The sequence below is a fragment of the Chenopodium album genome, chromosome 12 (genome assembly GCF_948465745.1).
Source record: "Chenopodium album chromosome 12, dcCheAlbu1.1, whole genome shotgun sequence".
In the NCBI taxonomy this organism is placed as follows: domain Eukaryota; kingdom Viridiplantae; phylum Streptophyta; class Magnoliopsida; order Caryophyllales; family Amaranthaceae; genus Chenopodium; species Chenopodium album.
In genome coordinates, this window is record NC_137845.1 from 52828963 (window position 1) to 52964086 (window position 135124).

The window sequence follows — 135124 nt, forward strand, 5'->3', positions numbered from 1 at the left end:
TTAGTGAATCGGACAAAGCAATTAGATTCATCAATCAACTTAGACACTGAAATCAAATTGCAATTTAATTTAGGGACAAATAAGACGTGTTCAAGAATGATTCCATCCGCCAAGAAAACACGACCCTCCTTTGTTGCAAAAGCTTGAGCCCCATCGGGAAGACCAACGGGGCATGGTAAAATTGATTGAGTATCAAATAGAGAAGACTCGTCACCCGTTACATGATGTGAGGCTCCTGTGTCAATAATCCATGACAATGAAAAATTATCACCGGTAATACGATCGGTAGGAACATCAAACACCCCACCTAAAATAGGAGTATTGGTGGGAAAGTGAGTAGTAGAAGTAGGAGTAGTAAAATCAGTGACCGTAGATGAAGAACGACCATATTTGTTAAGCCACCATTCGGGTAGCCCGTGAACAAGAAAACAAGTCTCATAATCGTGACCCTTACGATTACAATGAGAACAATGTAGCGTCGACTTATGACGAGGCCTAGACAGAGAAGTACTATTAACCATAGTATCTTGTTGATTGAAAACAATAGCGTTCGTCATTGATAATCAAGCAGCAAGAGTAATAGAAAGGTAGAAATAATGCACCAACCAAAGAGCTCACAACACACCAAATAGAAACAAAATACGCAATAGTAGACAAAGCACCACACAACACCCAACCAAGGCAGTACACGCACAATAAAAAAACAGAAGAATTAGAATTAGGAATTAACCCCAAATTCAAAGTAGAAAAATGTTGTAATCGATGTCAGGGAGTAGAAGAATTATAATTAGAATTAGGGATTAGGGGGAAAAAAAAAATTTAGAGGTTTAGAGAGTAGAATTTTAGAGGCTCCGATACCATGTCAAATTAGAGAGAATAGAGTGAATAGAGTGTTGTATTTTGTATTAGGGGTATGCACAAATATATATACAAGAGATTAGGGCACAAGAACTAGGCCCGTTAGCTATATAATCTACATACTCAATGTAGGCCCTAACACACTAGCAGAGTCTTGAAAAATATGGCTTCTTCTGTATATTTTCTTGTTTTACAATAAGTTGTTCTTGTTCCGTAAATAAGGAGAGGCTTAGGCTGAAATTATAACTGTTATAATAGTTATTTATATTCATATTGTTGAATACTTCAACCTTAAAAGAATCAACCTGAAATTCGAAGGGATTTTTCGGTCGATCTTCATTAACGATTTTAATAAAATTCACGACACATAAAACAAATAAAGTTAATCCTATGAACATAAAAGCTCCAAAGACAGCACCACACGAGAACGTTCGAAGTTGTGGATTATTTTGATACGCGCCGGTGGTGCTAACACTATAAGCTAAATACGTGTTGTAGTTGTTGTTCTTTTTGGTGGCATCGCTGATCAAACATTCACTTTCACTTTGTTTTTTCATTGTAGAGAAGAAGGCAAGGGTTTTTAGATCACCGAAAGATAGGATGAGCGTTGAGTGTTTTGGTATAGATGAGATGGATTATGAGCTTTGAGATTGTGGTTTTTGTGTTTATATAGTTTATAAACGGACTATAGAGTTCGGTAGATTATTATTTCTAGAGTTTTCATTAACCTAATAGTAATAAGTATATCATATTTAATCCAAAGCCCACAATAGAGTTTGATCTTCAATAAGAAACTTCTAGATCTATAATACGGACTAATACATAAATATGCTCCTACTTTGTGTCAACCCCTACTCCGTCAAATAATAAAGTTATGATATTTTTTCTAAATCTATAATTTACAATCTTTATTATTGTAAATGTCATTTGGCTATTATTTAATGATATTATTACTTTCCGTTCAAAAAAAATTAATTTGAAGCTGCGTGTGTTGGATTTGATTGATTTTTGATAAAGGCAAATGGAATGATGATATTGTTGCTGCCACGTTCATTGAGGAAGAAAGACAAATGGTGCTTGATATTCCGCTGTTGAAGGATTGGGGGTGTGATTTGAGGTACTGGTGGCCTACTTCCGATGGGGTGTGATTTGTCGTTGATTTGGTGATTAGGTGAAATCTATCAATCTCCATCTTCTCCAAATCAACCAGAAAATAAGTGAACTAAATTACCTTATTATTGTAGTATCTTTTCTCTAATTGCTATATTAACTCAATTTAATAAGAGCATCTCCAATGGTACGGAGAAGGAACCTGCTTGCAAATTAAGCTCAAACAAGCACTACTTCTTGTTTTTTCTAAAGTTAAGCATCTTCCACTTAGATCATGACACATGGATAATATAATATATTCTTTTTTATTTATTTTTCAAGCAAGCTACAAGGGATTGTAGCTAACCATTGTAGTACATTGTACCTTGAAAATATATGAGCCTAAATTATTGATGTCACAAGGTGAGCTACAACCAATTATAGCTTTCCATTAAAGATACTCTAAGGACCCTGTCCACTAAGGGCCCTTTAAGTTTGCTCCTATTATAATTGGGCTAACCAGGTCTAAACATTAATATTGAATATGGGACTTGAATTATTGGATTTCATGTTTTCAAGCAAGTATAACGCATAGCAATTAAGATAAATGATTTTTTAAAATTAGATAATTATTTATAATTAAATTTGACAATAAAACATGAATAAAAATCTGTCCGTAAAAATTTAGTATAACGGTAGTCACTTTAAAGATGAATACCATAAAAATTTATTATACCATAAAGTTGTATATTTGTATCTAATGAATGAAGACCAATTTAGTAAGTTATTTAATTTTGTTCCCGTTAAGAAAAAAAAAGTTATTTAATTTTGTTAGAGCAAATTGGACCATATTTTTTCTTTTCATAAGCGAATTCTAAAAACATTCCCCTTCCAAGATTTATTATACATTTATACTACATACCAGTATACCACACCCTTTATTTGTCATATATTTGATTATTGACATTTCAAAAAATTTGGGTACTGTTTAGGGTTTTGGGTTTGCCATATTGCATTGTCCAAGTAATGACTCCATTTTATGACTGTAAATGTGTTGACAGTGAAGCTTTTTGGGCTTTGAGACCATGATTTAACCTTTATTTTGTAGGAGTATAATGGGCTCAATGAATCTTTATCCATTCTGCATTGCGAGAGCCCTGTCTAGTTTTCTCTTATTACGTCTAGTCCATCCCTTCCGCTATTCTAACTATGGCTAACCAATTTTTCCTTGACTATTGGTAGAGCTGTCAAAAATCGACCCGAACTGGTGAATTCGAACCCTTTCAAACTGTTCTGAAAAGGAACCAAATTGCTAAGAACCTGTTATTTTAAAACTGTAAACCGACCCGACCCGATTTTTTAAAAACTTAAACTGAACCAATCCAGATGTTTGAGAACCGTTAATGAACCGTACCCGTTATCAAGCCGAACCGATACAACCCGAACTGAAGTACCTTTGAACCCGATAGCAACCTGACCCATTATAAACCGAAACCCTTTAAACCTGACAAAAACTCGATAAACCCAATTTGTTTACAACCCGTAACTGGTAAGGATCAAACCGTTTATAACCCGTAATCAGTTATGACCGAACTGTTTACAACCCGTAACCGAATATGACCGAACCATTTATAACCCGTAAGTCCGTAACCCGTTATGAGTGAAAATTATGAGAGAGAAAGTATTTTGCCTAACGCAGTACGGGTGAGTGTAAGGAATGAGATATGAAGACTTTAGGGTTTGAATTTGGCTTGGGCCGATTTTGATTAGGTTTTAGTGATTTTGGGGAGATGAATGAGAGGCATTGGATTACGGATAGGTTTAAGCAACGGTTGTGTGAGTGAGTATTTTGTTGAGGGGTTTGGATTGTGATCCGTGTTTTAATTGAGCGACCAATGAAAATTATAGCTTAATAGTTAGTTAATAATTAATAGTCGTATTTTAATTTATAAACTAATTGTAATAAAGAAATTATAACTAAGTAATTACTATTTATTAGTAACTTGCTACTTAAAACAAAACATAAATGCAACTAATAAAGTGATAATTATTACTATAACGTGTTTATGACCCGATGAATTACAAATTTACAACTCGACTTGTTCTAATTCATTACTTGATCAATGTAACTTGTTTAAGACTTTATATTTATGACATAAATCGATTTTACCAGATTTGTTTTGAACAAACTTGTTTTTGAATCGATCGAGTTCTATCTAAATCGATTATGATTTGAACCGATTACAACCTAACCCAATTAGTTACTGATCTATTTTAACCCAAAACTAGTTATAAATTGGCAAAACCCGTTTTCAAACCGACTAGTTTCAACTCGAACCGATTACGACCTGAACCGATTACAACCCGACCCGATTAGAACTCGATATTCTTTGACCCAAACCCGCCTTAAACTGACAAAACCTGTTTTTAAACTGACCAAGTTCAATCCGAACCGATTATGACCCGAACCACTTACAACCCAACCCGATTAAAACCGACCCAAAAAGAAACTGTTATAAAAAATACCAAAGCGATCTGAAATTATTTAAAATCGACCCAAACTGACCCGATAATGATTCCAACCCGTTACAAATTGAAAACTAATAAACCGAACCCAAAATTGAACCGTAAAACTGATTGACACCCCTAACTATTGGTAATCAGTCTGCTTCCCATTTTTCCAGTTTGATTAAGAACCTTGTTCATATCCTCTTTTTTTTTTTTTTTTTTTTTTTTTTTTTTTTTTTTTTCCTATTTGCCACCACTCATGGATAAACAAATTTGTCAACACATCAAAGAACTAACATTCCAACATCGACCAATTAGAAAAGTTTACCTTTTGCGTATCAGTCATAGTGTCAGACCATTCCCATTTTAAGTGCCCAATGTCTATTATCAGTTGCTCTAACGACCAAGTCCAACTTGAACTATTCCCAACCTCCACTATTGCTAGGCTATGGAAAATATATTATTATTCTCATCCTTGCTGATAGCTCAAGTATCATCCCACGGTACACACCTTAAAGGTGGCACCCATCAATACCTATTATTGGTCTACATCCCTTTCTAGCCCTAGCAAACCGTGCTTTGTAGTATTTAATTTTGATGCCCAAATCTCTATAAAATTTGTCAATAAACTTGCTTGATTTCCAGTGATGGTCTAATTTCCATTCATTCAAATATTTTTGAATTAAATATGTTGAGGTTACCTTGCTACTTGAGTGATGAAAACCACATGTGTGCTCTAACCTAAGACTCTACATTTGATAAGTGTTATCATACCTAACCTCACAGCATGAACCTTAAATGCACACGTATTTTCCTCCCCTCACACACACACACGTATGTTCCCTTTTTTTGTTCCAAGGGTAACTACACCTGTATCTACATTATACAGTTACTCTCCCAGATCGATTATGCAAGAAGTAATAATCATATTTGTTATCTATAAAGTGATGTTGCAGAGCTTTTCTTAAATAGTAAACACTATCAAGTTTTAAATCAAGAGTCAAGTTTACCTTTCCCTTCAAAGAAATCTTTGGTTTAAAGGTTGGGTAGGGATCAATCTCTTCATCACTTCCATTCAAGCTCCTTAGCTCTTCATAATCGTTTAAAGGTTGGGCAGATAACTCAAAATTTTCTTATGTCCATCTCGGTTCCTTCCCCTTCTCTTTTCCCGGCCCCTTGTACTTTCAGCTCCCTTAAAAAGACCCTGAGGTTGATTCCCCTCTCTTCGTCCTAATGTAAAGAGAGAAGTTCTTCACCCACATCTTCCCACTTGTCTTCGATCAAAGTTGACATCCAAGTCACTCAACTCACAATTGGTACTCCACTCTGTTGTAAGGTTTTGATGATTGTGAACAAATGATGATTATCTAACTAATATGTGTATTGAGTGTGCATGAACAAGTCATGAAGCATGAAGATTGTTAAGAATAGATTAGATCATCATCGAAGATGGTTCCCAGCGTACAATGTATGGATCGTGCTTGAGTTTCTCAGGGGGAACACAAAGAGAAAAAGAGTTTCCAAGGGGGGACACACAAAGAGATGGAGTCTAAACATACAAACGTATTGTTAGACTTTGTATGCAGTTCCTAAGAAGAATGAGAAGTAGTTCTTTACAAGGAATAAGCAGCAATTCGTAAGTGAAGACAAGAGAAGAGAAGTTCCTTTGAAGGAACAGAAGCTTTGGAGTAGAAGCTTTAAGATAGAAAAATAAGAGTATATTTTTCTAGGAATCATGTAAGTATGTTGGACATGAATTAGAAATTATTTGGAACATGCCTATGGAACTAAATTGGAACTTCAGTCTCGAAGGAACTGGGTGTTGCTGACCAGCCAGTTCCTTACAAGTTAGTCTAAACTTCGTGTATAGGAGAAACACGAGTTTGCACAGCACTAAAAGCCAGTTTTCAACGTTAATAGTCATTGCATTATCTTTGCCTACTTTCTAGGTAGTTAGTTTTGATTTGGTATTATTTATTTTAAATAGATTTTATTTTATAAAAGATAAGTTTTTAAAATAAAATCTGATTTTCTTATTAGTCAAAAAGATAATTATTCTCCTTATCTTATCCTATATTTTAGAGATTCGTTTTAGGTTGTTTCCTATCTAATCTCTAATTAGTTTAATATTTCAAATTAAATGGGTTAGTTATTTTAGGATAAAATATCTTTGTAAAATATTTATTTTGAATGAATAAAATTCGAATCAGCTTTTAATTGATAAAAATTTGATTTGGTTAGGATTTATTATTTTATATTTTCTATTTTTATTTATAAAGTTTTTGGAAAAATAAAAATTGTTTTTCACGTTTAATTTGAAACAACTTCTTACTGGAGAAAAATAAGGAGATCATGGAGAAAATGTTTTTTTGACTCCAATCCATGTCTTCCATTACTTCTTATGTTCATGGAGTTAATGGAGATAATGCCTAGAATTTAGGAAGCACTACTATTATGGTTGAAGATAATGGGATGAATGGGTTTGTCTTTAAAGCACTATAAAAAGAGATGTTTTCATTTATTCCAAACTGTCTGGCTTAAGTGAGTCATTCCATAATGGAGTTTGTCCCAAGTGGTAGAGCAGTAAAAGAGAAATATATTTTCTCTCCACGTTGGTGAGCCAGTTCCTTCAGGTCTCAAGTTCCTTACATATCTCAAAGTGTCCAACATATTAGTTTTATACATTATATCTTTTATATGTATTTGAGAGTTGTTCAAGGGTTTGAGTGAACTCTTGTAGTGGGGAATTTATGAGGGTTTGAGTGAACTCTTGTATTGGGGTGAGAACTTGAGGGAGTTCTTTGTATTGAGAGAAAGAGAAAGCTTTGAGTGAAGCTTGAGAGAAAGATAAAGAGTTAGGCTTTGAGTGAAGTCTTAAGTTAGAGAGAGAGTTAAAGTGATCAACTGATTGAGGGATTAGTTAATTGGGGAACTCGAGTTCGTTGAGGAACTCGGAAGAGGCTCAAGTTCCTCATAGGTTGTAACAGAGTCGTTGGCCTATTTTAGTGGAATGTTTTGAGTCAAAATCCCTTGGGGTCGAGGTTTTTCACTTCTTATTTGGCCTAGGAAGTTTTCCTCGTAAAATCTCCCTTGCACTATTTCTCTATTGCGTTAAGTTTCTTTTAATTCTGCAAAAAGTGACTAGCAAGCTCCATACTACAATTCACCCCCCCTCTTGTAGTATTTCATCTAAATAACAATTGGTATCAGAGCAGGTTTCTCAAAGAAATCAGGAAAACCTGACAAGCAAGTCTTGGCTAAGATGAGTACGTACAAGAAAATTAAAGGAAGGAACTCAGCATTGCATTGTTCCAAGCACCATGTGGAAATTAACTTTTACTAGAGAAGTGAAAGATATTCAAAGACTCATACTTTTGAGGTAAGTATTCTGTTTTTGAGTTCTCCATTATATGCATACATTGGTTTAAGCTTGTTCCTTGTAGTATTATTGTTAAAATCATTTTAATTCTTTTGAATTTTTTTTTTTCAACTTTGGATAACGTTATTTTTAGTGTGTATAAAAGATATTAGATTTAAATTTTTTTTTCATAAAGAATTGATTGATTAGAAGTAGCTCAAGGAACACATTTTGTGGAACAACAAACTTGGAAACCTATCAAAAGGAACTTTATTTTTTTTTTTCTGACTTGGTAATACATGAAAATTTTGATTATATGTCAGAGAAATAGTTTTTCATGTATCTAAAATAATTTGAATATATAATATATAGATATATGTTGTTTCTTGGTTATAGATCAATGTAGTTATATAAATTTTTGGCTACTGTTACCAGTGGCGGATCCAGGATTCCAGACTAGGGGTAGCACTAAACACTAGAAGAAAAAAAAAAACAACAACAACAATATACACCTACTAACTTGAAACTCAAACTAAATTTAAATTGGTAATAACACGTCAAGTTAAATTTTTGCGTAATGTATTGTGATTTTTTTTATAAAAATTTATCATCAAATATTAAACATCTTTAGATTTTGCATTGAGCCGTAATAAATTATGTCAATCATACTAGTTATCGAAATACTTCTATTGTTGCCAATTTTTATGGAAGTTACTTTTGTTTGATGTTTGAACATAAAGTCAAAAAAGTGAAAAGTATGTAATTTGGTGAAGAATCAATTTTTGATGGAAGTCATTTTTATGTATTCTATTTGAATATTAATGTCAAGAAACAGAAAATTAATTTGGGGAAAAAAATAATAATAATTGATATTTTTCAGAAAAAAGTAATAATAATTGATATTTTTCAGAAAAAAGTAATAATAACGAAACAAAGACTTAGAATTGAACTTTCCTCAAAAAAAGAAAAAAAAAAGAACTAAAACGAACTAAAAATTCCTCAAAAAAAGGAAAAAAAAAAAGAAATGAACTAAAAAAAGAAAGTGTTCTTGTGGAGATTCGAACCGCTGCCCCTCAAGCCTAAGAGAAAATTTTACACACCTGCTTTTTACCGCTGAAGCACCGTTAGTTGTCTTAAATACTATGCATTGTTTAGTGTATATATTTTATTTTAAAGGAGGCTTTTTTGTAAACAGATTTTTTTTTTTCAATTTTTCTGGGGGTAGCACGTGTCCCCCCAGGTCACAACGTAGATCCGCCAGTGACTGTTACGAACAAGAAAGAACTCAATTTATCTTGGGTTCCAAAGACCAAGATGTACGGCGTACGTACTGTATATAAGAGGAACCAACCTATAATTATTGAGATGATGGATGGCTTGGTTTCTTAAGAAAATTGTACAAGTTCCTCTCATCAAAATTCTTCATAAGAGAAATGGGAAGGCGACACTTGTTTGTACAGGTAAATGGGTAAGTCATTTTTACATTCTTTTAATCTTGGTCATATTATATATATACAGTGTATATAAGTTAATCTTTTCAATTATGCTACATCATTTTCTTGTAAGATCATTAATGCATGATTGTAGAAGATTGTAGGAGAGATGATTTACAGGTTTATAAATCATGATTGAGACAACATTTGAAGCAGTGGTTGTTTATGCCAAATTTCGCCAAAGGGCGTCCTAAGGCTGGGACGTACGACGGCTAGAGTGGTTCGCTAAATAGACGTGAATTGAAACAATAAAAGACAAGGTGTTTTGATGACGCAGAAAACCCAAATGCGGGAAAAACTGCGGGTGGGTGCAAGACCACCGATTCACTATGAAAAAATAGATGATTACAATGTTGTGAGAGCTTTTGAATGTAAGTGCTAAGCAGTATGAGTGAGATGATCCTCAATGATACAAATATCGTCCTATTTATACTATAATCACGCTAGGGTAGCTAAGCTGGAGATATCCGTTGAAGATGCTTCAATCGACCTCCGCAAAAATAGGAGACCATTGCTTGACCTAGTCTTGAGACTATCTTCTTGTTGCTTTTAAATTATCTGGGGAAAAATCCCATAAAAATAGGAGGAACAAACTGCTGAAGTGAATATGTTCCAGGACTTAGTCAAACCGATTTTCCGGAGAGATATACTACCCTTCGCTGCTTCGCTGTCTCTTTGGTCATGCGTCTTGTTGTGCGTTGAGACGAGTCTAAAAATTAACCATAACAATTTGCCCCCAATTGTTGAGTTGATCGTGGATAGATCAAGGAAACAATTAACTTCCTACTAACCCACTGAATTTGAAAACTGCCATAACTTCTCCCAACCACTTGCATAAATAACCGTGCCGATCTAATTTCTACACACTTCCCCCAAATTCTCATTCTCTCTCCAAAAATTTCCAAATCAATTCCTTTAGTTCGCGCTGATTTTTCCGGCGGTTTTGCTCGAATTCCGGCCACTTTCTCAGGTAAATTCCTCTTCTCGAACTTTGATTTCTTCTACATTCATAGTTATCGTATGACTAGGAAGCCCAATTTACCTCCAAGAACTAGATTTTCACTTAGGGTTTTAGAGAGGGGTGAAAGTAAAATTGTGGGAGATATGGCTGATACTGACGACCCTCCAAGTGACCTCGGCGAAGGCGATGTCCCAGCATTCATTGCTTTGGCTGGGCTCCCCGAGTGCGCTGTGATCCAAGTCCCTTCGGACGAGGAAAGACCAGAGGATTGCCCAAAAGACCATGTCGTAATGTACGAGTACCCTTTTAAGCTGGGGTACACTATTCAATTTGGCCGTCTGGCTAGATCTTTGATGGAGGTGTTTGATATCGGCCCTAGTCAAGTGATGCCGCAATTCTGGAGAGTGGCTCATACCCTAGAGAAGGTTACTGCAGATTGGGAGGACCCTTTTACTTTGTCCGACCTTGTTTTTGCGTACAAACTCTCTTTTTCTAAGACAAATAGGTGTACATTGGTTCTGAAGAGAGGGCACCCTGCCTTGGTAGAACGAGCAGGAGTGAATGATCGTGGCTGGAAGTCACGCTACTTGTTTGTAGATAGGGAATCCCTGGGTGTAGAGGCTAGTTGGATGCGTTGTGGTTGGCGCGACGGAGGTATTGCTTGTATCTTCTGTCGCTTAATTTTGTTCACTTCGTTTTGACGTGGTTCTTATGGCTTGTTTTGTCGCAGATATCGACATCTCAGTGGTCTCACTAGGGAGGAGCAATTTGAGGAAGGTAGAGGCTGTTCTGAGCATTCCTATTGCTAGACGGACCTTTGAAAAACCTGGTACCAAAAAGACAGGTGAAGGGGAAAAAATGGCTGCTGGTAAGGATGACTTACTTTGATTTTTCCTCTTGCTTTCTCGTTCTGTGCTGACTGCTTGGGTCATTCTGTTCCAGAGTCTCAATCAGGGAAGTCTGCCAAGATGTCGTACGAGGAGATGCTCGAACGTGCTGCAAGGAAGAAGAGAAAGCAGACTACTTCCAGCTCTGAGGACGTGGTACTGGACGTCCCTCCTATCAAGACAATGCCCAGTCCTCCTCCCAACATCCCTAAGGCACCTAAAGATGCTGACTATGTGTTGCGCGTCCCTTCTGACTTTCTTACTGGAATGTCGATGTCCGCGTCCCTTTGGCCCACTGCGGAGAAGCTGTTGTTTCCTAGCGCGGAGAGGCGTCTGGAGAAGATGACTCCTGCTCAGATTATCAGCGAGGCAGTGTCCCTTCAACTCAACGTAAGTATTCTCTCCCTCTATTCTTTTCTTTCCTTTTTCTTAAGTGACATTCTTTGGTTTGGTACTTTCAGTCTCTGCAGAACTTGCTTGCAACTCGAGGGTACTTCATTTCTACTGAGAAGGAAATGGCTTCCCTTCGCTCTTCAGTTGGGGCGATAAGTAACGCGAGACGTGTTGCTGATGAGGAGGTGAAGAAGCAGGTTGAGGAGAAGGACGCGCAGATTTCCAGTCTTAAGGTTGCTCTGGAGCTGAAGGAGAAGCGCGTCGCGGAGCTGGAGGAGTCTTTGGAGGAGAAAAAGAAGCAGGCTGCAGACTTGGAGGCCACTTTAGCCGAGGTTCGTGAAGATGCGGTGAACTCTAAGTGCCTTGATCAGCTGACGACTCGTGCTAAGCTGCTGAGGCATTTCCTGTCTGGTCGTCTAACTGTTGGGGCTGCTCAGGACGAGCTTAACAAGTTTCTGTCGTCCTTGGGGACCGAGGCTGATCTGATTTCGGCTAGTGAAGTCCCCGGGGACGATGCGAAGTCCACTGCTGATTCTAAGGAGGCTAACGAGGGGGCCAGGAACCTTGATGGCGCCTTTGCTGACGCTGTCCTCAACTTTGATCCTGAGGTCCCTGCTGAAGTCGACGCAGGAGTCGGAACTTCTGGGGCGATGGATGTCACAGCTGAGGATGCCTGACTTCTGCTTTCCCTGCCTTTCGTCTGTCTTTTGAACTTGTTTTTTTGTTGAACTTCCTGTTTTACTGATCGTCGTGGGACAATCAGGTCTGTACTTTTGGATTGCTATTGCTTTGTCTTTACTGGATGTCATGGGACAGTCAGTCTTTTGCTTTTCTGCAGAACAAACTTTAGATTTGTGTGCTAACAAATACTTCGCGTTTTGCTTTTCTTGCGTTCGTTTGATCTTTGGATACAAGCTTACATCATTTTTTTGCAAAAAGAAATAAGTAAAAAGTGCTAAGTACAATGTTTCAATAAAATGGCCGTTATTTTGGAAAACCAAGTAAAAGTTTGTGCTTTTGATAGGCACTTTACATTTAATAGAAAAATTGAACGAAAGTTTCTCACTAGGTCGTTGAATAGTCTTGAGTGCTTGTATACATGGGAGGTATGTTGCCCCCAAATATCTGATGTCGTACGTTAGTTGGCCAACTCGACGTCGTTAGCGAGATATTTTGCTGCCATGGCTGTCTTGGGTCGTGACTGACTTCCTGTCGTGTCTTATCCAAGCTTCCAGGTTTTAACTGACCTGTGTGTCGTGTCTTTGCCCGGGACTGGCGTCTTGATGCCCTTGCGTTTTCTGCAAAACATGTGTTAGGACTGGCCGTTGGCGTTTTTGCCAACGGCCCTCCGATGCTTAAGTCAGAACACTTAATCTGAAATATGGAAATAAAATTAAACTTTCAAGACTTAAGATCGGGCGTTTGAGTACCTTAGCCTTTACCTAAAAGTGGTAAAGTTTGAGATGGGTTGCATTCCAGCTTCGAGGAATAACCTTACCTTCCTTAGTCATGAGCCTGTATGCTCCTTTGCCAGCGACGTCGAGGATCTGATATGGTCCTTCCCACGTCGGGCCTAGCTTTCCATCCGTTGGGTCCCTGGTGTTTTGGAAGACTTTCCTAAGTACCCAATCTCCGATTCTGAATACTTTGGCCTTCACGTTTTTGTTGAAGCTTCGTGTGACAATTTGCTGTTGTGCCGCCATCCTTAGATAGGCTGCCTCTCTTAGTTCTTCAGTTGTGTCGAGGTTGGAAGACATCTCGATATTATTTTGATCGCCTGTCATGAGACCATACCTTGCAGTAGGGATTCGTACCTCAGATGGTAGGACTGCTTCACATCCGTAGACAAGTGAGAATGGCGTCTGTCCTGTAGACGTCCTTGGCGTCGTTCGGTTCGCCCAGAGAACTAACGGGAGCTCCTCGGCCCATTTTCCCCTGGCTTCTTTGAGTCTCTTCTTGAGTGATTGGATAATTGTCTTATTGCTTGACTCGGCTTGGCCATTTGCTTGCGGATATCTGGGAGTGGATGTGCATAATTTGATGTTCCACTTGTCGCAGAATCGTCTGGTTTTGTCACTTATGAACTGTGACCCGTTGTCACAGACGATCTCTGAGGGGATGCCAAACCTGCAGATGATATTACTCCATATAAATGAAATGACTTCTTTGTCGCGTACCTGAGTGAACGAATCTACTTCGATCCACTTTGAGAAGTAGTCGGTGATAGCGAGCATGAAGACTTTTTGTCCTGGGGCGACGGGAAGTTTCCCTACTATATCCATTCCCCATTTCATGAAAGGCCAAGGGCACAACGTAGGGTGGAGCATCTCTGGCGGTTTGTGCGTTAGTCCTCCGAATCTTTGGCAGCTGTCACACTTTGCTACGTATGCTTCGGCGTCTTTCTTCAGAGTTGGCCAGAAATAGCCTACTCGGAGGACTTTGTTTGCTAAACTGCGACCTCCTGAATGGTTGCCGCACTCTCCGTCGTGCTGTTCCTGCAGTACATCCTGCTGTTCGTCGCCGACGAGGCATCTTTGCCAAAGACCCGTGGATGATATTTTGAACAGCACATCATGTTTAATTGCATATCTAGAAGCTTTATACCTGACTTTCCTTGCTTCTAATGGATCGTTTGGGAGGACGTCGTCCTTCAAGTACTTGATGATTGGGGTTGTCCAATTTGCGGTTGCGTCCATCGCCATAACGTCCGGTATTTGGGAGGTGTTGATTGACGGCTTCTGGAGGTGGACCAGCGGGATGGTGCTGAAGGGCGACTTCCTGAGTGCGGAACCCAGGTTAGCTAGGGCGTCAGCTTGGGTGTTCTTATCTCTTGGAACTTGCTTGATTGTGAATGGGTTGAATTGTTTGGCTTTTCTTTTGGCGGCTTCTAGGTAGGCCATCATCTTTGAATCTTTGGCCGCAAACTCTCCGTTCAATTGGCTGACGATTAGTAACGAGTCGCTGTAGACATTTAGGCCTGTTGCTTTCAAATCTAGTGCGATGGTCATGCCTGTAATCAGTGCTTCGTACTCCGCCTCGTTGTTAGTTGCCTTGAAGTCACAGCTGATGGATTGTACTATCATGTCCCCTTGTGGTGATTTTAGCACGACGCCTAGGCCGGCGCCTCTTTGGTTTGTCGAACCATCACAGAACATTGTCCAGACTGCCTCTTTCTGAGCGCTGTTGATTTCTTCCAGTTCTTGAGCTGCTAAGGGCTCCAATTCCGGGCTGAAATCTGCCACAAAATCTGCAAGTGCTTGGGACTTTATGGCCGTCCTTGGCTGGTACTTGATGTCGTACCCGCTTAGAGCGACGCTCCACTTGCCCAACCTGCCTATCAAATCTGGGCTGCGCAACATAGACTTAAGTGGGAAATTAGTGCGTACCACCACTGGGTGGGTTTCAAAATAATGTCGCAGTTTTTTAACAGCAGTAGTTAAAGCAAGCACAAATTTTTCGAGGGCGGAATACCTGGTCTCTGCGTCTAGCAGAGACTTACTGACGTAGTATACTGGCAGTTGTTGGCTGTCGTCCTCTTTTGCCAGTACTGCGCTGACTGACGTCGTGCTGACGGCTAAATACAGTTGCAGGACTTCGTGCTCCTTTGGTTTGGATAGCAGGGGTGGTGACGTCATGTACTTTTTGAGTTCTTGTAGTGCCTCTTCATGTTTCTCTGTCCACGTGAATTCTTTGTTCTTTCTTAGAACGTCGTAGAAAGGGCGACATTTGTCGGACGATTTGCTTATGAATCTGTTGAGTGCTGCGACGCGCCCTGTCAGCTTTTGTACTTCCTTGACGTTCCTGGGGGATTGAATGTTGATAATGGCTTTGATATGATCGGGGCTTGCTTCGATCCCCCTTTGAGTCACGATGTACCCTAAGAATTTTCCTGCGGACACTCCAAAAGAACACTTAGTAGGGTTAAGTTTCATACCATATTGTCTCAGGACGTCGAAAGACTGCTTAAGGTGACTGATGTGATCCTCTGCTTTTTTGGATTTCACCAGCATGTCGTCGATGTATACTTCCATAGTGTCGCCCAATTGTTCTCTGAACATCTTGTTGACGAGTCTTTGGTACGTAGCTCCTGCGTTCTTAAGTCCAAATGGCATGACTTTGTAGCAATAGATCCCTTTGTCCGTCATGAAGGCTGTCTTCTCTTGATCGTCTGGGTGCATCAAAATCTGGTTATACCCTGAATACGCGTCCATGAATGTGAGTAACTCATGGCCTGCTGTCGCGTCGACCATTGCGTCGATGTGTGGCAGGGGAAATGGATCCTTGGGACATGCTTTGTTTAAGTCGGTGAAGTCTATGCAGACTCTCCACTTCCCATTCTTCTTGCTGACTACTACGACGTTCGCCAACCAGTCGGGGTACTTGACTTCTCTTATCTTCCCTGTTTCGATTAGCTTCTGGACTTCGTCGTTGATTACCTGATTTCTCTCCGGGGCAAACTTGCGCCGCTTCTGCTTGATCGGCTTGTGATTGGGGTCGGCGTTCAGCTTGTGAGTGATCACGTCGGGACTGATGCCTGTCATGTCTTCGTGCGACCAAGCAAAGCAATCTTTGTTAGTTTTAAGGAATTCAACCAGTTCGGATCTTATACCTTGGTCGAGTGATGCTCCGATCCGGACAATCTGCTCTGGTTGGCTCGGGTCCAGCGCCACTTCATCGATTGATTGCTCGTCGGGCTCTGCTGACGCTGGTCCTTGCTGTAATTGCTATACCGTCCTCTTAGAGGGCTTCAACGTGGAGCTGTAGCATCTCCTGGCTTCTTGCCTTTCGCCCTTAATTACTTGGACTCCCCATCTTGTTGGAAACTTGATTACTTGATGGAATGTTGATGGGACGGCTTTCATCCTATGGATCCAAGGGCGACCGATGATGGCATTGTAGGCTGACGGACAATCGACGACGTTGAAGTTCGTTGAGAGGTTGATGCCCCCAGCAAAGGTTGGCAATACGATTTCTCCGCTCGTGCTGAGAGCTTCTCCGCTGAAACCTACGAGGACAGTTGATTTTCTGATGACGTCCCTGTCGTCGATCCCCATGTCTTCCAAGGTGCTTTTGAACAGAACATTGGCTGAACTTCCTCCGTCGACCAGTACTCTCTTTAGCAAGCAGTTGCCGATGGTCAGGGATATCACTAGGGAGTCATGATGTTCTTCTCGGTAGTCTCCCAAGTCGCAGTCGTCGAAGGCTAGGACCATTGCTTCTAGTGCTCTGTCTTTGCTCGACTGGGCGTCCATGGGGACGGCTTCCTCTGGATTACCTGTTCTTGCTATTTTCTTTGCTGCGGAATAGGTTAATCCACATATATCAGATCCACCAGTAATAACATGAACTACCTTAGTGACCGTTGGCCCTTTTGGAGGTTGTTGAGTTTCTTGCTGCTGCTGCTGAGGCTGTTGCGACGTTGTTGCTTTGTTGTTCGATTTGCCCTTTCCCAACAGCTCTTTAAGGTGACCTTTCTTCAAGAGGAAGACGATTTCTTTCCTTAGGGCATTGCAGCCTTCGGTGCGGTGGCCATGATCGCCATGATAATCGCACCATTTGGATTTGTCCTTTCCCTCGTCCGGCCTGTCGCTTTTCCTTGGCCAACGAGCGACATTTCCTAGAGAATGCAGGGCATTCACCACGCCCCCGATGTCGACGCAGAAGCCATATTCAGCAATGTCGGGGTGTGCGTCGGCATCTTGCTTCTGAGACCTGTCACCAGAACTTTGATCAACGTTAGTCTTAACATTATTCACTGAGTTTACCTGACCTGGCCTGTCATAGGGTCTACGACGCCAGTTTTTCTTGTCGTCGGGTCTCCTCGAGACTCTGTCGCTGTTGGGGAGTGGCGAAGGTCGGAAACCCTTTCTGATGGCGAGGTCGTCCTCCAGTCGCATCTGTGCTAGGGCGCGAGTCCGGACTTATTCGAAGGTCGTGCATGGATACTTGGTCAGCTCTTTGTATAGCTCTGAGTCGTCCGTCAGTCCCCTCTTGAAAGCTTCTATGGCGGTACGGACGTCGTAGCCTTTGATGCCGATCATCTCCTTGTTGAACCTGCTAAAGTAGGATTTGATAGACTCGCCGCTCGTTTGCACGACGCGGTAGAGGTCGCTGGTCTGCTTTTCAACCTTGCAACTGCTGTTGAATTTACTATAGAACCTGTTGCACAGAGTTTGAAAGTTAGCAATAGAACCACGCTTAATATCACACATCCATTCAAGGGCAGGTCCTGTAAGGGTAGCTCCGAAAGATTTGCACAGGACTGGCTCGAGCAGGTTGCGGGGGATGGAGTACTGCCACATCCGCTGCTTGTAATGGTTGACATGCTCCAACGGGCAGGTGCTTCCATCATAGAGCGACGCTGGAGGAGGGATGTTGAGCCTTCTGGGGATGTCGGCCATCGCGATCTCTTCCACGAACGGCAATGCGGCGAAGCCATCTGCGTCTTCAGTGATTGTAGGTACGGGCGCTCCTGGCAGCCTTTTCAGCAGTCGAAGCAGCTTGGCGTTCTGGGCCTCTATCTTGCTCAACCTCTGGGACGTCGAATTTGGTCCGTCTTCCGCTTCTCGACCGCTGAGATCATCCTCTTCTTCACCTTCATCCTCATTTTCTTCACCGGAGTCCAAGTCCATCATAGTGGAGATGTTGTCGGTGTTGTGGCGGTGACGGGGCTTGTTGCTGCGGACAGAATCCAGTTCCTTTCTGAGCGTCTCTACGGTCCGTTGACTTTCTTCAGCGATCCTGGCGTTCTCTGCCTTCTGCTGTTCGAGCTCCTCTCGTGCCTTGCGGACCTGCTCCATGAGTTGCTCAATCGTCATGTTCTCGTCGGATGACACCATGTTGGCGGGATGTTTCGATAGGGGAATCGGTTGTTTTGGAGATTTTCGAAGTTTATCTAGTCGTCGGCCCCACGGTGGGCGCCAAATTGTTTATGCCAAATTTCGCCAAGGGGCGTCCTAAGGCTGGGACGTACGACGGCTAGAGTGGTTCGCTAAATAGACGTGAATTGAAACAATAAAAGACAAGGTGTTTTGATGACGCAGAAAACCCAAATGCGGGAAAAACTGCGGGTGGGTGCAAGACCACAGATTCACTATGAATAAATAGATGATTACAATGTTGTGAGAGCTTTTGAATGTAAGTGCTAAGCAGTATGAGTGAGATGATCCTCAATGATACAAATATCGTCCTATTTATACTATAATCACGCTAGGGTAGCTAAGCTGGAGATATCCGTTGAAGATGCTTCAATCGACCTCCGCAAAAATAGGAGACCGTTGCTTGACCTAGTCTTGAGACTATCTTCTTGTTGCTTTTGAATTATCTGGGGAAAAATCCCATAAAAATAGGAGGAACAAACTGCTGAAGTGAATATGTTCCAGGACTTAGTCAAACCGATTTTCCGGGGAGATATACTGCCCTTCGCTGCTTCGCTGTCTCTTTGGTCATGCGTCTTGTCATGCGTTGAGACAAGTCTAAAAATTAACCATAACAGTGGTCAACATCAAATTTACTGTAAGAAAAGAAGAGATGTAAACCTATTTGATTCGTTGAAATAAGGAAGAGGAACTAACGCCCGGTGATACTTACAATGTTGAATAAGTTCCAGTTCCACCAACAGGTTATTTCCTTTGAAGATTTCAGTAAATAATTTCAGTTTAGCAAAAATATTTTTGATCAGTTCAGTAAAATTAATTCCAGTTCAATAATATTAACTTAATTTCAGCAAAAATAAGGTAAAGTGAACGAGGTCTTATATAAAAATAAAGAATTAAAATCAAAGCTTTTTAATGATTATATTGTATAAACAAATAATGTAATAAACAAACAATTCTATGTAACTAATCAGGTGCAACTATGCAATAAACAAATAATATATGCCTTGTAGTTCATATTGCTAGGCTACAACATTATTCACAACTCAACTGAAAGCCAAATGCTTGCCCACCAATTTGTACATGTTTTAAATAAAGTTGCAAATTCAAGATTTATAATTGACTAATTGTTTAGACACATAGTACAATATACAAATTTAGATGAGCAGTACATCAAGAATTATAAAAGTAACGACATTAATTTCAACCCAAACATACAATATAATTTTAAATTTATTTTTGGTGTATATTGGGATTTTTGTATTGAATAATATTAATATTTTGGAGTTAGAATGTTCATTTAGTAAGATAATTGTGTTTTATTTACTTAATCATCCTAATCATATTAGAGGTGCGGGTTGTGGCGACAACGATGTAACTTGAGTCGGTCTTATTCTTTCTTAGAAACGACGAGAGAGTGACTATTTTCTCCTTCAGTTTGCTGGAGTTGTTTTGGCCCGAATTGTGAGTGTTGTATGTGCTTTGTTTGCACTGTGAGTCTCAGTTTCAAAGGTGACGATGACGTATGATCTTCTTCTTTACACTGTGTTTGGATAATAAAGGAGGAAGGAAAAGAAGGGGAGGGAGGAGAAGAGGAGGGGAGGGAAGAATGTTGAATTTTCCTTCCAAATCTCTCCATTGTTGAAGGGATCAATTTCCTACAATTTAATCCCTTCATTTCTCTCCCTTCCAATTCCCTTCCTTCCTCATTTGTTATCCAAATGAAAGATATTTCATCTCTCCATTTCCCTTCCCTTCCTTTCCCTCCATTTCCTTTAATCCAAACACACCCTTAGTGGGCTGGAGTTCTTTTGGGTCTATTCAGTGTTGTGTGTGCGTTGCTTGCGGTCTACATTACCACTTGCACTTATTCCTATCTCGGAGGTTTGAAATTATCCTTCATAACTCTCTTGTTTATTTTGTCATTGTAACTTGCTTATTTTATTAGTGGTATGTATTTAATAGGGGTATGTTGCCAATTTGGGTGATTATTTTTGTTGTTTAAATCACTGGTAGAAAAACATTTATTTGCGGCGGTTAAAAATGATTAATTTGCTGCGTTTTTGAGGTGGCAGCAAACGCAAGGGCAGCAAATCAATTGATTGATTTGCTGCATTTAAACAACTGCAGCAAATCAATATTGCTGCGGTTATACCTTTAACCCCTGCTAATTAATACATTTTTACAATTAATTAAAAATGTAATTGTTGCATCCGTATTTATAGAACCAAAAATTAAACAATATTTTTATTTACACTATTAAAAGTACCAAAATTGCACCTTAAATTGATACACACATACACTTATATTTATATAAATAAATCTGATATTTCCATTAATAAATCCTGTAAAATTACAGTTTCACAAAAAATACAATATGACAGTGTTAGCTAGTTTGGTAGCTTAACATTATACAACAGGAGCACATCCACAACAGTAGGGGTGTTCGCGGTGCGGTTTGGTGCGGTCTAAACCGCACTCTGTACAGCCCTACACAACAGGGTGAGAAATACAAAATTACAAGCTCCAAATCTAAAGACCAAAGAGGAAATAATAGAAGGCAGCAACTATAGTGGCGTCAAGTAGCAGCAACAGCAGTGGCGTCCGGTAGGTAGCAAGTAGTGGTGGCACAAGCAGGTACAAGTGGCATAAGCAGTAGTACCAGCATCTATAACAACTAGGCTTGCAAATTTCTTCCTTCCCTCCTAAGTCCTAGCACCACAAAAAGGGGATGGATTACAACAGTTAAAGACCCATACAAAACCATTTCAGCCACAACAGACAGAGATAAAATTATAAAACCACATATTTAGGCTGCATGGCAAAACGAGGAGCGTATTCAACTAACTTGTAATGCCAACACCATCTCACGATCTCAGAACTGTAATAACAATGCATTTGAGGGGATAATTTCAACCGATTATATATGATTCTCTTTCTAATAACTAAGGAGTAAAAAATAAAAACCAATGTGGAGTGTATATTTTCAACAAAAAAAAATGAAAGAAATACTCAAATCACTTCTCATTTGATTGAGGCTTCCATAACAATCCACACGAATATACCCATTAGTTTTGCAAGTAAAGCTGCAATATTTCAATATTGAATTTCAACCCAAATGATCTAACACATCACATTTTCACTCGTAGAGTAAAATGAATAGTACTACCCAAATTCCCATGACCTATACCTAACTTCGACACTAGTAGTGGGATTCTTAAAATAGGCACCAAAATACAGGGGGAACAAGTGGTCTATGACCTTTCAATTCAATTCCACACAAAAAAAAAAAAAAAAAAAAAAAAAAAAAAAAAAAAAGGTTAAGACAATTAGCAACACTAAGATCAACATCACAAATAAAGCTTAATAATCAAATCAAACACAATGTAAGATCTTTTAGGGAGCGAACCACTCCATCAACACTTTCTAAGCAAGATCAACTATATATGTCAGACCCGTCCTCCTTTAGGCCCTGGTTGCTGTATTTGGTGTTTGAAGCCCTTAAACTTATGATAAAAAGTTGTAAAAAGCCCTTTTTGCACAAGCTCATCCCTTTTCTAAGTCATATCAGTACCTAGCAACCAGTTAAGCATGCTTTGCACATTTAAGAAGCTTGTCAAATATAAGGTTAACATGTAACACAATATATAAAATGAACAGATGAAACTTCGCACATTAATGGCCTAAAAACACTATATTGTCTCTGCAATTGATAGACAAATGACCTAAATGTATAAATTCAATCACACGTTCACAAAATAACAAAATCCCATGCGGTATAACATCAAAGCAAAGCACAATTAAACCAAATAAAAATTTAATTTGATAATAAAGAATAGTTACCTTGAGTAAGATATCTCTTTATTTCATCAATATCTTCAAAATTGGCAGTGGTAACCCCTAAACTTATTCAGAAAAATCGTGTCTTCTTCCACCATTGTATGAAATTTGATAAATTAAATTCCAATTAAGAGCCAAAAGAAATCAATTAAAATTGGACGAAATTATCGACAAAAACCCTAATTTACCTTCTCCCTCGCCGTGTGAGCGAATCTGCTCTGTTGAGCGAAATGCTTGGGAAAATGAAGCAACGAACATGCAGCTCTGGAGTCCATGTCCATCCATCTTTTTGCTTTCAAAGTTTATTAATTCAATTTTCTTTTTAATAATCAATATTAGAAGCAATTAACTATTCATCAAATCAATGAACCCTAGAACTTCAAACATGTTCAAATCAAGCAAATTGAAGATTTAAATAAAGAGAAAGAGAGATTACTTGAACGGATCCATAGAGAAGGGCAGGACAAAGAAAAGGTTTGGAGGAGCGGAGGAGAACGCAACCGCAAAGATTGACAATAATGATGGAGAGAAGGTGAAGCGCCAACGGTGAGTGAGAACCTACCTCGCAGCAACGCCGGTGACTGAGAAAGTCGAAGTCGTGCCGTGAGAATGATAGATTTGAGGAAAGAGAGAGATGTTGAAAGAAGTTTTGTCAGTAGAATGAGTAATGAACGAGGGTTTTGGGGATAAAAGGCGAAAGATGATTGATTTGCAGCGGTTTGAAGGTTTTAACCCCTGCTAATTCATTATTTTAGTTAAAAGAAGTGAAAACACGCTTTAATTTGCAGCGTATGATAAGAAATGCAGCAAATAAATATTTTTCTTGTAGTAATTGTGTTTATGGTGCCTAATTTAAGTGACTTGATTTATTGTTTTATCTCGCAATGTTGAACATTCATGTGCATTGGTGAATCTAACATTTTATACAACTGAGTTCAAATTAAATAATTTATATTATAAATATTTATAAATTAACAAATAACATGAAACTAGGTGTATATATATTGAATATTATTAACACATATAATTACTTATGTTTATTAATTAATCATAATTTTATATCATTGAACTGATTCAATTGACCCTATTACCTTAAACATAGATCCGTTCCTATTAATGTGAATTAACAAAAATAATCTTAACTGATAATTTAAACTCTATGTTGATTAATTATATTGTTTTTGTTATAAGATTATGAAAAATAGTGTGTGAAAATGTAAGGTTTTCCATTGAGAATTTGTCACGAGTCTTTAAGATTAAATTTTGTATATTACTTTTTAAATTACTATTTATACACAAAGTACTATATTATCTAGTATGTAGTTGGGGTTTATATTTTGCAACAAACCCTATATAACTCTAATGCATTAAATTAGTATCGTGCATGTTGAGACATGACTTTAATCATTATTTTTCTTATATTATGGTAGTAAAAATAATGAGAAAATACTTTTGGTTCGATGAAACGCATGGTGATTGCTGCGATTATTACTATTAAATATGGTGTATTAACTATTAAGAACTGAAATAAATTTGATTTTTCAGGTAATAATTTACTTAATATTTTTGCTTTTATTATAATATATATAATAAACTTCACATATGTTTAATTTTATGCATAAAATAAATTTGTTTTTATACCTATTTTTCAATGTCCTAAAGCTTTCTTTGTAAGTAAATGAGACCAAAACTTATATAGCAAAGAATCTTAACAGTTGGTTGTAATTTGTAAACTTTATCATTAAAAGAGAAATTTATATTTTAAATTTTATTTAAATTTCCCTAAAAATATTATTACAGCAGTTTGACTCACTTAAATTAAATAAAAATTTTATTATTTTTTCCCAAGATATTCTCTTCCACACAATAAAAGATATGTTATGTATTTAAATAAATATCAATCAATCAATAAATATATACTAAAAGACACACCAGCAATGACACGTGTCATTTTCTGGTGTGTCGTTAGTTTTTTTTTAAAAAAAAATAAATTATTTTGATAACAAATCTTATACAATAATAAATAAATAAAAGATAATAAATTTAGACATATATAAAAGATTATAAATATTTGATGTATATTTCCACAATATATTGTCAACTATATATTCAAAGAAAATAATTCGAATGTCAAATATTAAAAAAATTACTTAAAATTAAAGATTTGATGTATCATTCCAAAAAAAATTAACAATTTTAGATTTAAGCAAAAAAAAATATAAAATATATATATGATTTTGTAATGTCCTACATTTTAGGAAATTAATTTGGTTAATAAATGATACCAATGCAATTTGTTGGTGAAATCAAATATATATACAAAAATATATGCATATCAACACATGCATATTTTAAAATCATGTCTTGCCAGTGGCCAATTATCACAATTTATATACATCAAGTGCACATAGAGGTATGTGTAGCCAAAAGTAATTTTAAAGAAAATATATTGGCTAACATAAATTCAGCATAATATTTTAGACAAATTTTTATTTTAATAACTAAATGTAGTGTTAATATGAAATAATTATTAAAAATTACCGTGCATGGCACGGGACCTAATCTAGTTTAGTTGAAATTTTGAAGGAGTATGATTGCAAAGTAGGATGAAATTAATAGAATAAAATATAACTTGTTATTTAAAGTAATAGTTATTGTGTATTAAGAAAAGGTAATCATTATTTTTTTAAATCCCCATCCAAAATCAAATTTTATGCAAAGTGGTACTATACGGATACACGAAGTCGGAGTTTTTGGACCCAAGCAATGCATTGAGTGGTTATATGAACAGTACAAATACAACATAATCGAGTAGTAGTTTTTATTTTTTATTTTTTTTATATATTTTTTAATTTCATAATTAACTTTAGAATTATTATAAATTTTAGTAATAATAAAAACTGAAAATTGTAAATTAATTAGGAAAATTAAAAAATCCAAAATTATTTCAAATTTAATAAATGAATTTTTAAAATTAGATAAATTATTTATAATTAATTTTGACATTAAAACATAAATAAAAATCCGCAGTAAAAATTTAGTATAATGATTATCACTTTAAGGACGAGTACCATAAAATCATCCATTCATGGTCAATATCATTTATTGTCAAGCGTAAAAATCAAACTATGTAGATTATACTCCAGTATAATAGGAAGAGAAGATTAGTTGGGGCCAGGGTACGTACTATACAATTGTGTTTTATTCACCTTATTTTCACTTATTTCAAGTGTAATAAGTTTAGATAAGGGTTTGTTCACATTTACTGAATTGAGTTGAGCTGAACTGAACTAAATATAGCTGAAATAAATATTTTATGAGAGAAGGAAATTCGAAGCTGAACTAAACTAAATTGAACTGAAATTAAGCTGAAGTGAACAGACCTTAAGTTCAGATAAGTTGAGTTAAGTTTAGATAAGTTCAGATCAGGTTTAATAAGTTTTGATAAGGGCTATCCAAGTACAAATTACAACTAAAATAAGTTTTAATTAGGTCTAACAAGTTCAGATAAGTTCAAATAAGTTTAGATAAGTTCAGATCAATAAAAATCAGGTGAATAGAAAACACCCCTAAAGTTAGCTTAATTGTGGACTTGTAGTCAATAGTATTTTCTTGCTCATTTCTTAGGCACGCCTAGGGATCGACCTAGCTAGCTCTAAGTTGTGACTAAATCTTCATGATAGCTTTGAAATTTTTAACTAGCATGACTAGTTCAATAAGCATCCTAACATAGCAGGGCGCTTCAGGATAAAAAGATACACAAGCAGAAACACCAAAAAACTATAAATAAACTCCATATATAATGGAACATTTATTCAAGTTAAGCGAGCTATCACACTCTATTACAAGTAAGATACAAGTAATAGTACAATCAATATTACTACTCCTTCCGTCCCTCGGCTTGCTCATAACAACGTCTTTAGTAGCTCCATTTTTTGGGCAGTACCATTTCAGAAGCAGCAATTGGTTGATAGTCATACCCATTATTTTTCTCTACTTTCTTCCTTTTCTCATGCTTCTTGGCTCCTCCTTTCTTTGGTATCACCTCTATTTTGAACCCTATAAAAAATATACATACAGTTCAGAATTGATATAGAGACTAATTTATTAAGATAATAAAGAGAATTGATACAGTTATTCCTATATATATATATATATAGATATACATCATTGTTTCATGTAGTCTTCCTGACGCACAAGTAATAACTCTTCTAGCAATATATATAGTTTGTCCTTGTGCCATTTAGACCATTATTCTCAAATATTTTCTAACCATTACTAACAAGTTTCATAATCATAAATTCGTAATAGATTTCACATGTATTTTAGACATGAAGTATTCAAGTGTCACACATGAGGAAAAAAAAAACAGATTCATGTACCTTAATTCGTACTTATTTACAAGTGTAATTAGAAGTTTAATCAGATTGAGCAAATTTGGTTTACGAGTGATAATTAATAGCAAGTCCAATTTCATAATACGAAGTATTTTAAGCTACATTGATTGATATGAATTTCAGCATGCTATGAAACTCTTTATTTTAGGCTTTTTAGCTCAATACGAGTATATCGTAAGTACGTACGAAAGAATAACCTGACCTTGATTATTATCTTGATTATTTTTACGATTGTTGGATGCAGCGGCCACCAAAGAGGCAATTGAGCGGGGGATGAAGACACCAGTACCAGCGGAAGTGCCACTAGTGCCATTCATATACCCGAACCCAAACCCGTAACCATTTGCTTGAATCGGATATGGTTGCTGGCCATGCACAGGCATACCACGACTAGCTTCCTGTTACATCCGTTTTATAAATCAAGTGAGAAAACAAAATTCATACTAGTATCAAAGCTGAGAATGTTGTTACCCTTGTCCCTTGAGATTGACATTAGACTCATCATATAAAAATATGACCTTAAGGATATAATCACTTATTTTGCAAGTTTAAATTAGAGATTGGTAAACTACTTCTAATCCATTATTTATATTTGTTAATTAATTAACTCCTAATGTCACATTTTAAATAAGAATATCGGTTTTGCTAGATGAATTAATTATTGATTATCAATCACCTAGCAATCTAGCATACATTAAAATGAAAATCAATTTTCTTTAACTTTGGTTAGCTAAACTAGTAAGGAGTAAACAAATTATGAACGTAAATTACATTTGAAATCTGTAGTATTATACAGATAAACACATAGCTGTCGAGGAACAAAATTGGACATAAATCTCATTTAATTTGTACATGATATTTATATTTATTAAAATTATTGCATATGTACAGTTGTACCTTAGACACTCTTAGACTAGTCAAGTCAATCTTATAATTTGTACCCATATTAATAAATATTTTCTCCCATTTTTCTTTAATTGTAACGTTTTGATTTATATATTTTACTTTGACTAATATGATGCTTTATGGTTAAAGAAATTATTAAATTTGCACCGATTGGTATGTTCATAGTATCGATTTTTTTTTGAAATTGTTATTTATTGATGATTAAAAATACTAGTGATTGAGTTAGCACATTGGAAATCATAAAATGAGAAACGAGACAAACAGAGAAACGAAACAAATAGAGAAAGTATAATTGCATAATTAAACATGGTGGACATGGGACTAAAGCATTAGTAGCGTGCAACCAGCTGTAGGAAAAAGAAAAACGTGACACGCATAATACACATATTGTGAAACAGAAGATTTAAACTCATGATATTTTTATATTAAATGGACATACAACATTTATTATTAACCTTTGAAAAGATGAATTTATTTGTACCTTAAAACAATAATTAATTAAAAAAATTAAGTAAAAATAACATAATATAACATGGTTAAGAAAATCATACCGAGGGTTGAACCGGTGAGTTGACAGGGTAAGGTGGAGGCCCGAGCATAGGGGGAGTTTGGTAATAAGTCGAACCAGAATGACAGTTGAAGTGAGCATGGTCAACTCCAATGGGACCCACTGTCAGTCCATAACACCCATTTGGAGTAGGAGACGGAGTAGTTACTGCATACTGTGCCACTCCTCCATACACTCCTAACTGCTGCAATTCATACAAACATTCGTCCATTTTTTGTCAGCCACTAAAACCTATAACTTCGTTTTTTGAGTTGACACGTTTAATTTATCATGATTATTAGTCTAATATTTCAATTATTTACAAGTTCTTGAAAAATTATGTTTTATGTTGAGATAAATCTTATGACATTACACCGAAATCACATTTGATACTGTTTTATTATACAGATATAATCTATAAAGGATAAAAATGATTATATCATCATCATTAGGAGTTATTGTTTAGAATATGTAAATCCCTTGATTTAGTCCTTAACTTTGATAATCAAAGTATATCCCTTATAATTAGCTAACGTACCTAGTCATATTGTATCTAGTCATAGTTTGATATGTTCAATGCTTTAATCTTGTACTATATATACTCTTATATATTCATCAATATAATTAAGCTTTCCAACATTCTCTTTCTCATAACTCTATCATGGTATCATGAGCTTTTGATCCATCTTTTTTTGCTTCCGCTACAACCATGGCTACACTATCAAAATCCTTTGCCGATGCCGACTAATGGTAGTGACCATACTCGTGCTCCCTTCCCTCTCGGAAAGCTTCAAACCCAAATCAAATTTCCGCTCAACTCTTTTAGCACCCCATATTTCATATACCAAGAGATGCTAATTTTTTTTTCTTTTTTCTTTTCTCCAAACCGGCCTCTTATGGAGAAACAATCCCTTTTCGACACCCCATAGTTTATCTACCAAGTGTTGTCGAATATAAACTCAATTCTCCAAACCCCCCCTTATGGATGGAGAAACAATCCCCTTTTGGCCTACGTAGTCTATCTACCAAGTGTTGCCAAATATGAAATTCTTTCTCCAAAATCAATATGGAGAAACATAACATTCTTTCCGTTCTAAACCACCATAAACATTCAACACCATCATATTTTTTTTTCTATCTCGCCTTCAATAGTTGTGAAGGAAACCCTATATTTTTATTCTTCTCCCATATGTTGCAAGTGCATGCTAGCAAAAAAAAAAGAAAAAAAAAATTACAGTCAATGGTTCACGTGTTAAAAAAAAAAAAAAAAAAAAAAAAGTGAAAAACACCCATTAAGCAACTCCTTCTCTATATATATTTTGTTATCTCAAAAAAAAATCTAATGCTCCACTCTCTCCAAACCCTCTCGGAGAATCACAAAGCAATGCAACCTTTCTCACCACCACTTCAAGTCTTCAATTCCTACATTGAATAAGATTTGCGATCTTATATCCAAGATCGGTCTCTCGTTCCAGACGTCCGTCTTGCGGGGGCGTATAAAGGATAAAGATGATTATATCATCATCATTAGGAGTTATTGTTTAGAATATATAAATCCCTTGATTTAGTCCTTAACTTTGATAATCAAAGTATATCCTTTATAATTAGCTAACGTACCTAGTCATATTGTATCTAGTCATAGTTTGATATGTTCAATGCTTTAATCTTGTACTATATATACTCTTGTATATTCATCAATATAATTAAGCTTTCCAACATTCTCTTTCTCATAACTCTATCATAATCAACCACATAATTTTAAATAACGTATTTTTCTTATATTATTACAATCATACCTATTTACATATTCAATAGATATCGTTCTAATTATGATTTGTCATCCTCGTATTGTCTTGGCTACCACCCAAACTAAGATTTTGTCTCGTAGAATTTAAAAGAAATTTAGTACATTGAGTCCAAAAGTATAGGAGAAAATTGTTTCTATTATTTTCTTAAATTAATTTTGATAAACCGAACTCTACGTTTTAATTCTGTTATAAAATTCTGCTATAAAAATTTAATTCTAAAAAAAAAAAAAAAAAAAAAAAAAAAAAAAAAATTAAATCATATCATATCATATCATGTAGGATGTTATTGGATTCTTTAAAATGAATTTTCAAAAATAATCAAAAGATATAAGATGAATACCGTGAATGCTAAAGCGTAACAATAGCAAAGACACATAGAGATTAGAGAGCATTTGGTTTATGCTTTTACCTTTAATCAACTCCTAAATCATAACGTTTATATCATATAGCCTTCCTAAAAACATGTGACAAATTAATTTTTATTTAGATACGGAACAAGTATATTAAATAATTTGTCTAAGATATATACCACTCTACACTAAAAAAATTTAGCCTTTTTTTTTTTTTTTTTTTTTTTTTTGTATTGAAATACTTGAAGTTAAGAATGACATCAGCCTGATTACCATTAATCCCAACATGAATAAATAAAATAAAAGACAAGGCAGTTAAACCAAAAAAAATGCTAAAATTCCAAAAAAAAAAAAAAAAAAAAAAAAAAAAAAAAAAAAAAAAGGTAAAGAAAGAAAACCTGATAAACAGAAGAGGTAAAAACAGAGTGAGATTGAGGAAGCAAATTAAAGTCAGCAAACTGATGGCTAGGATCTTGAATGACGGTAGTAGTAGCAGCAGCAATTGGACGGTTGTGATGATGATGAAGTTCATCAGTTGGAAGAATATCAGATGGAATCCATAATTCTCCATCATCTAAATTTGCACCCAATCCCTCCATTTTACTCATTATAATTAATTAAATTTTTATCAACCGAAATTAATTTAGCAAAATGCAAGGGAATGGTTGAGTTGAGCGGGAGTTGCTTTGATTGATTTCCATTCTTTAGAGAGAGAAAATCTAGAGAGACAATGAGAGTGTAGAGTGAAATATAATGGGTGTCAATTAAGGATCTATTTATATGAAAATTTGGGGAACAGAGGAGTGTTTATTTCATGTGAGATGAGATTATATCATACTCACTCACATGAGATATCGTTTATATGGGGTAGAAATTATGAGAGGGGTGAAACAAATGGGCTCAATTAATTTATTAGTTCATCTTGATTTTACGTCTCATAAATAATATCCCTTTATTGCAACTAAAAAAACAAAGGTAGTACTTGATTTTGTGTGTTGTAAAATGGGATTGATGACAATAATGTCAAGTATTTGGAGAATAATTATTACCATCTTACATAATTACATGCATGATAGGTATGTAAAAGGGGTGTATGTGAAAGGCTGGTTGTCGAATAAATTAAAGGATATCACGTTTTAAATTGTATGGGATATCAATGAAAAAATACATTAATTATTGGTAAGTTATATAAATTGCTTTCTTGTTAATTCTTTTATCGGTTATATACTTCTAGTGTCTGTACTGATTTATTGAACTGAGTTAATCTGAATTTATTGAAGCTGAACTATACTGAATATTTTATGAGAGAAGGGAATTAAGAATTAAACTGATCTGAAAATAAGGTGAAGAGAACATACCCTTAGAAGAAAACTCTTTCATCAGCATGTTGATCATGGTGTTTTCAGACGGTTATATATAAAAATGTAACTGAGTGTATTAATTACCTCTATTTATGCAAATTAAAGCCATTAAATAATTTAGATTTTTCTCCTTTCTTTACGGTTTTGAAAAACATTTGTTAAGGTTGTTAGGTCGTTACATGCATACGCGGGTAACATGGTGCCGGCGAAGGGGGCTAGGTGGAGAGAAAAGACTAATTAGCTTGGGTTTCATTAATGTAGGTTTTTTTTCCCCCATAATTCTTATTACCAATATATATGCATGATATGTAAGAGATCGATTGTAAAATGATGAAGGATGTCATGTCTTTAATGGTATGAAAAATAAGTAAAAAGAAAAAAAAAACATGGATCAATAATGGTAATTTACTTGAGTTACTTTCCAATTAAGTATTTTAGTGGTCTAATTTTGGAAGAAAATTCTTTCAGCATGCTGATTATCGTGTATTCAAACACAAAATTGTAACGAATGTATAAATTATTTCAATGAATGTGAGATTTTCATTAAATAAAATTTTCCTTTTTAATTACGGTTTTGAAAAATTTTGTTAGAGCAACTCCAATGGTTGTAGTTAGGGACTTACTTACAATATTAAATAATCCCTATCTATTAGCTTAGCTTGACCATTGAAGCTAGAAAATGCAATTAGTTTGGAGAAAAACTTACAAAAAAAAATAAAAAATAAAAAATAAAATCAACAAAATGAATATAAAAAGTTAATTAAGGATTTAAATTGTAAGCTAATAGCTAGTCATTGGAGTTCAAAATAGCTACAATGACAATTAGCTTAATTAAAAGCTTATGTGCAGTGGCATGCCAAGCTAATTGTTAAATAAGCTTGCCGTTGAAGTTGCTCTTAGGGTTGTTAGGAAGTTTCATGCATGCGCAGGTGGCCATGGCGGAGGGCCGGGGTGAAGAGAAAAGAAGTGGGTTTAATCAACGTAATTTTTTTTTTCCTTTTAATTTTTTTTTATAATACGATATATTCAAACATATTCATTATTAATCATAGACATTTTCATAAATCAATGTTTTGTTAAGTAAATCATCAATGAAATATCATGTTTTAAGAATTTAGGGTATGTTATGTTCACCTTATTTTCACTTATTTCAACTGTGATATGTTCAGATAATTCAGTTAAGTTCAGATAAGTTAAGTTCAGGTGTAGTAAGTTTTGATAAGAGTTATCTAAGGGCTTCCTCCGTTTCTATTTAGTTGAAACGTTCAATTTAGGCACACATATTAAGGAGAGGAGAGAGAGAATGATAAAACAAGTTGGGTACACTTAAAAGCAAGGTATAAAACTTACGCAAAAAAAAAAAAAAAAAAAAAAAAAAAAAAAAAAAACCGTGTCAACTAAAAAAAACTTCCTAAAAAGAAATACGTGTCAACTAATAAAAAATGGAGATAAGTATTATTTACAATAAAAATAAATTTTAATAAGTTCAGATAAATTCAGATAAACTTTATTAAAATTATTCTAATGTTTCATCAAAATTTCCCTCATCATCACTTTGGCAAATGTTTGTTTTGAAAAGTGGACATTATTAAAAGATTGATATTTCGGGGGAAAAAAAAAACTATATAATAGTTTAATTCATAAAGTCACAAATTCAAGGAAAATCAACCCGCAATGCTACTGTTTTTCTTTTCAGTTTGTAACATTGTTGTTATCAACTTGCATGATGACTGTTATGGTCAACATTTATGTCATGAGTGAAGACGTATTTTTTCAATTTCATATAATAAGGCAATGACTAAGCTAGTTTATTTTTTCATAATGTTACCTTAAACACACACAACTAATTAATTATTTATTTTATTTACATTATAATATGAATACATTTATTTAAGGTAAATAAAGGGAAGATTTGGAAGAAATAAGGAGGAAAATTATACGGAAAAATTGAAACTAATAAACCCACCTTTGGCTATAGTTGGTGTATTTATTCAAATAAATAAATTTATTTATTTAAGGTAAATACAACTATTTATTGTACGATTTTTAATTATCATTATAAATTATTGTATTATCGATTTTCATACCGACATATAATAAAATAAGTTATTCATCAATTTTTGTATTATCGGCTTATCGCACTCGTAAATTTTTTTAATTAATTATATGCATTGTTATTTTTTGCTAAATAATACAAAGTAATATAATAATACAAAAACATAAATTAATAAAATTATTTATATAAACTCAAATTAAAAGTTGTTCGAATATTATATATATATATATATATATATATCAATTTTTTTATATATACATATACATTAAAAAAAAAAAAAAACGGGGCAGCACGGCCCGCCAGGCACGTGGATCGTGCCGTGCCGTGGGCTGAGGTGTGCCAAAACTTGGCACGGCACGGCACGATCCGCCGGGAAGCAGGCATGGCACGAGCCCCACCCAGGCACGGCCAAGCACGGCTCGCGGCGGCCCGATACGACACGATGCCCATGTTTAATGGCAATTAGGAGGATTGAACGTAAGCTGAATACAAGACATTTTAATGTTTTTGGGACATTCTTTCATGACTTTTTAGTCCCCAATCTCTCTAATCTTCATCAACAATTGCTTCAAGAATATAACTTTGATATTCCTGCCTATGATAGACAAACAAGAATGAGTTATTACTTCCGATTACACACCAGGATTCTACGGGACGGAGACTTCACAAGATTCTTGAAAGAAGGATGGCTTGCTTTTGTAGAGGTTAGACAATTGATTATTGGAAGCTGGGTGAAATTCGAATGGTCGGGTTATGCACTACTAGAAAACAAGCGATTTCCGACGGAAAAATTCCGTCGAAAACCCCCTATTTTCCGTCGGAAATCGCCTTTCCAACGGAATTCCGTCAGAACATTTCGTTGCAAAAGTGTTTGTAGGAAAAATGGCCTTTTCCATCAAAAACGTTTTTCCGACGGACTTTATTCCTCGGTAGAAGTTTCTCCGGCCCGGAAAAGTCCGTCGGAAACTTCTGACGGACACTAATTCGTCGGAATCTTGCGACGGAAATTCCGTCGGAAACCCCTGTAAAAAAAATAAAAAAAAAACCCCACCCCACCACCTGTACCGCCACCAAGCACAATAAAAAAACCACCATTTCCGCACCAAACTTAACCCCCCACAGCCGCACCACTGCCTTAACCCCCATAGCCCGCACCACCGCTTCAACCCCCACAGCCCGCACCACCGCCTTAACAATCCGGACTAACAATCACCCGAACCCACCCACCTTAAACCACCGAAAAACCACAACCACCCAAAAACCACAACCACCTAAAAATTAAACACAACAATAAAATCTAGAAAAAAGAAACAAAATTAAAAATAAGAAAACATACCTTATAAACCGAAAATGGCCTTGATTTTCAACTCGAATTTGGTTTAAAACGACCAAATTTGACCATGAAAACTCTAGATCTAGAGTTTTCATGGTCGAATTTGACCATTAAACCTTTGCTTTTGCCAAATTATGCGAATAAAGTGATGAAAACCACCAATTTGACCATGGAATTCGCGAGAAACAAAGACAGAAGAAAGGGAAAGACGAAGGAGGAACAAGACGAAGGAGGAGAAAGACGAACGAGGAGAAAGGGAGAACAATAGAGGAGGAGGAGGAGGAGGAAAGAGAAAGACGAAGGAGAAAGAGGAGATAGGGCGTCACAGAGGAGAAGGAGGAAAGAGAAAAAGAAGCGGCGCCCAGCATATATCTAGGGTTAGGAGTGTTTTTTATAAAAAAAAAATATTATTTTAATAGTTCCGACGGAAAAATCCGTCGAAAATTACCTATTTTTCGACGGATTTCAATTCCGTCGGAAATTTCCGACGGAATTAATGAATTTGTCGGAAATATCCGACGAATTATAAATCCGTCGGAAAATTTAGTTTTTCCGACGAATTTACGTGTCCGTCGGAAGCAATCTGTCGGAATTCAGCTGATTTCTAGTAGTGTATGATTAGTGCCTGATTTTGACGGTTCTTAACGACCCTGAATATGTTGTAAGTGAATTATGTTGCTGTGATGAAGTGTTTATCAAGTAATTCTTTAATTTTTTTTGGGGACATTTTTAGTTGTATTATCTTATGAAGATTTTCTTATATTTTGTAGATCATAAATCAAGCTGTTGTAGTTGTCTTGGCTGGAGGAACTCTACAACCAATAGAGGAGAGTTCACATTTCTTTTCATATGGTCATACCTTCCATTTTGAGAATATCCTAACAATTGCTGTATCAAGTGACCATTTGGCCTATCATTATATATCAGCTATGCAGACTCATCAAAGTTGGTCAGTCATTTGGCTCCCTTGCTCCCAATTTTGATGAGATGTTGCTATATTGTGTTTGTTGTAAATTTTCTGAAATTTGATTAGTTCATATGGATTTTGTAAATCATGTTTTCATATTGGTGTACTTTATTGAAAGCCTTGTGGATTAATCGTGATTTTGTGGACCTATTTTTGTTTTCTTGTTGATGTATATTGTTCTTTCAAGTAACCATATTTCAGTTAATCATTTGACTGTTGAAGGTTGTTCTTTGTCATGTGTTTTGTGAGTACTGCAGATTGAGGAGTTAGGTGATCTAATGCTTTGGAATTTGGTGAGTGTAGTTTCTAAAGGAATAGTTGTATTCTTCTCCTCATTTGACTATGAAGACAAGGTGTATGAGGCATGGAGAACATACAGCATTAAAGGTGTGCTAAAGGAATACAAGGATAGAGTTGATTTGCTAGCAATTAGAACCCTAAATGAAATCAAAACTTGTCAATATGGTGTAGTAATTTTGGCTATAGTTGGTGGTACTATATCAAAAGGCATCAATCTCAGTGTTGGAATGGGCAGATGTATAGTTGTGGTTGGGCTTCTTTACCCTAATGAATTGGTTAAGAAAATCAAGCACATGGAAGACATTGGTGATGCAAGATTTAGCAAGCTGTTTTAGGTTTCAAACAATGACATATACTGTTAGGGTTGAAGAGTGTGCAACAAAAGCAAAGACGTGTTTGATTGAGAAGTATAAATTGAATTAATAATTGGAAAAATAATTAATAGAGCACTTTTATTCCACTATTTCAAAATAGGAGAGTACAAGAACCCTTGAAAGGGTGAATATTACAAGAGAACTCTCAAAATAGAAACTCACAAAGGAGTATTACAAAGTAGGAATAGTGAATTCGTAAAGAAGGTAAATATTACAAGGAGATGTAGTATGTAGGAATGCTTGTGTATGATATGACTTCTTGTATTGTGTTGTATTCAATGATTGAATGTCCATGACCTATATTTATAAGTGTAGATGGAGCTTGGAAGAAATGGCCGGAATATTCTAAGAATTCCTCCATCATTCTTGTATCCATAATGTTCTAGAAAATTCACGAACCATGCATTATATTCTAATAGCTTTCAATGTCAATAATGCTCTAGAAGATTCAAGTAGGACATTATTCTAGAGAAATCAATAGCAAGTAATGACCTTGCTTGATTATTCCGAAAGCCTCTAGAATATGCACAATATTCCACCAAAATAATGGGCTTATAAAATTTGGGCCATACCCAACAAATACAATAGAGGAAATCTTCATGTTGGATTCGACACTATAAGACATTGCATTGAGAAGACGAAGAGTATTAAGAAAATCATACTGAAAGCTTTGAATCAGTCAATTGGTGAGTAGTACTAGTAATTGACCAATACTTGGTTGCATGTTTTTCAATCTCTGCTTATTTTATGTTTACCAATATCCTCATTCATGTATATTCTAAACTTGCAGACAGAGCAATTCCTCACATAAATGACTATGCTGCTATTTTGTTGGTTGATCCATGGTATGCATCTTATCCTCACTTGATACAAGACTGCCTTATCTCTTCGACTTGCAACTATGGCAAATCTCACAATCGGCTACATCAGTTCTTAAGGCATAACAAGCAAAAAGTAGATTGATATTCGAATACATTTCAAATGTAGAAACAATCAGTCTCCAATTCAGCAAGGTGAGTGCAGCCACCAGCATACCTGAAGTAGTATTGTACTTCGTAGCTTGAGTTAGGTCAGTATAGTAGTATTGTACTTTGTAGCTCGTATATTTGCTCACGAACCAGTATACCTAATAGTGACTTAGATTAGATTAGTCTAGCCTATAATACAGATTGAAATTTTCCTTTCTTTCTCCTTTCTTTTGGTCTCTGAGCACAAGTTAGACTAGCATAGTAATAGTAGTATTGTACTTAATAGCTTGTATCTGTTCATGACTTGGTATATCAAATCTACCGTTCTGCATAATTCCTTCATCAGTTAATCTAAACATGTTATAGCTGTATGTTTTTGTCACTTTGTTATCATAAAACCAATAACTATGTTAGGGAAAGTATAGTTGGTCTTGATATCGTTCCATTTGGCTCTGTGCCTCTGTACCTGTCCATTTTCTACTTCAGAACGAAACGTGCTTTAAACTTCAAACCATGTCCTTAAGGTCTTCTGAAATCAATTTTCCCTTACAATATAATTATAAGACAGGTGCAATATACGGTATGACAACAGCCTAAAGGGTTTCATTCCTTGCAAAACATGCATGTTGTTTATCTTGATATTTCTTATGTTGGACAAGCAGATAATATGGTAGCTCGATCACCTCATGGCGAAGAGGGGTTACTCATGGTAGTTCAGAGTTTTTTATATGGACTCCTTCCTTCAAAGATATCGTGATCTAAATAAATAAAAAGCTCGCTCTCCTTTCTGCTCACTTGAAAAAAAAACCCCATAGCTTCCTCTAAACAAAGTGGGTTTAATTCGGACCAAATCAAACAATAAGTTAATCAAGCAGACTATCTAACTAATGCTTCTTGAAACGCAAGTAACCAAGCTTGAATCAACTATATAAAGCGGATTCTCACACAAGTTTTTAACACAGAACTCTAAACTTTATTAATCTCAATCACTCACAGTGTAAAAATAACCTTAAAAGACAATCTAAAGAGTCCTAGATCTCATAAACCTTTGAGCTCACAATAATCTCTAACAAAACCAAGGATAAAATATCAACTAATTTTTGTATATAGGATAAACTTTATTAGTATAAAGATTGTTAGCTTAGCTATTTTTGAAAGCGATTCCTACAATACATGAGCTTTTTTTTTTCTTTTTTTTTTTTTTTTGTTTTTTTCCCTCTCAATTTCTTTTTTTTTTTTTTTTTTTTTTTTTTTTTTTTTGAGGGAACTACAAAACATGAGCTTAGAACTATAGATTTATTGTCATGTAATCATCTTTATTTTTTTTTTCAACGACTGGTACTATTTTCAATAAGTGCTTGGATCAGTTGGATGTGAGATAATGTATCAACTGTTTAAGGTTAAACATGAAATTGAGATCTTACAAGTCATTGTTAGAGTATGTTCATTTCATCTTATCTTATCTAATTTTATATTGTTATATTATATTTTAATTCAGACAAAATATTATTAAGTCGTTACAAAATAAAGTCAAAGAACATAAGTTCAAACAAATCAATTTAGTCAAATAAATTTGGACAAATAGATCCAAACAAAATTAAATTAGTATTTTTCTTAATTTCAGATACAATTTTGAATTATTTCAAGATAATTTTAAATAAGTTAATACAATATGGATTTAGACAAAACAATATAAGGGTCTGTTCTCTTCAGATTATTTTCAATTCAGTTCCAATAAGTTCAGTTTAGTTCAGTTCAGTTCTAAATTTCCTTCTCTCATAAAATATTAAGTTCAATTCAGTTCAGTTCAGCTCCAATAAATCCAGTTCAGTTCAGCTCAATTCAGTCAATCAGAACAGGATCTAAGTCCAGACTGAATAATATAATGTAAGTTTAGACTAAATAATGTAAATTAAATCGATTGTTTAAAAAAAATGTAAATTAAATCGGTAAGTCTTATATATGACTAGCCACACGATGTGACCACATAACTTTATAACAATAATATATTTATATATTTGTATGAGTAACCTTATTTATTCGTAAAAGTAACCTCAATAAGTAACCTCATTTGTTTGTTAGAGTAACTTCTATTATTTTGTTTTAACTAATGAAAGAATGATTCTACTTGTTTAATAGAGTAACCCCATTTTTTATAAAAATGTAAAGTGGTGGTGTTATATGAATTTGTAATTTGGAATGACCTAAATATAAGCATGGCATGTATACTAATGGGGACAGAAGCTAAGGAGCATTTGAAGAAGATGACAATCGTTTTGGACGTAAATTTTTTCCTTAACTTATAATAACACATCTCCTATTTCAGTATCAATTAAGATAATAACGAATGTGAAAGTTTAAACTGCCCCCTCCTTGCCCTCTGCGCATATGAATGTCAATAATCATAAAAGAAGTATGCTTTATCCCCTATTTCAGTTAAACTCGTGTTATTTTTTATCCAAACATCATGATTAACTCTCTATCAACGTATGTAAAATATTTGCTAGAAAAATGTTTGAATTGTATTGATAATCTCGGCCAACATTTACAGCCTACAAAACATTAAAAAAAAATATATAAAATTCTATTATGGATAAACTTATCAGAACTTATAAGACGTTATTAAAATTGATTTGATTATAATTTAAACTTAGATACCCCTAACCTATTAAAATCTAATCTACCAGAACTTTATATAAGGTGAATAAAACAGGACCTTAAAATATAATGAAGTTGGTAGAGGAAATGCCACACAAATGTTACCTACTTGCCATAATTGTTCATAAATAAACTACTTTAATTAAATAATACTCGTACGAAGTATGTTGATTGATTAAGTCGATCTGTGTGAAGCATTAGTAGATAACCAACCCTCCTTTATTCCTTGAAAAATATGTTCGTAGAATTTGTCAGTTTTCATTATATAATACACTACTTGACAACATCAAATAACATATAGATCATGAATTAAATCGTTGGTTTGTTGGATAAAGAAAATATGAAATATATTTCTGAAAACTAAAATATGAAATATATTGATTAATATGTTAATCTATCATACATTCATATATTGAGGTTCAGGCTTGTTTCCCTCTCTTTTACCAAAGAAAATAAAAAAAATTAAGTGTCACTCAGTTAATATTATAGAATTACTTTATTAGTGTTATAGAGATTACTTAGCTTTGTTGTTTTACGATTAGCTACATAGGCGGGTTAAATTTTTAAAACATATTTAATGAGTAAATTCAAACTATATCTAGTACATTATCCTTTAAACCACTAGCCTAAATAAGCTTGTCATAAGAAATAGCACTCTTTTTTTTTTGAAACAGCACTCCTTAATGACAAAAGGATTGGCTACATCACCTACATGCATAGATACTAGGCTACTATATGTCTCTATCAATTGAAGATAAATAGACTTTTTTTCCATGTCTAAAATATAAGTTACAAGTAATATTTTAAATTGATTAACTTGTTCTCCTAGACTTTCATCCAATGTGATTACAAAAGTTGAACATTGAATCACAAATTTCACGTCATTTCAAGCTTTTTCTAGAAAGATATGGATTACAACTTAGAAAAGAATAATGTAGTCTAATGTACCTTTCAATGACTAATTAGCAAGTGCAATTAAGTAATAAAAGTACCTCTCTTTCCGATTGCTTTGCAAAAGATGACTTGAGCAAACAATTCGTGAATCTCATGAAAAATCAACACATCATCTCATCGAATGTATTAATCCACTTAATTTGCTAAATGTATCAATCTAGTATTAATCCACTTAATTTGCTAAATGTATATCAATCCCCTTAATTTGCTACTTGCTTATAATTGTTACACCAAGGTCTTAAATTCATCATGTCTTAATCACCACAATTCTAACAGAATCAAATTGATTGTAACATAACAATAGAAATCATAACATTGGCAATTGAAATTACGAGACAATAATATTGAATCACAACCATTAAACGAAAACTTAACTAAATAGAATCAATAATATCAATCAATCCAACAAAAAAATAAACTAAACAACATATTATTGAGATGGAAAATAATATCATCATCCATGATAATAGTAGAAGCTTACATATTTTTGTAAAAAAGGCAAACCTCCAAAACACTTCACAAAAAAAGGAGGGCACTTTTTTGTCACAAAAATCAGTCAAATTTAGTAGCAAAAACAACACCTTTTTTGCTACACTCCCATCATTCAAATCAATCCTACTAATAAACACAATCTTCTCCTAATTAAAACCCTAATTAAACCCACATTAATCATAATCCAACCTCCTTAATCCCCAAAATTATTCACAGTTTTCCCCAAACTCTGTTTTTTCCTCTTTTTCAGAAGAACATTATCATCTATACAAAAATTTTCCCTTTTTTCTTTTTTTTTTTCTTCAAAAAAAAAAAAAAAAAAAATCAAGCAAAGAAATCAGCCATACTCTTCTTCTTATTAGGTGGAGCAATGGGACCCGCCGGCGATCGAAAAACCTTAGTAACGACGTCGTTTTTACACCAATGAAACGGCACCGTTTCATCCATCATTCCTCCTCTCACAGCAGCATTATAACAAACATCACAGAAAACAGAGGAAGACGAAGAAGACGCAGCATCATCACTAAAATTACCATAATACCCTCCATACCCAAAACTCAAATCTTCATAAACATTGGAATTCAAATTCATCGACATCATATACTTCTCCCTTTCTCTCTCCACTTCTTGAATCAACCTCATCCTATTCACATACTCCAAATACTCATTCAAATTATAATTCCCAAGATTATTACCGATATTATTATAATTAAAATTATTATCTCTTCTTAGCAGAACAAAATCATTATTATTACCATTGGTTGCAGGATGATTCTTGGGTTTACGCCTTCGTGTGCGACGAGAACGCTTCTGGACGACATAGAAAGAGGAATCGGGTTCATTCATGGCGCTTTCAAAATCGAATTTGTTCGTCACAGCATGACGACGACGATGATGGTGATGAAAATCATTGTAATTAGGGCGTTGAAAATAGATTGTGATTTGATGGGGTGAAATCTGGAGTTTAGAACTTAAGATAGATTGAAAGGATTTGAAGGTAAGAGATGGGGTGATTGGGACAGTACCCACATCGATTTCTCTTTCTCCATCGAAGAATGTTACAGGAAACAGAGTAATTGTTGATGGATCTTCTGAGAGGAGATTGAGATTGGAATTGGTGGTCTCCATCATCGTTTTCTTCAAATCTTTTCTGGGTTTTTTTTAGAGAGAGAAAGTGAGGGAAGAGGAGAGAGAAAGTGGGAAGGAGGAAGGTTGAAGAAAAAGAAGAGGGGTTTATAATGGCGGTTTATATGGTGTGTTGTGTAAGGCGGTGTTGCCTTGGAGGCCAAGTACTTGGTATTTTTTCTTTTTATTCTTGTATTTTTGGAATTATTTTTTTTGTAAAAAATCAAGTACTCGTTAAAGTAAAATTTTAGGAGAAAAATTAAAAAAGAAAGAAAAGGGGATTTTATTTTTTAAAAAAATTTTGTTTTAACCGGTTGGGTAAGTGGCAGGTGTACACTGTTAGTTGCTTGGGAAAGGGTCTAAAACTCTAAAATCTCTGGGATATGTTTTTACAATATTGATAAATTTACAGCTGTGGTAATTTTTTTATTTTAAGATTTTATATTTGGGAATATGATAAGGGAGTTCGTGGTAATTTCAGGTAAATTTTTAGGATGGTTCGAGGAAAAAGGGGAATTATTTGCAATTATATTTCTGTTTTTGGTGAGGAAGTAATAAAGGGGAGTAAATGTCTTTTTTTTTTTTTTTTTTTAGAAGGGGAGTAAATGTCTTTTTTTTTTTTTTTTAGAAGGGGAGTAAATGTCATTGTTGTTAAATACACGGTGTAAATGAAACTTATAGGCTAAGTTTTAGAAATGAGTGAAAATTTTAAGGTGCAGGCTGCTTTACGTTGCTTGGTACTGTCAAAAAACGCAAAAAGAAGAATTAACTATTTTGTAAAAAACATATAGTTGTTTTGTAATGAATATCCAATTATATATATATTTTTTCATATCTGAAGAACATATGTAATATTAACAAAGAACATGATAATATTATGTAATAAACATCATCTATATATAACCACCATAATTTGAAGACAAAATTCAATAAACATTTCACATTAAGCAATGAACATTATAAAAGTACATTACACTGACAATCAAAAAACATAAACATACGTTCTTTTCTTTTCTTTTTTTTTTTTTTTGTGCAAATATGTTCCTTTCGCTCTAGTTATATGTTTAATACATTTTGATAGTATGTTATTTTCACTCTAAGTATATGTTCATTACATTTTAATAGTATGCTCTATTCACTATAGCTATATGTTCATTACTTTTATATTTTAATAGTATGCTCTATTCACTATAGTTATATGTTCATTACTTTTATATATCATGTTCTTTCCTACAAAACGACTGTACGTTGCACCGTACAGGTGCCTGTAGGAACCAGCTATTGAGAAATGAGGAGGAATGTTCTAAGAATGAACTTTGATTTTGATCAAACATAATATTGACTCGACTTGATTGACTTATTGAGCTACTCAGGGTCTGTTCTTTTCAAATTATTTTCATTTAAGTTCAGTTCATTTCTTAATTTCCTTCTCACATAAAATATTCAGTTTTGTTCATTTTAGCTCAGTTCAGTCAATCAGAAGAGGCCCTCACTCCTTTCTTTTTAAATGTATTACGTAATATTTGAGATTTTGCACTATTTAGGTCTGTTCACATTTACTGAATTGAGTTGAACTGAACTGAACTGATTGGAGCTGAACTGAACTGAACTGAGCTGAAATGAATATTTTACGAGAGAGGGAAATTAAGAGCTGAACTGAACTGAACCGAACTAAACTGAACTGATTGGAGCTGAATTGAACTGAACTGAAATTAAGTAAATGTGAACAGGCCCTTACATGTTACCTTTGATTTAATATTTTTACTACTCCGTACTATATATTTATAAACAGTCATTTAAATATTGTTAAATTTGTAACATTGTCTGCTATCATAATATAATTTTGTTATAATTTTTACTAATATCTAAGTATACATTTTGATTATTCAAGTTGTGCCTCCGTAACTGTGAAATCTCAAATGATGCATTTAAAAAACAGAGAGGGTAAAATCTAATTTGAGTTAAACTTTAATTTCTTTATCTTACAAAATAATTGATACATTTGACTTTTTTTTTTTACTCTATATATTAATTAACTTTGACAATTTTGCTAATAATGTATAAAAAAAAAATGATCATGAATAAATATGTACTCTGTATTATTAATATGGAGTATTAATTGAATTCATGTGTATTTTCTTCATGAGTTTTCAATATCCGCCTAATGCCATCCTAAGAGCTACTCCAATGATAAGCTAATTTGACAATTAGCTTATCATGCAATATAAGTTTTTAAGCTAATTATCATTTTAGTTACTATATGCTCCAATGGCTAGCTATTTAAGGAGCAATACATTTTAGTGAAAATTTATGATAATAAAGCATTATTGAAGGTATAATTAATTAATTAGCATTACCAAAATTTAATTAAGACTCCAGTATGAATCTATATACAACGACCACTTAGCAAATGGACTATAAAATTACATTCACGTGTTTATTATTTACATTACATGTGATTTTCAAGGCATATGTAATTTTCAACCCAAAACTGAACAATTGTTAAGAGTATGTAATACCCGTACTTTCTAAGAATTAGAAAACGACATGCATTGTAATTTCGCTTCAATTCTATACCAAACAATCAATTAAGCTAAGTATCAATTACTAGCTAGTTTATATGGATAATTGATTACCAGAAAGATTTACTGGTGGTCAAACAATAAGTTTGACCAAAATCTTCAAATTTGGATAATTGATTCATATTCCATATACTCAGACTAGTCAATATTGACTAGAAGCACAGACTGTTGAACATGACAACAATAGTTATTTGATTAAGCGTCTAGAACTTAATTAATAAAACCAATAGCAGTTTGAATATGATTTAGCTAGCTCAGCTCTTTGCTTCCAACATAAGATTTGGTCTATTCAGCTTGGTCATCCTTAGCCATTATTCTAACATTCTAAGGAAATATTCAATTCTTTTGTTGCTTGAACTTGTCCTCTCATTGACATTTTCTCTTTTCATTATTTAAGTGCAAGCACACTAAATATATTATACCAATTTTTTCATGACTTGAATATTAACTATATAGTATAGTTGTGAACATGTGACCTAAGAAATGTCATTGATATTTCAAAACAATTTCAGGTGAATTTTTCAGTAGTTGACACTTTATTAGACATGCACAAGATATAGAGATGGCAAACATGTTATATGAAATTGCTTGGGTTAGTTCAATCATCCTTCATTTAACTATACGGAGTACAATTTACACTACCCACGAGTAAAAATTTTGGTATCCATATATACCCTCTCTTATTCATTTTTTAAAAAAAATATTCTAGTACTGAACTCATGGCATGACCCGGCAAATGGGTCCTTCAGGTCGGGTCGCTTAATCTTCCTCAATTTTGATGGAAAATAGGTTTTAGATGGCAAATAGGTTGTTTGAAATTGCTCAAGTTAGAGCCTATTCTCTTCAACTTATTTTCAGTTCAGTTCAATTCAGTTCCTAATTTCCTTCTCTCATAAAATATTCAGTCCAGCTTCAATCAGTTCATTTCCGTAAATCAGAATAGGCCCTTAGTTCAATTATCTTCAATTTTGATAGGTTTGCGACAAAAACGTCAATAATGACTAGCATAATTTTGTTGTGGGCTACAAAGAATTCACTATATCAAGAGCCCAAACACATTTTAATGGATTCAGTTTTTGAAGTAAGAGTTAACATGATCATACAAAGTTTCCTGAGCCTGAGGTTCATACAATGATAGGAGTGATCGAGTAAAAAGATCATACGGCCTATGGATAATTAGCCTTCATCAATCAGTATTCTTAGGCTAATCTTAATTCCTATTAATAAGAAAAAATGGTAATAGCATTACAACATTGTCTCATCTTATAGTAGCACTTCTCTACTTTTAAAACAATATTTTCTTTTTATATACAGTATAGTGTGTGAATAATGTAAAATTTAGAGTGTGTATTTCCATGAAGAAAAAAATATCAAGTATATGTACAAAGTATTTTGAATTGGTGAAAATGTCCTTTCTATTGGATTTGATCGGGGTCACGCTTGGCTAAGTTCCAATAATCGAAGTGATGAGTCAATCGATTTGATTATATATCACATGAATATCAGTTTGTATTAAATTTAAGTCTTTTAAATAATTTTGATAGAATATAAAAAATATAAAATCATTTTAAGAACTCCAACCAATAATTTAAGCATACATTTCAACTAATATAATTTTAAGTTTATATTTGAGTTAGTCTTCAACCATATTGTCATACTTAGGGCCTGTTCTCTTACGTTGAAATTTAGTTCAGTTCAGTTCAGCTGAGTTCAGTTCAGTTCAGTTCAGCTCAATTCAGTTCAGTTCAGTTCAGTTCAGTTCAGTTCAGCTCCTAATTTCCTTCTCTTATAAAATATTCATTTCAGTTCAATTCAGTTCAGTTCAGTTCAGTTCAGCTGAGTTCAGTTCAGTTCAGTTCAGTTCAGTTCAGCTGAGTTCAGTCAATGAGAACATGCCCTTAATGTGACAAAAAAAAAAAAAATCACGAATTTAAATTTCATCCATTTAGTGAAATATTTAATACGGATATAAAGCGATCCTCGTACCCATGCATCCACCTTTCAGTTAAGCCAATATAACTTAGAAGAGAAAGAGAATCAATCCTAAATATTTTAAACGCAAATTCGAAGGTATTGAAGAATGAAGACTACGGATGTTTCAAGATGTAGGACTCTCTGGAGAAGTTAGAGTAAGAACTAACAAGTGTTATCCAGTAAAGAACAGAACAGAAATCATCATATTTTATAAAGTAATAATTTAATTAAACCGCCAATAGTAAGCTACGTGGCTAACTAACTAATAACATATATATACACGTGGCTAACAACCTAATATGAGTCTATGAGTTATATAATATACTCATCAACTTATTCCAAGTATATATAATCTAGATTTTGCTAGAACAAATACTTCACAAACCAAAAGAGAGAACTAATTTGAGGGAAAACGAATTGAAAAAAAAAAAATGCATCGAGCAACATTTGTTCCAGCAAATGATAAAATGGAGTACTTCAAATTGATGAGTAATCATACTATCCCTTGCGTTGGTTTGGGGACGTGGAAATCTGGCTCTCAAGCTCGTTACTCCGTTGAAACTGCCATCGTCGAGGTATGGTATTTTTTTTTTTTTTTTAAAATGAACGAGTTTTTGGACCCGAGCAACATGTTAGGTTATTGTACAAATTTTTATTTTTATATCTTCTATGTAGAAGATAACATGCATGTACTTGTCATAATCAGCTTAGTGTTAACACTCTATGGGCTCGTTTGATAGTTGGTAATAAATAGTGGTAAACGCCTAAACGGTAAAGATCATAATTTATATACTAGTAAAATAAATTTGTGGAGAAAATTCATGTCTATACCTATTGTAATGTTAGCCCTTCCTCAAATAACTCATTATTTTCACAAATATTCATTATCATTTTAATTAAAGGTGGTAGATATTAGTGAAGTAATGGGAATTTATGAACAAAATCACATGTTTGAAGGTAATAAAGATTAGATGATCATATACATGGTAATGATTATAATGAACACATTAGAAATCCTAACAAAATTAAACAAACATCCATTACCCTACGATTTACTATACCTTACAAAACGTGGTTTTAGTGTTTAAATTTTTTCGTCATGAGTTAATGAACGCTTTTAGATACAAGTATATCATGAATAATTGATTTTGTTATCTATTTGTTAATTTTAATGTGTTTGTGGGTAAATCTTGTCGAGCTTAATGTTGGATTTTTTATTTTTTATTTTTTATTTTTTATTTTTTTTTTTTAAACATGTGATAACAATATACAGTTACACTTCATTTTTTCAAACACTTAAAAAAAAGAAAAAAAAAAAAGAGAGAGAGAAAGTAAGCAATGAAATGTTGTTCCAAGAGAAGAATAATAGAATGGTAACTATAGATTTATGGAGTACTAGTTTAAGTCTATTGTATTGAATTGATTAATGACATCGTGACAAGTGTCATTTTAGGTTGAGTTTTAGTATAGGCTAATCAATAATTGTGTAAAAATTGTTATTGTGGATTGGGCCTATTCATGAGTCGGGCTTTGGCAAAAAATTAGGCCCGTTTTATGCCAACAATGTAATAATGTTTTTTTTTTTTTTTTTTTTTTTTTTTTTTTTTTTTTTTTTTTGTGCAGGCTGGTTACAGGCATATTGACACAGCTTGGGAATATGATGTAGAGGAGGCGGTAACTTGACTCTTTCACTATGATTTTTTTTATTTTTTTTTAATTTTTAAAGCATACTATTTTATATTACTCCCTCCGTCCCTTTATTACATGCTTGTATTCCTTTTTGAGGTGATCAAAATTAAGTGTCTATTTCTATTTATAGGTTGTACTTTTTGCCAATATTATTCTTGTTTTGATGATTTGTCATCAATTTCCTTTTTCTTTTTTGTACTTTACATCAATTCCCAATACTTTCTCTCTCCTAATTCTCAACCACTTTTTCTTTCTCTCTATCTCTATCTCTCTCTAACCCCACATGCATATTTGTACTCTCAATTTTTAGTTTTAAGGAATTTTTAACTTTTTTAAATCCCGTGCAAAATGAGAAATAGGCATGTAATAAAGGGACGGAGGGAGTATTTGATTTTAATTTCCTATAAAAATAGCTTGAACTCCTTTTATTACTACACAAATTTGATTTGTAACATTTGTTATCAGGTTGGTGATGGCATTAAGGCTGCAATTCATGCTGGAGTTGAAAGGACTGACCTTTTTGTCACCTCTAAACTATGGTTTATTTCTACACCTTTTATATAATGGTTACAATTACAAGTCATATAGTCGCATAAACTAAACTTGTTTACTTTTTTTGTTGAGTTTGTAGGTGCACTGATTTGACTCCAGAGAGGGTTAGACCAGCATTCGAAAACACCCTTAAAAAACTTCAACTTGATTATCTTGATCTTTACCTTGTAAATTATCTTACCTTCTTAATCACATTTTATTTCTTATTTTATGTACCTTGGTCCTTTATTATATTAGTATGATCCAAATAAACACTTATGCTAGGCTATTTTTATTGTTTGTTTTGTAGATCCATTGGCCATTTCGCTTAAAGGAAGGCGCAAGCATGCCACCAAAAGCAGGGGACGTGCTAGAGTTTGACATGAAAGGAGTTTGGAGGGAAATGGAGAGGCTTGTCGCCGATGGTCTTGTTAGAGACATTGGCATTTCCAACTTCACTGTCGCAAAGCTTACCAAGCTAATGACTTTTGCTCTTGTTAAGCCTTCAGTTTGTCAGGTAAACATACAAATTGCCTAATAATAGGGACTTTGTCTAATAAGTACACTTGTAAACAATTAAGATCAACAACAATTTGGTTTATAAGAGTGATTTGAATTTTGCTTTTTCTTTGCTATATGATTAATGATCTTCATGAATTGCCATTTCAGATGGAGATGCACCCAGGATGGAGGAACGAGAAGATGCTCAATGCTTGTAGGGAACATGGCATCCACGCCACTGTAAGATGTCACATTTACCTTAAATATAACATGGAATGTGCTCTTAAGTAACTCATGTCTGAGGAAATGTTATATTTGGCACCATGGTACCATGTTCAATAATAAAAAGTAGATATATAGACATGATCATGAACACTTTCAATAGAGACAAATACAAGTAACATGAAAATTTTCGAACATAGTTGAGTTTGACCCTTGAAGTAGAACTAGCGACATGGAAAATTTTGCGAATTGAAGTCAACTTTTTCCAAAATTACATGAGTTATATACTCTAGGTAACGATATATCATAACATTATGTACTAATGTAATACTAGTAGTAGTACAACATTCTCAGCATTTAGTTGATTTGTAATGTGTACGTTTACTCACCTTACTACAAATGGTTTGTAAGAGGTTAATAACTTTTCACATTAGATCTTTGAGCACATCAATATAATCCACAATATGAAATTATTCTGAAAATGGGTGGTGTTGCAATATTTTGGAGCAGGCATACTCGCCGTTGGGTTCGGAAGGGAAGATAGATTTGTTGAATGATCCAGTGGTGGTGAAAGTAGCAAAGAAGCTAAAAAAGACCCCAGCTCAAATACTTGTAAGATGGGCATTGCAAAGAGGGACTAGTGTCATCCCTAAGTCGAGTAACCCGGATAGAATCAAGGAAAACATACAGGTTTTCGGGTGGGAGATTCCTCAAGAAGACTTTGATTCTCTTTCAGCTTTCAAAGAACAGGTAAGCTATTACTGTGAATTTGAATCCAGAATTTCTTTTCTTGTTGGCTTTTTGTTTAAGGTTGTTGATTACACTGTAAAATTGTTGTAGAAACGAATCATAGATGGCGAAAATCTGTTCGTGAACAAGACGGAGGGACCATTCAAGAGTGTGGAAGAGCTCTGGGACTTTGAAGATATTCCTCCTCTAAAGATTGCTCCTTAAATTCTCTTATGAGATAATTAGAAGGGAAGATTATCTAAATCGACGTCTTGTAATCTTTTTATTTCTCTCCAATAAAATGTAAACTATATAGCAGTGTGTAAAATAACATATACTTGTATATGTTACTTGTACTTATTAATGTTCTAAGTTTTTTCGCTTGTGATCGTTAAATTTACTTGGCATAATAGCTACTCTGTATCAAGTAATGCATTAGCATTTATGTGAATCAATTCTTATTAAAAGAATTTGATAGTGGTATGTCGATCAAGTTCATGTTTGCCATATAATAGATTTTGCATAACGGGCGAATTTCACCTAAATAGCAAGCTAGGAATGAAAGTGAGCCAATTTAAATTAGAAAAGAAAAAAAAAAGATACACATGAAGCATATTTCCTTATGTTCATTTCACGGACAATCCAAAAAAAAAAAACAATACGATGTTAATACTTAATTTGCTGTAATATTAATACTTTAATTTACTATCAAATAATTAACAACATATCCGTTGTAGTCTAGTTGGTCAGGATACTCGGCTCTCACCCGAGAGACCCGGGTTCAAGTCCCGGCAACGGAACTCTATTTTTGCAATTTTTCCACGTGAAGGGCGATGTGCCAATGTCTACTTTGTTGTTTTATTTTTATTTTTTTATGCAAATGTCTACTTTGTTGTGACTTGTGAGTATCTCTTGGTAGGCTGGCCGTTAGGTTGCGCAACTACTGCCATGGTTGTTGCCAACAGGATCCCCCTTCCGTTAGTTAACTAGGCTGGTTTTAGCTCGTAAAGTCCAAAGTTGCATGCCATTGCTATAGTTTTGCTAGATTAATCGCCGCTATTGAGACAAAAACTTGGGTAGTTTTAATTAGGGCTGTCAATTCGGGTAAACGGGTCGGGTTTGGGTCGAGTGAATTTGGGTTAATGCCGTAAGCTATGCGGGTCGGGTTCGGGTTCGGGTTGGGTTATGCTTGAGTCGGGTCACGTCGGGTCATACATCTTATCGGGTTAGGGTCGGGTTAATAACAGGTCGGGTTACATTTGGGTAGGGTGAACAATAGGTCGGGTTTAATTTGGGTTTGCACAGGTTAAAACGGGTTAGGGTAATTCTCGGGTTCGAGTTGGGTTCGGTTCAAGTCAATAATTTGCGGGTTAGAATCAGGTCGGGTCATTCTCGGGTTTGAGTCGGGTTTGGTTCAAGTCAATAATTTACGGGTTATAATCAGGTCGGGTTATTTTCAAGTTGGGTCATTCTCGAGTTCAAGTCGGGTTCGGTTCAAGTCAATAATTTACGGGTTATAATCAGGTTGGGTCATTTCCAAGTCAGGTCATTCTTGGGTTCAAGTCAAGTTATGTTCAAGTCAATAATTTGCATGTTACAATCAGGTCGGGTCATTTCTAAGTCGGGTCATATTCGGGTTCAACTAACTATAAATAGATAATTATCATTTTTATCAAGCTAATTATTTCCTTTGTATATAATATATATGGCAACATACTGGGGAACTATAGTCTATAATTTAGGAATATCAGATAATTATCTCCTTTGACCATACAACAAATATATACTATATTTAACTCTTAAATTTGGGGATGATGCTCCTTTCTTTTGCTGGCCTGGACCGACTTGGTCTCCCTAGACAAAATGCTTTGATCAACAATAACAAGGTGGTCTAAATTGCATTTAAGGTGATTTGAAATCGGGTCAGGAATAATTTGGGTTGAATTTAGGCCGAGTCAATAACAAGTCGTGTTGATTTCGAGTTGAGTTAGTAACAGATCGGGTTGAATTTTTGGGTCGGGTTAGTAATAGGTCGGGTAAAATTCGGGTCGGGTCAATAACAAGTTGGGTTGAATTTGGGTCGGGTCAATAACAAGTCGGGTTGATTTCAGGTCGAGTTAAATTCGGGTCGGGTTAGGAACGGTCAGGTTGAAATCAGGTCGGGTTAAATTCGGGTTTTGATGGGTTAAACGGGTTTGGATCAATTTCGGTTCAAGTCGGGTTCGGTTCAGGTCAATAATTTACGGGTTACATTCGGGTCGGGTCATCTCTAGGTCGGTTCATGTTCGGGTTCGGGTCTCACATACTCGGGTCTAGGGTTGGTTTCAGGTCGGGTTAGGGTCACCATTTCTCCGGGATCAAATGGGTCGGTTAATAATCGGCTTCGAATCGATATTTCGGGTCGGATCAGCTTTTGACAGCTCTAGTTTTAATCAGTGTTCGGAGTAGTTAGATCCCTGCACATGCTATATTATTTAGGATCAGCTATATGTATTCAATAACCCGTCCATTAAACACCCAAGTGCAATTACCTCTACGTCACAACATGTCTACGTGCAACTGATTATAATGGATATAATTCCCATTAAACATGATTATAATCCCTTAATTTGCGGTTAAGAATGCATTTATCTGGAAAAGAACAACTTCCATTATATAGACCAAGGATCATTAGGATCTTTCTGCTGTTCGTAAAATACACTCCAAGTTGAGAACCTGATTTGCCCTATTAACACAAGAATGACTAAGCCACAAGAAATCTTTAGTCTCCAACCCTCAATGTGGTTGGGAAAAGAAAACCTTCTCACTGTACCAAAATTCTGGAAATAAGTCCAAACATGAAAAACAAAGACGGTATTCTACAGTTTGGAGCTGAAATGAACGAAAATGAGGCGACACATGAGTAGGTTCCTAATTCTAGGAACAAATGCACTACAGAAAACCTGGAGAATTCAAAATACAAAAATTCAAAACAAAAAATAAAAAATAAAAGCACATACTTTTAACCTGTGATGATTACAATAGGAATGAAAGATATCCTGACTAAAACCTGCCGCCTGAAACAACTGATATATTCTCACAATTTATATCGATTGTGCCTTGTGTATAACTTAAAGAGTCAATTGGGCTTCTTGCTCTTTTTATTGCCTCAAACCTCAAAATGCCTCAAAACACCCCCAAAAGAATTATATATGTCCACATTTATCTTCAGGTTAACTTAGACCCGAGGGCGCTCTCAAGGCATATCAAGGTTAACAACTTAAGAACCCAAGATATTCACTACTCCACACCTGCTGAACTTGTACAATTAGGACAAATCCTAAAATGTCCATCAAGATTGCACGGCCAATCTCTGAAGATGCTCAAAGAACACTTGAAGACTAACATCGTCTGTGAAAATTACATCTGACACAGTGCCCATCTCGTTGACATTGTTGTACGTCGCTGATGGGTTCAGCTTTGCCAAAAGAAATCTAGCCTGTTGATCATTGTAGACAGCAGTAGTACCAGTTAAATAATTGCATCACATTTACTGTATTATATATAGACGATCTTACTATTGTTTATTGGTTAATACAAGTATGGTGATCATGGGACATTGGGGGTCAACTGTATAATTATTTAGCCTTTGAAAGAAACAATAAAACTTAAGAAAGAATAGTGGTAATATCTTTCACCGAGATCAACATTTCTTAATACGATGTGTCGCTATAAGAATTGTCTATCTCATTTATTCCAATTTACAAACTCTATTAGGAAGAAATGGCAGCTACAGCGAAAGGGAAGACATAGTACAAAGCTTCTAGAGCTCCCAAACATCAAAAAAAACTATGGCTAAAGACAGAGCCTTGTCAATCTGCCAGTCATCCAAATTAAGGTAATGACATAAAAAGGCAACAAATGGAACACTAAGAATACGATAGCCTTTTAGCCATGGATTGCAGGGTAGCTTTCCACATCTACTGATTATTATTACTTTACAGAATGAACAACCTTGCCTTCCAGTATATACATATCACAGTTTGCATCAAATCCAGAAATTACCAAACACTGGTACAAAAGATAGAAGATCAGAGAAATGTACTGACCTGAGAACCATGCTGATCGCAAACAACCAATCTGGGAACAGGGAAACGATCATGGATGATCATTTGAGAATCTTGAATTGGAGCTTCTAATAATTCTCTGAAATCCTGAAAAGTAAAAGATAAAAGATGATAAACAACGGTCTGCACAATGAGATATCACTGGCACAAGATAAAAAGAAAGCACCAGAAAATATGTTCTAATTTCTGGACCAGGGTGCTGGACAAATTTACTTTAAAGTAAGCTGTTACTTGGACAGTACTATCTCCACCCAATGAGGCAACGATATCAAGTTTTTATAATGCAAAGAGAGAACTTTGAGACCACACTAAAATCCATCCAAAAAATGGACATACCTTGTATTCAGGTTGATCCTGGTATCCTTGATTACGCCACTGAGCGACTGTCATGCCATGGAATATAACTACACTGAAATAGGAATCCAGCAAAAGTATGCGATCAGCTGCAATAGATGCCACATCTAACAATGCTGGAGACGGAGGTGAAAGCATGGAATATGATATAAGTGATGGCTGAATCATCACAGCTGCATTAGTAATGTTCTCACGGTTCAACAGCATGCGGAAATAGGCAGTTTCATCAGGACTATTGTTAAACACCTGTTGCAAGAAAACAAAATATAATTGAGATCTGTACAAAAAATAATATAAAAGACACAGAACCCACAAAAAAGTACCTGCACAAACTGTGACCGTCTTAAATTGAACAAAAACTGAGGGAACAAGGAAAAACAAGGGTTTAATGTAAATGATGATGGATCATCTTTCCGGTAGTCACCAAATTTGGAGCAAAGCCGTATTAGATTCCGATCCAACCACCGTGTAGCATCAAATCCTTCCTGCAACAAGACAACTTACGTCAAACCAAAGAGCTAAAACTAGAAGAGGAAGCTAACAGACATAAGGAGGTTAGCATAGGAAACAATCACAGAAAGTACAACACAGCAAATAGAAGGCTGAGGGAAAAACTGAGCACTAGTGGATCAATAATTGATCCAAAATGAACTAGCTTTAAAAATGTATAATGGTTATTTGCGCAACTTATGAGCTTATCAGGAAACAGGAATTACTGGAAGGAATAATGAGAAGCCCACATAAAATAAATTAAGTCCCTTTCAAATATAAGCAGGATGGCAAGATATGTACTACCAGATACAAGCCTTCGTATTGGGAATAAACAAGCAATTAAAGGACACAAAGACAGCGAAAAGAGTACCTCCATCTCCATCTTATGTGAACATAATCTAGCCATTACTACAGCAGCAGTTTCTTGATCAAATCCTTGTACAAGTTCCTGCAAAAAGAATGCCCTATCTCAATATTTGCACCTACATTTCCAAAATACACAGCTCCAGAAAACGCTGTAACAACATAAAATATTAAACGCAGCCCACTCAATTTTAATATTTTCTTTATTGAACAAGGTTATTGAAGTTATGACTATCAGGACATCCAAACCAATATAAATTCTTTTTTTTTTTTTTTTTTTTTAAATCAAAAAATTAAAAATAATGCTTTAAACTTCTAGTGACTAAAATGCTTATGGAAACTGATAACTCACAGGTATAGCCTATCATCATTACAAATAGGAACTGTCAAAATAATGAACAAGTAACGCATCACAAGTCAAAAACTACGCAGAACAAGCAGCATCAGCTATAACAGTATAACTGGTCAACACACTAAAGGAAAGGATACATAATTGACTATTAAACAACCCGTATCCATTGTAGATTTAATGTTTTTTTAAACATTGAGCTAAAATGGGAGGGCCGGAGGGATGCATTTATTCATTTTACTCTAGAGCTGACTATGAGTATTGAGTAGCAAGATTATAGACTACTGTTAGAGCAAAAGCTACAAGTCAGGCTCTCAGATTTTGACTATCTTTTGCTTTGGAAAAAGTCCATTACACTAAGTATCTTACTTAACCAAACCAACCCCTTATTCAACCACCACCTTCCCTCCCCTACTTCCCCTCTTCCCTTACCAGTGTTACAACATATCATCCACCACCATCATCACCAACCAACCTTCTTGCCTGAGGTAAAAAAAAAAAAAAAAAAAAAAAAAAAAAAAAATTACTCAATTAAACATAAAATACTCAATTAATCCTAATGAATTCCCTTCCCTTCAAGCTTCAACCACTGAAGCAGTGTTCCTCATTCTTTTATCTCCAACCCAAATTGAGGGATTTCATCCATATAATCAAGATTCAACAGTTCCTTCGAATTGGTACTCAGTTGTTCATATTCAGAAGGGAAAAAAAAAAATCAGTACCCTGAAGAAATTCATCAGTTTCTCTTCTCTTTCTCTTTCTCCTTCTCTCAATAAAAGGAATTGTGAAAGTGGAGGTGAGGCTTTGATTTGGGGAAATAATTAGCAGTAAAGTAATGTAGGACGGTGGTGGTGAGTTTAATATGTGACAGTGATTTGGGTGGTGATGAAGATGGCAGTTAATATAAAATCAATTATTTTTATAATGTGGGATAAAGTAATTACATAAGGACAAACATGATATTTCCGCACTTAGCAATTACCTAATTAAGTTATGTCGCAACTTGCAAGTAATATGACAATTTCCATTGAAGGAAGTGTTGAAAAAAAGTAGAGTAAGGTCATCGTCCAAAATTTGTCTACAAAACTTCCATAATTAGAAATTCAACAGAATATGCTACTAAAGTACATATACACATGAGCAAAAGCTCAACCATTCCACAAGCATATTTTGCTCAATACTCATTATCTCCATCCCACCAGCATGAACTAGTAAATCTGCAGCAAGTCTCACTCTCACATTTAACATCTTATGAAGCTAACCTAGAGATTTTGGACCAAACATGCAAATTACCAGCTCCTTTAATATAGAGAGGCATATGTTTGTATAGGAATTCAAAAGAAATGTATTAGATACACAGGTTGGGAGAAGTAAATCATGCAGATATGATCATTTATGAAGCAAGAAATCGAGAACTATGATTAAAATTCTCAAGCAACACACCTCTGAGCCAACAACACTTTCTACCCATCTTCTACTGACTGTAGTGACGCGAAGCATTGTTTGACAATCCGGAGTCTGATAACTGCCAATAAACAAAACAATTAACAGTCAGATAAGCTCATGAAATGATAAATTATTCAGGATGTTCAACAAAAATAATACATAAGTATGAATTTTTAATCACCAAAGCAACTGACCTGGTCAGAAACTGCAAGTACAATTGTGGATTTGTAGTTCCAAAAGGATTTGCTTTTTCGCTAGACGAGATATCAAAGAAAATAGTCAAATTAGTATTTTTGTCGAGACTACATAACTTCCAAGCTGTTGTATTTCCTTGTCCAATTACTGTATCCGCTACGGCAACTCCTTTCTGCAAGGACAAATAGTGACAGTGTTAGGTTGCATAGCTGAACCTAGTTTACAACATTTGCTGATTCCACAAACCTTGACGAATCTTCCAGCAATTATCAAGGTTGAAATTGAAAGAATAAGAAATACACAATAATACTACAGAAACTTTAAAGGAAGACTTTGAAGTATTCAGGCCAAACCTTTTCTAGTGATGTGCAAGGTCCAATAGCGCCTTGAATTTTGATATCCTTGGAACAATATATCTCAAGCGCGCCACTAGCATAATAAAGAATGACAAGTATCAGCAAAAATTAAAAAAAGTGGATTTTAATAACGAATGCATAGGTGCATTAATTTAAAAAGAGGGGAAAAAAAAAAAGAAAAAAGGAAAGAAAAACCTTGTGGCCTATGTAAGTAGCAAACACATCACAGATAGGAAAAGGGCACTGTAAACCAGAAATGATCATGTATATATAAAAATATAAATAAATAAACAAAACCATGTAACAAGGGAAGACACCCACATTAAGTGGATATATGGAACACAAACCCTAACGTAAATTATCTTAAAACCTACACTTGATGGTATCTTCTCAGACATATTTCTCCAAGAGCCCAATCAACCAGCCTGAAGTTCAATCTTCAGACAACAGCAAAAGCAAGTAAAACCCAACAGCATGAAGCTGAGTCTATGAAAGTGCTACCTATGGTACAAGGAACACGTATGGGAAGACTTGTACCTGATAGGTTTTAATAGATATAGTCTATAACTGTAACAGTACATGTACCAGTTCCCCCCCCCCCCCCCCCTCCCCCCAACACACCTTCCCTCCAGAAGGGGGGTTGGATTAGTGATGGTCTGTGATGTTCACAAGTAACAATTCAAGCCAACTGAATTATTGCCATCCTCCAATATGTCTTTTTTAGCAGGTGATGAGCATCACACTATACAATCAGCTCAGCCAAAAGAGCTCTGCAACAAACTCCGCTTTGAGAACTCTTCTTTAAATTCACTTCCAAGCCAAAATTATTCAAAATTACTACATGTCTCACATTCCGCAATACATTAACTCATATAATTTTGTTCGGGTTGTGTGAATATCCACATCGACCGCATGACACACCTAGCCCACAAAATTCACTACTGAGAAAAAAACAAGTCTGACATCAGCTAATCTAGAAGCAATACACCATCACAGCATAATAAGAAACCAAAATCAAAGACTTGCATAATTTAATTAGAGCCAAATATCGAAATCCATAGTTTGACTAGTTTCTAAAGGTATTCACTCAAAATCCTTGTCAATCTATTGACAACAATTATCTTGTTCAGATCAAGAAAACCAAAACTTAAAGAGAACAAAAGAACAATAATGCCACTATAAACATCAAGGACGCCCCCTTTCTACAAGAGGTACAAAGAAGTACTTAGTATTAACTCTTCTAATAAAGCTTCTCAAATATCAATAACAGGGTAGGGCAAGTAATCACTGCTTCAAATAGAATTCAGCAACGATTCACTGATATCATTAGTGCCCCAAAACAACACAAATCTTAGCATAAAAAGGAACATAATTGTTCTTTACTACTAGTATTCTTAAATTCATAAGTATAAACTACAATTCAGCACAAAGGAACTTGTTATAAGTACAAAAATATTGTTCTTAACCAAAATCAATGACAATGCTTCTAGCTTCTTGGATGACAATGACCCAGCTTTATGAGTTCAATATTTTTCCTTCCCTCACCTCTCAGAAACAAGTAAATGGCAGAATCATCAAGGAATAAACAGAGGTTCAAATCTTGACTTTGATGATCATTATATTTGCTACATTTCTTAATTGACCATCTTCCCAGATACATCATCCATTGTAATAATCAATATTAAAATTCTCACTAGACAGTCAAACAATGCACCGCTAAGGGATATAAAAGCTTAAAACAAGCCATGCTGGCATGATTCTATCATTAAAGCAGAAAGAAACACCATCTGGAATGCTGGCATCCCAATACAAGTAATCAGGGAAGTTTGTTTACCTCCCTAAAAGCCACAAGACTATCTAAAACAACTTCTGTTGCAGATAAGACAGAATTAATCACTAAACAGAAACTTTGGTGCAAGAATTTAAAACAGAGAGTAGCATAACAAAAAGATAACAGGGAAAACACAGGATGTAGCAACACATAATTGTTTGCTTGACAAATAAAATATACATACTTAAAGCATAAACCAAGAGAATGTTCTCCTTCCTCAAATAGGCGCTTGAAGGAGTCTTTGAACACTGAGTGACCAAAACTCTCTGATAGCACAACAAGACCACCAGTATTTTCAACAGCAACCTTCATCTCTGCCACTCCAACCTTCAAAGTATTGTGATTCCGTTAATGAACAAATTGCAAATCTTCATTATAAGAATAAAAAATTGCATGTGCTGATATATCATTCACCCAATTTTACAAGGTTCTTAGTCACTTACATCCTACTTGTGAGCAAAAAGATTGACTTTTTAAGTAAGATTTCCAATACTTATAAGTTATAACCCAACAAAAATATTCCGCACAGCCGTATTAGAAAACAAAGTAGCAATTGAAATGCCTATGTCTAGCCTTAATATGCATATTAAAAGTTATAGCTACTACAATTATAACAAGATGAAAATATATGTCCTTTGGACAGAGCTAGTACTGGAACTACCATGAAAAGACAAAACACAAACTCGGTCACATTGCTATCAAGCAGACCATCCAGGCAGAAGCCAAGATAGCATATTGTATAGAGATAGCAAATCGATATACACAACATGTTCAATTCAACAAAAAAAAAAAAAAAAAAAAAAAAAAAAAAAATCAATACAAATTTTTTGACATATGCAAGTCTTATAATGCCAGTAAATCAATCAAAGAGGAACACACTATATAATTGAAGAAAAAACATAGTACATATACAATTATGACAACGAAAATGACAGACCTGATCAAGCGCAGAGGCAAAGAGGTCCAACACATGACCCTGGCTGACAAGCTGTTTTCCTAAACTATCATAAAATTTAACTGCTTTTTGGAAAAAGGGTGCGGCGTCTTTATCAAGATCCTTGTGGGAACGAACAGGCTCTGACAAATCTTTGGATACAATCTGAAAAGAAACACAAAGGGCAAAATAAAGAAACGGTCAGGATTTGAATCACACAGATCACAGTAAATCCCAGTATGCATAATGCATCGGTAAATAAAAGGATAAATATAAAACATGCTTAGACAAGACCCTATATAACTTCTCAAGTACAAGTTGCTTTGCCTCCCCCACTAAATGACCCAAATTTTACTTCAATGTAACCATAGAAAGAGTTTCTTGAGAATCATTAGCTGTGGACAGAATTAAAACCAGAGGTGGAGTTTGGGAAGAGTGGGTAGCAACAGCCTGGAACTCCCCCTATATCAATGCTTTACTTTGTATTTATACTATCCAACACATGGGCTGGTCCATTAACTTTTGAAAAAATAAAAGCATATTGAACTTCATTTTCAATGAGAAACACACTTAAGTATTGAAAGCATGACTGGTTTCCAATTCCAACATGAAGCCTGCTGAGACAATAATCTTTGAAAATTTAAAAAATGAAAATGAACCCCCTTAACTTTTTTTTTTTATAATTCTCTTTCTCACTCTTGGAATTAGTATGTGGCATAGAGAGAATTATAAATTATATTCAGAATATCTTCAACGTTTGCGTATGAACCGGACAATATAGCGAACAGGCAAGTAGCCAAGTAAATCATGATAGAAGCCACAGAAGCAAACCTGTTAATATCACTAATTGCGACAGAAGGGTAGCATTGAATTAAAGAAAATGCATGACCCTAACAACTTGCAAAGCAAACATACCGTTCCTGGCCCTTCTGTGCAAGGACCACCCACCAAAGCAATAATCCGAGCACCAGTTCCTGGTGAACAGGCTCCAAGCAACCCTGCAGCCACATTCAATGCCACACCGGTGCACCGCAATGATCTACTACCAGGTGGTACAGGCCACTGGTCTGTTTGTAGCTCATCCAGTAACTAAAATTCACAAACAAAAAAAAAAAATTAGCACATTTCAAACCCCACCCCAGACAATCCCCAAAAAGTGAAAAATTAATTGTGTTCACTTAATTAGGAGGATAAAGAACATGTACATAATTATAAAGGAAAAATGAAAACTTGAAAATTGTTAACTTGACACGAACTTATATAGCTTGGACTCTTCATTCATCTCAATTACCAATGTCAAATACTCAACTCTCATACTATGTAAGACAGTCAATTTAGAACCAAGAGCGTGCAAACAATTTACAAAACGACCAAGGCTAGGAATTTGTTACAGCCCATGTCTAATTCAAGTCCAAACGACTATGTTTAAACAAATAATAAACATAAAAAGATTACAACTTCTCCCATCAAAAGGGAGAAGTTGATAACCTTGCCCACGCTCCCTGGGTAAAAAGGATGCAATCAACCAAAGAGTCATTATCACTTCCAATACATGTGCTTAGAATTTGGTCAATTCCTAGATATCACTTCGAATCAACTATAACCAAACGAAGAGTAAAACACTCCCAATAAAGTAAAAGGCACAAATCAAAAAACAAACTTGCAAATTATACATGTGAACTAATCAAAAATCAATACTTGGTAAAAAAAAAATGTAACTATATAACAATAACATCTGTCAACAAACCAAAACCACTCATCATGCTACATTGGAGAAATTGAACTAAATCAGATCACTATAAAACAAACATCATCATCATCAATTTCAAGCAAAACAGGTCATTACTCAATTATAAGATCTTACAACACCTACATTGCATAAATCAACAACAATTCACTCATCATCATCAATCCCAGATGATAAAACTCACCGCATTAAGAGTATACTCGCAATCGGAAGCCGGCAACAAGAACCGATTAACACCGGGACCAGGCAATCCATTCTGCACAACCGGCTGTCCTCTGGGGTACCCACCAGGGCCAGCAGCACCAGCAGGTCCAGGTCCACCACCTCGCCGAGACGACGGACCCAATCCAAGCTGATCCAACACCTGATCCTTAGCAATCTCCTTGGAACCCCTAAAGATGTAAACTTTATTCATATCAGAGAACCCCAATTCATGAACATGCACCTGAGTACCATACGAAATAAACCCAACAAGAGCATTATCAGGCAACGACACAATCGCCCTTCTCAACGCCGATTTCACAAATCCCATCTCCTCTTCAATCATACAAGTATCAAGAACAAAGAGATAAACAGGAGGAACAGCCGCAACATTCGATTGAGGCGCATGTGGGTCCCCCGGATTTGAGGAGAGAGAATAAGCAATTGTGGTGTACTGAGGGTAAAGCTCAGCAGGAACATTGTGCTCGGAAACGCCGGAATAGTGCGGCGGAAAGTGGTTGCGCTGGAAACAAAAGGGGCAGATCCAGATCTTTGCGGCGAAATCGACGCGGCAAAAGGGGTTGAGCGCAGCAACGCAGGTCTTACAACGGAGAGGTGCGTAAGGTAGAGTGGGGATTTCTGGGTGTGCGCGGATCGGAGCGATTGATGCGGCGATTGGGATCACACACTTGGATGCTTCGACTTTTGTGCGCGGCCAAGCGTTCCATGACATTCTTACGCCGTCGATTCCTTCCGGATCTGCGGCCGCCGGTGGTGGAGCTCCGCCCATCATGTCGGGTGACGCCATTGATGATGATGGTAATTGAGAATTGTGGTTAATTTTTTTCTGGGAATTTTTGGGATTTTTTTCTGGGTTTTTTTGGGATTATTGATTAATTTTTGGGTGTTTTTTTATTTTTTTTGGTTTTTTGGGACCCCCGGAAGAAATGGAGGTGAAGAGGGTCACAGAGGATGAATGAATGAATGATGATGGTGGAGGTGAGACGAAGGAGGAGGAGAGGTGAAGAAAGAGGGGAGAATTGTTAAAGGAAAGTCAATTTTGGCATTTAATTTCCTTTTATATATGGGTCTATAATTTGATACGAAAGTTTAATTTTACAAAGTAAAATTAGTTGAGGGGTGCTCGTGTATTTTGACACTACGTTAGATTCCGTGTCATGCATAGTGATTTATAGTTATAAATTAAAATAGATGAAATCCGTGTGATGCACGGTTTGTTTGAGTTTTTTAAAATAATTTTTTTTATATATATATTTATGTGCTAAAATCTAATATATATATCATATATAACTAATATATATCATATATAACAAATATATAAAGTTAAACTTTTAGCAAGGTCGCGACATTGCGACACTTGGCGTTCCAACTTTTCGCCAAGTGTCGCGCCATGTCAGATAGATTTAAATAGATTTCATAAAATAAAAAAGTTAGTTTAGAATTCTATTTGGATAGAATTTTAGGATAAAATTGTTAGTTTAGAGTTTTATTATCGATAAAATACCAACATTTCAGATGTACAAATTGAATTATAATTTTATTCAAAAAAAGTTATTAGATTATAATTCTCAAAAATTATCATATAAATTTATTTTTTATATCATAATATTTTTTGGAGCGTAAAACATCCATTTATAATATATACTAATCGATTAAAATTATATACTTCACAATCTAATAGAATGGATACCAGTCAATTAGGGTTGGGTCATGAAACATCTCGGATTGAGTTACTTCAGATTACGAGTCAAAAAATGTTCAATCCTTGCCCAAAGTTTTGGGTTCGGGCCAATCCAACGTACTTTGAACATTTATTTTATTTAGTTTATTTTTTGCTAATTTTTTTTTATTTTTTAATGTATTAAAGCGAACATTTTCTACAACATTATTATTAGTCATTACATGCCTATTAGATAGAAAATCATCGGAAATTTTGACATAAAGATTATAAATTTATCTTAAAATTCAATAAATCACCCGGACATAGCACGGGGCACAAAACTAGTATATATATAAAAGGGAGTTTTTCCCCAAGTTTTTAGAGAGCCACATAGGATTTAATTTTCTTAGCGCCATGTAGGATTATAAATTTAAGTTGTAGCCAATTAAATAAGAGATTATTAATTTTTTTTACAATTAAATAATTCAAATGCCATGTAAGCAAAATTGACGAATGAGATTTTAAAGTTTAAATTAATTAAATACAAAATATTATCTTTGAGATTAGGAATTTTATCTAATATTTTAAAACTAATATAATAACAATTTTAATCATATATATATGAAAAATATTTTTAAAAAAAATACTAACAAACCGTACATCGCACGGGCTTCATCTAGTATATATATAAAGGGGAGGTTTTTTCCCGAGTTTTTAGAGAGCCACGTAGGATTAAATTTTTTCACCGCACCATGTAGGATAATAAATTTTAATAGTAACCAATTAAATACGAGATTATTAATTTCTTTTAGAATTAAATCATTTAAGTGACACGTAAGCAAAATTGGCGAATGAGATTTCCCACTTTAAATTAATTAAATATAAAATATTATCTTTTGATATCAGGAATTTTATCTAAATATATACCAAATTTTAGCACATAAATATATATATATTAAAAAATTATTTAAAAAATTCAAACAAACTATGCACCGCACGGGCTTCATCTAGTTTGTTATATATTTAGATAAAATTCCTGATATCAAAAGATATTATTTTATATTTAATTGATTTAAACTGAAAAATCTCATTCACCAATTTTTCTTACGTGACATTTGAATTATTTAATTCTAAAAGAAAGTAATAATCTCGTATATAATTGGTTACAACTAAAATTTATTATCCTACATAGCACGTTGAAAAAATTAAATCTTACGTAGCTCTCTATAAACTCGGGAAAAAACTCCCCATATATATATTAGATTAGCCCCGTGCGATGCACGACATAAAAAATTTCTTTGAAATAAATATATTTTATATATGTACCTCATATGAGAAAAAAAAAATATAGAAATATAATCATTAATTGCAATGGTATTTAAATCTAAATAATTTTGAAGATAGTAAAAATTTAACCAAATTATACAATAAAGAGTACTCTTAAACCGGGAGTAATTATATTTGGAAGCCAGATAGTTTTTTATAAATCCATAATAATGTAAAAAAAAAAATAGAAAATAATATAATATAATAATTGTCTTCAAAAAAAATATACTCCGAATATATAATTTAATAATTTAAGGCAAAATTTAAGAAGGTTTCAAAAAATAAGTAAAAATAAAAATAAGAATATGATGTCAGCAATTGATTTAGGAGGGAAATTTTTTTACCACAACTTGACATTTGTACAATTTAAATAGGGGATGATGTCAGCGGTTGCTACTTTAGTTATATTTATAGATAGATGGGTTATTGGACTATAACCAACACAAGGTTATACAACTTGTGCTTTGGAAGTCTGGAGTTCGAACCCTAGATGGACAACACCGAGTTTTTTACGTCTAGAAGGCATCTCGACTCATAAATTTTGAGTAGTTGTGATCTTATTGGTTGTTTAGGTTTCTGATTATCAACTGGTTATCAACTAATAAAACTATATTGGTACATGGGTTTTTATTATCTATAAAGGTCTTGTTATAGATTTGACTCGACTTGAATGCCTCGAACCAAACCCTCATACTACCCGAAAGTACATGATCAATTGACTACACTTTAACCTACCTTAACTCAAAATTGGATGACCAAAAGTCCAAAACAAATCCAACTTGAATTGATATGACTATGGTCAAATGTAATTAAAATGAATTAAGTTCGCACAAAGGTTAATCATCTATACACTTGAAATTAGTCTTACCCAACCAATATATGCCCGTTCTAAGTGTCTTTTCATTCAAATCAGACTCAACCTGAACCCAAGTTGAATTACTCGTCTTCCATTTCTACTTAAGCTTATTTGTTTTCAATGGCCTTGTTTGGCAATTGGTTGCTGGATGTTTCTCTTGGTTGGTCTAGTTAGTCTAACTAGTTGTTTGCATTGTATTAGCTTTTAAAGTTGCTAGTTGTTTGACTATTGGTTATTAATAAATATGTCTAGTACATGTGGTTGTTGACTACTGGCTGTTTTATATAAAAGTTACCTTAGGGGATTAAAATTACTTTTTTTATCCTTACTTTTCACTAATTTTATAAGTATTTAGTGAAAAGTAAGGTTTAAAATGTAATTTTACACACACACACACACACACACACAAAAAAAAAAAAAAAAAAAGCTAGTAAGACTAGCTTTTAATTAGTTTATTAGTTATGGTGGGAAAGCTAGCTTTTCAACTAGTTGAAATTCCATTTATCAAACATATTATTGTCTGTTTGATCAATCTAGAAAGCCAAAATTCAATCAAAAACCCAGCTAAAAGTCATTTACTAAACATATCTAATATTTTTTTTGGTTTTATATATCAAGAGTAGTTAGTCAACCAACAAATAAAAAGAATGTGATAGCACATAGTATTTATCCCAAATCGTACTTGTGTTGAGCTTTTTAGGGCCTGTTCACTTCAATTTAATTTCAGTTCACTTTAGCTCCAATTAATTCAGTTCATTTCAGTTTAGCTCCTAATTTCTTTCTCTCATAAAATATTCATTTCAGCTCTATTTAGTTCGGTTCAGTTCAATTCAATTCCAATCAGTTTAGTTCAGCTCCAATTAGTTCAGTTCAGTTCAGCTTAGTTAAATAAATGTGAACAGATCCTTAATCATTCAGGAGAGGGAGGCAGACTATTCACCTGTGTTAGGCCCCGTTCACTTCACCTTATTTTGCTGAACTAAAATTAATTTTATTGAATTAAAATTACTTTTGCTGAACTGAAATTAATTTTACTAAACTGAAATTATTTTTGCTGAACTGAAATTATTTTTACCGAATCTCTATTATATTTTTTCTTTACATTTACTGAATTTTACTGAACTGAAATTATTTTTGTTGCTGAACTTATTTTTACCGAACTGAAATTATTTTTACTGAACTGAAATTAATTTTACTGAATATTATTTTTTTAAGGTGAAGTGAACAGGGCCTTAGGGCCTGTTCTCATTGACTGAAATGAGCTGAGTTGAACTGAACTGAACTGAACTTAACTGAACTTATTAGAGCTGAACTGAACTGAACTTATTAGAGCTGAACTGAACTAAACTTATTAGAGTTGAACTGAACTAAACTTATTAGAGCTGAACTGAACCGAAGTGAAATGAATATTTTATGAGAGAAAGAAATTAGGAGTTGAACTGAACTGAACTTATTAGAGCTGAACTGAACCGAACTTATTAGAACTGAACTGAAAATAATTTGATGAGAACAGGCCCTTAGTTATCGAAAAATTTTCATATCTATCTAAATTTACCTTAACTTTTATATAAACTTCAAACTTATTTGACTTATTAGAATTTAGACCGCTCTCTCTTAACTCATCATAAATTACATATTTATCCTCAACTCATATTATTGTCACTTATTTTTTTCTGAAATAAATGAAAACATGGCGAGTAAAACATGCCTTTATTTCCACCAGCAATGTATTCATAAAAATGTTCATCTCAATCCCAAAACGGGGTTGAAGCATGCATTACTGATTTAGTGGCATTACCATGTGCAAACACTATTTGTATCATATGACTAATACAATATGCACGACAAATGCCCCTGTGCATGCTAAAGTGAGGCCCTGTTCTTTTAAGTTTCTGGCAGGGCAGAGCAGAGCAGAGCAGGACAGAGCAAAGCAGCTCTAAAAAACAGGGCCTGAATTTCGTTAGGTACTTATGTAACTATGCAAGGTAAATTTCTATTTATTTGTCTAACATGTGCTCGTAGACAACTACTCCCTCTGTTTCATAATGTTAGTCTCATATGGAATCAATTACATAAAATAAGAAAATAAATATATTTGGAATCTAATATTAAAGTACAACATAATTCATAATTAGTTTACCTTATTTAATTTTTTAAATTTTTTATTAGGAAAGTGTTTCGGGGTTTTTTGTGAACTCCTCGGATACTAGTCGCGTTCTCCTGACAACGAGACGTGGACACCTGCAAAACAACGAATATTCTGTTTATCGGAATATTCGCCTCCGACGATCAAGTTAGAGATCGGAAATCGGAAAAGCTAGAGAGTAGAGAGAAGTTGGAGCTCTTTTATGCTCTATGTTTATGTTATGTCACAATCCACCCTCCCATCATAAATGATTGGGGTATTTATAGGGTTGGGAACATGTGGCCCTCTAGGGTTTGTACCCTAGAATGTCGTGACGTGATTGGCTGCGCAATCAGGGGTCGCCACGTGTCATGGGGGGCGCCGTTTTACGGCTTTCAAGGGTTTCTTGAATTTGGGCCTGATGTAATCAGGGCCTTTTTCTCTTTCTGATGTTGTATTGTGTATTTAAAGATAGCTGACATGTGTCACCCTGTCAGGTGGACAAGTGTCACATTCTCATAGGGCCACGTGTCGCCTTCTTATTGGGCCACGTGTCACTATGAGATTGGGCCACGTACCTGGGGTATTTTTACCCTAAACATTTGCCCCTCAGAGGGGGTGGCTCGTACACTTACTGGCCGCCTCCTCTGATCTTGCATTCTGGACGTCCTGGTACTCTGGGTTGGGTTTACCTCCCATCTGCCCTGAACGTCCATATACTTTGGACTCAAAGCTCTCTTTGCTACCTGGACGTCCGTATATTTTGTTCTGGACGTCCTCGTAGTCTGGAGTGAGCTTGTCTTCTTGCTCATTTGGACGTCCACATACTTTGGACTGGACGTCCTCATACTCTGGGAGGAGCTTATCTCCTGGTTCATTTGGACGTCCACATGCTTTGGACTGGACGTCCTCATACTCTGGGAGGAGCTTATCTCCTAACTACCCAGGGCGTCCACAGCATTTAAAATGAACATCCTTGCTTTTTAGTCTGGACGCTCTCGTACTCTGGGAGGAGCTTATCTCCTAGCCACCCAGAGCGGCCTCAGCAGTGGGACTAGACGTCCTCCTATTTTGGCCTGGACGTTCTGATACTCTGGGAGGAGCTTATCTCCTAACTACTCAGAGCGTCCACATATTTTTGAAATGGATTGGGCTTCCTTGATTTCAGGCGTACTATATGGTTCTTTCATCATGCTGCGTACGTCTGAACTTTCCCCTTTGGACTAAACGTTTGGGAACTGGGCGGACGCATTTTCCTCTTAGATATTTTTATGTTCTGGAGACTAAGTGTTAAAGGTGTAAATCTCTTGAATTTGTGACTTAACTCACTTCAACTCACTTTGACGTGCCGTCAATTGTCCGTCTGATTTTTTCACAAGTTAACAGAACCCTAACGTCATTCTGTCTCTTTCTTCGAGTAATTTCTTCAAAAAATTACCGTTTGAATGTTTAGGCGGGAAAGGTGGTTTTACCATTTTGCCCCCATGAGTTCATTCTATAAATATGGGAAGTGAATTCTCATTTTCACACTTTACCCAATTGTGAATTCTAGAGAGAAGTCAGAGCAGTCTAGTGAGAGAAAGTGATTTTCCTTTTAATCTTCAAGAGCGCCGCCGTGAGTTTGAGTTGTCCGGGCATTTTTTGAGTTTTTTGGTCAATCTTCAACAACACCAAGAACACTTTCGAAGTTTTCAGAACGTACAAAGGTAGGCCGTCTACACTTCTTTCTTTTCTTGTATTTTTTCTTTTATTTCAATTCTGGATCCATACTCGGCTTCGTCCGACTCTCCTCATGAGGCCGGCCGTTCGCCTGGGACTGAGGAGTCTAGAGTGGACGGAGAAGAGTTGTCTCCTCCTTGGAGTGAGTCTATGTCTGGTGCATACATACTCACCCCCACTTATTCTTCTCTGTCCCCACAGGCAATGGCAAGAACAATTCGTACGCGCGATCTTCATGCGGCCAGGAACCCAGACGGTAGTCTGGTTCACCCTAGGGTCCCTTATGACCCTAATAACCCAAGTACCATGGAGGTGGAGACTACCTCCACCACCCAAACAACGACCGCCTCCACTGGCTCTCATCACTTGGCCGTGGAGGTCACTTCTTCTTTCGAGGAATGCCAACAAGCTCAAGGCGCCTCGTCCACTCTTGCTCCGGGACTTAGGTTCCCTCAATTTGCCAGCTCAGTCATGGATGAGGCCGAGCTGGTAGCCTGCAAAGACCATCCTACCAATCTTGGGGCGGACACTGCTGGTTCGTCTGTCCCCTCTTCCTCTCAACCTTTGCTCCAACTGGGCGGGGCGGACAGACCTATGACGGGAATCTCAATCAGGGAACCGTCCGATCTGCCTATTCGCAACGCCCCTCCTTCGGGGAACGAGGCGGACGCTGCCAAAGACAAAGGCAAGCGTCCATTAGTCGAGGAGGGTGTTCCTTCTTCCATGGGCGTACATAGCTCAAGAGGCCGAAGCTCGGCCGAGGCAGCAGACTTGGACAGGGTGCTGTCTTCAGAGTTTGGGAGTGCCCCTTCTCACCAAGTGGAAGAAGAAGAAGTTGAGAAAGAGGCCGTGGGTGAGACGGCCGAAGGTGAGGCGGCGGCCGAAGAAAACGTCGCCAATATTGACAACTTCAGGGACCCGTACGCCTGTACGGTTGGAGAGACGGCCCTGAAGTTCTTGAAAAAGGATTTTGAGGAGTAGAAGGAGTCCCTCCATTTGGGGGAGGGATTCGAAATACAAATCCCCAGGAAAGCCATTGTCGTGGCTACCTGGGATGATGAGAAGCCGCGCAAACGGGCGTTTTGCGTTTACAGGGCCGCTTTGGATGTAGGCCTTCGCTTCCCTCTTCATCCATTCGTCCGGACAGTTCTGGACGAATATGACATTGGCCTTTTCCAACTGACGCCAAACAGTTGGTTAAATATTTTTGGGTATTTGGTGACGTGCATCTGCGAGGGTTTCACGCCGGACTTTGCGGTCTTCTGTGAGATGCACTCACTTACTCGGCTGGAGAAGGATACGGATGGTTGGCTCGTCTTGAGCGCGACCAGGGATTACATGGTTGTGGTCGACCGTGTCAGCAAATGGAGGGACTGGAAGCACCGATTCTACCGCATCAAAACCCAAGATGCGGAGTTCAACCTCCGCATGAACAAGTGCCGTCCGGATCCCATTCAGCTCGGACGCGGGGACCATAAACCTGACAAGCCGCCCATCCATCCAAGCCACGAGCACCAACTTGAATATTTCATGGTCAACCGAGTCAAGCGGGGTAACAAAACCGAACGTGTCCCTCGCCATTGGGTTCCTCTTGCCAATTGGCTTAGGGACACTACCTTCATGTCTGCGTACGGCCTGTACCAGAACATGCCCCAAGGTGGACACTTAGATATATAAACTTTTTGTACGCACGTAGAGTTTTTAGAAAAATATTCTAACACTTTGCTTTTTTCTCTTTGCAGCGGAGGCGTACGCTATGCTTGACCCGACTCAGAAGGGAGAGGTGGCGATGTCCGAGGTGGACCTTGCTCGATACAAGGCTCGTTTCAAGATGTACGAGTAACTCAAGGAGGTAAACACTTAGTTTATTTTTTGAGTTTTTCTTTCCTCATTGTCCGTTCTGGTATATTGGGAGGAGCCTGCTTCCCGAGTTTGCACGGACGCATTTCGTCCGTTCATACATGTTGGAAGGGAGCTCCTTCCCCAATTCACACGGACACTGACATGCTTTCTGCCTTGTGTAATTTTTCTAACTTTGCTTGTGTTTTTACAGTCTTCTTCTACTCCGAAGGCAAGGAGGAAGCAGCCGGCTTCGTCCACTCCTGATGCGAACGCATCTAAAAGGAGGAAGACGGTTGCAACCAGGACGCCTTCAAAATCCGCGGCCAAGGCAAAGTCGCAGACTGCTACAACGCAGTCTCAAGGAGAACAGCCCCGGCTGACACAAAGCGGGGTCTCCAAGCCCGTGGAACCTATTGCTGATCGGGTCCACGATTCGTCCGTCCCACTGGACGATGGGGGTAAGTCATCCCCGGAAAAATGACCGGCTCCATCTCGACTCCGCATGTCGAGGTAGTTAAAAAATCTGATTGGCTAAATGCCAGTCAGTCGGCCAGTGACACTGCTGGCCGTTTAGACAACGAGGGGGACGCCTCTTTGCCGCCCCCTCCCATCAATCTCTCTCCTCCAAGCTTCTCCACTGGTTAGCCTTTCTTCCTTATTCTTGTACCACTTGATTTACTTGTGCTTGTAAATTTTAGCTAACTCTTCTTGTCCGGTCGTCCGTAGACATCTCAGAGGAGTTGCAAATGAGGCTGCCTGGCCAGTCACTGACTGGCGCGGACAGGAAGGCCATGCGCGAGGCCATGGTTCGCGCGGTTCCCCAAGCGCAGCGTGATAAGCTGCGGGGAATCAATGAGGGCTTCCTCGGCCCTATGCTCAACTGTACTGCTGAGGTACGTCTCCTTTTCTCTATACTTTTTCTTTCTAACACTTAGCAAATTTTTCTATATTTGACTAAGTTTCCTTCTTCTGTCCGCAGCTCTTCCTCCGCCTGAACGCCTTCCTTGAATGGAAGGATAAAGAGAACGAGCGGCTGAAGCAGGCTTGGCTCGAAATCAGGAAGGCCGAGGATGCTGTGACGGGGACGGCCGCCGTCCAAAGGGTGCATTTTGAGACCCAAATAACCGCGCTGGCCGACAAGGCGGCGCGGCAAACTGAAGACCTGGTCAAACTGGGCAAGGCACTCGAAGAGGAGTCCTTGGCTAGGGAGGCCATGCGGGTTGAGAGGGACGAGGCCGTCCTGGAGAAAGAGAAATGGAGGCTGGGCTTCGAGGCGTCTGAGGCCTTGAAGAGTGAGCTGAAGTTGGTCCAAGCCAACCTTAAGTCTGCTTTGGACGAAGCGGACGCGCTGAAGGCCGAGGTTGAGGCCTTGAGGAAGTCCGTTTCGGACTATGCTGAGCAGCTAAAAGCTCCTCGGCCGCCCAGCGCGGAGGAAATCGTCCGCATTGAGCAGAATGCCGAAGACAGGCTTAGGGCATACTTCTTCGATGCCTTCGAGCTGATGGTGGATGATGGTGAGGCCGCATATTATGAAGAACGCTTTAAGAAGCGGCTGAACTATGTCTACCTCAGGGAAGAGGCGAAGAAGGCCGGCCAGCCTCCTTCAGAGCTGGTAGTTACTTCTCCCGAGTCCGGAGAGGACGAGGGGGAGGGAGAGGATGAGGAGGAGGGGGCGGACGGTGATGCCGCTCCGGCCGAAGACGCCAAAGTTGCGGAGGAGCCTGCCAAGGATGATACGGCTAAGTAGAGCTCAGGTCCTCCAGCAACCGTCTGCTCAGCTACCCAGCTTTTTCTTCTTTTTTCAGCTTTCTTTACTTAGCTTATTCTGTACTCTCTCTTTTTTTTTTTTCGAGGCCGCCTATTTGAGCGGTTTTGTAAACATTTCGGCCGCCTTTTGCGCGGTCAGTTTAATGAAGATTTCGTCCGCCTGTTAAGCGGTTCTTTAATTCTGTTTCATACTTAGCAATTTTTTGCAATGTTGTGCTTTTTGAATGTTTTTCGTACGTCTCAATATTATGCTTTTTCGTACGCTCCTAGGGGTATGCCCCTTTATTCGGTGTTCGCCTAGTCCATACTCTAAGATGTTTGATTAACTTGGTAGTTTTTATGCCTTAAAGGGTATGACGACTAGCAAGTTAATCAAATCATAGTAATGATTGCCCTTGGACTAGGTGAAGCACCGAATCAATTTAATTGGCCGTTCAGCTATCTTTGTACGAGTAGTCCGTTGAATCTATCGCTCGGACGTACCCTAGAAATCCCAAGTATTATCTCAACTTAGAGATTCCTGACTCGGCCGGGCTAAACGCCTAGGTATGCCCTTGCCCTATTTGTAAAGGACACTTGCTTTTTAAACAAGTTCAGAATACCTTGCCTCAACCGTCCGCCTTGAATTGGTGCGGACGCATTGTTCTTTGAATTGAATCAGTTTTTTTTTTTTTTTTTTTTTTTTTTTTTTTTTCCGTGGCCGAATTGCTCCATCGGAAGCAATCTTGCTTCCTTTTTTTTTCGGCCACTCAGTAAGACTGATAAGCCGTGTTGCTATATTGGAAGCAACTTAGTAAGTCATTTCACTCGGCCTTTAATTACAAATCATAATATGCAAATAAAGATAAGTAAAATAGCAAAATAGTTCAACAATGCTCGACTTTTCATTAATATTGTCGAAAGTACATTGTTGCGGCGGTATGGCTTTGATTATATGGCTCGGTCAATAGACCTAGCTGTATACACAGCTTTTTGGCTAAGTACTTAGAGAAACTTAAACATGATATTTCTTCAGATTGTCAGTGTTCCATGTCCGTGGGATCTGACGGCCATCAATTGCTTCAAGGCGATATGTGCCGTCTCGGACTTCTTCCCTAATTCAGTACGGCCCCTTCCAGTTTGGGGTCAACTTGCCGTCCTCATTGGCATGGCCAACAGCTTCCATTTTCCTCAACACTAGATCCCCCATTTTCAGTGGCCGCTTAGACACTCGGCGGTTATATGCCCTTATCATCCTTAAGCGATAAATTTCATGTCTAAGCGCCGCATTGCCCCTAGCTTCTGGAAGAAAGTCTAGAGCGGTCTTCATGGCCTCCCAATTGGCCGATTCATCATAGAGCATTACCCGCAAAGTGGGCTCGTACATTTCAATTGGGAGTACAGCCTCAGCTCCATAGACCAAAAAGAATGGAGTCTCCCCTGTTGAGCTCTTTGCTGTTGTCCGTATGGACCATAGCACATTAACCAACTCATCTGCCCATAGGCCGCCCGCCTTTTCAAGCTTGCGCTTGATCCCATTTGAAATCAGCTTGTTATAGGCCTCAACTTGGCCATTGGCTTGTGGTCGGCCGACTGAGGCAAAACAATGAGTTATGCCCTGGTCCCCCAACCATTCCTTGAGTTGGCGCGTCTCAAACTGAGGTCCATTGTCGAACACCATTGACTGAGGTACCCCATACCGAGTGATTATGCTCTTCCAAATGAAGGCGGACACATCCGTCCATTTGATGCCCCGGACGGCCTCAGCTTCAACCCATTTAGTGAAGTAGTCTACTGCCACTAGTACATATCGTCTCTGGCCAGACGCAGGAGTATACGGCCCCAAAATGTCCATGCCCCATTTAGCAAAAGGAAGCGGACTACTGATGGCTGATAGACTATTTGCTGGACGATGAATAAGGGTTGAAAACCTCTGGCACTTGTCACATTTTTTCACCATTTGCATGGCGTCCGTATTCAAGCTTGGCCAGTAATATCCCAAATGTGTCGCTTTTTCAGCTAAGGCTCGTCCTCCAATATGTGAGCCACAATGCCCCTGATGGAGGTCGTCCAACACATCATGCCCTCTTTCAGGAGTTATACATTTAAGATAAGGCTTCACAAAAGCTCTTTTGAATAGCTCCCCATCCTTCATCTCGAACCAGGCCGCTCTCCTCTTCATTAGCCAACTCTCTTTTGGGTCGTCCGGAAGTATTCCATCCCTTAGATAGGAAATAATTTCGTCCATCCAAGTTGAACTTCTATCTATTATCTGAACGGGCTCGACATCAATACTCCTTTTCTCCTTTACTTCCCAAAACACTGATCTTAGAGTATCACATGATGCCGAGGAAGCCAATTTGGAGAGCGCGTCCGCTTGATGATTTTCTGATCGAGGAACTTGTCTGAGAGAGAAATGTTCTAGGCACTCGGCCTCATCCTTCACTAGCTGCATGTACTTCATCATGGCCGGCTCCCTAGCTTCGAAGCCACCATTGACTTGGTGGACTATTAGCCGGGAGTCCGAGCACACTTCAACTTTGGTTGCCCCGGCCGCTTTACACATCCTTAGGCCGGCCAACAATGCTTCGTACTCAGCTTCATTGTTTGACACTTGGAACTGAAATCTCAACGCATACTCATATTTGTCTCCTTCAGGAGATTCACATATAACACCAGCACCACACCCGGTCGCTGTTGCACTACCATCCACAAACACTTTCCAGACTTGGTCCCCGGCCGGCTGAAGATCAGGCCGAGTCATTTCAGCCAAGAAATCCGCAAAAGCTTGCCCCTTGATTGCCTTCCTTGGTTCAAACACAAGGTCAAAGCCCCTGAGTTCCAAAGCCCACTTAAGCATGTGACCACTTGCTTCTAACGTTGAGAACGGCCTCTTCAAAGGTTAGTCTGTGTAGACCACAATTGAATGTGCCAAAAAGTACGGCCGTAGCTTCTTTGATGCCATGTACAAGGCCAAGCCAAATTTTTCAATTGGGGGGTACTTAAGCTCAGCATTGTGAAGTACATGGCTGATAAAATACACCGGGACCTGATGGCCGTCCCTCTCAGCAAGAAGGACGGCACTTAGAGAATGTTCAGAGATGGCAAGATAGATATATAGCTTCTCATTCTTGAGCGGACTGACGAGGCGAGGCAATGTATGCAAGTGACTTTTCAACTGTACGAATGCTTCCTCAGCCTCCTCTGTCCACTCGAACATGGCTTTCTTCTTAATGGTTTGAAAAAAGTAACGACACTTATCCCCTGACCTTGACAAAAATCTTCCAAGGGCTGCTAAACAGCCGGTCAGTCTTTGCACCTCCTTAATTGTTCTTGGAGACTTCATATCAAGGACGGCTTGAATTTTTTCAGGGTTGGCCTCAATTCCACGTTGATCAATCAAAAATCCGAGAAACTTGCCGGACTCAACACCAAATACACACTTCTTTGGATTCAACATCATCTTATGTCGCCTGAGTTCGGTGAACGTTTCTCGTAGATCCTTGAGATGGTCGGCCGGCTCTTTTGACTTGACAATCATGTCATCAATGTACGCCTCCATGTTCCGGCCGAGCTAGTCTCTAAAGACTGTGTTAACAAGCCTCTGAAAGGTAGCAGGGGCATTCTTGAGGCCGAATGGCATGACTTTGTAACAGTACAACCCCTGCTCGGTCACAAACGCTGTCGTTTCTTGATCTTCTTCCCACAAAGGAATTTGGTGGAATCCGGAGTATGCGTCCATAAAACTCATTAGGGCGTGTCCGGCCATAGAGTCAACCAAACGGTCAATCTTAGGCAAAGGGAAGCTATCCTTAGGACACACCTTGTTCAAGTCCGTGTAGTCCACGCACATTCTCCAAGTCCCATTTGGCTTTTTCACAAGAACTACATTGGCCACCCAATCTGGGTAGAAGCATTGCCGAATGAAACCGGCGTCCAGCAGCTTTTTCACCTCTACTGCGGCCGCCTGATTCCTCTCTTCTCCGTGATTCCTCTTTTTCTGGCGGACAGGTTTTATCAAAGGATTCACGGCCAACTTGTGCACGGCCAGGTCAGGACTTATCCCTGGCATTTCACCAACTTCAAATGCAAACACATCTTTGAATTCTCTTAATAGCTGAACTAACTCATCCCCAAGCAATCCCAAAGCTATAGTGCCGACACTAACTGTCCGTTCTGGGTGGTTGGAGTCAAGCACTATATCCTGGTGGCTGCCGGCCGACTGGGGCCTCAACTCATCTGGCCGGCCGACAGTCATTAATTGCTAGGCTTCTTCTGCCCTGGCCGCCTTACGCTTCTGGCCGACCTGGTATGCTGGGAGTGAGGTTCCTTCTTCCTTTGGCTCGGACAGTTTTGGGCCGCGCGTTGTTGGCTTCACGGCCAGCTGATTACATTCCTTAGCCATTCTCTAACTTCCTTGAATTGTTCCAATTTTTCCGTCCGACCTTTCAAACTTCAACAACATTAAGTGAGGCACTATGACCGCCTTGGCTGCATTTAGAGTGGGGCGGCCAAGGATGACGTTGTAGCCGGTCAACTCTTTAACAACAAGGAAGCGGACGACCATGTCTCTCCCCTCTCCCTTCTGCCCGAAACGGATTGGAAGATCAATCCGTCCGACCGGATGAATGACACTCCCCCCAAATCCTACCAAGGGGTGAGTGATATCCTGGAGAGCATCTTCTGGGAAGCTTAAATTCCTTAGGGCAGACAGGCTGATGATATCGGCCGAACTTCCCGTATCAATCAATATTTGTCCCACCTTCAAATTTGTTATCTTCATGACAAAGACCATGGGATCATTGTGCAAAGCCCTGACCTCTCCATGGTCAGCCTCACTTATGATCACTTCAGGAAATGGCTCGGCCTTAACGGCGTCCGTTTGCATCACATTTGACAAATTTCGAGCATCCTGCTTGATTCCTTTCATGGTAGGGCCGCCTGAAGCAAAGCCTCCTGATATCACGGCCACAAAACCTGAATCAGTGCTATTCCCATCATCTTCCTTGTCATTTTTCTTATCACTTTGTTGCTTTTTCTCGGACGTGTTGTGTGTCCGTTCGTAGGTGAATTTGGACTTGGTCACATAAGGTTTCAGCAGACCCTTGTCGGCCAACTTATCCAACAGCCTCTTCAGATTGATACAATCGTTCGTGTCATGACCTACATCCTTGTGGTAATGACAATACTTGTTCTTGTTTCTGTACTGGGCCGAGCCTCTCAAAGGCTGAGGCTTCTCAAACTCAAACTTGTCCTTTATTTCCATCAAAATGGAGTAGCCATCCTTGTTGAACTCATACTGAGGCTCGTACGTCTTGCTTTTCTTTGACTTGGGTTGCTTGTCATCAGCTACCCAAATTTCTTTTCTTTTGATTCCTTCTTTCTTTCGCCTGGCCGAGTCTTGCTGATAAGATTGCTTCTTTTCAGCCCCCTTGGCCGGCTGTTCTGATTTGGTGAGCGAACAAAAGTCCGCGGCCTCAATATAGGCTTCGGCTTCCCGCAATACACCTGCGTATGACCGAATCTTTTTTCTTACCAAATCAAACTTAAAACCATTATGCCTTAATCCCCGGAGAAATTCTGAGTATGCCATTTCGTCCGGAAGATTATGAATTTGGGCTTTTTCTTGGTTAAATCTTTGGACGTATGAGCGTAGTCCTTCATTCTTCCCTTGAACAATTGTTGCCAAGTTGAGACTTGTCTTTCTTGGTGGGATGTTGTATGAGAAATTTCCCACAAACAACAAACTGAGGGTAGTAAAATAATTTATGCATCCGGCCGGAAGGCTGTTAAACCAATCCTGGGCCACCCCCTTAAGAGTGGCCGGGAAGCATCTGCACCATGTAGCATCATCTACACTTTGCAAGTACATCAAATTCCTGTACGAGGTAATATGTTCCTCTAGGTTGCCCGTACCATCATAGGCACCAACTAATACACTCTTCACTTTTGCTGGTTGAGGGGACGTTAGTATGTCTTGCGAAAACGGAGGCGGCTTATCTCCCAAATTCAACAAACGCATCTGCCAATCGATGGGCTAAGGCTGCGCGGACGTTCCAGCCAGGTAGGGAGCCTGGCCGAACACCTGCCCATACGGCCCATATTGCCCAAAGACTTGGGGAGTTGGCTGTATCAACCCATTGGGTACTTGAGGGGGTTGGTATTGTGATGGCTGAATTGGTCTGGGAGTAATGGTATGAGCGGCTTGACTTCTGCTGGAGACGGCCGTGTTGGTGTATTGAGAGAAAGATTGGTTGGAGGCTTCATCTGGCATGGTTGGGGTAGAGGCCGTGTCAGAATATGCGGCCCTCTCCCTTTGCTTGTGCCGAATGTAATCCCTTGCGTCTTTGAAACGCTGTGACGGCTCAGTCTCAACTCTTTTCGGCTGTCTGCCCCTCCCCCCAGCCGACTGTGTTTTCGCCAGCAGACTAGAGAGATTGGTCCGTGGGACTCGGGGAGACCTTCCATGCGGACGACGGAATGGGGTATTACCAGCATCAGTTGCATTGGTCTTGTTGTGTGTTTTCTTGGAAGCACCTCCTCCCCCTTTTTGTCGGTTGGAGGCCAACTCTTTGCGGAGCTTAGTTAGCTCGGCCATTAGGGTAGCTGGGGTAACAGGAGGTTGTTCGGCCTCTTGAAATGAGGCAGTCAAAGGATTGCTAGAATGTATGGTTGTATGTAAGTCTTCTACATATCCGTCCTCGCCTGGACGAGGACCAGTATTAAGTGTCTGACCATCTATTGCCATAACAAACGAGTATATCCACAGACGGCGCCAAATGTTTCAGGGTTTTTTGTGAACTCCTCGGATACTGGTCGCGTTCTCCTAACAACGAGACGTGGACACCTGCAAAACAACGAATATTCCGTTTATCGGAATATTCGCCTCCGACGATCAAGTTAGAGATCGGAAATCGGAAAAGCTAGAGAGAGAAAGTAGAGAGAAGTTGGAGCTCTTTTATGCTCTATGTTTATGTTATGTCACAATCCACCCTCCCATCATAAATGATTGGGGTATTTATAGGGGTGGGAACATGTGGCCCTCTAGGGTTTGTACCCTAGAATGTCGTGACGTGATTGGCTGCGCAATCAGGGGTCGCCACGTGTCATGGGGGGGCGCCGTTTTACGGCTTTCAAGGGTTTCTCGGGATTTGGGCCTGATGTAATCAGGGCCTTTTTCTCTTTCTGATGTTGTATTGTGTATTTAAAGATAGCTGACATGTGTCACCCTGTCAGGTGGACACGTGTCACACTCTCATAGGGCCACGTGTCGCCTTCTTATTGGGCCACGTGTCACTATGAGATTGGGCCACGTACCTGGGGTATTTTTACCCTAAACAGAAAGCATAAGTCATAATTGTATAATTTAAGGTAAAGATTTCCTTACTTAGAGTCATGTCATCAATTCACAACTATTAATTCCAAAAAAAATCAAGTTATAAATGAAATATATTCAATATGGGTATATCTTTTTGAAACGCCCAAAATAGTATATGGGACTAACATTATGAAACGGAGGGAGTAATTAATAATAAATATATATTATATTATATTCTTTGACAGTAATTTTGCTGCCAAACTAACTAAAAATTCTACAGAATTGGGAATATATATGGGAATAGTGAATCTTAAAGGGAATTTTATAAACTATGAAGTATTTCTATTTTAGTTTTTCCTAAAAAAAGTACTTCTATTTTAAATGTAATAACTTTGGAAATATTGCGTTTAATAAAAACTATGCAAAGATATTTATTCAATTTGTTATTATCAAAGAATATTGTAATTGTTAATGGTCTAATGGGTGTCCCGTGTGTATTATGGGCACGTGTTGAAAATCTCAATTTTAATTTGTGTAGTATTGAAAATTTTATGGTAGAAATTAAATATAGAAACAATTAAACCGTGATGGAAAATAAATATTGATTAGACAATTGTATAGAAAGGATAATTTGATGGGAAAATCAAACTCGATTGTGCAACCAATCTTTTGGTATATACGGAGTACCTTTTTTTTTTTTTTTTTTTTTTTTTTTTTTTTTTTTTCAGATTTTACCCATTATATATAGAGTAGTAATTTAAATGTCCATGGCTATTTATTTGTGGTTTTTGATTTTACCCATTATAGAGTAGTGAAATCAAATTTTTTGGTTTTTTTTGTAGTGTTATAATAAAAGTTTCAAATTTTATGGTGTTATAATCAAAATTTTGGCTATTTTATAGTGTTATTTTCGGAAAAATCCTTATTTGTATAAAGAATGTTATCATAGACAACAAAACTTTCTATTTTAACAAAAACGAAAGAAAAAGATCAATATTTTACACGAAGGAATGGCATCAAAACATCAATTGGCACTTGTTTGTCTCGTCGTTTGTGTGGTTGTTGCATCTTCTATAGGTATTTCATCTACCTTAATCATATTATTCACCTTTGTTTCTTTATGCAAGATTTTTCATTTGATTATTGCTTCTTAGGTAAGGTGGATTCAACATGGAGCAAAATTGCATATTCGTAGGGCCATGCAAGTATCGAGATGAATGTTTGAAGAAATGCAAAGCTTCGGGCATCATAACGTATACGTATTTCTGTGGACAAGGACCACATTATCCTAAAGAGTGTTGTTGTGAGGGAGGTTATTTATCTCCCCCTTCACATAATCAAACCAATGATTTCTTGATCATTTTGGGTTGTCATGAATAAACTTAAGACTAATGTATTTAGATAAAGGGCATAATGAGGCAGTTTTTCTTAAGGAACATATACTCGTTAAAATTTTGTCTAAGCGAGTCTGGACAATAGTTTTTTATTTTTTTTATTTTTTTATTTTTTTTTTATGTACAACTATTTCTACCTTGAAGTAAATAATATATTGGTTCAAAATAAAAAGTAAATAATATATAATTAGAGCTATTTGTTTATCCATGTGTTTGTATAATGCATGAACACTTTTTTTTTTTTTTTTGACGAGACACTTAAATGGTCTTGGTTGTACCTAAGCTAGAAATTAAATATAGTTACATGCATGTTGAAGATTCTTGTAATTCACATACAACAATTACTTCTGTTTAATGTAATTCGATCCATTTATTAGCATAATATAGCTTCCATTTGTAGTGCTGTTCACTTTTTGTAATTGTGAATATATATTTACTTGTTGATAATGAGATACCTAAATTCATACACAATTAATTCTTTATTTCTTCTCACTTACACTAATACTTGCACATAACTTTATATGCATTGCAATGACTCCGTCCAAAACTTCACCCGAAAGCACTTTTGAATAAGGACATTATCATGTCACGTTATCGGTTGTAACTATTAATTCATGTCACCAAACATAATTTTTGTCATACGGAATTAACTAATCAGCAAATAAACACTCTTTTTAGGAATAGTATTTCTTTCATTTGATGCCAATAAAGACATTAAGGGAGAGTATAAAGATGGGCCAATAAACAAGGGACCAAACATACTCAAAGGAGTGGTTTAAATTGCCCAACAATACAATTAGGTCTGGTGAGCTAAATGAGAGTAAAATTTTAAAAAACTCTTGCTAAAAATGAAACAAAGTAGATTTGCAAAGAACATTAAGGAATGGCATAAAATCACTTAGGAACAAATAAATTATATAAGTAGTTCAAAATTCTAAGTGTTACCGTACATGTAGTGTGAAACTTAAGGTAGAGCCATCAAACTGCGCTAATTAGAACTTACTATCGGTTACATATAGTTCTACATGCATGGAACCAAGGTACAATAATATTGATACTTTTTTGTGATAAATGTACATTTGTGCCAAACAAAAACACTAATGTTATAATAAAAGCACAAACATAATTTTAAAAGCACATTAATAATACAATAAAAGCACATAAACAACAATAAAAAAAATGAATAATAGTATCAAGAACATAAACAACATAACTATAAAAACACACAACAATTATAAACAAATTATTACAAAGAAAAAACACGTTATAATAATATACTTCATTACGAAAACAAAATAAGTTATGTCATACGAAATAGTTTTACTTGCTTGGTTACATACTTTTATGTAGATGTACATATAACTAGGGGTAACTTCTATTTATCAATACTAATCTATTAAAAAGCCTTTCTTAATAATATATGTGTCACGTATGTAACACATTTCTCAAACACCGAAATCATGCCATATCATTCATAATCGACAATTAGTAGTTACTTGACACGTGACACTGTACCTTTCTCAAACACTAGAAATGAGCCACATCATCCACGATCAAACTAATCGATATCATCTTAGCCAACATTTAGTTATACTTTTATATGTAACATTTTTAATTATATATCTAACTTTATTAGGGTGTTTATTTTATTTAATTTTTTGTATTAGGGTCTATTCTCTTCAGCTTATTTTCACTTCAGTTCAGTTCAACTCCAATCAATTCACTTCAATTCACTTTTTAATTTCCTTCTCTCATAAAATATTTAGTTCAGTTCAGCTTCAATCAGTTCAGTTTAGTTCAATTCAGTTCATTTCACCTTAGTTCAGTAAATCAAAATAGACCCTTACTTCTTCAATTTTTTTATTGATATTTATTATCTTAATATCAAAATTATAATAATGACTCTGAGCATTGTTCGGTCCATACACTAGTTTTGATCATATCGATTAAATTGAGTCTATATATGGTGCTTAGCAAATGACACGAACCCTCAAAAAATGACGTGTCCAACATGATGCATGCAACACTCCCACATGTACACAACCGTCAAACGTAGTACGGAGTAGGATTTATATGAATCTATGAGCTAGCTAAGTAAAGTCAGCCAATTATACATTGAAACTTGAAAGTGATTAATAGGTAGAAATTAGAGTGTCAAGAAATACCATTTAATCCAATTTGGTCGAGCAAATATTGCAATTAGTTATGGCTCAGGCAACATTTACGGCTCATGACCAAGAAATGGAGTACTTCCCGCTTGTGAGCGGCCATAAAATACCGGCGGTGGGATTGGGTACTTGGAAATCTGCTTCTCAAGCTAGAAGTTCTGTCTTCACTGCCGTCGCCGAGGTATCGTGTTAATGTTTTGATAAAGTTATTATGGTATGCGCGTTTTTGAATACTTGCAACACTCGACTATATGTCTATATGTTTAGAAAACTAACTAAAGTTGGTTAGTTTATGCTTGAACACAATGTGTGTAGTACTCCTTTAAACCTCTTATGAGTTTTGTAAATCTTATTATTGTAGGCTGGTTATATGCATGTGGATACAGCAGCACAATATGGTGTACAAGAAGAGGTAAAGTTTATAAATTCATGCTCTATTATGGATGTTAAAATGTTATGAAATAGTACTCCGTAATATATTACATATTCCTTTATCCCACCAAGATTGCCCCAAAATGAGTTTTTTAAAAAGGAAATATGTGAGGATCGATGTGATTTTTTATTCTTTTCTTTGTTTTTATCTCTTTCTCTTTTGAAAAGGGTATATATGCCGGTTAGGGGCAAAATATATAGATTTATTTTTTTCGATGATTAGGCAAACTAAACAAGACAATAATGAATAAAAAAGACGTACTAGGCTAACTTAGTGAGACTAAGGGAGTTATAGTATTGGATCTTGGATTAAAAGGTTGGGGCTAAGGTTTAAACTCCCACCCTTTTTACATGTATTTTGATAATTTAATTTTTTTTTTTAAAAAAAATTATATAATTTGGGCCGGCTCCCAACGAGTAGGGGTGCTAATCGAGCTAGTCGATCACGAAGAGGGTTACTTGACTCGTGCTCGTTAATTTTCGAGTCGAATCGATCATGAGTTGCTCGTTTAAAGGTTTAGGTCTCTTGAATTTCAAATATTAGTTGATTATATTTTATTATCTTTATATAAATTTTTTCTACTTAGGTTTATTATTTTAACTTTATTAAGTGTTAAGATAAATTTTTGTTTTTAAAGATAAATAAAATAGAAAAATATTGTATTTCTTGTACACTTATTGAGTTTCAAGCTTATTCGATTGAGCACGAGTTGAGCGTCGACCAAGTCGAGTTAGAGCTGCTCGTGAGTTATTCGATTGAGCACGAGCAAACTCGAGTGGAGCGTTGACCAAGTCGAGTTCGAGCTGCTCGTGAGTTGCTCTGCTCAATTAGCACCCCTAGACTTGAGGATCCCTATAAGAGGGTATTTGGTTCATTATATTGGAATGGATTGGTATGGAATCTCTAAAACCCATACTAGTGTAAAATTGTTTTGATTTATTGTTAGAATGAAGAATGAATTGTGAATCTTAATTCGGGGGAGAGGTGGGTATGAGATTCTACAAGTATAAGGTAGAGTTAGAACTCCTTGTGTATGAGATTTCATTATTAAAAAACTCAACCAAACTCCATTCCAATCCATTCAAAAGATCTAACCAAATGATTTCTTAGAGGGATTCTCCACTTCTTAGCATAAGTATGTAGATGGCAGACTCAAACTTGAATTGTGACCTTAGGTCACAAGTTGAGCTCTACACGACTACCATATCTACTAAGCTTGCTTAGACAATGAAGATTCTTTAGCTATTTTAGTTTTTGGAATACAATTATTATACTTTGTCTTATCTATTACATACAAAGTGCATATTAAAGCTACCAATACTACTATGTGTTTTCCTTATGAGGGGAGTTGTTCTTCCACACCTTTGCTAGCTATTTATGCACATGTTCATGTGGCAGGTTATTAGGTGAATCTAGTATGTCAACTTAAATTCTTTTATCAATCTATAATTTCCCCAGGTCGGTCGTGCACTTAAAGCAGCCATGCATGCAGGCATAGAGAGGAAGCATATCTTTGTCACTTCAAAGCTATGGTATCTTCAAAATTCTATGCCCAAAACTTAATTCCCGATTCAATATGGTCTAATTTCTAGTCCTTAGCTCTGTCATCTTTATTATATTACGCTTGTAAATGTATAACTTTTATCAGTTTCATGACTGTTATATGTCACAGTTGTAAATGTACAACTTTTATCAGTTTTATATATCACACTTGTAAATGTATAACTTTAAACAATCATTTTCTTTATTTTTTAACAAGTAAAAATGATAAAAAGTTACTGTAGGTCTAATGGTCTATAATAGTACTTTGTATTTGTTTAGATGGTATCCACAAGATCACAGTACACTGTTACATTGATTTTCCATACGTATAAATCTATATAGTTTCATAGTATGGAACATAAGTCACATGGAGTTTTCTAACTTCTAAGGGAATGCTAATTGTATCATGATACATTATGCAGGTGTACTGATTTATCTCCAGAAAGAGTTCGTCCTGCTATAAACAATACTCTTCGAGAACTTCAGCTCGACTACCTCGACCTCTATCTTGTAATTAACCAGCCCCATTTAATAATCATCTGTTACACGGATTTGTAAATCAAGAAATGTGACACAACTAGAGTAATTAATTTGCAGATTCATTGGCCATTTCACTTAAAAGAAGGAGCTAGTAGGCCACCTAAGGCAGGGGAGGTAACGGATTTCGACATGAAAGGTGTATGGAGGGAAATGGAAAAGCTCGTGGAGGAAAAACTTGTTAGGGACATTGGGGTTTGTAATTTTACAATCAAGAAGCTTAATAAGCTGCTTGATATTGCTCGAATAAAGCCGTCAGTTTGCCAGGTAATTATTACCTTTGCTTATATAAATAGTATGGTTGAAACATTCAACATTTCAACATAATTAGCTAGAGATATGTGTTTGATAATTCTTAGGGAATTGATAATATGAGGTTAATTTTGTAGATGGAAATGCACCCGGGATGGAGGAACGACAAAATGCTCGAGACTTGCAAGAAAAATAGCATACACGTTACGGTAAGGCCAGGATTGTTCTATATTAAATTTTCACTAATATGATCTTGTGCAAAACATGTCTCACCCTAATGGCCTAATGTTTGGGATTTATCATGTATATATGCTAATATGAACTTCGATCTTATTGAATCATATTCATTATCCATTATAGTATATATTTGTGGAGTGTCATGTTAGCAATCATACGTACATGTACTATTACGAAATGGAGCCGAGCCAGTGCAAATTTACATGACTTTTGTTGGTAGGCATATTCACCGTTGGGGTCACAAGACGGAGGACGAGATCTTGTGCATGATCCAGTGGTAGATAAGGTGGCAATGAAGTTGAACAAGAGTCCTGGACAAGTTTTGGTCAAATGGGCCTTACAACGAGGAACCAGTGTTATACCAAAATCAACCAACCCGGATCATCTCAAAGAGAATGTTCACGTCTTCGATTGGGAAATACCCGAGCAAGATTTTGAAGCTCTTTGCACCATTAAAAACCAGGTACAGTATATATTATACGAAGTACAATTCTACTCTAATAAATTTGGACATTATTAATAAGGTGTTGTCAATCGATATATCTCTAGGATACTCCAACGTCTAATAAATCAATATTTGTGAATTGTACAGAAGCGTGAGTTGGATGGGGAGGCTCTGTTTGTTAACAAGCGTGATGGACCATTTAAGAGTGTTGCTGATTTATGGGACCATGAAGATTAGAGCATCGACTTTTTTGTTTCTAGACTTAAAGTTAATTATCGTTCATATGAGTTCATCTAGAAGAGAATCATGTTGTTCCAAAAAAAAAAAAAAAAAAAAAAAAAGGATCATGTGGCTAGTTATAAGCGACATTCAATTTCCACTGCTTTATATGCATTGCAATAAAATGTGACATATGTTGTTGAACATGTAAATCTAAGTACATTCACAATCTTAGATAAATCCAACCAATACTTGAAATGTTAAAAGTTCAACCAAAAACATGAGTTAAGTGTCTAAAGTGACGTCATGAGTTAAGTGTCTAAAGTGACGTCATAAATGGCTTAAAGTGGAGATTGATAGTAAAATAAAGTTTTTAAAAAACTTTTTACGGTAGTAAGTTATAAGTTTATTAATTTACGGTAGTAATTTTCAAAATAACATTAATACGCGGTAGTTATTGATAAATATTTATTATTTAGTTGAATACTATAATAAGCTGAGTGGAGAGTTTTGTGGTGAGTTGATAGGAGCTTTTGTAAGTTTATTTAAGTATATTAAGGTGAAATGATCATTATATCCTCATTTAATTTAAAATCCTACTTTCATAAAATATGTCAATTCAATGTCAATAAAACGAGGGAAATCTATTCCTACTACATCTCTTGTAAAATAAAAAATTACAAATATGGAGCATATTGGCTGGATTGACTTATAAGAGATCAGCACATCTTGTCACACTGTATGACCGCTTGTAAAAGAACAAAATAACCCCTAAACATTGACCAAGTAATCACTATAATACTGACAGTGTAACTCTTGTAAGAGTTGTAACACTAATAAAGTAACCCCTGAACACTGATCGGGTAACCTCTGTAACACTATCAAAGTACTCCCTCCGTTTTTTTTTTAAATGTATCACATTGATTTTTGCACTATTCATATTCATGGTTGATTTCATTTTTTCACTTCTATAAAATAAATAAATGTTATTATATAATATATCATTAGATTCGTCATAATGTCTAGTTTTATAATATAATTCCGTTATAATTTTTACTAATTAATAATTAAAGATATTAATGGCCAAAGTCGCGTCTCATTAAATATACCAGTCAAACTGATGCAAATAAAAGAAAATTGAGGGAGTAACTCCTATTGTGAGTGGCCACATTGTTAAAACCCCGAATTTGCATATAAGGAAGAAGAGCCCATTGTCTCAGAATTTTGGGTTTTGGAAGGAATTTTGGAGTGGCAATTGGTACTCGTAACTGGCAGCAATGTCTGAGATTGATCAGCCGCAGGAACCTCAGTCATCGCGTCCTCTTACTATCTACGAAAGACTGGACAAAATTCGACGAGGCGAAGGTTTTTTTTTCCCCGTAATTTTCAATTTTGATCAATTTCTTGTTTTTGCTTATATAGTTATAAACTCAATTATATATCTGAATAACAAATTCGACTTTTGTTTTGTTTTTTTTTTTTTTTTTCTGGATTATTGTTAACAATTTGATATTCCTATTAGCAAAACAATGTTGAAATTTAGTGTTAGTTTGATTTTATTTTGAAGAATATTTTGATAAATAATGAACACTAGGACATTAATTACTTTGTAAAATAAGAAAATAAGGTAGAATACTCATATTGTTGAGTGATTATTTTATATATGCACCTTATTCTTAATTTTATGCACATTGGTACAAAAATAATAGTCGTGTATACTATTGTCAGATTACCGGAAAGCAAATTGTTACATTACTTTGATTAGAAACCGATAATGTGTAGATTTCTGAACAATACCCCTTTAAATAAAGAGAGGATGATAATTAACTAATTACAGTAGACAAACGGTGTTTTAGTGAATTCGTGGTGAATGTTAAGCACGGAGGGTTGAGACGGGGGATAAATTGTGTTGTATCCTGACCGAGAGAGTATAGTTTATCTGAAAGTATGTTTTTGTATAGAGATGTACTTGACTCAAAGTCTCGAGCGAGCCACTTAAGCTGGAATCATGCTGCCAAATTAACTGGTTAAAGTGTGTGTATTATGTGAATTGTATATTCGCTATTTAGTAATTGAACAATGAGCCTGTTACCTGTTTATATATTTATGATATAAAAGTTATACTTCATTAATCTATTTATCATAGACAAATTTTCTTTGTTAACACAGTTTTATTTTCATTGGCAGCGACGATTAAAACAAAAGTTGGTCCTTTGAAGTTTAATAAAAAGCCAAAATATGTAGGCGGTATGTTTTATGCCCTTTACTATATAGTCTGTTCATGTCTATTATTATATTGTACATGATATCAAATGATTGCTTTAAGAATGTATAGATGGTCTTATTGTTAGTTTGATTCTTTCAACGGAATTTCGTGACTGCAAATATGCAATCTTATTTCTTAATTTTAAATTTGGACGCAGACAAGTATTTTGGATTTGTTTGTTGGGGCATACTCTTGTAGTCTTGTATAATCGTGTTTGAATAATTAGTAAAGGACTAAAGGAGGAATGCATTGATCCAGGAACTCTAAAATCTAGAGACTGTAGCTATACACAAGTTTTGAGGAATAGTAGAAAACTGGCAATATATGGTCTTATTTATGCTCTTTTTTCACACATTTCTGCAGTACAATGGAGGCTATAAGTAGTCATTGTACACTCGCCATTGCAAATATGGATTAATTTAAAGAAATAAAATGCTACACATCTCTAATTGTGTGCTTGGGTTAATAGAGATTTTACTGACCTATTGATGAGTGACGCTATATTAAATATGCTTATTCTTGTAGAGTTGTAGAACTTGACTTTTTCAATTGAGCATTCTTTCCTTGTTGTCAATTGTTATCATTTGTTTGGGGCCAATATTGAATCAGTTCACTGTCACAGGATTGCAAAATAATGGAGAGTTTTGTACCTTGGATGAAGGTGACTATAATAGTCGAATTGCAAGATCTGTTGCTTTTAGAGTTGCGCCATCTGTTGTTGCACTGACATCTTTCGTAGGTATGCTTGGGCATATGCCTATTAATTAATTCTAAGAATCTGTTTAGCAGCTTTGTAAATGAATTTTGACAAATTTGTTATTTTATTACAGGAGAAAAGTTCCGTTTTAGTTGCTCAGGATTTTTCATAGAGTGGAATGATATGTTTGGAACGATCTTAACCTCTTCTAGTCTCTTCATAGGATATAAGGATACCATGCCTACCATTACCAATGTTACGGTTAGTCTTATTACTTATAGTGTACATGCCTTGTTTTTTTATGCTTGTGGTATATGTAGCGCTTTACCACTCCTACAAGATGTATACTCCTGAATGTTTTTTCTTTGCTTGGAGATTAGTAATGAAACATTATGGTTGATACTTGATAGTATTAAATTTAGTAGTGTTTGCAATTTCAGTAACAACATGCTAAATTGGTGTATGGTGGGTGTTTTATTGTGCATCTCCATGATCACAGTGTGGAATGTGACTACAAATTAGAAACGTACACTTTGTCTTAAATAGCTAATGTTATATTGTTGCTGAGTGCATAACCCACTCAGTTCCTGTCCTTCTTCTTTGTGACCAGCATGCTAGCAACCCCCTGTCTAACCCCAGTGCTAACCTCGATGCATCCTTTAAGCTTCACCCAACCTCTATTCCGATTCTTCCTCTTGAGCGATACACAGTCAATTACTTAACAAAAATGCCACCCCTTTATGTTTCTTTGCTAAGCTTTATAGCAGTGTTTATCAAAGTAGATGAAAAGGATTTAAAGCCTTTGAACTCATGAAGATACTAATTTTTTTTTTTTTTTTGGAGCACCTCCCACGATTTACATAGCCCATTAATAGTGCTTGACCCATTCATGTTTTTCGTACAGTTCTTCGTAGTGGTATCCTCAACCAAGATTTTTCCTCAACTCTACATTAGCAGTGGTGGCTTGTCATACTATGCTGACATTTTTTAACAAATAACTTCTGATGATGGTGGTGTTGCTTGGTGGCGTCCTCTTCATTGCTTCTATGCCTCTCCATGTACCCTTAAGATTTTACCCAAAGGTCTTTGTCTATTAGTTTCCTAAAAGTTGCTTATAATTGCTACCCTTCTTTTGGTGGAGCACCCTTCTCCTGTTCTAGGTCTAACTGGCATAGCAACACTATTGTATTGAAAATCACTCCCTCCATTCCTAATTCCTATATACTTACCCATATTCTTATTTGGCATGTCCTAATTTACTTGCCTTATTTCTTGTATAAGAAAATTTTCTCTCCTTTTCTATTGATTTGGGTCCCACTCCTTCTCTCACCTTCCCATTTATTACTCTGCTTTTCCACTTGAATAAAGTCCAGTACAAGTAAATTAGAACGAAGAGAATAGTTGAAATGTTTTCTTTAGGTGCTTTTATTGTCCCATTTTAATTTGGTACATTTTCCAATGAACAACCTTGACCATTAGTATCTTAAATTATCTATAGGTAGGAATTGTTAAAAGTTGACATTTTGATGATATCATGATATAGATTGAGTAAAATTCTATAACCTGTTACATTGTATAATTTTATAACCTCAAACGCCATCACTGAACATGGTCTATGACAACGTAAAAAATGCTCTTATGAGCTGATTGAATCATTTTAACAATGTTTTTTGGTTGATCTTTTTATTATATGTGATACTTGTAGTATGTAGTTTCTTGAGGATTGAATAAAACTTGCTGCACATTGATGCTTTTGAATGTTGCAATTTAATACTGTTATAAGGAATCAAGGAAGTGTTTGCAGTTGTTGAGTGGTGTGTAATGGGAATTTACCATCTCAGTCTAATGTCTTGGTCCGTGCTAACAGATAACTAAGTTTTGTTAGTGTGTACATGTAAAGTGGTGTATAAAAATATATTTATTATTTGAAGGATATGTTGCATGGTCATACGCGGTTTAAATACCAATAAAGGTTAGGACCATTTATTTAAGTTAATTGTGTGCCATTGAATTAAACTATATTGTACAGCCATGGTTAAGCATAGAGAGGTAACTTTAAGCCGATGCTGTTTATTGTTTCAGGTTGAAGTACATTTGCCCAATCGTAAAACAGTGCCTGGTTCCATTTCACATGTTGATCTTCATCACAACATTGCCATTCTTACGGTGCCATCTGTTCCTAAACTTCATGTTGCCACTCTTCTGCCTGATTTTGAGCTGTTTACTCCTGGGAAGAGTGTGGTAGCCCTTGGTCGACATGGTAGCTCGTACAATTTGCTGGCTGCTCACGGAGAAGTTTTGCTCAAAGACCACGATTTAGATTCTGATGATGTTTTGACTACAGGCTGCGTATTTTCACGTGTAAGTGGCTCTGTGGCTGTTTATACAACATGGTTCCTTAATAAACCTGGAGAACTGCTTCTTCCGTTTATCTTTTTTTTTTTTTTTTTAATTAATACTCCCTAAGTTGAAAACCGTATTGGTGATGACTTATAGAACAAAGGTTATTTATGATAATTAACATCATTTTTTTTTTTTTTTTTTTTTTTGGTAACTGTTTCAAATTGATGTTAACTGAAGCTTTTTTTTTTTTTTTTGAGGGCAAACTGAAGCATTTTATAGTGTTTGACATAAAACAGACTTCTTGTTTCATGTGTCCATTAGTTGCACATAGCATCGAGTGTCTCTGACAATAAACCCTAAATTGTGACTTATTGTTTCACATCACTTGTAGCTGCATATAATCAACTGGCATAGGGCTACAGGTTCTTATGAACACTAAACCATCAGACTGAACTTTCTTTGGATTAAGGTCAGAGATTCTGAATCAAAATTTTTAGGCATGAGTGCAAATTCATTTTTGTTCTTAGCTTTGTAATGCTTATTCTATCCAAACTGATGGATCGTGCACCCATTTTAGAATGGCACCCCTCAAAACATAGAAAGCGAGTATCCGAAAGGACGTATAGGTTCAATTCATAGAAACATGAACCCTAAAGAGCATAAAAGCTAAAAAATAAAAACATGAACTTAAAAGAACTAAGGGGTAAAACAAAAGGCATGAACTCAAAACCAAATATGGGCTAAAGCAAGTGAACATGAACTCGAAAGATTTAAAGAACATACTATCCAAGTACAAAAAACATATTGTTTAAATCCGAATAGCATGTTTAATCTCCATTCATTAAAGAGCATATTTAATCTCCATTCATTAAAGAGCACATTTCATAAAGTAAATTACATAGAATGCATTTAGCTTAGACCCAAAGAACATACAACTCATAAAAAGAAAAAAAGAGAAAAAAAACAAAACATGGTCAATTCTTGTTCTACAATTAAAGAAGGATCGTAATGAGAAAGCACATATGTTAAAACTTAAAAGAACATCGTTTATAATCAGACGAACAACATATCAATTTTATATCACAATACAAAACCGGAATAGAAGTACTCAAGTATATAAACCTGAAATAAATTCTTTCAATAGTGAGTTCTTCAATTTCATCTTCCTATTATTAAATTCATTGACTATCATCAACTCTTAAATTGCTTTAAAATTCATAATGTCTAAAATAAATCTCTTTACAATGATATTTTCAAACCCTTGTATTGCTTTCTCTTCCTAAAATTTGCAAAAATATACTTTACACGTTAGAATTGGAAATTTATAACCCTTAATTTTGAATTTTTAAACAGTTGCTAGCAAAAAGTGTGTGCACAATGAGAATCGTGCATGCCGGTGTATAATCTAATTTATATGAATCTTGTGTGGTGCTTATAGTATGGGTTCATACTTTATAGCATGTTTAATATTTGTCTTTGTTGTGATGATGTAATTTACTTGTGCCAGTTCACATTTAATGTGGGAAATATAAGTAAGATGAGGTTATATATTTGGTTATAATGATCTTTGAAAGCCTTTGCCTATAGTGGATTTGTGGGGTAAATGAAGGTTGTAAAGTTAGTTTTTTTGAGTTAAGTCTAACAATGGGGTTTATCTTTTTAATTTTTTCACCTTTTGGGACCTTAGTCTTTTTTTTTTTTTTTTTGAGTGAAGTCTAACAATGGGGACTATTTTTTTTAATAGGAGACTATCTTTTTTTAGGATGACTTTTTAGGGGACTAAGTTATTTAACCAAGGGACTGTCTTTTTAACTCATGCACAATTAAATTTTGGCCGGAAAGGCGGAAAGTACACTTGAGGTCCCAAAAGGTGAAAAAAAAAAAAACAAAAAAAACCGAGGTCCCAAAAGGTGAAAAAATTAAAAAGATAGACCTCAATGTTATACTTAACTCTAGTTTTTTTGGTTAGTCGTAGGTCTATTGAGAAAAGGCTTTGGCTTTAGTTATGCAAATAAAGCATCGGATGGATGATGTGATTAATTTTTATATGTTTTGATAGAAACTCTAATTTATTTATTTATTTATTTATTTATTTTTAATTGGGAAGAGAGGGGGGGGGGGGGGAGTGAATGATATAACGTTGTATTTCTCTTAATAATCCTGTGGAGATGTTATTCTATGTTGCATTATGGTCTGATTTTAATGAAAATAGGATAGTACATTTATAACTTATCAATTTGTATTATGTTGTTGTTCAACTGTAATGATGATTTATTCTAAGTACTTACAAAGTATTTGCATTTGTTTTGTGTGTTTTTTGATGATGTGCAATGATATTTTCGGGACATTTGCTTACCTCTTTTTTTATGTACTAGTATGGCGTTGGTGGACCTCTTGTTGACATTGCTTCAGGATCAGTTATTGGAATGAATATCACTGATGCAAACTGTTCTGTTTTTCTTCCCAATACCATTTTGCTGAGATGCTTGAAGCACTTCAAAAGTTATGGATATGTCTTTGTTGGTTTTTCCTCTCTTCATGATTTTGTTTTCTTTCCAAACCTTATACTTGCTTTATTTTGTTCAATTTTATTTGTCAATTATTGAAAAATTAACTAGTTGATGGCTGACAGTGATCTCTTATTTAAGTGGATAATTATTAAGTGATTGAATTAAATTATGTAATAAACATTATTCTCTTGCATCCTCACATTTAATTTGTTGAAATATGATGTAAGTTTGGCACCGTTTATGTTTCTAAATAATAATTCGTCTTTAATGTATTTAATTTAGTTTTTTTCCCCTGCTGTGTTTTTATTTTATTTTTTAATTTTTTTTTTAAATTTAATATCTTAGCTGCCAACTCTCCTACCTTCTCCACTTTAATTATGTGGTCATTTCTCTATGTACTCTCTTTTTTATATTAATTTTTAAGTGTCACACTTTCCTCATACCTTTTATTTTTTTAAAGTGACACACTTTCCTTATTCTAACTCATTAGAGGATGGAATGACAAATATATGGTCAGTTTTTTTTTTTTTTTTTTTTCTCCATATATTATATGAATTTTTAACATCCCGTACCCGTGTCCCTTATTATGAGATAGACGTTTTCCTGTATCCGTTTCGTACTCGAATCTATGTCATTACCCGTTCTTATGCAACCTAGGATGTAACTATAAATGGTCCAACATTATCTCTAAAATAACTTATACTTATGTCATGAAATTAATTGTGTCATGCTTTTGTTGAAAACCTCGTATGAAACAGTGGTAAATATTGCAATTCTTGGGCCATGCATGCTTAAAAATATCCTTTATGTTTCAGATTATCTTAATAATTTTTGTTTTCCACTCACATTTTATTTTGGAGGTAGTGATTTCTTCTAAACAATGTCTTTTTATATCAGAAATTTAGAATCCACATTGTAGTGTTGACTTTTTACGCTTTGTTTGGTTAGCAAAGAAGGAAGGAAAGGCAGGGGATGGAAAGAGGAGAACGGGAGGGAAGAGAAAGGGAGGGGAAAGGTGAGCTCTATTTTCCATCCAACTCGCCAATTTTAGAGGCATTATGCTTATGAGAAAGAAAGGGAATATGGATTCCTCCCTCTCCTTTCCTTTCCTTCCCCCAATCCTTTACCCAAACAAGAGAAATTGTTCTCTCCATTTTCTCTTTTCTTCTTTTTCTTCCATTTCCTTCTATTTAAATAATGAGCTTATTTGAATTTCATGCCAATTTCAGTATAAGCCTCCCATTATATGTATGCTTTAAAAAATGACATTTGTAGTGATATGTACCGATTTTGCAGGAGAATTGTTCAACCTTGGCTGGGAATGAGAACTCGAATCCTTGATTCTTTGAAAATGGCCCGGCTTGAAACAATATACCAGAAATTTCCTACTATTAATGGTGTATTTGTGGAGAAGGTAACTTTATCACCTACAGGCTACGCCATCTAGTTGTGGAATCCATAGTGGTCTTTGCTTTTTATATATCATCTGTTGTTGAATCCAATCTTACATTTGGATAATCATATGCTTGCATTGTTGTATATGCTATATGATCATGTTCCAATGTGATGTTTACAATTGAAGGATGTCTTTTTTCGGTCCTTACCTCGTTGCACACTTTCTTGAAACTGCAATGGAGAATGCCGTATTTTACAACTCTGGAGAATAGCTCAATTGTTGTGTTCAGGGTTCCTTTCAATACAATTTGAGGCCTTCATTTACCATTCAAACTACTTGGACTTATATCACGCTTATAATAACTGTCCTCAATGTGGAATCTTATAAAGTAAACACCTTCCAGGTAACAGAGGGATCCCCAGCAGATTCTGCAGGAGTTTGTCCCGGTGATATTGTGACTCATTGCGATGAAATTCCTGTGTGCTCTCCCCTTGAGGTAAATACCATTTATTTATCATCATGTTGTTGAAGCAAGTCTCTTTAGTCTTTATACACATCATAATCTGTTTTTAACTGGAACATTATTTTTTTAGAAAATATGGTAGGAATAATCCCAAGTTTCCCTTTTCTCTAAAAGTTCCCACATATTGATGAACTAATCTCAAGTTCATGGGTGTCATTCCAAAATGGCTTTAAGCAATTTGTAACCTGTTGAACATTCTAAATTTTTATTTACTTATTTATTTGTTTATTTATTTTTATCCACCTCTCTGTCTCTCTCTCTCTCTCTCTCCCCATTGTTTTATCTAGTATGATAAGACTTGAATTTTATTCATAAAGGAGTACAGTATACTTGTATAAGTATGCCGGTTAGGCAAATTCAGGGAGATTTAGTAGCAGACTAATCAGTGTATAAAAAGGCGCACCTAGGTGCTTAGCAATTAGGGTAGAGCGGTTTTTTTTTTTTTTTTTTTTTTTTTGCTCTAGGCAATGTGCATTCAAAGAGACACATCCGAGGCACACTTAAGCAAATTTCTTCAACTATTTTATATTTTGAGCCTCACTTCAAAGAGGTGCACTGAGCTACGCCAAGGCACAACAGGACTTTTATTGCTTCATTGCGCCTTGTGCTTTGAAATACATTGAGACTAATCAATAACCTGATAAGTTTAAGCTAGAACACAGTCCCAACATGCTACGAATTAGCTCACATGGAGACCAAAATGAAGAATAAGAATTGAAGACAGATTAAGGGATGAAGAAGAGAGATTAAGAAAATATAAGATATGACTGAAATACTGAATTAATGCTAACCAAGGTGATTAATAACCAATATGCTATGAATTGATTTAGAGAAGAGGATCCCCTCAAAAAACATACTACCTCCGTTCAATTTATTTGTAGGGATGTGACATTTACCAACATCTAGATAAAATTTGTTTGTGAGTGTTAATGGAGAGAGAAAAGTAAAGTTGCAGTGATGAGGAGAGACATAGAAATAAATGACTAGTAAAAAAAGGAAAGAAAACCTTTGTTGCAAATAATTTGTAGTATCCACAAATGGTAAATACAACAACAAAGCCTTAGTTCCAAAATGTTGCAAATAAATTGAAATGGAGGTAGTATCATGGAAGAGGGGTATGTTTGGGATTAGGGAAAAGCTCTAAAATTGAGCTAATTAGAGAGAGATAATCATGTTGAATATTGCTGAATGTTTCGGGTCATCTTTGGAAAGCTAAATTGGGATAGAGTCCACCTCTCAAAAGTAAAATTATTATACAAAAGTACTGTAATTCAGTTTATTAATCAAAATTCATCATTTTCTTCCTATTTTCTACCATATACAATGTTTATGCTATGTTACTTTATAGCTAATGGTATTAATGCTGTAAATTGGTATTAGGGCCTAGGGTATAGGGGTATTTGAAGGAGTAGAGTTACAATAATTTGCTAGTTGCTTAAGGGAAAAGTTAATTTGTTTGTTACATAAAAGCTCTATAAGTAGAGCTAGTTAGAGAGAGATAATCATGTTGAATGTTGATGAACAAATAGAAAGACTAATCTTGTATCAGAACTTGCTCTAGAATAGAATTTATTGAGTGCATCTGCTAGCTGACCGCTGTGGAGAAATACATGTTTCAGCTTTGTATTCAGTAGAAGATTGAGGTAGGAAACTTTGCTTCTTTAAGTTTCATGTTATCAATGGTTGACTGAGAAACATAAATTAACCCATTGTTTATCTGTGATCATCGTTTATGCGTGATCATCCTTTTGGTAGCCCTCTCTGCATCCGGAAAAGTTTGGAGTGAGTGCAGAGTCATGAAAAATTGTGATTAATTTGTCCAATCAATCAGCTAAGTAGCGCAGTAAATGCTTCAAGGCTGTCCAATGAGGTATATGTAGTTTATGCATTAATTAAGATAATCAATTCACCACCAATGCAACATCTGGACAATTAGTAGTTACGTATGTAGGCTTCCTACTTCAGCTTGGTAGTCAGAAGGGTTGTTTTTGATTTCACAAAATGTTTTGAGCAGTGTTTGAAAAGGCGCGCCAAGGCGCTGAGACGCAAGGCCTTAGGGGTCATGCCCCTTTTTTTGTCTAGGCAAGGCGATTTTGATGAGGCACACCCCCGGAGGCGCATAAAGATTTTTTCAGATTTTTTTTTTTTATTGTTCATTATATGAACCTTTCTTCTTTGAGGCGCACAGAGGCACACCTTAGGCGCAGGGAACTCTGAAACGCCTTGGTGCCCTTGAACCTTTTTATACATTGGTTTTGAGAGCTGAGTATTGACATTCATTGGCATAGCCTGACAACAATAATCATCTCGATACAAGCTATCAACAACTTAGTCAAGATGACAAGCGGAGACTAAGTCTCAACATCATCTTTCCTTACACGTCTCTGCTCCTTTACTGCACACCAACACTAGTCGCTTTCTGCCAGCTGTGCACTGCTACTACCTTTGGCAAGGCGGAGGAGAGAAAATGGGGCAAAGCTGCAAAGATTCAGTATGTAATGGATGTTTTGTAGAGATATCTTCATAGATTACTTTGAGAAAACTAATTAGAATACAGGGAAATGCATGTTGGGACTGGAAGAGAAGCTGAATGTTTTGGAGATGGGTGGGTGGAGACACTGATTATTTGTTACCATTTGGATTTTTATGAGGTTTTTGCTTACCATTAAGGGGGTCTCTTAACCGCTGGACGACTACTTTAGCAGTTGAATAAGGAGCAGGTACCAATCAGAGTAACTTCTGTTTGGTGTTGCTGCTGGTTGTTGCTATAGGAGGCCGAGGGGGTCAACAATGAAGGTGGGTAAAAAGAAAAGGGGCATGGGGAGTTGGAGTAGATTGTTTTTAGGACTTTTTTCTTGAAAATAAAATATAAGAAAGAAAGTACACAATTTTGAGGCAAATAGTATGTGACGTGTGTACTTGCTTAAATAGCTAATTATGCTTTGGCAAGAGTGGAAGACATCTCATAGACTTGGTATTATTCTCACTTAATGAAACAGTGAGACTATCTAAATAAGGATAATTGAAGTTGGTATTATTCTTGTCAAAAATTATATTTTTGGCTGAATCATCTCTGTGAATACCTTATGTTTATTGTTTAAAGATTTGTTTTGTTCTTGAAATCATTGCTTGATGGATTACTTCATGAATAATCTGTCTCCATCTTGATACGCCGTATTTACTGCATAATTTGTTTCTTTGGTTTCAGTTTGCTGAAGTACTGTTTGATAAAGCTGAGAACTCTATGGAGCTTAGGTGTGATAGGGCAAGAGATGATAATGCAAATAAGAGACAGGCAATTGCTGTTGAGGTCAATATTAATTCTGGTTTCTGAGGATTTCATATTTACTATATATTTTTGTTTATTTATTAGATATTAATTTTTTTTTTTTAATTTTTTTTTTTTTTGGGGGGGGGGGGGGGGGGTGGGGGAAATATTGGAATTTCAGGTTGTTATAAGAAGGGAAAGCTGTGGTTCTGATCTGGTCAAAAGTATCATTATTGACAGGCTTACCTTACCTGAAATCAATCGGTATGTTTATCCTGCTTTTCTTACACTAAACTGGCACACTATTATGTTGTTTTCGGAAAGCAATGGAGGAGAGAGGGGTAGGGAAGACTAGAAGAGAATGAGAAGGAAGTGCATGTGTAGGGTAGTGTAAAGGAGAAATGGGTCTGCATTATCTGACCTTATCTCCATTTCTTTTCAGTTTAAGAAATATTGGGTGTATTCTAGGGGAAGAAATTTGCTTTCCTCCATTACTCTTGCTCTGATTCATATCCATATATGGATCCATCAATATTCCAATTTCTTCCATTTGTTTGAAGGCAAAATTTGCATGGGACGAGAGGAATTGTTATAATTTCTGGGGGACTGGAGTAACTTTTCTATTCGAAGAGATGATTCCTTGATTTAGGATATAATTAGATTCCATGCAATGATTTATCAGTAGTTTGTCTCACCAATCCACTGAAGCAACTAATATTTCTGAAAATTCTCTCATCTGAACATGATTAAAGGTTTAAAATACGGAGTATATTATTATCGTATGAATTTGTGGAACTTCATCATCGAATGGACAGTTTCTGCAGGTTCAAATTCTATCCTTATTATACACCCTACCTTATAGGTATATTGCACAGTCCTTATGCTTGATGTAAGTTGTTAGGGTTTCATATTATCGCTATAGTAAAGCCTCTTTACTTTTGATATCAAATGGCATCTCCACAATGTTGTGTGTGTTCTTCTCTAGTTTTCGACTTTTCTAAATGAAGCTTTCTATAATTCTCAGGTGGCCTCTGTTCAGGCCTCGAGAGCTTCAGACTGACAGGCATCGTACAGGTCTCGAGTGCTTCCGATGTTAAGACTTAAGAGTACATAGGTACCGTTGTGATGATTCATGATAGACGTGAGGCTGGGTCTTGCAAAGTTCTGTTTTGTAAGAAATATGGTGTATATATTTATTTTAGCTGATAATTTGAAAGGAATTCCATGTAAATCAATTAATGCGATTGCCTTTCAAAGCAATGTAATCAATTTTCCACAACATTATCATATGCCAATATTGGTTTGATTTTTTGAAAAATTGACCTGGCCGTGATGATCTGAATATAACATGGCTTGATCATTCAAAAGCAACAACAAATGAATGAATCATTGACTGTATTTGCGTTCCAATTACCTCATCTAGGGTCAGGTAAAAGCATAAATTAGTTTATTACTGGTATTTAATAAAATCAGTAACTCTGTAAATAAGTGAACTCTATACATATAATAGTAGAGAACCAATGAAAATTAAGTTTTATCAGTAAAAATAATTTGAGTTTGGAAAAAAAAAAAAAAAAGAGAGATTCGGTTCATTTAAAAAAAAAAATTCTGTCCGAAATAAGGTTAAGATCGAGAATAATTTATTGTAATTGCTGATTATTATTGTAACTTTGTTTGAAGATTTATTGGTCATTCATGTGATTTGTGATATACGGAGTAATATTTTGTATTGATTACGGAGTATATACTAATGCATTGATGGTATTCTATAATTAGTAATTTAAGATCCGCCACTACTTATAAAGATGAGCTATTTAAAAATAAAAAAAATACAAAAAAAAATTGATCAACTATTTGTCAACGGGACAAGGCTTGTATTCACAAAATTACAACCGATGAAACTCTGTTTAGCTTTCACATCTTTATCTGTTTTCTCTTTTTCTTAGCAACATCTTATGATAGAAGAAATATGAAGTTTAGTTTCTTGATTTCAGCTTTTGGTTCATCTAAGAGGAACTAGTATGTGATTCAACTATTTGCATCTTCCTTTTAAGTTTTAACTAATAAGGAAAACAAAAAAATTGTCAAGAGTTCCTCACACTTTTCTCACTTTAGGCAGGTTTTAAGCCATTTTCAAAACCAATATGTACACAAAATCATTCACTGCCCTAATTCATTCATTCCCCTAAGCTAAAAAATTTGTATCAAAAATCGATATCAGCACTTTTCGATGTTGGTCTGCCTTTGTGTCTAGAGTTTGTATACCGCGGAAAATTCAATGATGTGTCCACTAAACTTTCTCCTTCACCCCAATCCTCTGGAATGTCCTGAAACTTACCTTTGTTGTTGTCCCTAAAATCGAACCCCTCCTCAGCATCACTGCTAATGCTTCTGTATGTATGCTGAGATACTGAAGAATTAAGGTGGCTCAAGCTGTCAGGAGTAATGTGGCTGACTTCTGACACGGATTTTCCGGGGGGTGGAGGTTTGAAGAATAAGCAAACCACCGCGATGTCATCAGTTCGCGAGGATGGGAACCTGCTCTTCCAGGCACGAACTGCGTGCGTTGCTAGGAACTTTGCTGCATGGGATCGCTTCCTTGCTGCTGAGACTATTTTTACTACCTCAAAATTTGTTAGCACATCCCACACCTGAAAAATATTGTATAACCTTAGTAACATACCACATATGTAACAAGCATACTCAAAGCATACTTCGTGTTCCACATGATTCATAAATTATAAGTCACATCTGATTCTGATAGTCAAAATTATAAGTCACTAACTTTGACCTGAAATAATAAGTGATATGATTCTAATGGTCAAAATTCAAAATAGAGGATATAAAATTATGGTTATTAATTTACAATGTGAAATATCTTTGTAAAAATCACAAATTTTATTTTCTTAGGTATAAGTGAAGTTTATTAGGCTAGATGTAACAAAAAAATTAAGGAGAAACGCAATAAGAACATGTAAGGTATCTTTACCCCATCAGTTGCAAGGACAATGAATTCATCTTGTTCAGTCAATTGGTGGTAGAAGACTTGAGGGGTAGAACTAAGACCATAATCTTTAAGACAGAAATCACCAAATGCTCTTGTCATGGCAAGTCCTGGGCTATCTTCATCAGGCAGCCATAGTCTAAGAACATGAGACTCCTCTTCAAGAGAAAAAACTCGACCACTACAACTCCTCACTCTTTCGGCTTCCCTTGGAAGGCTTGGCTTCAAGTCTACCGTTAATTGGAGTGGTATCACTTGTCCTTTGTCCCCTCGTGTGCACATAACTGCACGCGAATCCCCCAAGTTTCCGATTATTAGATGATCTCCCTACAACAAGGGGAAAAACTTGCATATTTTTACTACATAAACATAATAAACTTGCATGTTTCCGTGATTATATTAATTTTGCATTGCTTTTGTTTATTAAACGGATGTAAAAGTCATATAAAAGTGCAAAATCAAACTATGCTAGACAAAATCAAACTACTAATGTATGATCATGCTCTAGCCAAGTTTTTTTGTTTAAAAACTAAACAATATCGATTAATGATAGTTTAACCAAGAAAATCAACCTGTTTGACAAAACCAAATTATGCTAGACAAAATCAAACTAGTATGAAAGTGCAAAACTAAAGTATGCTAGACAAAATCAAACTAATTAATGTATGATCATTTTTTTTTTAACTGAACAATATAGATTAATGATAAAGTATAACCAAGAAAATCAACCTGTTTGACAACCGTTACAGCCGTTGTACCACTACAATAGCTCTCAATTGTAGGGTCTCGGCTGAGCTCTTTATCCACTTCTCTAAATGACCTTAATAGGCCAGCCTTCCACAATTGTACAACATCAGAACTATCTCCCTCGCGGTGGCTATCAATAGTCTCGCCGATGCTAGGATATGCTTGTAGCAATGCACCATCTTCATCCTCATAAAATGCATCGATATCACTCGTGCTATGCCCTTTCATATGGAGAAGCTTATGAGCAGTGGAGAGCTTTATTGGTAGCTGATCGCGGACAATGCGAGCTACCTTGTGACCACTCGGTCCATGCCCGTCGAACACCCCACAAAAGAACACATCTTTTTCACCAGCAAAGTCCTGAAACCATCATATTAGTTAAAATTTAGCACATTACAATGTTAAATTATGCTAGTACAGAGTTGCCTAATGCTCCATTTTTTGTACTTTATATTTTCAAGCTATTCACATACCCCCTTTCACCATCTTTTGTGATTTATACGTAAGACAGAATATAGGCATGATATGTTGTGATCAGGCTAAATCCGTCTCCATGTACATATATAACCATAAATACATGTATATATTTGGTCATACTCGTAAAGCATATCTTGGTTTATAAATAGATTTTTTTTTTTTTTCTTTTCTCTTTCAACTTATATTGCCATATGATATTTGGTGGTGCTGTTGGAAGAACAATGAAAATAGGAGAACACAAAAGATATTACCCAGTACCTAATTATAAGTTTCAAATCAATATGCTAGTTTTGATTTATAGGCTTTGAGCAATTAAATTTTAGTGTCAAATTCATTGAAACGTCCTATGTTTCAATTTTTATGCTGGTTTTGATGTATTTGACAAAATTAAGTTCGTATAAACATAAATTAGTTAATACGGAGTATTAAACAGATTTATTATCTTAAATGAAGCAATTGATTTTGTGTGTGTTTTTTTTATTTTTTTTTTTGTGTTTGGAGATCTATCCGGACGGGTGATAGAATTATGAGAGAAGCTTTAACCACCTAAGCTATCCCTCACTCTTAAACAATTGCTTTTAACACGTTATCATATCGATTTGTTAGATTTAATCAAATGTGTTTTGTATTTTGTTTTTTTTTTTTTTATTATTATTATTATTATATTAACTTTAAAATAAAGTATTCAACTTAAGTTAGTTTGCTATTGGTGACCCTTTGAGCTTTAAAAGTCAGTCAAAGTGACTAATACAGAGTAAGTAATTAATAACTATGGTTTTTTAGTTGTTTCACTTTGACTTGTATGTTATCCAACTCACAAATTGAAATTTACCATTTAATATCATAGTTGTAATTAAAAAAATTCATAAAAATTACATTTTTATAAAAAAAAAATAAATAAATAAAAAAAAAATAGCGAGAAAATTCAAGTGAAACCCAATTTAATTATATTTTTCATTATGTATAATTATCAAATAATGGTCAAAGTGATGAATGGGTGAATAGTGTTCTCAAAAAATCAAAAGTAGAACACGTAAAAAAAAAAAAAAAAAAAAAAAAAAAAAAAGGAAATCTTTATTTCTTTCAGTACAAAAATGACATTTAATTCTTTCAGTACAAAAATGACATTTAATAGACAGAAGCATATATAAGTGGAATACCCAATTAAATAAAACTTTTTGAAGTTTACCTCCCAAACTGTCATGGCATCTTGATTGATTCCTTTCTTCCCTTGTGTAGTTGCCATTGAAATAAAAGTAGAAGAACCATGTAGTCTAATTGAAGCTCCATATTCTCCTTCAATTACATGATTTTCATGTTCATATTCATGTTCATAAGTATCAATATGTCGATGATCTCCATAATCCCCTTCTTTGCTACAACATGCTCCCATTTTTTTATTTTTAATTTGTTTATATTTTTATAAACTAAATCTTCCTACCTAGCCAATTTTGTATCAATTTATTTACCAGAATTTTCTTAGAAATTCAAGCAAAAATCTTTGGTAGCTAGAATGTAGGCAAAAATACATGTGAAGGATTGTGGATATGTTTTTGAGAATTAGAAAATACAAATAATGGAATAAAAATGTTCTCAAAAAATCTCATACAAATTAATCTTACACAAAATAAAAAATCATGGAACATATTCCTTTTAATTAGAACAATTAACAAGAATTTGAATTAGAATATGGAGGAGAACTTTGAGGTTGAAATTTGATGAGTTCTTATTAAAATTTTGGCTGTCCTAAAATTTTGTGGGGGATCAAGAAGATTAGGCAACTAATTGTGCAAATGTATTTAAATTACAATGTTTCAATGATAGGTGCATCATCTATTTTTGCATCCATCATTTTTGGGGATTAATTACTATATATGGTGGATTTCTTAGGATCTCACTTGATATTGTTGCCTATAATCAAATGATTTGTTTCCTAAATTTTCTGATTTTTTTGATATCCAAAATGATACATTGTGGTTATTGGTTGCTAAAAATAATTGTATTATTTGTTTCCTAAATTTGTTGATTATTTCTTATTTTATACTTGGGGTAATAATTTTATTCCCTCTTTTTTTTTTCTTTTTTTTTTTGTGCATTTTGTCTACAACATACAAGTCTAACTATTAATATATCTCTAGTATTGATGAAAATTTGATATTATGAAAATACAAATTGCAACATATTAACAATATCCTACATGATAAATTTTTTTCCTTATACTTCCTCCATTCTTTTTTTTTTTTTTTAATCTTCCCCTTTAGGCCCCGTTCACTTCACCTTATTTTTGCTGAACTGAAATTATTTTTACTGAACTGAAATTATATTTGCTGAACTTAAATTATTTTTACTGAACTGAAATTAATTTTACTGAACTAAAATTATTTTTGTTGAACTAAAATTAGTTTTACTGATTTTATGTTATATTTCCTCTTAAAGTTACTGATTTTTACTGAAGTGAAATTATTTTTACTGAACTGAACTTATTTTCGCTGAAGTGAAATTATTTTTACTGAATATTATTTTTTTAAAGGTGAAGTGAACAGGGCTTTACTGCTCATATAAAATGAAGTAGTAACAAGTGAAATTAGTTTCTATTTTTACTTTTTAGTAGTAGAGAAAAAATGGTTTAGAAACATAGATATTAATAATTATAAAAGAACATGTCAAAACGGAAAGTAGGAAGGTAAAAAGGAAGGATAGAGTATAATAATTACAAAATACGGTCAAAGTGTTAAGTTAAAAAGTACTCACTTTGATCCTTTATGTTTTCTCATTGTATTTAGAATATATTTGCATTTAGATAGAGAAACCTTAAGTTCTAATATGACCCAATAATAGGGTCTGGTAAAGTATAACTAGGTCCAATAAGTTCAGATAAGAAAACTTATAAAAACTTATTATTGGTGTAAACTGAAATTGGATATCATTTTGACTCTATCACAACTTATTCTATCATTTTATTTTATCTGAACTTATTATGATTTTTTTTTCCGTAATTTTAGTGAAAATAATGTGAACAATATAATATAGAGCCTCAAATCAGTTTAATATTTCTATTATTTTGTAAACCATAAAATCATTTTTGGATCCCCCAACCTTGTAGATTCCAATACAATATAAACACAAGACATCCAATTCATATAAATTACTGCACCAGTGTACCACGTTCTACGCAATGTATGCAGCATCTTAAGATTGCAGCCAATGCTCACTCGTTCCAATGTTAATTTCTCAACGTTGGTAAAATAGGAAGTATAGTTTAACATTTACTAATAATTATATTCTTGTAATACAATATGAATATAAAATGTGTTCGTGCATACTGCATACTTATCAATGTAAGAAAAATTAACTGACTCGACCTTTACAAGCAGAATAACATTAACTAACTGTACCCATTGTCTATGGAACACATTTAATAGAGTACTTGATTTCTGATATTTCAGACTCAAATTTTGTACCAAAATACCAAAAGCTTAAAAGTGGTACAAACTTTGATTTTTAAGCATAGCATACTGTTATTTTAACTTGTAACGATGAACAAATCACTTTTATAATTAATTCAGTAGAGTTGTCTAATTAGGTCTATGATTAGTTTGTCAAATCATTGTTTATACTAGTATAAGTTCACTATTGAGTTGATCAAACTCTCAGTCTAGCCTGCTAGCCCGGCCCAACCCAACCCAAATTTTTGGCGAGTTTTGGACAGATTTTCAGCCCGAGTTTAATGAGGCCTAACAAGGCCCAGACATTTTATTTTGTGGAGGGCTTAGGTATGCATTTTTATAATATTTAGTTGATTATTTGGCTCGGCCCGAGTAAGTACCTGAGCCCAGCCCATCCTTTGATCACCTCTAGACTACTTCAGAGTCCGTATGAATTGAACACTTTAATTTTTTTTTTTTGGTTGACTTTTAATTTTGTTATGTCAGTCAAATCAGGTCAACTTTGGACATGTTTAACTAGTCTAAGTACTAAGTAGTTCTGTTTCAAAAAAAAAAAAAAAGTACTAAGTAGTTCAAAGGGTCAAGTGACCACCCCACCAAGAGGTGGTTATGGGTTGATTTGATTAGAACATCCTAAATCCCGCTATTAATCATATCATCCGATTTGAAGTACATTTCATGTCTAGGTCGATCTCATTTTACAATTAATGAATTTTGATGGGTCTAGGTTCGCCAAGCCCCAAAAACATATGAGCTAATTCAAATTTGTCTTGGTGTATCATATACCATAACATGACAATAGATCAAATAAATCAAGAATCTACAAATGCTAACCACATTTCATGATGTACAAATCATCTCTGTCCTCAAAACATTCATTTCACATAATATGCAATCATAAAACCAGCTTTTTAATGCCATTATTTGGTAAGAAATAGAATGCAATCAATGTGAAGAGACAATGCAGATGCCAAATATGATGAACTCACATGAAACCCAATCAAATAAAGGTGATGAATGTACTACTTAAAGCATATAAATCAATCAATCAATCAAAGCCTTAATCCCAATCAAATAAAGGTGATGCATATACTACTTAAAGCATACAGCATATTAAAATCACAGGCATTTTGTCAGTCAAAATATAAAATATACTTGTATTAATATTAATTTATTAACATTGGCAAAATACGTGGAAGAAAATGCTCTTAAACTAGAAGCATCACAGCACTCTGAAACTGGAATTATAATTATTAAGCAATGATTGTTACAGATCTACAGCTTTGCCACCACTCAATCATTGCTTTCTTAATACAGTTTGTTTTAACTAGTTCTCGTTGTGTTAATGAATGCAACTAGTAATTTCTGGGAAATTGCTTAAGATCACAGTATAGCACAATTTTAGATGGAATCGCTTTCACACCGCAGTAAGCACATTTCAAGTGCTATATGTTGATTATTAAAATAACTAACCAAGTATACTAATGTTAGCAATATGATCACGACCTTTGTAACATAACAATCATGACATAAATACAAACCTAATCCCTCTCCCTTACCCTATCAAGGCCTCAATGACTCGAATGCAAGGAGTAAAAGGTTGCGGGATCAAATTCTCATTCACGAAACTAGTTTAAGCCCTCAGATGTCTCATAGTATGACCAAATTCATCTCACTAGAGACAAACTTATGAAACGTTAATATATTTGACTAATCACATGATAAATTAAAACTGTCACAAACTCACATGGAAACATAATCAGCCAGGTTGACAAAACCCAACTTCACCTAAAACAAAACATGGTGAAAATTACAGTGAAGGACCACTCAATAAATATAAAGGATCCTATACATAAAAAAAGGGTATGTTTTTATAAAGACACAAAATGGAAAGTTTGATATACAACCAATTCCAACCCCCACCGGCCACCCCTACCCCAACCAAACCTTTTACTTTCATTTCCAGCTATTCAATGTCCTCAAGAGACCATCTAGGTCTTTAATGTGATAGTTACCAATATATCGGTAATCAATATCAACTACAGAAAAGGAAAAGAATGAAGGCAAAAAAATTCTCTATGTAGGGAAGGCTAGAGAAGCATAAAATAAATTCTTCAGCATAAGTACATGGAAATGTTCCTAGGCCCAACAAACTATTTCTTGATTAACCCCTTAAAACTCATCAAATCACGGTCTCGTTAGTACATTACCAATCATCAAGGGTTCCTAATTCCTTGGCAGTCGTTTTCAATCCATCTACGTAGGGGGAAATAATGATGTATCAAGGGGTAATATGGAAAAATTGCGAAACAATTGGCGGGCTGCAGTCAGCACATGGAGATTTCATATGCGGTTCTATCAATCTATTTCACTGTCAATCACAGCCATACTGCTCATTAAAAAGAACATGACAAATCAATTAAGGCCTATCAATGCACCAAAATGTCACAATTGTAGTGCAATTAGACCATTCTTAAAACCAACTAAATGTGGTTAGTTTTGATGCAAACGAAACAAACAGTGAAAAGGATTCTCCCTCCAACAGAATAAAGCATTGGCAATCAATTTCAACAAAGTTCCATGCACATTTGTTCCCTCTCCCTCTTATCTTCACTTTACTCATTGCCTTCCCTTTATCTTCTTTTATTGCGGGAGGAGAACGACTGAACGAGGGAATATGGGCGGGGGGTCAACATAAGCAGTTCAACATGAACCATTCATTGCTAAATAACACTAGTATAAGCATAAAAAATTCAATCTGGAAGACAATGCAGCTTATAATATTGGATTAGAAGAACTTTCGTCCAGCAAACGTGCCACAAATTGAAGCAGGGGAGCAAAATGTGGCACCATAACAGCATATAAACAAAGGAGAGACCATAGGAAAATGCAGTATCATGCCAATCCAGATGTGGTACGAAAACAACACTCAGCAACGAAAAACTAACAGCAAACATTTGGTTCAGAGATCCATCATCAAAACCAATTAAGAGTTTTCATCTTAGATACATAATCAAAGTATTATTTGCCAAGATAGTCAAGATTCCTCAGGATAAGGATATATCAACAACATTGAACGGAAACAATTAAATCAAAGAATATGGTATAACTGAATTGAGTGTAATTTTCATTTGCAAGTAAAGATCCTAAGACAACTTCTATGACTGAGAATTAATTGTGAAAATAAGAACATGAACAGCATTGCTGGTAAACAGAGTTATTTGGAGAAAATACAAGAAAAGCAATTAAGACATTCGAGTATGGTCTGTTACCAAAGATCACCACCATTGATGAACAAGAACGCCACGCTCTCTGAGGGAAGTAAACAGGTCCAAGCACTGATCGTACGTCTTCTCATACTTAGCACTCCGTTCACCCGGGCAACACCTCTGCCACCGGTTGTAATGGCACTCGAGGAAGATCTCATCGATCAAACATATTGCCCCAGTCTCAAACAACCTAGGGATAAGATCAAATTCGGTCCCTTCAACATCCATCTTCATCACCACAAAGTCTCTCTCAGTCACAGTAGCCTTCAACCACTCAGCAAAATCAAACCCTACAATCTCATCAACACCACTGGACACTCCATCATGCGATTGAACCGGCTTAATCCTTCCCATACCGCGCCCTTTACTCCCTTTCTCCACAGGATCATCCCCGGGATCGTGATTAACCTCGAAAAACAAGGACTCATTCTTAACCCAAGCAGCATAAGGCAACAAATTCACCCATTTCTTCTTAGCCTCATACTCTTTATGAAATGATTTATCAGCCTCAATGGCATAAACCTCGAACGTCTTGTTCTGTTTCGGGTATTGCTTCTTAAACCAGCTCCCAATACTCGAACCATAACTCCTAGCTCCTACATCTACATATATATACCTACTCTTAAAACTAATATCCACCATTGAAGGCAAATACTTGACATTCTGTATATTCTTTTTCAATGTAATCCAAGGTTTCAATGGCTCCACCTGAATCAATTCCTCGGCTTTTCGAACAATCTCCTGCTTATACCCCGGCACAACCGAGCATTCTTTACTACCACCACTATACACAATTGAACCAAATTCTTCCTTCTTCATCACAACCTCACGAATCATAACACTACTACCATCATCAACATAATTATCATCACCAATATAACCTTGAATTTCACGAGATTTAATAAATGTGCAACAATTGAATAAAGCAATTAAGGAATGTAAACTGTATGTATCGTTAGTTCTTGAGTGGATTACCAAATACCCTTCGGGCTTCAGCGTCCGCCCAATTTCGACCGCAATTTCTTCGAATTTGCTCAGACTATCAATCCTTCCACCACCGCCGTAGAACACGAAATCGAAGGTGTTATTCTCAAACGGCTGACGACGGCCGGAGTTTTTCATAGCCACCACTAGCGGCTTCGCCGCCATCTTCGCCACTCCGACGGCGTCGGAAATTCCGAGCTCCTTCAATGCGAGCACCTCCTGCCCTAACGGCGTATCAACGCACAAAGACTTCGATTCAGGAGAGAGAAAACCTTCGGCAATCAGATCCTGGAACACCGAGGAGTAGCATTGAACGGATTTCCGCCAGTTTTTGCTGGTGTAGAGGATGTTTTTCCGATCGTCGGAAACAGCCTCGGTAGAAACGACGGCGGCGGATGATACGGCGGCGATTGTCGTCGTTCCGGCGAAATTGAATGATTCCGGCATGGAAAAGAAGCAGAAATCGCCGACATCGCAGGATTCACCTCGGATTGTGACAACGTAAGCAAATCGAAAGCAGAAAATGAAGACACAAAATACCAAAATCTTCACCAGAAAGTTTCGTACAAAGCTCGGCTTCGCCGGTAACTCCATCAACACAGCTTCACCGCTGTGTGGAACCTTCTTCATATCAAATTTCCACAGAAAAAAAAAAATCCAAAAAATTTGTATAAAATTCAAAAAAAAAAAATCGATGAATTCCTCGCTTTACAATTGTTGATAAAAAATTTGTGTTTAATTAACAGGAAAAAAAAATGAACTATTAGAGAGAAGAAAAAAAAAACAGATTAGCGAGAGCAGAATCTGGCGGAGGTATGGTTAGCACCGACGAGAGAAACACGGGAAGAAGGAGAAGAAAAGAGAGGATACACCGGAAAATCAGGGGTAAATCGGGAAATCATGGTGGTTTTACGCCGGAGTTTTTCTCTCTCTCATACGTAAAGATACTGTATTAACATTAGAATTATTTTTTTTTATTTTTTTTTTGAGAAAAAGAATAATGGAGTTGGTTAGTTTACTCAGGAAGTATGGAGTTGAGTGAGAGAAGAAAAAAATGGAGAGAGAAAGAAGAAGAAGAAGGGAATAAAAAGGAGGAAAATGGAGGAGAGAGAAAAAGTGGCAGGATTACCGGAAGTTTCGGTGGTGACGCGTGATGAGTTGGAAAGGTAGGAGCTTGATTTATTGCCCATTCAGGTTTTGTGAATTTACGGTTTTGACATTACTAGCCGGTAGTCGGTTACCAGCCCCGGTATCAAGAAAGCGTGCTTGTGGATTAGTGTGTAGGGTAGCAAAACTGCGTATAAATGACTAAATTATTAAGGGTTTTTTTTTTTTTTTTTTTTTTTTTTAATTTTAAGAATGTGATTAAATTATTGGAAGCAAATCAATAATAACGTAGTAATTTAACAATGTGATTAAATTATTAGAAGTGTGTAATACTTGTTTCTGATTTTATTACGTATTATTGGTGAAAGATGATTATCTAAATATGTTTATTAAAATATAATTTCTCCTTTTTTTATTGTAAGCATTGGAGATTTCATGTTGTGGATCTCTATTTATATAAATTTGGATAAAAGTTTAGCCAACTTGTTCAATAAATAGGACTATTAGTTGCTTGATCAGGACCCTAACTTTATTGCAACGAGTCAGTAAAATGAATTTTTTGGATTGGTAAGTTGAATGTTGTATGCGATTAAAAAACGTAGAGAGTATATAAATTGATATTAAATCTGTTTAATGATAGGAGATTGGTGATTACTTCTTTAAAATGAAGTGTTAGAGTGATGAATTATTGGAGCAAATCAAATATTTTAAGAAAGTGATTAAATTATTGGAAGAGTGAACTTGTTGATGATTTTGTCACATATTTATGGTTAAATTATCGGTGAAGATTGAATGTATATGGAAATTTATATGAATTGGTCATTCTTTCTTTAAATGAAGGGTTAGGGTGAAGAACTATCCCATTTTTGTCAAAATCTTAGTGAGTGTAGCAAGGTGTACAACAATGACATCAAAATAACAATTGTAATTGACATTTAACTAACTCATAAAACAAAACAAATAGCAAGTAGTTAAACACTAACAATGGCAACTAATATAGCAACAAAAACATCAATGTCATCTACAATTGAATTTACATTTTATTAGGAAACAAATGTGATGTATGTATAGGTTTTTTCTTTTTTTTTTTTTTTTTTTTTGGTTGTTTTTTGGAAGGTATCCTTTACTTGCAAGTATTGTACCTTTACTTAATCAAGTAAGTGGGAGCTAGTAGTAAGTTTCATCATCTTTTCCATAAGTATTATAGTATGTAGTTAGTAAGCATCAATGGACTAAAAAACTTTTAATTTCTAAGTTTCGCTATGGCAATTGTCTAAGTTAAATAAACGAGCCAAAGCTTGAACAAATTATTGAATGCTTGGGTGAGCTTGGCTAGAGCTTAAGCTCGATTTTTCTTATCAACCTTAGCCAAAACAAGTTAATACACATAGCCAATAGCCACTATATATATATTACATTTACCCATCATTTAAGTGATCTAGCTCGTTTATATTTATAATTCTAACAATAACAAAATGAAGGTGAAAACAAGTATCAAGTAGGGGAATAAGGGCATGTTCTCATTGACTGAACTCAGCTGAACTGAACTGAACTGAACTCAGCTGAACTGAACTGAACTGAACTGAATATTTATAAGAGAAGGAAATTAGGAGCTGAACTGAACTAAACTAAATTGAGCTGAACTGAACTAAACTGAACTGAACTGAACTCAGCTGAACTGAACTGAACTGAACTGAATTTCAACGTAAGAGAACAGACCCTAAATGACCACATTTTACTTTCATAGTCACATACTCACATAATAGGTTCGTTTGTATTTTCTCTACTTTGTATTCAATGCTTGAGAGATTGTACTCTTGACATCATAGTGGTTTATTTTGTAGCTAATTCTTTGGACCATGCAATCAGAATCACTAGATCTTGAACAATAAAGAATTAAGATTATATATAATGGATATAAGATATTAAAAAATGATTTTCCATCAAGAATGGACCTTATAGTATCTTACAATTTTTAAAAAAGAATAAACTTCAGCCATTTATCAAATAATTAGCCAAAAGTGGTTATGTATTAATTAGACCGATCGAATTCAAATTTTAATTGGAGATCAAACCCTTTGAAACTTGGAAGGCGATGGCATTCATGTAGTTTAATTAGCATGTGATCAAAAGTCAAATCAAATATCTCCATGCAGCATCTTTGACCGACAATCAGATTAATGTAGCAATGTGGGTTATTTTATTTTGCAAGCAATTTTCATCTGCTAAAAGAGTATTGTTGCATCATGTATTTTTTGCATTACATTAAATAGTAGGAACGTCATGTAACATCAATGTAATACGATGTATAAATCATGCTGCATCTATTTGAGCTTTATACTATATATATGTATTTAACTATTTTTGGTTCATTAGAAATATTACAAAAGAATCAGGAAGACAATAAGTCTCTTCAACTATTAGCACCTGCCCTCCGAGAGTGAGGGATAATTCTAGTGGTTAGAGCTTTTCTTTCGGTTCCAGGAGATCCTGAAATCAATTCTCACCCCCGTCCTTGTGGCTCTCTAAATACAAAAATTAGCACCCTCCCTCCTCTGGTTTCATGTCATTCTCTCATTTATAAAAATTGTTAATGCCAAAGATCAAACACTTTTCGAAATGAAAAATATACTTATCAGAACTTAATCACCATTTCAACATATATTTATGGTATTACTATTCAGTATTTTAAATTAAATGACAATAACTTTACAAGAATTTAAACATTTAGCCGGACCTCCAACTAGTAATAGAAAGGAGTTTACATACAAGTATATTTGTTCTTATTATAATTTAATGAAAAAATTATATAAATATGAGTTAATTTCATTTCCAAAATAATTAAATACAAGTCTAATGGTGACCTTGAAAGGCACAAAGCTCGTCTTGTATAAGGGTTTTATAAATACAAGTTTAATGGTGACCTTAAAAGGCACAAAGCTCGTCTTGTATGTGGAGGCAAGTCGCAGGATGTTGATGTGGATTATGATGAGACTCGGTAGTTAAACCCTCTACTATTCATACTGTTCTTGGCTTAGCTATGGCTAAAAAGTGGTTGATTCATCAATTAGATGTTAAAAATGTCTTCTTAAATTGTGATTTGGAGGAAATTGTTTATATGCATCAATCTCCGGGTTTTGTTGATCGGAGAGCCCCCTTCTTTGTATGTCGACTGCGCAAGGCTCTATATAGATTGAAGCAAGCTCCTCAAGCTTGGTAACGTACCAGCTCTTTGCGAATTTTTTGGTCATATTGGGTTTTGTCATTGCTAAAAGTGATAACTCTCTTTTTACTTATTGACAAGGTGATAATATGGCATATTTGCTTCTTAACGTTGATGATAATATATTAGCTGTCTCTTCTTACAAGTTGCGTGAGAGGATCATATCTCAGTTGCAAACTAAGTTTCCTATGTCAGATTTGGGCATTCTGAGTTATTTTTTAGGGATTGCGGTGACCCGTACTCCTTTTTATTTGCTACTTTCTCGGAAAAAGTATGCACATGAGATTTTAGAGAGTGCATGTACTCTTGTAAACCTACATGGGCTACATTTACTCTAGTTGACACTAAGTCTAAACTTAGTGCAGATTCAGGACCATCTTTTTGAGATCCTACTTTATATCGCAGTTTAGCAGGTGCTCTTCAGTACCTTACTTTCACTATGCCTGATATTGTCTATGCAGTGCAACAGGTGTGTCTTTTTGTGCATGATCCCTGAGAATCTCATTATGATGCTTTGAAGCGCATTTTGCGCTATTTTCAAGGTATCATTGATCATGGCTTATATTTATATCTGTCTGCTTCTAATTGTTTGATAACCTACACTAACGCTGATTGGGGAAGTTGTCCCACTACCCGTCGTTCCACATCAAGTTATTGCTGCTTTCTTGGGGACAACCTCGTTTCTTGGTCATCTAAGAGTCAACCTACATTTCATTATCTAAATCGAGTGCAGAAGCAGAATATTGAGGCGTTGCAAATATTGTCTCTGAGTCTTATTGGCTTTGTAATCTTTTATTGGAGCTACATTATCCTCTTCGTCAGGCTACTACTGTTTATTGTGATAATGTCAGTGCTATCTATCAATCTATAACAACCCGGTACAATGCCAACGCACCAAACATGTGTAGATGGATATTCACTTTGTTAGAGAAAAAGTTGCATTGGGTCACGTGCGGGTTCTACATGTTCCTTCTAGATATCAATTTGCGGACATTTTCATGAAAGGTCTTCCACGAGACTTATTTTTGGAGTTTAGATCCTGTTTTAGCGTACGACCACCTCCCGCACGGTGTGATATGATAATATTTGTCGTAGATTATGATAGATTTTATGTATATTTTGTATCTTTATCGTACTAGGTTTCCTAACGTAATTAGGATTAGTATTGTAAACTCTATATATATTGATCAATGGACAATGGTACATACTCTAATTTGAAGAGTTATTTCGAAACCTAACATGATATCAAGAGCCAGAGTGACTCAAAAGTGAATCTCATCCACCCCTCCTTTCAAAGTGGAATATTAAACGTTGGGTATGGTGGGGCCCATGCTATATCCACATTTCAAGCCCAATGGATTCTCATGTAAGGGGGCGTGATAGAGTATATAAACCGATCCCGAGGTTCAACCATCACTTTAAGTTTTTGGTTGACTTAGTCCACTAATAATTTTGAATATCAAGCAATTATTTATCATGTCATGTCATGTCTTTCTTACTAAACGTAAAATTACATAAAGTTGTTGTCCGAGATAACCACTAGTTAAACCGTCTTAAATGGTGCTTTGTTTTTCTAATTTGCAAGTATAAGAATCATCTTTAAAATTATCTGTCGAAGATCTTTAATTTAAACACAAATTTCTATATTATATTCCTAAATGAAGTATATATGATGAACAAGTAGGCGTGAATGTTAAAACATTTCATATAATTCATTAGTTGGAGTTAATTGAGTGACGACTCTAGCCCAAATAGAGATGTGAACATCTTGTTTAAATGCCACCCTCCAAACATCAAGAGAGAATGTTATATACATCCAGATGCACGGTGTATTTAAGAGTATTTTTTACTGAGTACTCATTTTAATGATTAATGTTCATTTAATCATCAAGTAAAAAATACTTTTAAATGCACGATACAATGTACACTCGAAGTGAATGTATATAATTATTTTCATAACTAGGGATGTCAGTGGGGCGGGTCAAATAGGAGACTTGCCTCATCCCCGCCCCAATTGGGTGGGGATGGGTCTTGGTTTGGCGGGTGGTGGGGCGGGGATGGAGAAAAAAATTATACCCGCCATGGATGATGGGGCGGGGTGGATTTTACATTGTACCTGCTCCATCCCCGCCCTGCTTTGTACCCACCACACCCCCACATTACACCCACATCTATATATTTTTAAAAACAAAATTATATATTTTTATACTATTTTATAACAAAAAAAATATATGTAAAAAGATTAAAATTGTAGATATAATAATTGTAATACACTAATATTATAACTAAAAGAGTATATAATACTTCTTCAAAAAAAAAAAAAAAAGTGTAATATTAACAATTATTTTTTTTCTTGTAATCTATATTAATTATGTTGAATTGTGTATTGGGAGGTGGGGATTAGACGGGTCTTAAGTGGGAATAAAGTGGGGATGGATATCCAAGTGGGGGGTGGGACGGGGATGGTTTTGAAATTGTACCCGTCGGAGCGGGAAGGGGATGAATTTTGAACCTGTCGCGGGAATGGAGATGGGAACGAGGATGGGGATGAAAGTTTTTTGTGGGGATGGGATGTCCAACATCCGCCCCGCCCTATTAACGTCCTTATTCATAACCACGGCGTGTAGTATTAGCATGGGCTGCATGGAGCAATCAAGGCAATGTTGTTGGTCTGGGGTAGTGTAATCACAACTAACAAAAGGAGGGTACAGTATTGGTATTATTGGGTGGCCAGAGCTCAGGTGGCACTGCGGGGTTCTGACCGTTGCGATTGGTGGGGCTTCTTGAATGTTCATGTGACATGGAGGAGGGTAAAATCGGAAAACTAACTGTATCTGTCACGGCGGACAAACCGCATAAAGTTGACGGTGGGTCCAATTCTCTTTTTGTCAAATTCCATCCCAATTGAGTTGTTCTACAGACTGCCCACTGACACCATTTTTGGACCCACTTTTTAACCCACCTAAATACTCACCTGTCCATTTTTCTAGAGGTTATTATTAAGGCTATTAATTAACCATACTTTATTTTATCTGAAATGATGATTAAGGTTGTTTTAGTTGGTTTTTTTTATTAAGGCTATTAATTAACCATACTTATGATTAAGGTTGTTTTCGTTGGTTTTTTTTTCTTTTTTCTTTTATTTTTTTTTTATAAAACTTAAATAATGTAGATAAAATTATATTTTAGGTATTGGCCTGGGTATAATTTTGATTTCCATATAGATAATCCTCAAAAATGCTAATATTTATGAATTACAATATTTTTACAAAAAATTCTCGATATATTATCCACATAAACAAGTTTGTTGTGTTTTTATCCCTATATCTGAGGTAGTATTATTTTTAAAATCAGATCAACACAAAACCGTTACTTTGTGACTTTGTGCATGTAATTGGAAGAATTATTTCATCTAACAACTAAACCGCTAATTGAATTAGCGGTTTATAGGTAGGCCCTGTTCTGTTCACCTTATTTTCACTTATTTCAGGGTTAATAATAAATTCAAATAAGTTCAGATAAGGATTAATAAGTCCAGATAAGATAAGTTCAGGAAAAATAAGTTTAGATAAGTAGTGATAAGAGTTAATCAAGGCTACCAAGTTTAATTTATAACTAAAATAAATTCTACTAACGGCTAATAAGTTCAGATAAGATTAGATAAATTCAGATAAGTTTATATAAAATCAGATAATTAAGTTAAGATAAGTTCAGATAAGTAAAAATCATGTCAATAGAACACACCCTAATTAGCGGTTTACAACTAAATTGTAAGGAAAAAAATAATAAAAAATAAATGTCAAATTGGAAGGTGTAGGGAAAATTTTGTAAAAATCTAATTTGACAATTTTTGCATCTTTAAACTATTTTTATGGAAATCACTCTAAGACTTTTAACGACTAAGATAGCTAAAACCTCCATAAACATAAATAATGTAATTGAAATTGATAAACTAGTCATTTCATTTCAAAAAAAAAAAAAAAGGGTATTTTCTTAAGCAAATTAATGTGTTACTCTAACTTTTACTATTTCAATTTTTTTTTCCTTTTTTTGAACACAAACACCACGATTTTTTGACACAAACTTTGTAATTTTTATTATTTGAACTTATCTCATCTTATATTTTTTTCCATTTTTTTTACCATCTTTTAAAATTTTATATTCCATAGTCCGTACTTGTTAATACAAAACTTTGACCATTGATATTACGAGTATTAATTTGTTTCAATAAAAATTGTGGAATTCCCGTGTAATACTTAATACTTCTTAGTTCTTACCCCCACAAAATTATTTTTTTTGTACACATATATGATATATCTGTCTTCATTGCTTACAATGATCTCATAATAATATTACTCATATTGCATATTTTAACTTCATTTAAAAATATATACTTGTACGAAGTACAATATACAGAGTAGTGATCGAACTAACTATCAACCACAATATGCCTCTTAATTAGAGTGTATTCAACCTTTAATTATTTTTACAAAGGATCTAATCGTATAAAATCCACCCAAATCCCTTACCAAGTTCACCTAAGTTAACTACATAAGTACATAATTCATAGTAAAGTTGTATGAAATGGTGTTGGGATTTAAATTTGAAACATCTCCTGTCAAAATATTATCAATAATTCGTTATAAACTCTACATGTATAAATGTACTCCCTCCATCCTTTGATTAAAGTCTCATTTTATTTTATTATGTGAGTAATAAATATTAGAAATGACACTCTGATAAAAGAATGGAGGAAGTAATAATTGACCAAAACTATGCGCTATAAAAAACAAAAAGGACAAAATTGTTTTGTGCAAAAAACTAGGGCCTTATTTGTAAGTTTCATTAACCTTTTTCAGTTCGTCTAAGTTTGGAAGGCCGCTCGTGATCTTTTTGAAGACCGTTGGACGTTGGAATTTATGAAACTACTTTAGGCTTCTTGTAATTTTTACAATTTTACAGTAGTTATTTTCTTATGCTATTAATCCAAGTATTGCAGCTTTAATTGTGACTTTACTTAAGCCTTGTGGATAATTCAATAAGCATGTGCACCGTGCACATCATTGTATTCTAGCTAGCATTATTAATTAAGTACGTACAAAGTGTTAAGGATATGATTAATTGTCTAACTAGCTAGTTAACGTGTTTAATTATACTCCGTAATTTGTTTTTGCCTTTCAAGACATCTTGCCAAGCATCAATTACGGTAATTGATTTACAATCATTCTTGCGATTTATTGAATTAATTAATTAATTAATCTAAAGTACAAACTCATCATGTACATATGTATATTGTCCATACGTGTCGTGAGATAAAAATATATTCACATATTTCTTTTTTTTTTTTTAAATTTTTTTTTTTTTTTTTTTAATATGATGGCTCATGTACTCTATTTTTTAACTTCTTGTAGTAAATCTTCTAGGCTTAATAAAACTTTTTCTAAAATTATAGCCTTTATAGGAGCCAAACACATCTTTAGGCCCCGACTGCGCTCAACCCTGTCCATAATTATTAAGGTTTAATGGTAAAATTCGTGTTATTTTATTTTTAATCCTAAATAGTGAATTTATTATGAGTTGACAATTAAAATGAAGAAGTAAAAAATGTTACAAATTGGATTTATATGCACCCCATGTATAGTTTATACAATTAAAGTGAAGGAGTAAATGATGTCACAAATTTTATAAAAGAACATAACTTTTGTTGTATGTCGTATTAATGAAAAGTGATCCACTAGAACATGTCACTATGACACTATTAGGTGCATTAGAATTTTCCGTCGTCAAAGAAGGATCTCTTAATGTTTCTTTTGTCATTACTATTATGAAAAAGAATGGTGATACAAGTATAGGATATAAACAAATTTCTCACAAGGTACAATGTCCATACTATTAGTAACTAAATAACCTACATTAGCTATCTGGTCAGTTGCTCGATTTGTCTCGCAAAAGATGTACATCTTGTCTAACTTCTCAAATTTGTTAAGAAGAATATGAATGTCTACTACAATATAATCAATCTGCCACAGACCGTCCATAAACCTGTTAACTAAGTAAATGATGATTACAAGGTTGCCACCTTCAATTTGAATATTTTTTATGCCTCTTTCAATTGCAAGAAGAATACCCTTTTGTAGAGTCGATGTTTCGGCTTAAAGCTTTAGACCATGTTTGGTGAATAGCTTAAAGCTGAAACTGATTATGTTAGCTGATTTTGACTAGCTAATTGTATTAACTGATTTAACTAACTTATTTTATTAGCTGATTGTATAAAAGTGTTTGGTAAATAGCTGATAGTTTAAAGGTGATTGAGTATGTGAAATGACCAATAAGTTAATTGTGGGGTAGGTAATTTAGGTAAGATTTTAAATTAAATGGGGGTATAAGTGTCATTTCACCAAAATTAATGAATATTGAAAAAGCTCCTAAAAGAGCTTATTTAGTGGAATAAGCTCTTCAAATAAGCTTCCCACCAAATATCTTAAATTAGCTTATTTAATAGTTAATAAGCTAATATTGGTCAAATAAGCTAATTTTATTCAAATAAGCTGTTTACCAAACACAACCTTAGTATTGTCAAGATTGAAAGAACACGAGTTCTGAAGATTGTCGGTGCTAAGTGAGAACTCCTACTGCTACTGTTGAATAACACTATTACCAAATTGATAATGTGTTTTCACACGGTCACACCTTCAATCAATCACGATTAATTTTATAATTTTCGGGTAGTAGAAGCCTATAAGAGCATACACAATGGTTGCCCAACCCCATCTTGGTTATTGATTATTTTATTATTTTATCCATCTTCCATCTCACTTATAACCACTCTTATAACCATTTAATAACCAATGTATGCCAATAGTTAACCATAATATTTTGGTTATACATTTTCTCTCTCCTACTTTTACCCAACCCCACCACACAATTTATTACTTAAATTCTATTATTATTAAATAATGCATTTGGTAATAATCATTCAAAATTAATAATTATTTATTAGCATACATTAATTAGATAAAACCTCAAAAATTTAAAAATAATGCAATTTTGATATTAATTAGTACGTAATTAGTCGTTAATTAAGACACAAACAATAATTGTAACCCTACTACATTCCACAATAATAAAAATCATACATATATATTCTATCAAATGACAAAAGTCTTTGAAAGATAATAACGAACCGCGAACAAATACAAACACAATGATATAATATTGCGATTACACATCTATTAATGCATATTATTGTCCCTACTTTGAACACCGAATTTGAGCCACATATGTTCAACTAAGTCTTTCTTCAATGCTTTATGCATAGCTTCATCACGAACACGTGCTCTATTAGACATGTAAGTTTCCAAACTTGCAATTCGGTTGTTGCTATTTTGGAACTGAAAAGGCTCTTCATTATTTTCATTACTTGAAGACGCATTTGTAGCTTGATCATATTCATTTGGATCGTAATACGTTTTATATGTATCTCTTTCATCCTCAACAATCATATTGTGCATAATAATACACGCTATCATTATTTTTCCTAACATTGATGCGTCACGAGCTAGCGCTGGATTCCGTATTATTGCAAAACGAGCTTGTAATACTCTAAAAGCACGCTCAACATCCTTTCGTTTAGCTTCTTGTACTTTGGCAAATAGACCTTCTTTTTCATTTTGTGGTAGTGATATTGTAGGAATGAATGCCGCCCATTTAGGATATATACCATCAGTGAGATAATATCCCATATTGTATGTGCGACCATTCACAACATAGTTAATAGAGGGTGCACAACCTTCAAAAACATCATTAAACAATGGGGATCTATCAAGAACATTAATATCATTACGACTACCTGGTGTCCCAAAAAAGGCATGCCAGATCCAAAGATCATATGATGCCACAGCTTCCAAGATTAATGTGGGTTTACCTGGTCTTCCAGAAAACATACCTTTTAATCGAAGTGGACAGTTTTTCCACCTCCAATGCATACAATCAATAGAACCTAACATGCCAGGAAATCCACGACGTTCACCAATCCTTAGTAGTCTTACTAGATCTTCTTCATTGGGCTTTCGAAGGTATTCATCACTAAAGTAAGAGACTATTCCTTCCACAAAATGCTGAAGTGAATCTCTTGCAAGAGATGCACTAATCCGAATGTAGTCATCCACAGAATCAGCGGAGGTGCCATAAGCTATTAGTCTCATAGCCGCGGTGCATTTTTGTAATGCAGAGGCACCAAATCTTCCTGTAGCATCTTGTCTTTGCTGGAAGAAGGGATGACGTTCTTCTAAAGTTTGCTTAATTCGGAGAAATATATGTTTGTTCATGCGAAATCTCCGACGGAATAATTGTGGAGGGAACATAGGATAGTCGGTAAAGTAGTCATTCCATAAACGACTGTGTCCATCCTCACGATCCCTTGGAACGGGAACCCTTGGTGGCCTTGACACTTGATTAAACATTTGATATACTTCAGTGTTAAGTACATCAGTGAACAAAATTCACTATTACCTTTTCAGTGTTAAGTACATCAATGTCTAGTATTTAATATTTGCTTTTCAGTGTTGGGTACATCAAATACTTTACAGTGTAATGTAAATCAATGTACATCTTTTGCAGTGATATATCAAAGTGAATCAATAGGTTTAGTCAGATCAATAATAATTATATGTTATTATATACAAACTTTAATATATTGAATAATATTATTAAGCTTATAATACGATTATAAGAAGAGACATGTAATTTAACTTAATTTTTTTATTAATAATGACATTACAATATAAAATTCATTCACATCCTCAAACAACAACTTATTAAAAATATTCAAACTACAAATCAGACCTTAAGTACATAAAAAAGAACAATAAAAAAGGAATTATTTGAAATCAACCAACATTACGACTATAATCAACCATACACTAATACATTAGTCTGAGGGGAACAACTTCTTCAACAAAGTGCTCCTTAATTCTTGATCTTCCGAAGATAAGTTTGGCTTTGAATCGAGGTGTTTAAATAACTCCATATTAATTTTTCTTTGCTTCCTTGCTTCTTTCTCCCTTTCTAGTTGCAACCTTGTAAGTTCAACTTCATTTTCTGATTGCCTTATAAGGTTCATGTTCTGGGCAGTGTCCAACCATTGTTGCCATGCTCCACTTGGCATGTTTGGCACCTTGCTCTTTCCTTTATTTTTGCTAGATTCGTTGCTAGAAGGAAAGCCTGAATACCCAATATCACCACTGGTTGGTGTTTCTGGGTTTGATGAAGAGGAGTAGTTTCCAGCTTCATTGATACGAGATCTCTTTGAGTCACTTCCTTGAGTGGATGTCTTTTCCTTGCATTTTTTAACAACATCTTCACTTGGTTTCCATGCTTCATGTTGTTTTAAGATGTCCCAAACATGCTTGTCTTGAAAGGTTTTAGAGCATAATGAAGACTTTGTTTTGTCGTTAGCATATATACTATATGCTAATTTCATAACATCTTCATCATTCATACCACTTCCCTTTTTGATTCAGCATGAGCATGTGAGCCACAAAATTTAGAACATGAAGCATTAATCCTTCTCCAACGGTTTCTAAGTTGCTCCGTACCCCTCATTTTCAACAAATCTTCTCGTGTTACTGTAGGGAATATTTAAAGCATTACGATAACCCCAAACTTGAACCCCACTGTGATCATACACTAAAGTACGGTGGCGTTCCAAAGGGAAAGAAAAAGAGCAAAAAGAGTCGCCAACAAGTTTTAGGAACTTGTAAACCCAAAAGACAATCCAAAGGACCGTCAACTACTCCATAAGGTCTTGAACCAAATAGGGTCCGTGGATGAGGGTACGAATCCAATCTACAAAAGAAAGGACCCGCCCTATAAAATAGGCCTCTACTTTGTTCTGCTCGTATTCATGCGCGCTTTTCGAATAACATACAAACATTATATTGAACCTACCCTGTTTATCTATGTTGGTTGAATATTAATGCACAAATAATACTATTATTGGCGATCACTTGAGTTAAAATCACATTAACCTAAACCAGATTAATAATTATCTTATTAAGCGTGATTTCAAGTACAAATTCCCTTTAACAATCATAAAAGGTGTGATCAAGCAATAACAAAAAATATATATCAAGCAACATAATAAATAAAGCAATAATAATAATAACGATAATAGCATGATAAGGCATAATAAAGCTTAATAACAATAGCAAGATCCTAGGCATGATACTAATAAGATTAATAACAAACCCTAGTATGTCACTAAACAATAAAGATCAAAGCTTTAAACCTAACATGGTACTAACATGATATTAGAAAGAGTAAAGGCATCCTACACATGATTCTAGAAAGCATAAAATAACATCCTAACATGATACTAGGAATATAAAACATCCTAACATGATACTAGGAATATAAAACAATAATAATCATGCTTTCTACATTGAAAGAGAGTAATAAGATTACATACTTTGAAGCCTGGTACCTCTTTCTAATAACAAAATACACAAGTTAGTAAACTTCAATGAAAATAATAAACAATAATTAAAGAATCAAATTAAAATCAAATTAAACAAAGTTTTGACTAGTTTTGGACCAAACCCTCAGAAATTATCAACCTTTCACGTCTAGGGCGAAGGCAACTTCGAACTTGGCTAAGAGACTCTAAGTCTTGTGAATGCGGAATATTGTATTTGAAAAAAGGTTGTTTAGAAAGAGAGAGAAAGAAAAGAATTAAGTAATTCTTGAGAGGGAATAGAGAGAATTAAGAAAGAGTATTGAGAGTATTGTTTGTAGATGATTGTGAATGATTTCTGAAAACAGGAATCCGGACGCTATTTATAATGAAAATAATCCGGAAAAACATAGAATTTGATAAGGAATAAAACTCCACGCTGTCGCCAGGAATTGACTCTGTCGCGCGGCGACAGGGTCTGTCGCTCGGCGACAGGGTCTGTCGCGCGGCGACAGACTTGTCGTTTGGCGACAGCCTGTATTAGCGCGTTTTTCTTCACGCGGAATCCGATCTTTAATCAACTTGATCTACGGAATCCGTACAGAAGATAAAATATATTTTTAAGATAATAAAACAATATTTTATTCCAAATAAAAATCTTTTAAAAATAATTAATTATTAAATCTAATAATATTAGAATTAAAAGGAACTTTTTAGAAACTTCTAGAAAACTATAATTAATCCTAATAATTTTAGGAATAATAATTAGTATTGGGCCCTCCACTAGATCATTGGGCCGTATTAAAATAAATAACTGGGCCCAGTTTAGTATTTTGGCCATAACTTCCTCAATATTCATCGGAATCGGGCTTATAATGTATCATTGGAAAGGTCTCTTCGAGCTCCATCCATCTACACCATTATTGGACCCTTATCATGGACCAAAATAAACTGAAATGGACGTTTTCAAATAAATAAGGTCATTTTCAAAAACAGAGAGAAAAGAATTTAATTAAAACTAAACCGCAACACTCGACTTTCAAATCACTTTCACCTTATTCGATTATGTTTCGACGTGACAGGTATTCATCACTGGGTTTGGTTTTGGGGAGACACAAATGGGTGTCTACAGAAGCCCCCACTTTGACTGAGTTTGAAGAAACTTATGTTTCAAAAAACGAAAGTCAAAGTATCGATAGGGACGGAGAATGATTCAGAACATTCTGCGATTCCAAATCATTCTTATAACGCCGATACCTGCAAACTAATCATTAGTTAAAACAGATAAGAGAGTTAAGAAATGCGTATCTTGCACCGTCGAGCACACGTCTCTGAGCGTAACCGTTTTGCTGTTGCTTCTTTTGTTGTTGTGACAACCCCCACAGTGCCTCGTGAACGCCATCCTTGAAGATAACCATATGTCGTCGCCTTTAATATTCTTGGTGACAATCCTCCACAGTATTTCGGGAACATCGTCGAAAATAACTGTATGTCGTCATCTTCTAGGTGTGGCCATACGTCGCCACAGCAGTATGTCGCCGCTATAGACAATCTCTTCTTTACCTTGAGGGACCGCCGAAGGTGGCCTTGCTTCGCCATCCCCACCATTTGTGACACTACCTCGTCACGACCGTACTTCGCCGCTAAACAATTTCCCTTTATGTTGAGACATTGCCAAAGAATCACTTTACCTATTGACCCTTAATATCATTATTTATCATTGTTTTTTATATTTGTGCCGGTACTTTGGTGCTTTTGCCTTTGTGAACCATTACTTTGGCGCGTTTACTGAACCAATATTTCGGTGCCTTGAACCATTATTTCGGTGCCTTATTACGAGCCGCTCTTCTCGAATCTAGGTGACAACCTCCACAATCTTAGCGAATGTTGTCGAAGATCGCCCATCTTGTGCTATCTTCTCAAATCTTGATGACAACTTCCACAATCTTAGCGAAGGTCGTCGAAGATTTCCCATCTCGTGCTATCTTCCCAAATCTTGGTAACAACTTCCACAATCTTAGCGGGCGTTGTCGAAGATTGCTCATCTCGTGCTATCTTCTCAAATCAAGTGATAACCTTCACAATCTTAGCGAAAGCTATCAAAGAACGCTTCATCTTGAATCGTTCTTCTCAAATCTAATAATAACCTCCCCAATCATAGCGAAAGCTATTGAAGGTCGCTTCATCTCAAACCGTCCTTCTTAAATCCAAGCAATAGACTCTTTTTAATCTTAAAGCCCCCTGTTGAAGGCTTCGTCATCTCGAATCTTCAAATCTTCTTCTATCCTAGGAAATTGTTGTGAACCGTTACTTTGGTGCTTGCGATGAGCCAATACTTAGGCGCTTTAAGCTAAGTGAGACGATCTTTTGTCAGGTCGATCACTTAATGCAACTGCAATCAAGCTGATTAAATCATGTCAATTTTGCTTAAAGGGGCTAACTGGCGTACCAAGGAACCCAAAATTGCTGAGCCAGGTCCGCATAATCCAATATGGGGGGCCATACATTCTGTCGCTGCACTGGCGCATGCCAGAACTTCTGTCGCCGCGATATCGTTCTGAACTTTCAATTTGGTCGTTTCCTTACAACCAAATCTGCTCAAATCTTTTGCAAATTAAGGCTCTTCATCTCCATATAATTTTGCTCAAACTTCTCTCATCTTGAAAGAATCTCATATATCTATACTCGCGGTTTTTCGAAAAAATCCGGAAACATTCTTGCTCGCCGGAATGTACCTGCATCTATATTTTAGACTATAAGACTTTGCTCATCTTTTATTATCTTAGGGTTGACCTAAGGCTTAGTGTTGCTTGACTCATTGACTTGTCATGACTCGACTCAAATCGTTTGACACATGTGTTAGACTCAACTCGATGTGAACTTTGACTTAATGATGACTCACTATGTGTGACTCGTGTGTGCACTGGACTTGATGTGTACATGACTCAAAAACAAAAATTTTCCGTCATTTTTGTGGAGGGTACCGACTTTCTCTCGAAAAAAGAAAGATGCGAAAAAGAATCGAAGTGTTTGATGGTGCATGTTGAATGAGCTTGATCAAGTATATGCATTTGATACTATCCCTCAAGGTGCAAGGATTAATTCCTCCTAAACTATCTTAGTTGACTCGATTATGAAAGTATTTAGGTAACTTAGGCACAGAGGCTAAGTACTTCATACTTTGATACAATGATGATTATAAGTGATGAGTGATGTTGATATGACAAAGCATGCTTCAACATTATGTTAAGATTTCATGACAAAAGGTTCCTAATTGGAAGTCTATTTGGTCATGTATCTGTGCAGTGTGTGAAAGTGACACTAAAGTTAAGCTGCAAAGGCTAAGTGTATGGAGAAGTATTATTTGATAAGAGTCAAATAATGATGACTCTTAGGCTAGGTAGGCTAATGATGTAAGGATAAAGCCCCCAAGTCTAGCTCTAAGTAAATAGGGATGAGCATTGGAGATCCCTTGATATGATCATGGTGTAAGTGTGTGAATGTGAAAATGAATGCATTTTTATTATGGCCGCACCTCAATATGAGGTTGCCTACGTATCCGTTAGGAATCAGGCCAAACGTAGCTCTAGCCGAACCTCGCACAAGTGTGTGTATACCTCAAAAAGGCCTTTTTAAGGGTTGTAACGTGGTTAGGCTAAAGGTTAGAGAAGAAGGGGATAAAGGCTCAAGACCCTAGATAAGCCCCCGAGGTGTGTAACCTTACTTTTGAATCTTTTTTATTTTTTTATGCTTGAGTTTTTCTCTCTTTTGAGCTCTATATTTTTTTTTTGCTCTTCTTTTTTTGCTTTTGCATTTTTTCATATTCGCATTTTTTTTATAAGTGTGGGCAATCTCGATCATGCGGTCTATCACTCACTTGGCATTCATGTTTCTCAGGCACGGTACCGAGCACTCGATAAGAAACGCAATCTGAGACATGTTCTTATCAAAGATATTTTTATATCAAAGACATTGGAACACTTGCCCTTTTGTACACTTTTATTCATTTTTGCTTATTTTTATTTTATTTTTTTGAGATCACTCAAGCTTTTCATATTTGAAACTTGCATAAGTTACACACCATCCCATCCCAAGGTTAAGTAGATGTGGGTTGAAAAATGAAAGGTCTATTGTTAGACGAGGCTCAAAGTGGTTTATCAAGAAAAGGATTATATATTTAAAGGGTGAAAATGATATGACATGGCTACAAGAGGTGCCTCTAATCATTGGTATACCTTGTGCTTAATTCGGCGTTTTTTTTATTTATTTATTTATTTTATTTTTTTTTATATTTTATTTTTTTTGACAATGCAATGATCATATGCAAGAAAATAAAATGCTCATTTTATTAAAAGGGAAAAATAAAAACCTACAAAGTAAATCTAAGGAAAATGCAAGGTTCCTATGCTAGACTTATGGGGGAAATGTTTGAAAAAAGAAGAAGAAAGCATGAAATCTTAGTGAGAAGCTTGCCTTGTGTTTTGTCTCATCATTACTCCTTTTTTTTATTATTATTATTGTTGTCAATCACATGACTCGAACTCGATTCAACATGCATAGATGGGAAGAGATCATGAAAGAATGAAGGGAATGATATGTGTGGAAAAAGTATGTAGAGAGTGGGAAGATGATGTAGATGAAGAAGAATTAAGAATAGAATGGACCCCCAACTCAAATGACGGAAGAACGACTCATGCATGAACCTAAGACATGGTCATGGTGACATATACAAAGTGTGTGCTAAGACTAATGAGTGTAGGTGACATGTTAAGACTTGTGTCATGACCATGTGGCTAGACTATGTGACTAGACTTAAGCAAAGACTAAATTAAGACTTCACGTATGTGCACTAAACTGGACAGGCTGTGGTATTTTAGTTATACCTTTTGATCTGTGACTCTGATTGGGATGAAACCAACGCCAAATTAAAGATAAAACTCGGGGCTATAGATCCATAGGTTATTCGACTCGTGGTTCTTCCTAGAACTCTGGCTATGACCAAAACAAGTTGACGCATGTGCAGTATACGGGAATAAAAATCCGGGTTGACTAAAAGGAACTATGACTCGACTTTAGGCCTTTTTTTTTAGTTCAAATTAATTAATTAATTAATTAAACAAAGTCTTTGACTCTTAGTGTATGACCATTGGACTTTAAGTGCCTAATCTCAATTAAAGACTTAACATGGTTTGAACCATAAATAAAATGATAAACTGATTAGTAGACTGTGAATTAGACTCGTCGTGATGACTCGAGCAAGAAAACTGGACTGTCGCTAAAACAACAGGACTGTCGCCACTGTTTAGAGCCTGTCGCCAGACGACAAAACTGTCGCCAAGCGACAGACACTAAACTGCAGCGCCACAGTCCAAATTCCTGTGCCATTGCTGGAACATTAATCTGGACTGTTTCCAGTAATTTTACTCTAAATGGACATGCCTAAAGTCGTACTAAGTCGAATTGATTGATTTATTAGCCTTGAATTAATTCAAAATTAATTAATTAGACAAAGTCCTTTTAGTCATTAGTCAATTTATTTAGTTTTTAACACAAGTCAAACAAACGGTTAACACATATATAATAAATACAAGCAAGGGTGCACAAGTAGTTCACATAGTCACAAGATGAGTTTGCAACCTAACCATGGCTCTAGTTCTCTAAAGTTCGAGGATATGGGTTAAGTAAAAAAGGTCCATGGTTAAGAATCCATATGCATTGCACACAAGCCTACCGGGAGGGTTGGAGCGAATGGACAGGATTCCGCGAGTGCGTGATGAAATCGGACTCGACTCCATGGTTTGGTGGATTCACAAACATTACACATACCCAAATCTGAACTTTGCACATGATAGTGGGATATTCCATTGGGCAGGTGAAGCAGGAACCCCCAGAGGGTTATTTCCATATGTAGAACACATATGGGTTTAGAAAAGTGAGAAAATAACTCAATCAATAAGCAAAATCGAGCCAACAACACTAGAAATGGTCAAAGCAAGAAGGCAGACCCCTGGCTCGGTATTGGAAGAACTTGGCGCCAGACTACAGGGACTGTCGCCGTAAAAAATCACCTGTCGCCAGGCGACAGAACTGTCGCCAGGCGACAGAAACTTT

The 135124-nt window shown here is 35.5% G+C and overlaps 8 protein-coding genes and 1 non-coding gene across 9 annotated transcripts; 5 read left to right on the plus strand and 4 right to left on the minus strand.

Moving 5' to 3' along the window:
- Positions 1-16271: 16271 nt before the first annotated feature.
- On the minus strand, positions 16272-17444 carry LOC145571345 (uncharacterized). Its single transcript, XM_081630394.1, has one exon. The coding sequence runs from the start codon at positions 17442-17444 to the stop codon at positions 16272-16274; it is 1173 nt and encodes a 390-aa protein (XP_081486520.1).
- A 30386-nt stretch (positions 17445-47830) lies between these two features.
- On the plus strand, positions 47831-51515 carry LOC145572607 (aldose reductase-like). Its single transcript, XM_081631563.1, has 8 exons — positions 47831-47989; positions 49038-49088; positions 49569-49642; positions 49735-49822; positions 49945-50151; positions 50304-50375; positions 50868-51107; positions 51198-51515. Exons 1-8 carry the CDS (start codon positions 47846-47848, stop codon positions 51309-51311), a joined length of 990 nt encoding a protein of 329 aa, XP_081487689.1. The 5' UTR covers positions 47831-47845; the 3' UTR covers positions 51312-51515.
- Positions 51516-51813: 298 nt separating this feature from the next.
- Positions 51814-51886, plus strand: TRNAE-CUC (transfer RNA glutamic acid (anticodon CUC)). The gene has a single exon. It is a non-coding gene; the product is annotated as a tRNA-Glu (tRNA).
- Positions 51887-53836: 1950 nt separating this feature from the next.
- LOC145570617 (protein transport protein SEC23 E-like) lies at positions 53837-64499 on the minus strand. The gene is made up of 12 exons (XM_081629748.1): positions 63444-64499; positions 62428-62601; positions 61516-61677; positions 60763-60905; positions 58745-58820; positions 58391-58563; positions 58194-58275; positions 56409-56486; positions 55870-56031; positions 55529-55792; positions 55175-55279; positions 53837-54564 (listed from the first exon to the last, which is right to left on the minus strand). The coding sequence occupies exons 1-12, from the start codon at positions 64266-64268 to the stop codon at positions 54418-54420; spliced, it is 2391 nt and encodes a 796-aa protein (XP_081485874.1). The 5' UTR covers positions 64269-64499; the 3' UTR covers positions 53837-54417.
- Positions 64500-85553: 21054 nt separating this feature from the next.
- LOC145572608 (aldose reductase-like) lies at positions 85554-89332 on the plus strand. Its single transcript, XM_081631564.1, has 8 exons — positions 85554-85816; positions 85997-86047; positions 87527-87600; positions 88033-88120; positions 88208-88414; positions 88537-88608; positions 88857-89099; positions 89229-89332. Exons 1-8 carry the CDS (start codon positions 85673-85675, stop codon positions 89316-89318), a joined length of 969 nt encoding a protein of 322 aa, XP_081487690.1. The 5' UTR covers positions 85554-85672; the 3' UTR covers positions 89319-89332.
- Positions 89333-90478: 1146 nt separating this feature from the next.
- Positions 90479-97270, plus strand: LOC145572609 (uncharacterized). Its single transcript, XM_081631565.1, has 6 exons — positions 90479-90665; positions 91488-91547; positions 92189-92305; positions 92397-92524; positions 94346-94624; positions 96982-97270. The coding sequence occupies exons 1-6, from the start codon at positions 90578-90580 to the stop codon at positions 97210-97212; spliced, it is 903 nt and encodes a 300-aa protein (XP_081487691.1). The 5' UTR covers positions 90479-90577; the 3' UTR covers positions 97213-97270.
- Positions 97271-98416: 1146 nt separating this feature from the next.
- LOC145572610 (uncharacterized) lies at positions 98417-103689 on the plus strand. Its single transcript, XM_081631567.1, has 5 exons — positions 98417-98530; positions 98916-99008; positions 102244-102345; positions 102485-102567; positions 103328-103689. Exons 1-5 carry the CDS (start codon positions 98438-98440, stop codon positions 103398-103400), a joined length of 444 nt encoding a protein of 147 aa, XP_081487693.1. The 5' UTR covers positions 98417-98437; the 3' UTR covers positions 103401-103689.
- Positions 103690-104274: 585 nt separating this feature from the next.
- LOC145572611 (putative protein phosphatase 2C 65) lies at positions 104275-107924 on the minus strand. Its single transcript, XM_081631568.1, has 4 exons — positions 107721-107924; positions 106037-106414; positions 105293-105634; positions 104275-104954 (listed from the first exon to the last, which is right to left on the minus strand). Exons 1-4 carry the CDS (start codon positions 107922-107924, stop codon positions 104508-104510), a joined length of 1371 nt encoding a protein of 456 aa, XP_081487694.1. The 3' UTR covers positions 104275-104507.
- A 5132-nt stretch (positions 107925-113056) lies between these two features.
- On the minus strand, positions 113057-115196 carry LOC145572612 (uncharacterized). Its single transcript, XM_081631569.1, has one exon. It carries the CDS (start codon positions 114858-114860, stop codon positions 113256-113258), a length of 1605 nt encoding a protein of 534 aa, XP_081487695.1. The 5' UTR covers positions 114861-115196; the 3' UTR covers positions 113057-113255.
- Between the last annotated feature and the right edge of the window lie 19928 nt (positions 115197-135124).

Excerpts from the sequence above, each read along its gene's own strand:
- LOC145571345 (XM_081630394.1), bottom strand. The coding sequence starts at position 17,444 with ATGCGACTGGAGGACGACCTCGCCATCAGAAAGGGTTTCCGACCTTCG.
- LOC145572607 (XM_081631563.1), top strand. The coding sequence starts at position 47,846 with ATGCATCGAGCAACATTTGTTCCAGCAAATGATAAAATGGAGTACTTC. Across the intron at positions 50,376-50,867 it reads AACATGGCATCCACGCCACT|GCATACTCGCCGTTGGGTTC; the intron begins GTAAGATGTCAC and ends ATTTTGGAGCAG. Across the intron at positions 51,108-51,197 it reads TTTCAGCTTTCAAAGAACAG|AAACGAATCATAGATGGCGA; the intron begins GTAAGCTATTAC and ends AAATTGTTGTAG.
- LOC145570617 (XM_081629748.1), bottom strand. The coding sequence starts at position 64,268 with ATGGCGTCACCCGACATGATGGGCGGAGCTCCACCACCGGCGGCCGCA. Across the intron at positions 58,276-58,390 it reads TACTTGCAGTTTCTGACCAG|TTATCAGACTCCGGATTGTC; the intron begins GTCAGTTGCTTT and ends GTTTATTGGCAG. Across the intron at positions 55,280-55,528 it reads AGGATCAACCTGAATACAAG|GATTTCAGAGAATTATTAGA; the intron begins GTATGTCCATTT and ends TTTACTTTTCAG.
- LOC145572608 (XM_081631564.1), top strand. The coding sequence starts at position 85,673 with ATGGCTCAGGCAACATTTACGGCTCATGACCAAGAAATGGAGTACTTC. Across the intron at positions 87,601-88,032 it reads TTTGTCACTTCAAAGCTATG|GTGTACTGATTTATCTCCAG; the intron begins GTATCTTCAAAA and ends TACATTATGCAG. Across the intron at positions 88,415-88,536 it reads TAAAGCCGTCAGTTTGCCAG|ATGGAAATGCACCCGGGATG; the intron begins GTAATTATTACC and ends TTAATTTTGTAG.
- LOC145572609 (XM_081631565.1), top strand. The coding sequence starts at position 90,578 with ATGTCTGAGATTGATCAGCCGCAGGAACCTCAGTCATCGCGTCCTCTT. Across the intron at positions 90,666-91,487 it reads CAAAATTCGACGAGGCGAAG|CGACGATTAAAACAAAAGTT; the intron begins GTTTTTTTTTCC and ends TTTCATTGGCAG. Across the intron at positions 91,548-92,188 it reads AAAGCCAAAATATGTAGGCG|GATTGCAAAATAATGGAGAG; the intron begins GTATGTTTTATG and ends TCACTGTCACAG.
- LOC145572610 (XM_081631567.1), top strand. The coding sequence starts at position 98,438 with ATGAGAACTCGAATCCTTGATTCTTTGAAAATGGCCCGGCTTGAAACA. Across the intron at positions 98,531-98,915 it reads ATGGTGTATTTGTGGAGAAG|GTAACAGAGGGATCCCCAGC; the intron begins GTAACTTTATCA and ends AACACCTTCCAG. Across the intron at positions 99,009-102,243 it reads CTGTGTGCTCTCCCCTTGAG|TTTGCTGAAGTACTGTTTGA; the intron begins GTAAATACCATT and ends CTTTGGTTTCAG.
- LOC145572611 (XM_081631568.1), bottom strand. The coding sequence starts at position 107,924 with ATGGGAGCATGTTGTAGCAAAGAAGGGGATTATGGAGATCATCGACAT. Across the intron at positions 106,415-107,720 it reads ATGCCATGACAGTTTGGGAG|GACTTTGCTGGTGAAAAAGA; the intron begins GTAAACTTCAAA and ends TGATGGTTTCAG. Across the intron at positions 105,635-106,036 it reads CTGTAACGGTTGTCAAACAG|GGAGATCATCTAATAATCGG; the intron begins GTTGATTTTCTT and ends CCCTTGTTGTAG.
- LOC145572612 (XM_081631569.1), bottom strand. The coding sequence starts at position 114,860 with ATGAAGAAGGTTCCACACAGCGGTGAAGCTGTGTTGATGGAGTTACCG.